The 140,575-nt window shown below is 50.4% G+C and overlaps 5 protein-coding genes and 1 long non-coding RNA gene across 11 annotated transcripts; 3 read left to right on the top strand and 3 right to left on the bottom strand.

The window, feature by feature from the left end:
• Positions 1 to 1,761: 1,761 nt before the first annotated feature.
• LOC140897644 (killer cell lectin-like receptor subfamily B member 1B allele A) lies at positions 1,762 to 12,122 on the top strand. Its single transcript, XM_073310523.1, has 6 exons — positions 1,762 to 1,870; positions 7,474 to 7,560; positions 8,278 to 8,445; positions 9,462 to 9,616; positions 10,838 to 10,950; positions 11,740 to 12,122. The coding sequence occupies exons 1-6, from the start codon at positions 1,783 to 1,785 to the stop codon at positions 11,861 to 11,863; spliced, it is 735 nt and encodes a 244-aa protein (XP_073166624.1). The 5' UTR covers positions 1,762 to 1,782; the 3' UTR covers positions 11,864 to 12,122.
• Positions 12,123 to 14,119: 1,997 nt separating this feature from the next.
• On the top strand, positions 14,120 to 21,210 carry LOC140897806 (killer cell lectin-like receptor subfamily B member 1B allele A). The gene is made up of 6 exons (XM_073310893.1): positions 14,120 to 14,569; positions 16,410 to 16,496; positions 17,554 to 17,721; positions 18,505 to 18,659; positions 19,834 to 19,946; positions 21,058 to 21,210. Exons 1-6 carry the CDS (start codon positions 14,425 to 14,427, stop codon positions 21,179 to 21,181), a joined length of 792 nt encoding a protein of 263 aa, XP_073166994.1. The 5' UTR covers positions 14,120 to 14,424; the 3' UTR covers positions 21,182 to 21,210.
• On the bottom strand, positions 20,745 to 32,554 carry LOC140897807 (uncharacterized). The gene is made up of 2 exons (XR_012154813.1): positions 31,947 to 32,554; positions 20,745 to 28,522 (listed from the first exon to the last, which is right to left on the bottom strand). It is a non-coding gene; the product is annotated as an uncharacterized lncRNA (long non-coding RNA).
• Positions 32,555 to 32,556: 2 nt separating this feature from the next.
• Positions 32,557 to 75,941, bottom strand: LOC140897805 (C-type lectin domain family 2 member B-like). Of its 5 annotated transcripts, none has more exons than XM_073310890.1 (12): positions 75,767 to 75,941; positions 74,529 to 74,691; positions 71,784 to 72,093; positions 56,615 to 56,741; positions 54,035 to 54,137; positions 53,640 to 53,927; positions 41,552 to 41,626; positions 40,545 to 40,604; positions 39,682 to 39,774; positions 37,955 to 38,139; positions 34,976 to 35,085; positions 32,557 to 32,828 (listed from the first exon to the last, which is right to left on the bottom strand). In XM_073310890.1, the coding sequence occupies exons 5-12, from the start codon at positions 54,117 to 54,119 to the stop codon at positions 32,666 to 32,668; spliced, it is 1,059 nt and encodes a 352-aa protein (XP_073166991.1). In that variant the 5' UTR covers positions 54,120 to 54,137; positions 56,615 to 56,741; positions 71,784 to 72,093; positions 74,529 to 74,691; positions 75,767 to 75,941; the 3' UTR covers positions 32,557 to 32,665. The 5 variants fall into 5 exon arrangements, with proteins under 5 accessions (XP_073166991.1, XP_073166992.1, XP_073166990.1 ...); XM_073310891.1 differs by lacking the exon at positions 75,767 to 75,941 and adding an exon at positions 56,968 to 57,081 and having other exon boundaries at positions 74,529 to 75,219; XM_073310889.1 differs by lacking the exon at positions 75,767 to 75,941 and having other exon boundaries at positions 74,529 to 75,219.
• A 3,767-nt stretch (positions 75,942 to 79,708) lies between these two features.
• Positions 79,709 to 103,498, top strand: LOC140897827 (killer cell lectin-like receptor subfamily B member 1B allele C). 2 transcript variants are annotated; one of them, XM_073310941.1, is made up of 7 exons: positions 79,709 to 79,737; positions 94,086 to 94,181; positions 99,199 to 99,375; positions 100,270 to 100,424; positions 101,004 to 101,116; positions 101,740 to 101,868; positions 102,619 to 103,498. In XM_073310941.1, the coding sequence occupies exons 1-6, from the start codon at positions 79,725 to 79,727 to the stop codon at positions 101,861 to 101,863; spliced, it is 678 nt and encodes a 225-aa protein (XP_073167042.1). In that variant the 5' UTR covers positions 79,709 to 79,724; the 3' UTR covers positions 101,864 to 101,868; positions 102,619 to 103,498. The 2 variants fall into 2 exon arrangements, with proteins under 2 accessions (XP_073167042.1, XP_073167041.1); XM_073310940.1 differs by lacking the exon at positions 79,709 to 79,737 and adding an exon at positions 89,624 to 89,776.
• A 706-nt stretch (positions 103,499 to 104,204) lies between these two features.
• Positions 104,205 to 116,595, bottom strand: LOC140897828 (early activation antigen CD69-like). The gene is made up of 6 exons (XM_073310942.1): positions 116,463 to 116,595; positions 110,650 to 111,213; positions 109,795 to 109,911; positions 108,229 to 108,398; positions 105,821 to 105,924; positions 104,205 to 105,580 (listed from the first exon to the last, which is right to left on the bottom strand). Exons 2-6 carry the CDS (start codon positions 110,834 to 110,836, stop codon positions 105,451 to 105,453), a joined length of 708 nt encoding a protein of 235 aa, XP_073167043.1. The 5' UTR covers positions 110,837 to 111,213; positions 116,463 to 116,595; the 3' UTR covers positions 104,205 to 105,450.
• Between the last annotated feature and the right edge of the window lie 23,980 nt (positions 116,596 to 140,575).

The raw sequence follows: 140,575 nt of genomic DNA on the forward strand, positions 1-140,575 counted from the left end.
AAAGCAATGGCCTCCTCAACCCAGGGTTGTGAGTTCAATCCTTGAGGGGGCCATTTAGGGATCTGGGGCAAAATTTGGGGATTGGCCCTGCTTTGAGCAGGGGGTTGGACTAGATGACCTCCTGAGGTCCCTTCCAACTCTGATATTTTATTGTCAAGTATCATTAAACGTTCTAAAAGATACACTCTAGCACCTTGGTACTCGAAGTTTTATACTGGGGACCTGTTTCACACAGCAAGCCTCTGAGTGCGACCCACTTTATAAATTAAAACACTTCTTTTTATAATTCACACTATTATAAATGCTGGGTTTGGGGGGGAGGCTGACAGCTCGTGACCCCCCTGAGGAGGCCCGACCCCCAGTTTGAGAACCACTGATCTGACTCAAATAGCGGCTGTGGACTCGACATCTGCACTATGGCGATTCTCTGGCCTGCGTTACAGATGTTAGACAAGACGCTCTAATGACCTTTAAATACATGAAACTATTAATCAGTTTTCACAGCCACATTCGCCAGCTGTTTTCATGCTAGGTTCTAAACCTCACTGTAGGTCACCGGGGTGGAGCATCACACTCAGAGCAGTGGGTGGGCTGGAAAGGTCTTCTGCAGTAGAAAGAAAAACTTCACTGATGGGGGAGGGAGGGGTGACCTTTTTCGCCAGCTTCTAGTCAGTGAGCCGGGAGATTTGAAGGAGAGCTGGGGGCATGTGCAGGAGAGTAGGTCATTGCCAGTCTCTGCTCCCACTTAGGGCCGCTTGTGCAAAGACTCATGCTCCTTTCACTGGAGCTAGCATGCAAAATATGGCAGGGTGGCTGGGACTTGGGCTAGTCCCCTCAGCTCAGACTGTGGGGGGAAGGCAGACAACAGGCCTGGACTTGAACGGCTAGCCTGAGACAACATCCACGCTGTTATTTTTAAGGAGCTTGCTGCAGTGAAGGAAGCGCAAGCCTAGCCACACATATAATGAAAAAACTGCCCCCAAAGTCCTTATGCAAATAACGAAATTACAATCACCAATTTCCAACCCCTTGGACCGTGCAGTTGAACCGAGTCAGAAAAGTTTGATTTCAATGGCTGGGAAATGCTGTTTGTTTTTCCTTGGAAAATTTTGATGGAAATGATTTTCCCCCCTACGGTTTCATCCACATTTTCAGTGGAAACTTTCCGCTTCTTGTGCAACCTCCCCACAAAATCTTTTGACCAAAGCCTTTCCTTTTCGGAGGCAGAGGGGGGGGCGGTTTAATTGGGGGACAAACATTCCAAACTTTTCCAGGAACGTGGCTGCTTTCTGCAAAAAAAAATGTCATTTGAGTGAAACCCCCAAGAAAACATTTTGGTAGAAAACTGTCCACCCACCCTCTTTTCGAGCTCATTTCCGCCTCTTGAGCTAAGAAAGCAACACAGGCTTTTGACAGCTGGCTGCTGTGGACAGCCCCCTCAAAGACCATTGATTCTCCGAGCACAGAGGAAAGCAGAGGGGCATGAGCTAGACACACGACTGTCTGCACTGGCTCTGCCTGGTGCTCCAGGCTGGGATTTGCTGCCTCACTGAGTTAGAGTCGCCATCGAATCTGAGTAGAGTCAAGCGTCCAACCCTCAAAGAGCAGCTGGGGCAGAAGGTACAAATTATTCAGCCATTGGCCAATGCCCAGGCAGTGGGCAGAAGTGGGCAGATTTCAACAGAGACAATATTTCCTGATAGAAGAGGTGTCAGTCATCTTAGCTCAGACACAAGGACGGTGCCTTCACACCCAGCTCCCTGCCTGTGACCTTTGCTGGCAATGGCTGATGAGGGAATAATCTACACTTACCTAAACCACTCGGCAGGCTCTCTGCCCAGCCACATGTTGGCCCCGGCTCAGCATCACAGTGAGTGCCTTTCCCTTTGTGGCGTTTTTTCAGGGGTGTGGATTTGGGGAGGCTGAGATTCCATTTTTGCGACTGTGATGTTGATAAATAGCAGGTCTAACTATGCACGAGGGGTGAGATCCCCATCTGGTGCAAGCGGGCATAGCTTCACTGACTTCAATGCATTAAGTCCGGATTTACACCAGGGTCACGGAGATCAGAATTTGGTCCTAACTCCACTGACTTCAGAGGGGTTGCTCTGGATTTACCTCTGGTCACTGAGGTCAAAATCTAGCCCTGACCCGATTCATTGCAGTGGAGTCACTCCAGATTTGGAACAAGGTAACTGAGAGTAGAATGCAGCCCTGACTCAATGCATTGTGGTGGAGTCACTCCAGATTTCAAACAGGGTCACTGAGATCAGAATCCAGCCCTGACCCAATTCATTGCAGTGGAGTCACTCCGGATTTGGAACAGGGTCACTGAGATCAGAATCCAGCCCTGACACAATTCATTGCAGTGGAGTCACTCTGGATTTGGAACAGGGTCACTGAGATTAGAATCCAGCCCTGACACAATTCATTGCAGTGGAGTCACTCTGGATTTCGAACAGGGTCACTGAGATCAGAATCCAGCCCTGACACAATTCATTGCAGTGGAGTCACTCCGGATTTGGAACAGGGTCACTGAGATCAGAATCCAGCCCTGACACAATTCATTGCAGTGGAGTCACTCCGGATTTGGAACAGGGTCACTGAGATCAGAATCCAGCCCTGACCCAATTCATTGCAGTGGAGTCACTCCGGATTTGGAACAGGGTCACTGAGATTTGTGAAAGAAAATAACCTGAAGACAATCTAATGTCTTTTTCAAATCAGCTTCATCAAACCCAGCATCCAAAACGCTAAGATGTGTTCATCCTAATTGCATATTTATTTCATGGCATCACTACAGGGCAGATGTAAGTTGTGTGACTGCCTCAATTGTGCATTTCCAGACCAAGACTCCTTTTCAGGGTAACCTTAACTCTCAATTTTGGGGCATGCTTGGTGGTAGGAGGATTAGAACACCCCTGGAGTGCGTTTACCATTAAATTAAGGATAAAATATACACTCCACCTTCACATTGATTTTTGTCTGAGCATCACTATGCAGGGCCAGATAATCAACAGGTGCAAATGAGCTCTGTAGACTACGGTGGCGTTTCAGCTGATTTGCACCAGCTGGGGGTCTGGGTTTAGGTTCCTCTAGCCCAGTGGTTCCCAAACTGGGGTTCGTGAACCCCTGGGGGGTTGCGAAATGTTACAGGGGGCTCTCGGGAAAAGAGTCCCTAATGGCAAACAGAGCTGTCTCTAGGAACCTCGGGCAGCGCCGGGCCAGCAGCCCGGAGCCCCTGGACTTCCAAGAGCTAAGCAGATGAAAGCAAGCACATCTATCACACTGAGATGATTTAAACTTCAAGACTCCTTAGAAGAAATGGAAAGGGAGGGGGATATTTTTTGCTGTTTTTAAAATTAAATAGGCAGCTAATATTGTTTTTAAAACGATGATGAAAAACAAGTGCAAGCTTTGTTGTAACGTGCGTCGTTTGCCTGGACTGCTCAAGATCTGAATGCTTGTGTAGAAGGAACTCTTTGAGCTGGCTTCTTAAACCCCTTCACGCTGTTTCACATTAACATAGACTCATAGAATATCAGGGTTGGAAGGGACCTCAGGAGGTCATCTAGTCCAACCCCCTGCTCAACGCAGGACCAATCCCCAATTTTTGCCCCAGATCCCTAAGTGGCCTCCTGAAGGACTGAACTCAAAACACATCTGATACTCGTTGATGAAACATAGGAGCCTTGTCTTCTAACAGGCTTAATCAACGTGATACAAGCTACAAAATTGTGATCTTGGAAGAGTGTTGCCATTTTCATAATGGAATAAAAATACTGTAATGATCAATAATAATGTATAATAAATATAATAGTGTGTAGTAAGCATGTCATAAAAACAAATTGTATATTTCCAACATCGCTGCTTTTATCATTTATACTCAGGTAAAGGAGAAAATCCTGGGAAATTTTCATTTTTAGGAGCGGGTTCGTGAGACTGGACATTTTAGTAAAAGGGGTTTGCGGGTTGTTAACGTTTGGGAACTACTGCTCTAGCCGGTCGGAGAAGGTCAGCGTAATGCTTTGACTTGTTTCCTGGGCTGGTAAACGAGACAGTGTCTCTGAACCCTTCCAAACCAGTCACAGTCTAAGAGCCAGATTGGCACTGGTGTAAATCCTGGTTGCCACTGGGGTGTACAGGGCTTTGCTGATTTATAGCAGCTGAGCATCTGGCCTTTATGCCTTGATATATTTATTTATTTTCCCACAATGCTCAGCACCACACGTGGGACCAAATTTGCAGGGGATCTCAGCTTTCGTGTGGGCTCCCAGCTCAGTGGCTAGGTTTCAGGGGCGCCCAGCGCATTGGGTGCTAATCTCTGGAAACCCGCCCATAGACCGTCACAGCCGGCGTTGCGGTTGGACTGGGAACATCTGGAAAGCTGTCCCCTCAGACACCGAGCCCTGATTGTGGGTCCTGACGCCTTGCAAATCTGGCCCTGAGGAAAATGTGACCCCAGTCAGTGGCGGATTTAGCGTTAACGGGGCCCTGTGCTCAGCTTCATTCTTGGGGCCCCTCCTTGGGACCCAGCCAAGAAAAAGAACACTCGCTCTGATCTCCCCACCCCCAGGACCCTCTTTTTCATTCTTTTCTTCTTCATCCTCCTCCTATAAGTAAGAGGAAGTAAATGAGAATAAAGTGAGGGATCTTGATTGCTCTTGTAGCCTAACTTATTTTTCCACAGACCACTTGAAAATCGCCGAGGGTCTCGACGGCCCACGTAGGGATCTTTCCAAATACTGTTTGTACCGTTAGCCAACGAGTGTAAAGTACTTTGGATAAGAGCATTGTATATAAAAAAATTTTAAAAAACCACTGGGGTGGGGGGTCTGGCCAGGACTTAGAGTGAAGGAGGGGGCTCAGGGCTGGGGTTGCAGGGTCTGGGAGGGAGTTAGGATGCAGGAGCAGGCTGGGGGTTGGGGTGCGGAGTCTGGCCAGGAGTTAGGGTGCGGGAGGGGGCTCAGGGCTGGGGCAGGGGGTTGGGGTGTGGAGTGCTTACCTGGGGCAGATCCCGTTTGGTGCGAGGGGTGGGGGGAGATGTGGGAGGGTGCAGTTGTCAGGGAGGGCAGCGGGTGAGGGGGGTGCTGGATTCAGGGCTGGGGGTGTGGGCTGGGATTGGGGAGGTGCTCCCAGCCCACTGCCCCACCGCAGCCCCCTGCCCTGAGAAGCTCACGGCACAGGGCTGGTGGGGGGGATATGTGTAGGGGGAGCGCGGGGGCCCCGCTTTTGCTCCGCCCTGCCCTGATTCCACCCCCTTCCCCAAGGCCCCACCCCTGCCTCTTCTCCGCCTCCGCCCCCAAGCGCACTGCGGCCCCGCTCCTCCCCCTCCCCCCCCAGAGTGACCTGAGCACTGGCAAACAGCTGTTTGGCGGCAGGGGAAGCGCTGGGAGGGAGGGGAAAGGGCGGGGCCACAGCGCGCTTGGGGGAGGAGGCGGGGAAGAGGCAGGGGAGGGGGGAGCTTGGCTGCCGGTGGGGGCGGAGCCTGCAGCAGGAGCCGCCAGGACCAAGCTTCTGCCCCCACAGCTGCCCAGCCCTGGGGCCCTCTGTCGTTGTGGGGGGGCCCCGTGCCAGGGCACCCTGTGTTTTACTGTAAATCCGCCTCTGACCCCGGTGCTGAGTAACTGCAGCTTTACTTTGCACAGACAACGATTTCATGCCGGCTGTGGGCGTAGCGAGGGCAATACACAGTGGGTCACAGTATATGATACGGCTCTGCCCTCCTCTGCCGTCACATTGCCCGGCTGGAGTGCGGTCGACACGTACTGAGACCAAGAGGAAGGAGCAGGGAGGCCCAGGGGGGAAGGACACTTGGAAGACCTGCGTTTAAGTCCTTTATTGCACACGCCCTGTGTCGTCTTGCACTAGGCACGTAGGGTCGACTTCCACAGCTACTTAGGTGCCTAAGCAAGCTGGCTTCAGCAGGACTTAAAGACTTGAAGCTAGACAAATTAAGGCGAGAAATAAGGCGTGCATTTATAACAGGGAGAGTAATTAACCCGTGGAACAATTTACCAAGGGTCACGGGGGATTCTCCATCACTGACCATTTTTAAATCAAGCTGGGACGTTTTTCTGACAGCTCCGCTGAAGGCATTATTGTGGGGCAGGTCTCTGGCCTGTGCTATCTAGAGGTCAGACTAGATGATCACTAAGGTCCCTTCTGGCCTTGGTATCTACACAAGGTGGGGATAACAGCGCTGCCCTGTCTCAGAGCAGGGCAGGGAGGGTAAATATTTCCCGGGTTACGATGAGGCGCTCAGCTGCTACAGAAACGGAGCCAGGTGTGTTCCTGAGGAGGACAGAATTCTGCTACCGACTCCAGTTCCTTCTAGAGTCGGGCTGACTCCTGGAGGGGATAAAAAACAGCAATGAATTTTTAGTCCCTAAACCGATCAGCTATGGCTCTGAACCACCGAGGGAGCAGAGCTTTCACTGAGTGACCATCCAGAGGCAGTCCCGCTCTAATGAGTCAGTGGAAGTACCTCTTTTGGCTGGATGTCCTTGTTGCTAAGGTACCAGACTAGCACGTGGGAAACCTGGTTTTGGTTCTTGGCTCTGCCACTGACTCCGTGTGTGACCTCAGTCAAGTCACTTAATTATTATTTGTATTAGCGTGGCCTCCAGAAGCCCCAGTCGTTTACCAGGACGCTGTTGTGCTTGGGGCTGTACAAACCCAGGATAAAAAGGCAGTGCCCTGCCCTATGGCATTTCCAATCTAGGCCTAAGACAAGAGACGACAGAAGGTGACAGACAGATGGATAGGGGAGAACAACGAGCCCATAATGAGCTGTGGTGGCTGCACCCTCAGCCTAGCCATTGTCAAGTTTTTTTGTGGGCTTCACAACCAAGGAGAGCGTTGGTCTCTCCGGCCTGGGACGGACAGCTCCTCCCTCTCTCTAAACCGGGATGGCAGCACAAAGGAATCCCTTAGAGGATGATGCCTCCTGCATACGTGTGTCACTGATCGATGTATTCTGTGGCATACTTTCGTCCGACCACGCATTGCCAGGCTCGAGGCAGAAAATCCCAGGTGAAATTCCCAGCCCTGTGTGTTTCAGGAGATGAGACGAGATGATCGGAATCATCCCGTCCTGCCTCAGTTTAGATATCTACTCAGAGCTGATGGTTTACACCAGTTCATTGTATCTCTATATGATCATTAACACGCACACCTCCCCGCCCCCACGCACACTTCCGGCAGTGGGTTTCCTGAGCTGCTGAGCTGAGAAGAGCAGTGTCTTCTCCACCTCCGTCTCAGAGACTTTTGCAAGCAATTTGCTCAGCTAGACCCAGTCAAACAAGGGGGCTTGTTTCCACTGACAGGCGAGACCTGCAAACAGGCCAGGCCAGGTGTTAAAAGGCAGAGATGTCGCCTTGCAGATGTCAATGGGTGTGGGGTGCACCACAGACAGTTGTCTCCCCTGGTGCATGCAAAGCGGCTCTGCATTTCCCCCCTTGCTTCTTGCAGCTTGTCCGCAGTGTCCGCTTTGGCATTGGGTCAGCTGTGCCGGGAACATCGTCCTGCTGGGAGCTGTGATAGTCCTGGCTGTCCTGGGTGAGTAGCCCCCGGCTGTGGGTTTTGTGCTGCGGCCCAGCAACACAGCGGGAACTCAGCACACGTTGTTGGGGCTCAAGGCAAGCGGCGGCCTCTGGCCTGGGTGATACAGGAGGTCTCTTCTAGCCTTGACATTTGTGATTCTGGGACAACTGTGCCAGATTCTCAGTTGCTATAAATTGCCATAGTGTCATTGATTTATACCACCTGGGGATCTGGCCCATGGACTCCAATGGGGCTACGGCCGATTCACACCAGCTGGGATCTGGCCCATGGACTCCGATGGAGCCATAGGCGCTGACGCCAGGGGTGCTCCGGGCCTCAGGCACCCACGGAAAAAAAATACAGGCGGCTCAGCACCCACCAGCCACCGTGGTTCGGCCTGGCCCCAGGGCTGGCTGCTGATCAGCTGTTCGGAGGGCAGGGGGAGGGGGCGGAGACAGTGGGGAGAGAGGATGGGGAAGGGGGATCTCAAGGAAGAGGGTGAAGTGGGGGCATGAAGAGGCGTAGCAAGGGCAGGGTTTTGGGGGGAGAGGCGGAGCGAGGGTGGGGCTTCGGGGGAGAGGCGGAGCAAGGATGGGGCCTCAGGATGGAATGGGAATGGAGCACCCTCTGGGAAAACCAAAATCAGTGCCTGTGGGTGGAGTTACGGCGGATCGACACCAGCTGGAATCTGGCCTTCTCTTCTCCAATGTTTCACTTCTTTTTATCTTGAAGTTTCCCAGCACACATCCCAGAACTGCGAGACGGCACCAGTCCCGCAGACGGCTCAGAAGAGCGATTCATGTGAGATAAATCAAAACGCAACGGTGTGCAACTGTGCATTGGAGGATTTCCAATCCTGCCTGAAGCAAAAGTTGTGTGGGGTGGAAACCAGCTCAGCAGGTAACCCCCGCGCATCCTGCATCCAGCCCGTCACTCGCCCTCACTGTTACACACCCTGATGTTTACATAGAGCCGAGACACCTTCGTTCCCACCCCCTCTCTGTCCCATCCCTCCTTTCCTGAGCCTCTGTAATATCGCCAGGGACCTACACCCTCAGCTGCGACAGCCCGTGGCCAGTCAGGGTGGGCAGAGCCCTGGCAGCTGGAGCCATAACAGTGTAATAAGATTTTACAGTTCTTTAGCTGATCCGTGTATTACACGTGTAACACCCAGAGGCACTAACTGAGATCAGGGTCACACTGTACCAGGCGCTGCCCAGACCCACAGCGAGAGACAGTCCCTGCCCCAGCTGAGATCAGGGCCCCGTTGTGCTGAGAGCTGCCCAGACCCACAGCGAGAGACGGTCCCTGCCCCAGCTGAGATCAGGGCCAGCATTGACTGACATTAGCATACTCCCTACTGAGCCCTGCAGCACAGCGCCCCCTAGCCCTGCACTGGTGCATTGGGGTCAGCCGTGGCTGCAAGGTAGGCTGACCAGATAGCGAGTGTGAAAAATCGGGACGGGGGTGGGAGTAATAGGTATCTATATAAGAAAAAGCCCCATATATCGGGACTGTCCCTATCAAATCGGGACATCTGGTCACCCTCCTGCAAGGTGAGAGCACCCTGTATTGAGCCTCTGCCCCTGATAACCGAACGCAGCTCCCCCACGCACCCCCACGCAGCGCCACACTGGGGCATTGGGGCCAGCACTGACTGTGAGGGGAGAGCGCCCCCTGCTGATCCTCCTGCTCCGCTAACCTGTAACACAGCGCCCCCTTGCATCACACTGGGGTATTGGAGCCAGCACTTCCTCTGAGCACCCCATGATGTTATGGTCTTGCCACGCTCCCCAGAGCTCTGCCAATGCGCTGCGCTTTGTCTCACTATAGCATGGCGTGAGAAGGCTCCGTGTGTCTCTGCCGGTGGACGAGGAGATCCATTATTTTAATAACTGTTCCATTTCGCCCTCCAGACGGCTCCGGGTGCAAACTCTGCCCCAGGCACTGGGTGCCGCACAGGGACAGGTGCTACCGGCTGTCTGAAGTGAATAAATACTGGAGCCGGGGCCATGATGACTGCGCACGGAGGGGATCTCACCTGCTAGTGATCCAGGACCGGGAGGAGCTGGTAAAGAATGTATTTGTGTCCTTGTGAATGAGAGCAGGTCACGAAGCCCTCTTTTATTTTTCCAGCAACAAACTTTTGAAAGTAAAATTTTCATTCACAATTTTTCTGTTTTTCACAGGAAAAATTTTAAGTGAAATGAAATGTTCATTTTTTTCAGAATTTTGACAGATATTCTCCATTTATTTTTAATCATTTTTAACCATTTAAATTTTCAGTAGTGCAGAATTATGGATTTGAAGTATTTTTTATCCATTTTTATTGCTGTAAATTTTCACGGTTGTGGGACATCATGGGGTGGGGTTAGACACTGGGCAGGGAGGTTGGCCCATAATTAGTTAATGACAGTAGCTGTTGAGATTCAAAGAGGTTCAGCTTTGTAGCCGTCAACATATCCAAAGTAAGGATCCTTAAATCAAACGCTAAGTTCTCAAGCAACATTTTTCTTACCTTGCCTCTCTGTAAATTTTGATTATTGTCCGTGGAAATATTTGTCATCAGTTTGTGTGTGTACGGTGAAGTCAACGTTTGCTGATAAAAATCGAATTGTCCCAAGCCTATATATTTAGGCTTGGGCGATTAAATTTTTATATAAATAAATACATTATATATATATACAAATAAATAATAATAATTATATAAATAAATACATTAATAGTAGATCCCAAAACATTTTACAGTGTTAAAAGGATTAGGTGCAAACTGGAGACAGGGATTGTTCAGCTATCACTGGGATGCGGCTACTTCTGGGGTGGGGCAGCTAGGTAACAGCTGTATGGCAATGCTGCACAGGGTTTGTTCTCTCGGTACAGAATCCGATATGGAAAGAGGGGCAGTCGGTGGATAACAGCTGACATGTTTGCCCAGGGCTGAAATGCTTTTAATCATTTATTAGAGCTGTGTTAAAAAAAAAAAGTCAGCATAAAAAAATTGTAAACATTTTCGTTCAAAAACATTGAGAATGTTTCCTGATGTTCACTGAAAATGATGAACAAAATTCATCAACATCTTGGTGGAGGGGAACAGGACTGACTCAGTTATTAATTAATGGTATAAATTGTTTGTTGTGTTTACTTTCAATTGGAGTTTCATCTGGTTCTGACTTGTTGCCAGTAATAATGATCAAAACCCAAACTAGGGATCAGGTCTCATTTGCGTCGTGAGCAAAGGAGCCAGAGAATTCTACCTTGTTCTGTTCCCTCTGACACCTTGTCCATTTCACAGGAGTTCATACAGAATATTACACGAGATCAAAATCAGGTGTGGATTGGACTCAACATCACATCCCCAGGGAGGAATTGGACCTGGGTGGATGGTTCCCCGTTCAATCAAACACTGTGAGTGTTTCCTGATAAGTTTTTTACATCAGTCTGCAATAAATACATAGGGTGAGACCGTGGGCTCCATTAAAGTTAAGGGCAAACCTGCTGTTGGCCTCCATGGGGCAGGGATTAGACCCACAAATCTTACAGTGTAAGGGCCTCAATCCTGCAAACACACATGGGCTTACCTTAAACTCTCTCACTGAAGTCAATGGCAGTATGCGTGGGAGGAAAGCTAAGCAAATGCATACATGTTTGCAGGATGAGGGTCTCTGTTTGCATGGCCCCATCGCTCCTGGGCAGAACTGGTTACAAAATGGGGAGAAACACGATCTTTTCAATCTTTTCTTGTTTTTTGTCAACATCTGAGATTTCAAAATTCAAAAGCTGATCAGTTTCAAAACTGAGAACATGCCAACTGCCTCCATAGATGGTCAAACAACTAGGCAAAAAAGCCACTCAGAATTCATCAAAACTTTCCCGTTTTTTCACTGAAATTTGAAATTGACTCAACTTTTCATGTAAGTTTCAAAGCTGAACATTTGCATCTGTTCTAAAGATTGGCCTCTCTGCCCTAGCGCTCTGATTCATCACTTTGCTGCAAGTTTCTGTGCCAAGTACATCTCTCCACCAGGTCTGGATTTGAACATATCAACTCGTTTCATGTAGTAGCCTATCTGGGGAAGGACTAGAGATGACGGCTGGAACCCCGGCATCCTGGAAGGAAGGAGAAGAGCTGCAATAGACCCTCTTCCCCACCTCTAAACCCGCTGATAGTGACTGTCTCCTTCACTTCTTTCACAGATTCCTGGTATCGGGTCCTGCTGAAGAGAACAGCTGTGCTGCAATACAGAAGAATCGGATCCAGTCTGAAATCTGCAACACTGACTATAAATGGATTTGCCAAAAGGAAGCTGTGCCCATTTAAACGGGTGGATTGGCGACCTCCATATAAGGAATGGCGAATATCCTGTGTTCTCATCTTTATTTCAGCTACCAAAGCCCCAGGCAGTGTAAATCTGGGTAACGCCGAGAAAGTGAATGACACAAGGCTGATTTACACCCATAGGGGGTCTGGGCCCATTGACTCTAATGGAGTTATGGCCAGTTCACACCAGCTGGGAATCTGGCTCTTTGATTATTTTTTTAAAAAATAAATATATAATTTTTTCACAGTGCTTCTAATATTGTCTTCAGAGTATTCAAAGATTCCTGGGACATTATTGTATACTTTATGGTAACGCCTAGAGTCCCCAGCTGAGATCAGGGCCCCGTTGTGCTGGGCACTGAAGACACACAGGGAGAGACAGTCCCTGCCCCAGCTGAGATCAGGGCCCCTTGGGCCGGGCGCTGCCCAGACACACAGCCAGAGACAGTCCCTGCTCAGGAACAGAATTTTTTTCCATAAAAATGTTTTCCATTTTCAGAAAAAAAAATGGATTCTCTTCAGTTTTCAAAATTTGAACTTGGAAGGAAGTCCCAAGGGGAGTGGTGGATGCTCCATCTCTTGATGTCTTGATGCCTTTTGGGAAAAGGCTTTTAGTCAAGCACAAGTCACTGTGCTCAGTACAGGAGTAACATAGTGAGGTTCCCTGGCCTGTGTTATTTGGAGTGGTTTCTTGTTAACTCCTTATGCTTAACCATCTCTTCCACCTTGTTTTGAGCTGTGACACTCTGAGGACCTTTCCCAGACCTGCAGAAGAGCTCTGTGGACCTCAAAGGCTTGTCTCTCTCTCCAACAGATCCAATAAAAGATATTACCAGAGGTGATGCATGAGGGGCAGAGGGGGAGCATGCGGGGTCACGTGCCCTCATCCCCAGATTTGATGCTTGGTTTGTACTGAGCATGCTCACAAGGACTGGGGATGGATCGCTGGATGATTACTGGTTCCGTTCATTCCCTCTGAAGCGCCTGGCATTGGCCACTGCCGGAAGACAGGACAGTGGGCTAGATGGACCTTTGGTCTGACCCAGTACGGGTTTTTTTAAAACCCATCCAAAGTACATTTTGGGGTAGAAACGTCTGGTTTTGAAAAGGCTTTTGCTTTCAACCCCAAAATGTTTTACACTTTCACTTTTAACAGGTCTGTTGGGGCCTGTCATTGTGCACTATATCTATTCACTATGGAGGAAAGCATTGTCAAGTATCATCAGATTAAGGCATCCCAAATAGCCGCTATGGACTTGACACAGCACTACGGATATTCTCTGGCCTGCGGTACGGATGTTAGACAAGATGATCTAATGAGCTTCAAATCTGTGAAATTATTAATCATTCTACACAGCCCCGTTCTCCAGCTGTTTTCATGCTCGGTTCTAAACCGCACCGTAGGTCACCGGGGTGGAGCATCACACTCAGAGCAGTGGGTGGGCTGGAAAGGTCTTCCGCAGTAGAAAGAAAAACTTCAGTGAGAGGTGGGTGACTTTTTTAGCCAGTCAACGAGCAGGGGGGCTTGAAGGCCAGCTGGAGGGCACGTGCAGCCAGAGCAGGTCATCGCCACGCTCTGCTCCCACGTACCAGGGCTACTTGTGAAAAGGTTCATGGTAGCTTCGCCAGAGCTAGCATTGAAAAACTGGCAGGGTGGCGGGTACGGTGCCTGTGACTTGGGCTAGTGCCCTGAGCTCAGACCCGGGGGAAGGCCGGCAGGCTTGGACATGAGTTGCTAGCCTGAGACAACATCCACGCTGCTATTTTTAGGGTGCTAAGGGAGGGCGAGTCTGTCTAGCTGCACAGACAATGAAACAACTGCCCCAAGGCAAATCATAAATCCTAAAAATACAAACTTCCCGCCCCTTGGACCATGCAGTTAAACCAGGCCAGAGAAGTTTGATTTCAAACGTTGGGAAATGCTGTTTCCCCCCAACACACACAGAAAAAGTTGATGGGAAGTGATTTTTTTTCCCCCCATTTGCAGTGGAAACTTTCCTCTTCTTGTGCATCCTCCCCACTCAAAATCTTCCCCCGCCCCGCCCCCAATTGCAACCATTTCTTTTCAGGGGGGGATTTTTCATTGGGGGGACAAACATTCCAGACTTTTCAAGGAAAGCGGCTGCTTTCTGCCCAAAAATAAAATAAAAATTCATGGTAGTGAAAACACTGTGATGGAAACCTGTCCACCCACCCTCTTTTCGAGCTCATTTCCGCCTCTTGATCTAAAATTGCTACACAGGCTTTTGACAGCTGGCTGCTGTGGGCAGCCCCCTCAAAGACCATTGATTCTCCGAGCACAGACAAAAGCAGAGGGGCAGGATCTCGACACAAGCCTGCTCGCACTGGCTCTGTATGGCTCCAGATTGGCATTTGCTGCCTCACTGAGTTCGGATCTGCACTGAATCGGAGTCGGGTCGAGCAGCCAACTCTCCGGGCACTTTTGAAAAGAGCAGCAGGGGCAGAAGGTACAAATTATTCCGCCATTCGCCAAAGCTCAGGCAGTGGGCAGAAGGTGGCAGGTTTCAACCGACACAATATTTCCTGGTGGAGGCGTGTTCATGTTAGCTCCCACACGGCTAGGACGGTGCCTTCGCACGCAGCTGTTGCCTTTGCTGGCCATGGCTGATGGAGAAGTCTATGAGAATGTAAACTTCAAGGCAGGCTCTCTGCCCAGCCACACGTCGGCCCCGGCTCAGCATCACAGTGAGTGCCTTTCCCTTTGTGGCGTTTTTTCAGGGGTGTGGATTTGGGGAGGCTGGGATTCCACTTTTGCGACTGTGATGTTGATAAATAGCAGGTCTAACTATGCACGAGGGGTGAGATCCCCATCTGGTGCAAGCGGGCATAGCTTCACTGACTTCAATGCATTAAGTCCGGATTTACACCAGGGTCACGGAGATCAGAATTTGGTTCTAACTCCACTGCCTTCAGCGTGGTTGCTCTGGATTTACCTCTGGTCATTGAGGTCAAAGTCCAGCCCTGGCCCCATTCATTGCAGTGGAGTCACTCTGGATTTGGAACAAGGTAACTGAGATTTGAATGCAGCTCTGGCACAATTCATCGCAGTGGAGTCACTCCGGATTTGGAACAGGGTCACTGAGATCTGGGCGTAGTGAGAGCAATACACAGTTGGTCACAGTAAATGTACAGCTCTGCCCTCCTTTGCCATCACATTGCCTGACTGGAATGTGATCGACACGTACTGAGACCAAGAGGAAGGAGCAGGGAGGCCTGGGGGGGAAGGACACTTGGAAGACCTGTGTTTAAGTCCTTTTTTGCACACTCCCTGTGTCGTCTTGAGCTAGGCACGTAGGGTCAGACTTCCACAGGTAATTAGGTGCCTGAGCAAGCTGGCTTCAGCAGGACTTAAAGGCTTTAAAAAAATTACACCCGGCGTGGTTTTTTAAGTACCTAAATACCTTAGGAAACCTGGCCCTCCATCACTCCATTTCCCACCTGTAAGCAGACGTGGAGAGACAGGGCAGCATTCTATTACCTCTGTATTTGTCCCCGATACAAGCGCTGCTGGGCTCCTGCGGCCAGGGCTGGTGCGCGCCGTTCAAGAAGGAGGTTAATGAACTAGAGAGGGGTCAGGGAAGAGCCACGAGAAGGATTAAAGGGTTAGGAAACCCGCGTTACAGTGAGAGACTCCAGGAGCTCCATCTAGTTAGTGTAACAAAGAGAAGGTGACGGGGTGACTTGATCCCAGGCTGTCAGTACAAATATTTAATGACGGGCTCTTCAGTCTCGCAAAGCTTCAACACAACCCAAGGGCTGGAACTTGAAGCTAGACAAATTAAGGCGAGAAATAAGGCATGCATTTATAACAGGGAGAGTAATTAACCCGTGGAACAATTTACCAAGGGTCACGGGGGATTCTCCATCATTGACCGCTTTTAAATCAAGCTGAGACGTTTTTCTGACAGCTCCGCTGAAGGCATTATTGTGGGGCAGGTCTCGGGCCTGTGCTATCGAGAGGTCAGACTAGATGATCACAAAGGTCCCTTCTGGCCTTGGTATCTACGCAAGGTGGGGATAACAGCGCTGCCCTGTCTCAGAGCAGGGCAGGGAGGGTAAATATTTCCCGGGTTACGATGAGGCGCTCAGCTGCTACAGAAACAGAGGCGGGTGAAGTTCCTTAGGAGGACAGAATTCTGTTACCAACTCCAGTTCTTTCTAGTATTATTCCTTTGGTATAAGCTTTCGTGGGCTATAACCCACTTCATCAGATGCATTATAACACGTTCACCTTCCCCCTCTCACACATTTCCAGCAGTGGGTTTCCTGATCTGCTGAGCTGAGAAGAACAGTGTCTTCTCCACCTCCGTCTCAGAGACTTTTGCAAGCAATTTGCTCAGCTAGACCCAGTCAAACAAGGGGGCTTGTTTCCACTGACAGGCGAGACCTGCAAACAGGCCAGGCCAGGTGTTAAAAGGCAGAGATGTCGCCTTGCAGATGTCAATGGGTGTGGGGTGCACCACAGACAGTTATCTCCCCTGGTGCATGCAAACCGGCTCTGCATTTCCCCCCTTGCTTCTTGCAGCTTGTCCGCAGTGTCCGCTTTGGCATCGGGTCGGCTGCGCCGGGAACATCGTCCTGCTGGGAGCTGTGATAGTCCTGGCTGTCCTGGGTGAGTAGCCCCCGGCTGTGAGTTTTGTGCTGCGGCCCAGCAACACAGCGGGAACTCAACACACGTTGGGGCTCAAGGCAAGCAGCGGCCTCTGGCCTGGGTGATACAGGAGGGAGGTTTAGGTTGGATATTAGGAAAAACTTTTTCACTAAGAGGGTGGTGAAACACTGGAATGCGTTATCTAGGGAGGTGGTAGAATCTCCTTCCTTAGAAGTTTTTAAGGTCAGGCTTGACAAAGCCCTGGCTGGGATGATTTAATTGGGGATTGGTCCTGCTTTTGAGCAGGGGGTTGGACTAGATGACCTCCTGAGGTCCCTTCCAACCCTGATATTCTATGATTCTATGATTTTTACCTTGAAATTTGTGATTCTGGGACAACTGTGCCAGATTCTCAGTTGCAAGAATCGCCTCTGGCCTGGGTGATACAGGAGGTCTCTTCTAGCCTTGAAGTTTGTGATTCTGGGACAACTGTGCCAGATTCTCAGTTGCTATAAATTGCCATAGTGTCATTGATTTACACCACCTGGGGATCTGGCCCATGGACTCCAATGGGGCTCCGGCCGATTCACACCAGCTGGGATCTGGCCCATGGACTCCGATGGAGCCATAGGCGCTGACGCCAGGGGTGCTCCGGGCCTCAGGCACCCACAGAAAAAAAATAGGGGGGGCTCAGCACCCCCCGCCACAGTGGTTCGGCCTGGCCCCAGGGCTGGCTGCAGATCAGCTGTTTGGTGGGCAGGGGGCGGGAGTGTAGGATTGGGCAGGAGACAGTGGGTAGAGGAAGGGAGAGAGGATGGGGAAGGGGGATCTTGTGGAAGGGGGTGGAGTGCGGGCATGAAGAGGCGTAGTGAGAGCGGGGCCTTTGGAGGCAAGGCGGATTGAGGGCGTGGCCTCGGGGGGAGAGGCGGAGTGAGGGCGGGGCCTCAGGACAGAGCGGGGGCGGAGCACCCTGTGGGAAATCCAAAAATCAGTGCCTGTGGGTGGAGTTCCGGCGGATCGACACCAGCTGGAATCTGGCCTCGTCTTCTCCAACTTTTGGCTTCTATTTATCTTGAAGTTTCCCAGCGCCCATCCCAGACTCGCCAGACGGCAGCCGTGCCGCAGACCGTTGAGACGCATGATTCATGTAAGATCAATCGAAACACAAGACCGTACCACCGTAGATTGGAGGATTTCCAATCCTGCCTGAAGCGAAAGTTGTGTGGGGTGGAAACCAGCTCAGCAGGTAACCCCCGCGCATCCTGGATCCAGCCCGTCACTCGCCCTCACTGTTACACACCCTGATGTTTACATAGAGCCGAGACACCTTCGTTCCCACCCCCTCTCTGTCCCATCCCTCCTTTCCTGAGCCTCTGTAATATCGCCAGGGACCTACACCCTCAGCTGCGACAGCTCGTGGCCAGTCAGGGTGGGCAGAGCCCTGGCAGCTGGAGCCATAACAGTGTAATAAGATTTTGAAGTTCTTTAGCTGATCCGTGTATTACACGTGTAGCACCCAGAGGCGCTAACTGAGATCAGGGCCCCGTGGTGCCGGGCGCTGCCCAGACCCACAGCGAGAGACAGTCCCTGCCCCAGCTGAGATCAGGGCCAGCATTGACTGACATTAGCGTACTCCCTATTGAGCCCTGCAGCACAGCGCCCCCTAGCCCTGCACTGGTGCATTGGGGTCAGCCGTGGCTGCAAGGTGAGAGCGCCCCCTATTGAGCCTCTGATAGCCCAGCACAGTGCCCCCAGTGCCACACTGGGGCATTGGAGCCAGGAATGACTGTGAAGGGAGACTGCCCCCTCCTGAGCCCCCCGCTCCACTAACCTGCAGGACAGCGCCCCCTTGCATCACACGGAGGTATTGGGGTCACCCCATGGTGTCCCCAGAGCTCTGCCAATGCGCTGCACGTTGTCTCACTAACACGCTGAGTGGGAAGGCTCCGTGCGTCTCTGCGGGGGAAGCTGGTCAGAGCTGTTCGAATGATCAGACCCGTTATTGATACTGTTCCCTTTCCCCGTCCAGAGGGCTCCGGGTGCAAACTCTGCCCCAGGCACTGGGTGCCGCACAGGGACAAGTGCTACCGGCTGTCTGAAGAGAATCAGTACTGGAGCCGGGGCCATGATGACTGCGCACGGAGGGGATCTCACCTGCTAGTGATCCAGGACCGGGAGGAGCTGGTAAAGAATGTGCTAAACTGCACCGTATTTGTGACCTTGTGAATGAGAGCAGGTCAAAAATCCCTTTTTATTTTTCTATCCACAAACTTTTGAAAGCAACATTTTCATTCACAATTTTTCTATTTTTCACTGGAAAATTTTACAGTGAAACGAGATGTTCATCTTTTTCAGAATGTTGACAGATAGTCTCCATTTATTTTTAATCATTTTAAACTTTTTTTAACAATTTAAATTTTCAGTTATGCAAACTTATGGGTTATAAGTATTTTTTATCCATTTTTATTGCTTTACATTTCCACGGTTGTAGGAAATCATGGGGCGGGGACAGACACTGGGCTGGGAGGTCCGGCCATAATTATTTAATGACAGTAGATGTTGAGATTCAAAAAGGTAAAGTTTTGTAACCATCAAAGTATGCAAAGTAAAAATCCTTAAATCAAATGCTAACTTCTTGAGCAGTATTTTTCTTACTTTGCCTCTCCGTAAATTTTTATCATCATCAATGGAAAATAGTTTTTCATCAGTTTGTGTGTCTACAGTGAAGTCGACATTTACCAATAAAAATCTAATCTTTCCAAGCCTAAATATACTGAAATCAATACATGAATAGTAGATCCCAAAGCATTTTATGGTCTTAAAATGATGAAGTACAAACTGGAGACAGGGATTGTTCAGCTATCACTGGGATGCGGCTACTTCTGGGGTGGGGTAGCTGGGTAACAGCTGTATAGCAATGTTGCACAGGGTTTGTTCACTCAGTACAGAATCGTGGAAAGAGGTGCAGTAGCTGGATAACAGCAAAGAGTTTGCCCAGAGCTGAAATGTTACTAATTATTCATTAGAGCTGTGTTAAAAAAAGCCAGCACAAAAAAATTGTAAAAAAATTTTCATTCAAAAACGTTGAGAATGTTTACTGAAGTTCATTGAAAAATTTAAACAAAATTCATCAAAATCTTGGCGGAGGGGAACAGGACTGACTCAGTTATTAATTAGTAGTGTAAATTATTTGTTATGTTTACAGTACTTTCAATTGGAGTTTCAGCTAGTCCTGATTTGTCACCGAAATTGATGATCAAAACCCCAACAAGAGATCAGGTGTCATTTGCATTGTGAGCAAAGGAACCAGAGAATTCTACCTTGTTCTGTTCCCTCTGACACCTTGTCCATTTCACAGGAGTTCATACAGAATATTCCAGGAAATCAAAATCCAGTGTGGATTGGACTCAACATCACATCCCCAGGGAGGAAGTGGACCTGGGTGGATGATTCCCCGTTAAATCAAACACTGTGAGTGATTCCTGATCAGTATTTGACATCAGCCTGCAATAGGTATATAGAGTGAAATCCCCATTAAAGTCAATGGCAAATCTGCTGGTGAAGGATTTCGTCCATTAATTTTACAGTGTAAAGGCCTCAATCTTGCAAACACACATGGGTTTCACTTTGGAGTGAATGGCAGTACCCAGGGGAGGAAACCTAAGCAAACACATAAATGAATCAGGGTCTCTGTTTGCATGCGGTCATCTAGGGTCGCCAACTTTGGTTGGATGAATTCCTGGAGGTTTCATCACATGACAGCATCTTTAATTAAAGATTAATCATAGACTCCCAGGCAATCCTGGAGGGTTGGCAACCCTGGGCTCATCAATCCTTGGCATAACTGGTCACAGGTGCCGATTTTCTTCTTTCTGGGTGGGTGTTCCACCCTTGCTCCACCCCGAGGCCCTGGCTCCACTCTGCCCCTTCCCCCATGGCCTCACCCTCATTTCGCCTCTTCCCGCCCTGGCTCTGCCCCCTCCCCTCAGCATCTCCCACCTGCCACTGAACAGCTGATTGGCGGGTAGCTGGTGGGTGCTGAGCACCCACTATTTTTGCCCCGTGGGTGCCCCAGCCCCGGAGCACCCACGCAGTCGGCACCTTTGGAACTGGTTACACAACAGGGGAAACATTTTTTTAAGTCTTTTCTTGTTTTTAATCAACATTTGAGATTTCAGAATTCCAAAGCTGATCAGGTTCAAAACTGAAAATTTCCAACTACCTCAAATAATTGGTGAAAAAACCACTTCTAGAAAAAACACTCACAAATTTCATCAAAACTTCCCCATTTTTTAATTGAAATTTGAAATGGACTCAACTTTTCATGTACGTTTCAAAAGCGGAACATTTGCAGGGTTCTAAAGGTTGGCCTCTCGGAAGGAGCACCCGCATTAAACACTTCGCTGCAAGTTTCTGTACCACGTACAGCTCTCCAAAACATACCAACTTGCTTTACGTAGTAGCCTATCTAGGGAAAGACCAAAGATCATGGCTGGAACCCCAGCCTCCTGGAAGGGAGGAGAAAAGCGGCTCTTCTCCACCTCTAAACACACCGATAGTGACTGTCTCCTTCACTCCTTAGATTCACGGTATCGGGTCCTGCTGAAGAGAACAGCTGCGCTGCAGTAAAGAAGAATCGGATCCAGTCTGAAATCTGCACCACTGACTATAAATGGATTTGCCAAAAGGAAGCTGTGCTAATTTAACCGGCTGGATTGGTGACCTCTGTTTGAATAGGCGGAATGCAAAACACCAAGTGTGTTTGTCTTTATTACCACTAACAAATTCTCAAGTAGGGGAAATCTGGGCCGCTCCATTAAAGTCAGTGGAGCTAGACTGATTCACAGCAGCCGGGGATCTGGGACCACTGATTCAAATGGAGTCATGGCTGATTTCAACCAGCTGGGGGTCGGGCCACATTGACTCCATTGGAGCTCCCCCCGATTTATACCAGCGGGGGATCTGGCCCTTTGGAAGGGTTCTAGATTTACAAAATTATAAAATCACTTAGCTTCCAAAAATTGTTTTCAATGTATACAAATAATTTGATTCCTGTGATGACATTACGTGCATTATGGTAGCGCTCAGATCAGGGTCACACTGTACCAGGCGCTGCCCAGACACCCAGCGAGAGACAGCCCATGCCCCAGCTGAGATCAGGGCCCCGTTGTGCCGGGCGCTGCCCAGACACAGTGTGAGACAGTCCCTGCCCCAGAGAATTTACAATCAGACTCTGAGATTCCAAGGCCCCTGAAGGTGTCAGGTGTTCAAATCCCAATGAAATTCAACCCTTAGGCTCCTCTGAAAATCAAAGCCTAACTGGACAGAGCAAACATTACTATCTACATTTAATAAATGGGGGAATTGAGGCCCAGCGATGAAGCGATTACAAGGTTACAACAGAAGTGTAAAACAGAGGGTGTGTCTACACTACAGGGACTATAGTAACAGAGTGAGATTGCCATAACTGTGCTGGTGTAACCCTGTAGTGTAGACGCAGCCGACAGCAACGGGAGGGGTTTTTCCTTGGTGCAGGAACTCCACCTCCCCGTGCAGGTTGACAGACGCACTCTTCCATTGACCCAGTTGTGTCTACACTGGGGGTTAGGCTGGCTTTGCTCCCGTGCTCACGGGTTTGGATTTATCAGACCTCTGAGAGGCCTCACTAGGCCAACTTACATTGTAAGTGTAAACCAGGCCAGAGCCAAGAACTGGAGAGAGACGCTTGTGCTGCAATTCAATATCTTATCCACAAGGGCATTCCTCTTACTCCCTGCATATGCTGAGTGTGATCAGAACCATGTGTGGGACACGTCAGGGCCTCCAGGGGGTAGCACTCTGTCCTTTAAGCCTGTATTTCTTTGTCACCTGCCTGGCTTTTAGCTGGTTGAGTTCTCTCACTGTTAGCTCAATGCTAGTCTTTTTGCATGACATTTCCTCCTCTATTTAAAACGTGTTTTAGAAAAATACATAAAAATGGACAATAGGGATTGCCGGCTCTCTGGCTCCAGAATCCGCTTTGTTTAAAGAGACCACCTCAAACTGAAATGGAGTTACTTTTTTAAAAAAAAAAAAAAACAGGGACAGATTCTTAACTTGTGTAAACTGTCATCAGTCCACTGATGTTGACGGAGCTATGACAGCTTACGCCATCTGAGGATTTGGCCCAGAGAGTTTAAAGTAGCCTCAGTCCATAGGCGCCGACTCCGGGGGTGCTCCGGGGCTGGAGCATCCATGCGGAAAAAACAGAGGGTGCTCAGCACCCACTGGCAGCCCCACGGATCAGCTCCTCCCCCCTCCCTCCCAGCAACTCCAGCCCGCCGCGGATCAGCTGCTCAGCGGCATGCAGGAGGCGGGGAGGGGTGGGGATGGAACGGTGCGGGAAGAGGCGGAGCAGGGGCGGGAAGACACAGGGTGGGGCGGGGCCTTGGGGCGGAGCGGGGGTCGAGCACCCCCAGGGAAATGAGGAAGCCGGTGCCTGGGCCTAAATCCCCTGCCAATTGTTGTGGTTTTTAAAAAATGGTTGTTCTCTTCTCGGCACAGGACAGAGGCACACACAGGGGCACTGGACTATGGGGCAGATTTCGGCCGTTATACCAAGTACTGTTAAATGGGGAAAGTAACCAAAATAAATATAAAGTCCAGAAACGGAAGTAAAAAAAGCCGTAGATTTTTAAGGCCAGAAAGGGCCATTCCGATGATTTCGTCTGATCTCCGGTGTAACACGGGCCGGAGAATCGCATCCAGTGATTCCGGCACGGAGCCCAATCCTTGTGGCGGAGCGACAGCTCTTAGACCAACCCGATCGTGAGTCAAAGAGCTCCCGCGATGCCGAGTCCACCACGTCCCTCGGTAAGTTGCTCCGATGGCTACTTCCGCTCACGGTTAACAAAGGGGCAGCTTATTTGCCGTCTGAATTTGTCTTGCTTCAGCTTCCAGCCACGGGATCTTCTTCTGCCTCAGTGTGTTCGACTTGAGATCTCCATTAGCAATCCTCTTCCCGTGTAGGCTGTGAACAAGTCTCCCCTGAACGCTGTGTGTGATAAGTGAAGTAGACGGACCTCTTTAATGTCATCCGCTGCCCGGCACGTTTGCCAGAGCTTAAATCCTTCTTGTAGTTCTCTGAAACAGCTACAATTTTTCAACATCTTTGTAAAGAGACAGCTCTGACCTCCTGAGGTAGTGGGTTAAAAAAACCCTCGCTCATCTTAAAGTGCGATTCAAAGTTGTCAGTTGATCTTCGACGCCTCCGGAGTGCAGTTGACCACAAAAGAGCAGATATCGCTTTCATCAGGCGACAAAAAACACTTAGCACTATTCCACTGTACGTGTGAAAGGCGTCTCTTAACTGCTCATTATAGATATAGTTACAATTACCAGGCCATAGCTCAGTGCTCCCCAAACTGTGGGGTGGGCCCCCCTAAGGGGGGCACAGAGGAACGTTTGGGGGGGGGCCAGGCCAGCCTCCACGTGGGGCAGGGAGTGAGCACTACCCAGCCCCGGTCTGCCCCCAGCTCTGCCCCACCCCCAGCCTTGCCCCTGGCTCCTGGCCCCAGCTCCGCTCCTGGCTGCAGTCCCAGCTGCAGCCCCAATCCCGGCGGGGCAGGGACCAGGTAAGGAGGGGGGCCGGGTGGGGCATGACCAAAAACGTTTGGGGACCACTGCCATAGCCCCAGCCGCATTAACTGGCCCAGCTCCTTTGACTTCTACCAGCTGGAGATTTGGCTCTAATGACTCTAACGAGCTATGGCCGATTTACCGCAGCTGGGGAGCTGGTGACCGTGAAGTGTATTTTTATCACAGAAGCCCAGCGCGAAGAGGAACTGCGAGTGAACTCTGGCTCCCTCTGCTGTCTGCACCCCAGCACGTAGTCAGTATTATACCATGGCACGTAAACAGATTTGGATGTGTCGACACCTCCCCTTTGGGGATACAGGGCCTGATCCCCAGTGACTATGTTCCTCAGCTCAGGCTGGGATTTAAGTAGTTTTAACCCCCCTTTTTGCTTCCCCTATTCTGGGGCTGTGCAGAGCTCTGCCTGCCCCCTGGTGTAAATCAGAGCAGCTTCAAGGCTGCTCTAGTCTACAGTCTGTTCTCTATTGGCCTTAGGTAGCACAGAATAGGCGTAGCACAGTGCACCCCGACCACATCCTCAGTCCAGCCCCTACACCAAGGGGCTGGAAGCAGGGTACGTGCAGGGCCCTTATGCCAGCTCCACACCGGCCATGGTAGCATAAAGGTGAGTGTAGCTGAGAATCAGGCTCCGGGCACTGCGGAATGTAGGTTCGAGTCATGTAACCTTGGTGTAAGTGATCCCTGAAGTAAATCTAAGACCCTGAAACAGTAGGCAGACCTCTGCACCAAACTCAGGCTCACGGGTCTTTGGTCTGAAACAGACTGCGTCACATGAGCTTCAAGGAATGTTGCAAAATATGTAATTTAAGTGTGTGTGTGTGTGTTACTGGAAGGGGAGGAAGGTCGGGATTTGGGTGTAGACTTGTAATTTGCCTGACTTATTGCAGGCAGGGCCTATATTAAATTGTACCGCTGCACTTAAGGCATATTATTTGTGATGCATTTTCAAGTTATTGCAGGGGGCCTGGTGTGTTAGGAACAGGCGCCCCTCTTCTAGCAATGTTCAGGAGGAGTTTTCTATGGAAATTGGGAGAGAAACATCAGTGGGAACTGGGCCCACAAAGCTCTTCAAAAACCCCCTGCCCCCCCATACATCTCACTAAATAGGCTGGAATTTTCTAAGGAGTTTAAGGTAGTTTGGTGCCAAAATCCCACCAAAAGTCATCCCAAGAGACTGGAGTTGGGAGGGAAACTGGAAATTCCTTCCCATGGAAAATTCCACATTTCTGGCAGAGAGAGAGAGAGGTGTGTGTGTGTTCCAAACAGGAATTAATGGTCAGTTGTGCGATACTTTCCACGGGAGAGATTGTTTTAAAAAAAAAAATCAATTTTGGAAGAATTTTGCAAAAAAACATCCAGTCCCACCTCCCCAACTCCCTGGCATCCCACTGCGGGCAAACGTCCAAACAGGTGGGAAGCACTGGAAGACCCTGCTCCCCACTGACACAATGCTGAGGACCTGGGAGTCTAACAACACCCTTCGCTACAAAGCCTGGCTCTTCAGCTCAAGCCCATGGCCGTTTATGCGTCTTGTTCTGGACATTCCTGGGCTCGTAAGAACATACGAACGGCCATACTGGGTCAGAACAAAGGTCCTTCAAGCCTAGTATCCTGTCCTCTGACAGTGGCCAATGCCAGGTGCCTCAAAGGGAATGAACACAGGTTATTATCGAGTGATCCATACCCTGTCACCCAATCCCAGCTTCTGGCAAACAGGCTAGGGACACCATTCCTGCCCATCCTGGCTAATAGCCATCGATGGACCTATCTTCCATGAATCTATCTAGCTCCCTTTTGAGCCCCGTCCTAGTTTTGGCCTTCACAACACCCTCTGGGAAGGAGTTCCAGAGGTTGACAGGCTCAACTCCTGGGGTGTCAACCAAGACAGCAGCTGTCACACCTCCACTGGGACACCCAGCGGAAATAAACACACACCTCTTAATGCAAGGACTGTTGCAGGACAGGCAAATCTCTAGGAGTCAGGTGAGGATTCACAAACAACCAAGTAGAATTTCACAAAACAGCCCATTTACTGGGTGAGGATGAGGAAGATGAAGGAAAACCTTAGATCTGCATATCCCACAAGAGAGAGAGCTTCCCCCATGCTACTTAAAAAAAAACACCACCACAAGTCGGTCAATATATTACATATAAATATAAACAGAATTCAGGCACAAATGAGACAGATACGGTACATACATGTTATTACAGACCAAATGTCCTAACTCAGAGCATTTGCCCAGAAGCTGCGGTCAGTTTCTATGCACTCAGCGACTGCAGTAACAGGATCATTTCTGTTCCTGACAAAGCAACGGGGTTTAATTTCCAGTTATAAATAGAGGCAGAAACAAAGGAACTCGCACTGTTCCATCCTGTTACTTTTCTCTCTGTGTGGTTTCCCCCATCCTTCCTTAGCATTTGGTTCAGACCCGGAAGAGGAGCCCAAATGTGAACTATCCAACACTTAATTTACCTATAAACAGCCAGGGAGAGAGAGAGAAACAGCCTTTGTCTGACCGAAAACCTGGTTTACACCTTTGCCAGTGACCACCTACCTAGACACAGACATGGGGACCATAATGGTCAGTGTTTACACAGAACTGCTTGCACAGCAGCCGTACGTGTTTCACAATGATGCTGGTGACCAGTGTGACGCACGCTTGAATTTGAGACCTCACATGATGCTCTTTGGTGAGCTAGAATGCTCACACCCCTGGGCTCCCTCTCTGGCCCCTTTGGCAGGTGGCACTAAGGGGTCCCTGGATCACACTGCGCGTCCATCATGGGACAGTCCAGGGGTCATCTAGAGAAGAGAAGCAGAATGACAGGGTCCCCTACGCCCTATGAAACAAAAATAATAAGATACACATGCCCTAAGCCCCATGGCTTAGCCTAAAACCATTGGTTTCCAAACTTTTTTCATTTGCAGAGCCCTACAAAATTTCAAATGGAGGTGCGGACCCCTTTGTAAATCTTAGACATGGTCTGCAGATCCCCAGGGTTCCATGGACCACAGGTTGAAAACCACTGTTCTACGGTAACAATATCTTTTGCGGACCCCTTAGACATAATCTACGGACCGCCAGTGGTCCGCGGAGCCCAGGTTGGAAACCACTGGCTTAGACAGTTAGAATGAAAGTCCAGCAACAATATCCTCATTGTTTTCTGGTTCTCTCCCTGATTGTTGTCTTGCACTTAGATTGTAAACTCTTTGGGGCAGCTTTTTGTTACATGTTAGTATATTATTATTTATTGGTATTACAAGTAACACTTACCCCCAGTCATTTAACATCAACAATGGAGTGAAGCCGGGTTGCGTAGTGGCTCCTCCATTGTTTAATATTTACTATTGTTTAATATTTACTTCCCATTCCTGCTTGAACGTGCGTTCCGTGGTGTTCGAGAGGGTCTCTGTATCAGCACTAGACATGATCGAGATTGGTTTAACGATGCCCGGTTCAGAGCTAAGATGAAGCTGAAGGAGATCATCACAAGGGACCTGTTTGCAGATGATGCAGGTCTTGTGGCTCACTGTGTTGATGTCCTGCAACAGCTTATTACCAAGTGCTCTGATTCATGCAAAATCTCTGAGCTAGCAATAAGCTTGAAGACTGTTATCATGCCTCGAAGTTCTTCAGAATCAGTTCCAGATATCACCTTAGAGGGTATTCGTCTGGATGTTGTGGACCCGTTTTGCTACCTTGCCTCTACTGTTACCAGCAATGTAGATCTTGATGCTGAGCTCACTAACAGAATCAGCAAAGCAGCCGGGAACTTTTGTCTTTTGCCTGGAACAGTGACAAACGGTCAATTAAAGTGAAAATCTGTATTTATAAGATGTGTGTATTATCCACTCTTCTATACGACTCAGAAACATGGACGACTTACACCAAACATACCAGGAGGACTAACCAGCTTCCATGTCAGATGCTTGAGTAAAATTCTTCAAAGAAGATGGCAAGACGGGGTGACAAACGTGGAAGTGCTAACTCGTGCTGGTATGTCATTTATGGGAACGTTAATTAGTAAGAAAGGACTCAGGCAGCTTGGTCATGTCACACGAGTGCCGGATGACAGGATCCTGAAGTTTGCAGTTCTTTGACACTCGCAAAGCGTTTAGAAAGAGGCAGATTCCGGGATGCTTGCAAAGCTGACTTAGTGTCCTTTGGAATCTCACTGGATGATTGAGAAAGGAACGCAGAATGCCGCGCCGGTTGGCAGAGGCAGCTTGTAGATGGAGCGAGGCGGCCTGGATCAAGCTTTCCGATGCCCGGCATCGGAGGAGGAAAGAATCTGCTACTCGGATTCAGAGCATTGCTAACGTGTGGGTGTGTCGTACCTGTGGACTGGACTGTCACTCGCCCATCGGACTCAGCAGCCATCAGAGAACTCACCGGCGCACGTACCATGCTCTGTAAAGAGGGACGATGCCATTGTATTTGTACTCCAGTGGCACTTAGCCCCAGTCATGGAGCAGGGCTCAGTTGTGCTAGGGGCTGTACAAACGCAGAATAGACAAGCGTAGGACAAACGACAACAGGTACAGCACATGGTAAGAGTACGGTATTTTACAGAGTCTAGCACAATGTGATCGCTAAGTATCAAACATTAAAATAATAATTTGTAATTCGGTCTCTAGGGGGCAGTCCCGTACAGGGGATGCTGGTATGACAGTGTCAAAGGGGGCTGCTCAGTGAAGTTAATGGGGCCCAGAACCTCACAGGTATTGCAATTCTCATCTCCCACCTTTGACCATCTAGTCCTGTGAGTTTTTCCAGTAATTTCAATAAGCTTTGGATCCGAACTTCTGTCAGGCTCCTTTTTGGCACCCCCCACAGAGTGTGGTGCTCGTTAGTGCTGTTATAACGAATGCCAGTCTCGTTATCTGTTTCTGGGAGAGTCCCTCTCGTGCTAGTCAGGAATCTTTTGATAAAGCCGCTCCTTGTTTGAAAATGCCGATTCAGTGAACGCAAACCCTTTTGCGGAAACAGAGCTGGTTTGGTGAAACTTTCCTTGGGACGAGTTCTCACAGCCAGGCCAGACTATGTGAGAATAGCCCGGGGGTCAGGGCCCTCACCTGGGATGTGAAAACCCCCCGGTCAAGTCCCATTCAGAGCAGCGACTTACTTGTATCTCCTCCCTCTCAGGTGAGTACGCTCACGGTTGGGGGAGTGGGTTGCTCTCGGCTTGTTTGGGAAATTGTGAAATGGTTTCATCCCAATTTGGGACAGAATTTTTTTTTTTTTTTTTAAATATCAAAATTTTTTGTGGGATGGGAAAACTATTTCCTGCCCAATGATACACAGGCTGCCCTGCATAAGGCACTTTCCAAACACCAAAGGCACTCTGTGTCCTGAGACTGTAAGCAATTCACAACAGGGAATCTAAAACATTTATCTACAAATCAATAGACCAGATCAGAAACTTGCCATCAAAACATTTTTTGAAACACAAAATGCCTTTTTTACAAAAAATATTTCCCCATCCTTCCCTCCCAACATGGGGAAAAGAGTTTTTAGAAGTGAGAGGAAGTAGGATTGGTTGGTTTATTTTTCCTCCCACCGAAACAAAGATTTATTTACTTGTCTATTTTAAACACCAGAGTAACCCAAAATGGGAGGCCCGGCTTAGGCAGGAATTATTTTGGAGCAGTTCTCTGGCCTGTATCGTGCAGGAGGTCAGACGACATGACCACAGTGGTCCCTTATGGCCTTGGAATCTATAACTCATGTTCAGTTTTCTGTTTGTGTTTTCTGTTTGCTTTTTGCTTTAGTTTCTGCTCCAAGCTAAGGACCTTCAGGTTTCCCTCAACCATTGTGACAGCTCCCCTTGTGACACTTAGGGCACATTTTCAGAACGGCTCAGCTCATTGTATATGGTGTCGGTGAGCCCAACACTGGAATCGTACATCCAGTTCTGGGGTCCATGTTTTTTAAAAGGTTGAAAAGTCACACAGGGTGCAGAGAAGAGCTTCCACAATGACTGAAAGGTTGGACAAAGTTGCCTCATAGTGAGAGACTTAAGGAGCTCGATCTGTTTAGTCTGACGAAAAGCAGATCAAGAAGGGCCTTTGATTACAGTGTGTAGGTCTTTTCATGGGGAGAAACTGCTAGCTACTAACTACTAGCGCAAACAACTAGCTCCTCAACCTAGCAGAGAAAGGCAGAACAAGAACTCACGCCTGGAAGATAAGTCAGACGACATGCTTCAATCAGAAATACGACACACACTTTTCACAAAGAAAGAGACTAACCACTGACACAAACTACCAAGGGAAGTTGTGGATTTTCTATCTCTTGATGTCTTCATATCCACACTGGATGGCTTCCTGGAAGATAGACTATAGCCAAACACAAGTCGTTGGGCTCAATACAGGGGGAAGTGGGGGAAGTTCTCTGGCCCGTGCTAGGCAGGAGGCCAGACTAGATGATTTAATGCTCCCTTCTGGCCTTAAACTCCATAAATCTATTGAAAACCTGGCCACTAATCCTGGTTCCTAACTGGGAGTCATTATGGGTTATTCTGGTATTTACACAGCCTAGGGGAAGTGACTAAATGCTTTCAGGAGCTCTCCTGACCCAAACAATCTTAGCTCACAGCAATGAATTAAATGCAGATGATGAGAGATGCTAAGTTTCTCCCATTCACAGTTGCAGTCAAAATTTAAAATAAATAAATAAATAAATAACTTTCAGCATTGCAAAAAAAATCCTGGAGAAAACACGCTTTAAAAAACGTTTCCTGTCAAATTGTGATCAGATCTACTCAAAAACATATTAAAAAAAAAAAATAAAGTTCGTAAGAACAGCCATATAGGGTCAGGCCAATGGTCCAGCTAGCCCAGTTCTCTGACTTTCAACAGAAGCTGGTGGCGGGTGCTTCAGAATGAATGACCAGAACAAGGCAATTATCAACTGATCCATCCCGTGTCCCAGCTTCAAGTGATGTTTCCAAGATCCACTGGCTACTTCTTACCCTGACTTTGGTTCAGTGTCTCTTCGGCCTTTTCCCAAGTGTAAGGGTCTGTATCCTACACTCAGGGTCTTTGTGTCCCTGAGGTAGCTGCAGTCCAGAGTACAGGGCTGTTCACAAGCTCTTTGAACACTAGTGTCCACTTCCCATCTAACCTTGATCCCACCTCCCTCACTGAGCAACACGGAAAGGGCGGGGGAGGTCGCAGCTAGAGCTGGGCAAATAATGGATTTTTTTGCAGTTTGCTGGAAATTCCAACAAATCAAACAAAAATTCGGTTTCAGATTGAATCAAAACCAATTTTTTTCCCCAAAAATTCTCATTGCATTGAACAGTTAAAAAAAAATTGAAAAAAGTTTCATTTTGATTTTTAAGGTTTAAATTTTTGAAAACAAAAATTAAAGGAAATCATGAAATAAAAAGCCATTCTCAGTCAAAAAGTTTGCTTTCAAAACCAGGAAAATGAAACGTTCAGCTTTTTTTTTTTTGGGTGTTTTTTTTTCAAATCAATTTGGCAAAGATCGACACAAATTCACACTGTTTTGGTGACACAAGATCTGCATTTTTTGCCTAAATAAATAAAACAAACAAAATAAATAAAATACATAAAAGGGTTTGGTCAAAAAATGTCACCTAGTTCCAGCTGCGACCAAAACGTATGACCTTTAGATTTTGTTAATCCAGTTTTGTCAAACCCAAACATTCAAAAATCCCCCCAAAATCATGACTTTTTTTAATACACGGGGTGAGGGGCTCGGCTCTTCGGGAGCGCCTCGGGGTAGAGCTGCTACACCTCTGGATTGAGAGGATCCAGCTGGGGATGCCCCTGGGCAGGCTTCTTTTGGAACTCTACTGACCACGTACCACTAGGAGGAGGCCCTGAGGCCACCCCAGAACAGGCTGGAGGGATTATATCTCCCGGCTGGCCTGGGAATGCTTGGGAGTTCCCCAGGAAGAGCTGGAATCTGTCATGGAGGAAAGGGAGGTCTAGCCCGCCCTACTCTCCATGCTGCTGCCGCCGCGACCCTCACCAAGAAAAGTGGCGTAGAGGAAACAGAAAGAAAGAAGTTAGTGTCATCACTAGGTTCCAGAGTCAATTAATTAAATGGGGCATTTTTCTGAGTTATTGTTTCAAGCTCTCTGCTGACTCAGGCTCTCTTTGATTTGCCAGGGCATATTGATAACCAAGCAAGCTAGAAACATACTCTTTTTTAAATAAAATTCTTCATAATCTAAATAATTTATCCACTTGGCCGTATTAAGGGAATATTAGATTTAATATTAAGTCATCTCTTGCAGAGCATCCTCTACCTCTCCAACCATTGCTCCCTCCAGGCCCCTGCTGAAAAACTCTCCTCACAACACTCGACTACACTGACTCGACTACACAATAACTCCAGGGTCTGTGTCCAGTAGTACCACGGCAACGGAGATATGGTGTTGTCGAGTTAGTGTAGTCGAGCGTTGTGAGGAGAGTTTTTCAGCAGGGAGCGGGAGGGAGCAATGGCTGGAGAGGTAGGATGCTCCCCAAGAGATGATGAATGTGTAAGTTCTGCATCCACGGAAGAGGCTGCATTGGCCCTTTAAGTGATCTTAGCCATCATGTCCCCTCCTGCGGCGCTTGGCTTCCTTCTAGAGCACTTGTCCGGCTGCTTGCAGATGAAAGGTCTCTCTGAGTAGCACCGGGAGCTGCTGACCCCATTTTCGTTCAGGTAGGCGCACTGCCCTTCCCCTCTGACTGGAAACCTGCAACGAGAAGCGGTGTGGGGTTATCAGATGCAGCCGGCTTCCATTCCTGCTCACGTCCAGGGAAGCGATGTGGTCCAGCGGTGGATGATGCAGGGGAACTGGGTTCTCAACCAGGCTTTGCTACTAATCAACCCTGAGCTAGTCAGTTCTAGCTGTAAAAGTCACAGTGGATGCTGAGCACCTGGAAATCAGGCTCACAGAAAACAGGCAACAGAAGTTGTCAAGCCTCTTGCAGGATTTTCCCAGTGTATGAGGGGACATAGGCCTGCAAGGGAGTTCCTGGGTCCCAGCCCCGCTCCGGCAGGCAAAACCGGCATATCGTCCTGTTCGTAGACTTCGCAGGCTCTGTATTCTATCTAGTTAGGTGGTTTTCCCCCACTGCTCTGACGGGGAGGCTGCTTCAGAACCTCCCTCTTCTGATGGGCAGAAATCTTCTGCTAATTTCCAGCCCCAAATTAATTCCTGGCCAGTTTATCCCTGTGTGATCTTGTGACAACATTGTCCTTTAGCTTCGGTAGCTCTTCTCCCTCCCAGGTGTCTACTCCCGAGGTATTTACAGAGAGCAATGAGATACCCTCTCATCGTGCTAGGCTCAGCCAGCCAAGCTCTTTCAGTCTCCTCTGACAAGAGACACTCTCCATTCCCGGGAGCATCCTAGCTGCACTTCTCTGCACCTGTTCCAGTCTGAGTGTGTCTTTCTTGAATACAGATTAACAGAACTGGACGCATTAGTGCAGCTAGACTGGAAATCAGGCAGTACCTCAGGGGAAGCAAACCTCATAAGAACGGCCATGCTGGGTCAGACCAATGGTCCATCTAGCCCACTGTCAACAGTGGCTGGTGCAGAATGAACAGAACAGGGCAATTATCAAGTGATCTATCCCCTGTCGGCCATTCCCAGCTTCTGGCAAACAGAAGTAGGGACATCCAGAGCATGGGGTTGCTTCCCTGACCATCTTGGTTGGATGGACCTGTCCTCCCGCTTTCCCTCTAGAACTCGCCTCTTCCAGCAACTTCCCATTTCTCCCAATATCTTTTTGCTGCCCCACCTGCCCCCGCCCCTTATCTTCTCCCCGTGGGTCTCCCAAGCCCTCCCCCACACTTTCCATCCATTTCCTCTGCCTCCCCTTCTGCCCCAGGCAGCCAGAGCCCACTGTGCTAAGCAAGGGCCTCACGCGGCTACTGAGATGCTCCCCCACCGAGCTGCCGCATCTTCTGTCCTGTCCCGTAGCCATAGTGACTCCGCTTGGTGGCGTGTCATTGTGTATGAACGATGGGATGTGCTTGTGAATGATTTAGGGGGACCCATTTGCACAGAGGTGGGTGACAAACGGAATTTCCATCCTGAGGGAAATTCTCGTGTTTCGGGACCAAAAGTCAAAATATTTAGATTTCCCACAGAACAGAATTTCTCTTCCCCTCCGAAAAAAAAAAAAAAAAAAAAGATTTAGGTCAACCCAAAATGAAACACTTTCATTAGCTAGACTGCGGAGCTGATGCCTGGCATCATGGTAACTGTAGTTCTTGGTTCTTCCGCCCCTGTTCTCTCCTATAGGTCCTGATTCCCAGCTGGACTACATCTCCCATGACGCACTGCAGTGTCTTCCTACCACCAAAATACCACATAAGAACGCGCATGAGTGAGACACTGCAGTGCATCATGGGAGATGTTGTCTGGTCAAAGACCGGGGCAAATGGAACCAGAAGAACCCAGAACTACGATTCCCATGATATGCTGCAGTGGCCCCACGGGCAAACCAAAATGAAAACGTTTCATTCTGGGTTGACTGAAAATAAACATTTGAGTCAATTTCCGCAATGGAAAAATCTCATCCGAAGTGACCTTTCCCTGCAGGAAATTTTGCTTTCGACACAATCAGATTTTCCATAAGGGAAAACTTTGAGTGGGAATTTTTCCAACCAGTCCCACTTGTGTCATCCGCATTAACCGAGTGGGGCTCTCTGTCTGCCTCTGGTGCCTACGCTATGGAAGAGCGTCTACAAGTCTCTTACAGGTGCAACCTCCACAGGCTTTTAAGATCCTGAGGTCTCGCTTCCAATCCCTGTTCTCCACCCAGCCCAGGGTTTTGTTGCATTTGTCTGCGCCCTAATACCGAGAAAGCGAATAAGGAAAAAGGACGCACAGGTTGTTGAATATGGTACCGTTGGTCCACTTCCAGGGCTGGCCCAGGCCTTGCTCCCTCTGGAGGCCAATCCAGCGGTAAGGGATCCCCCTATAGCGCAGCATGAAATTCTGTGGATAAGAACACACACATTATATCCTTATCTGTATTACAGCCACCTTAACAGGGATCAGGGCCCCCATGTGCTAGGTGCTGTACACGCGAAGAAAGCTGGTCCCTCGTGTTAGGATATAGATATCCAGGCCTGTCTGTAAAGGCCTATACTCTAAGAATTTAGGTGTATTCTTATCACTTAGCTAGTTATAGAGATATAAAAGAAAGAATCAAAATCACTGTCTGCCGGTGTAAGGGCCTTCTCTCACTGCGACAGTCTGAGGCCCTGTTCTTAGGCTAAGGCCTTTGGCTAAGCAACAGAGGTAGCTATAAGCTGGGAAGCGACCGGTCACCTCCTCACATTCCAAACTAGTCACATTGAAAGAAGGTGCTATTGGGCTGTTAGGAATACAATCCTGTCCTGATAGTGCCTATCGCCTCCAGAGAAAGGGAAGTGCCTAGAAGATGTAAAAGGAAACTTAGTTTGATAGCATCCTGTCTGGCAAGAACTCACTTATCAATAGCCGGGATGTGAAATCCTCACTTCTGTATTGTTTTATCACTGTAGTCCCCATTTCTCCATTGTTTGTCTGTATAATCTCTGTCTGGTTCTGTGATTATTTCTTTCTGCTGTATAATTAATTTTGCTGGGTGTAAACTAATTAAGGTGGTGGGATATAATTGGTTAAATAATCATGTTACAATATGTTAGAATTGGTTAGTTAAATTTCAGGAAAATGATTGGTTAAGGTATAGCTAAGCAGAACTCAAGTTTTACTATATAGTCTGCAGTCAATCAGGAAGTAAGGGGGGCGGGAATGGGAACAGGGAATGGAGATGGGGAAATTGGAATCATGTTTGGCTAAGGGGGGAAATGGGAACAGGGACACAGGTGGGGCTCTGTGGTGTCAGAGCTGGGAAGGGGGACACTAAGGAAGGAAACTGGAATCATGCTTGCTGGAAGTTCACCCCAATAAACATCGCATTGTTTGCACCTTTGGACTTTGGGTATTGTTGCTCTCTGTTCATGCGCGAAGGACCAGGGAAGTAAGTGGGTGAAGGAATAAGCCCCCTAACACCTCACCCAAAGAGCTTCCAGTCAAACTACACAGGACAAAGCAGTTTATCCAAAATGATTTTTGCCACAGGAAAATTTATTTAAAAAAACCAAACCAAATACCGCCCCCCACCCCCATTTCAAAACTAGGGGATTTCCTCCCATTTTCTTACAGTTTCCCAACTTTTGGGAATCACAGAAATGCAGGGCTGGAAGGGACCTCAAGAGATCATCAAGTCCAGCCCCCTGTGCTTAGGCAGGACAAAATAAACCTAGACCATCCCTGAGGGGTGTTTGTCAGACCTGGTCTTTAAAAGCTCCAATTAAGGGGATTCTATAACACCCCCTTAGCAGCCTGTTCCAGAGCTTAATTACCCTGAGAGTTAGAAAGTTTTTCCTAGTATCGAACCTACATCTCCCTTGCTGCAAATTAAGCCCATTGCTTCCTGTCCTGCCTTCAGTGGACATGGAGAACAACCGATCAGTGTCCTCTTTATAAAAGCCCTAAACATACTGGAAGACTGTTATCGGGTCCCCGCTCAGTCTTCTCTTCTCGCGACTAAACATGCCCAGTCTTTTAAACCTTTGCCCAAAGGTCAGGCTCTGTCAACCTTTCATCACTTTTGTTGCTCTCCTCTGGACTCTCTCCAAATTGTCCATGTCTCTTCTAAAGTGCGGCACCCAGAACTGGACACAATACTCCAGCTGAGACCTCACTAGTGCCCATAGGCACCAAGCTTCTCCAGCGCCGGTGGGGGCTTGCGCCCCCCCCCGGCCCCACCCCAACCCCTTCCTCAAATCCCCGCCTCCTCCCCTGAGTGCACCCTGTTTCCCCTCCCCTCACCCCCCCAGGCTTGCCGCGCGAAACAGCTGTTTGGCACGGCAAGCCTGGGAAGGAGGGGTGAGAAGCGGAGCGCTCAGGGGAGGAGGCGGAGCGGAAGCAGAGGTGAGCTGGGGTGGGGTGGGGGGAAGCTGCCGGTGGGTGCTGAGCACCCACCAATTTTTCCCCATGGGTGCTCCAGCCCCAGAGCACCCACGGAGTCGGTGCCTATGCCAGTGCCAAGTAGTGTCTCCCATGTCTTAACTCCCATGTCTTACATACAACACTCCTGGTCATGCACCCCAGGACGATATTAGCCTTGTTCTCAGCTGCATCACATTGTCGATTCAGATTTAATTTGTGGTCCACTGTAACCCCCAGATCCTTTTCAGCCGTACGACCGCCTAGCCAGGTATTCCCTATTTTGTCTCCATGGATTTGGTTTTTCCTTCCTAGGTGAAGTACTTCGCACTTGTCTTTATTGCTGGTTCAATGATATAGATCTAGGTAGATCTAGGTATATAGGCATATACTGCTGAGATGAAAACGTTCCTTTCTTTTTCAGGGTAACATTTGCACTGGTTTCCTTTTTTGGAAATAGGTTTTTATTTCTACTTCTTTTAAAGGCAGGTTTCCACACCTCCTTCCCACGCTTTTTACTTTTCCTCCCTTTTTCTCTTTATAAAGTGATGTGGAAAAAGGCCAAAAAAAAAAAAAAGAAGGGAACCCAAAATTTTGAAAAATGAGATTTTGGAGTTAAAAAAACAAAACAAACAACCCCCAAACTGAAATGACATTTGAAGTTAAAAATGAAATGAAAAATTGAGGGGGGGGGTCAACTTTTTTCTATTAAAAAAAAAGTCAAATCCTGTCCCTGAATTTGCATTTTACAACCAGCTCCGCAGGAGATTCAGTTCCTCGAATCTAGAAGCTGCCTTAGGCCTTCAGGGGGCGCCAGGCTCTGGCGTGTCCCTAGCTGTGGTTATGAAGGTGCATGTCTCTTCCTTACCAGCTCCGTCAGGGAATCAATCGAAGCCAGGGAGGCGTTGAGGGAAGAGCAGTGGCTCTGGCTCGTGCTCCAGTTCCCTTCAGTCTCTGAGAAGTGGTAACAGTTCCCTTGGTATCCAACCCAGCCGTCCGGGCATGCAGCAGTGACGTGGGGCGGGCAGCGTGGGCAGGGAGGAGTCTTCTTGGCTGAAAATAAGTGAGTAACACAGTGGTGAGAGATGGACCTCTCCCTGGTGTCTGTCTCCGCGTGGGAATCCCGGCCAGAGAGAGCACTAAGCCCCACACGTCTCAGGCCTGGGTTGTCGTTTTGCATAGATCCCGAGACCAGAAGGGACCATTGTGATCTTCTTGTCTGACCTCCTGCATCACACAGGTCTTAGAACTGCCCCCAAAATAATCCCTCGAGCAGAGCTCTTACAGCAACGTCCCACTGTGGTTTAAAAACTGTCAGTGATGGAGAATCCACCGCGCCCCTTGGTAAATCGTTCCGATGGTGAATAACGCTCTCTGTTAACAGCTGATGCCTTATTCCCAGTCTGAATTTGTCCAGCTTCAACTTCCAGCCATTGGATCGTGTTAGTCTGAAGAGCCCATTGTTAAATATTTGTTCCCCAAGTAGGTAGTTATAGCCTGGGATCAAGTCGCTCTTTAACCTTCTCCTGTAAATAGATGGAGCTCTTTGAGTCTATCGCTATAAAGCAGGTTTTAATCCTTCTTGTGGCTCAACTCTGACCCTTCTCCAATTTATCAACATCCTTCTTGAATTGTGGGCACCAGAACTGGACACAGGATTCCAGCAGCGGTCGCACAAGGGCCAAATCCAGAGGTAAAATAACCTGTCTTCTCCTACTCGAGATTCCCCTGGTTATACATCCCAGGGTTACATTAGCTCTTCTGACCCACCGGGAGCTCGTGTTCAGCTGATTATCCCCCATCACCCCCAAACCTTTGTCAAAGTCCCTGCTTCCCCGGACAGAGCCCCCCATCCTGTATGTACGGCCACCATTTGCATGGGTTGGCTGGGGAGGACAGGGTGGAGCTACGATGGCATCATGACACACTGTACCCTGGCATCCAAATGGGCCCATCCGCCATCTTAACTTCCGGCACCGTCAGGGTTGGACCCATTCTGTCAGGCAAGAGGTGAAAAATGGGAAGGGTGGGTGCATTTCATGGACTCCCCCTTGACGTACCCTCCTCAGTGCACACATGTGATGGCTGCCACACCAGGGCTAGAACTGGGGCCCTTCACAGCTAAGAGCGGGACCCGTAATGTGGGAGCCGAGAGCCCCTAGGCGGGGCTATAACAACTCATGTTCTCTGTGGCTGGGCCCAAAGGCCGGCCTGTCACACTTGCTCGCTGAGGCTTTCCACGCAGGCGAGTGAAGCAGCCACAAAAACTGAGGGGCTACTCTCATCGTCCGTGGGGGGGTTCTGTGGAGCTGAGTGCGTCCCAGAGCTTGATTTTCCCAGAGCAATTCCTGATGGCTCTGGGTGGGGTTGCGGGTGCTGGGAATCTAGGCCCTTCCTCTTTGGGGGAAAAGGGTCTGGAGAGAGATTTCCCCTCTGAAAAGGGGCATGTGCTTCCACGGAGGTGTCAGACCAGGGCAACAACAGGGTGGGAAACGCAAGTGGGCCCTGTGACCTTGGGGCTCGGACAAGCGGTGAATGAAGAATACGTGACAAGGGAATGAGAATCGGCAGGGTTAGGAATGACCCTTCACTCACCCGCCAGCGCAATTATGGTGATGATCAAAGCTGTGATGACGACAGTAACGGTAATTGGGATCCGTTTATCTTTAATGCATTTTAGGCTGAAATCTGCAAAATAAAAAAAATAAATGAAAAGACACGAAAGCAGATGAAGGCAGGCAGCAAACATATATCAACAGCACATGCTGCCGGTGTGTGAAAACGGTCCTGTTTTGCTAAGTGCTTCCGTGAGTGGATAAATCTAGCTGACGATGATCAAGGGCATGGAACAGCTTCCATACAAGGAGATGAAGTGGGCTGTAGACCACGAAAGGTGATGCTCAAATAAATGTGTTCGTCTCTAAGGTGCCACAAGTCCTCCTGTTCTTTTTGTGGGTACAGACTAACACGGCTGCTACTCTGAAACCGTACAAGGAGAGACTACAAAGATTAGGGCTGTTCATCTTAGAAAAGAGACGACTAAAAGGGGGTGTAGGATCATAGAATCATAGAATATCAGGGTTGGAAGGGACCTCAGGAGGTCATCTAGTCCAACCCCCTGCTCAAAGCAGGACCAATCCCCAACTAAATCATCCCAGCCAGGACTTGGTCAAGCCTGACCTTAAAAATAACTAAGGAAGGAGATTCCACCACCTCCCTAGATATATAGATAGGATTCCACCACCTCCCTAGATAGGACAGAAGTCTATAAAACCATGAACGGTGTGGAACAAGTGAATAGAGAAGTGTTATTTACCCAGCGCCTGGCACAATGGTGCCCTGATCTCAGCTGGGGCAGGGACTCTCTCCCCCTGTGGGTCTGTGCAGCGCACAATGGGGCTCAGCTGCTGTCTCTAGGTGTTACCATATTATACCTAATAAATAATATAATTTTTTACCTACATCTCTTCTCCTTTCTGCCACTGGTCTGTGCAGCATTGAGACATTCGCTCCTCTACCTACCAGAAAGCAAAAGAAACTGTCATTTAAGGTCAGATCATACAGTCCCCTCCACGCAGGGCCCAGTGCTGTGTATGAAGTCCAGGCCTTTTGAATGCATCCATCACTGCTTCCCCTCCCCTCGCACATCCCAGAGTGACTGGCAGTCCCCAGATCTTGCTATCCTCACCCCACACAGCCCGGCCTTAGCCTGATTGAGGGGCTTCAAGCAGATCAGAGAGCATGGTAATGCATTTGACAAATTGTGTGCCATGTCCCCCTCTAGTGGCTGGCAAGAGGATAATATCTCTGCCAACATTTTTGTTAGCATTATAATAATTCGGGCTCTTCCTGTTCTCCATAGAAATGTGCAAACCCTCTCGGAATTCTTGCTAAGTTCTTGGCCTTAACATCATCAGTTGATGTCACCTCGCAGTGAGTTCCACCGCCTAATTACCCAGTGCGTGAAAAATTGTTTCCTCTGATCCGTTTTGAAGTTCTCACCTTTCCGTTCCATTCCTTTGTGCTTTGTGCTTGACACAGATCTACCTTCTCTAGCCCATCCATTATCCTGTCCCTTGTACCCGTCTCCTCTCCAAGGTAACGGCCTCAGTCTTTTCAAGCTCTCGTCACAGGAGAGGTTTCCCAGGCCCTTGATCCTTCTCGTCACCTCTCTCTGAACCCCTCTAGTCTACAATATCCTTTCCGAGATGGGGTGCACACAGTATTCCAGATTTCAAGCCTTTCACTACACCAGATCCCCTGTTGGCCAGAGTCCTTCAGGGTGGAAAAGACCCAAATTGCCAACATAAAAAACAAGCATGAACCAAAGAGCAACAAAAACTCCTTGTATCCTGTCTTTATCCCTCATAAAAATGAGGAAGTAACCCAGCCACCATATTTTTGTCCCTCTGCCAGTCACACCGCAGGCTCCCTTTTGATTAAGACCAAAGTATTTCTTATTTACTGGTATCACTTGTCACTTCGGCGCTCTCTTCGGCCATTTTCTGGACAATCAGCACCGAGACTGTTGTGTCTCCACCTACCAGGAAGGAACAAAGACGGTCACTCAGGGTGGGTTATTTTAATTATGCACTTCTCCTTTAAAGCCGTCAGAACATGCCAAATGCAACAGACAATGCCCGGTCCAACCTCTCACTGTGCCAACTACGTGTTTTCAGTGCATCCGTCACCACGTGAGACCCACGTGGCTTCCCCCGGCCTTAATATCCTCAAATACCCAAACAGTCCCCACCCCTCCTTCAGAGATTTTAAGTCCTGAAAAAGGGCTGTCGATCAATTGCAGTTAACTCACGCGATTAATTAAAAAAAAACAACTTAATCACGATTAAAAAACTTAATCGCAATTAATTCCGCTGTTAAACAACAGAATACCAATTGAAATTTATTAAATATTTTGGATGTTTTTCTACATTTGCAAATATATTGATTTCTATTACAAGGCAGAATACAAAGGGTACAGTGCTCACTTTATATTCTTATTTTTGATTACAAATAACTGCACTGTAAAAAGGATAAACAAAAGAAATGGCATTTTTCAATTCACCTCATGCAAGTACTGTAATGCAATCTCTTTATCGTGAAAGTGTAACTTACAAATGTAGATTATATTTTGTTACATAACCGCACTCAAAAATAAAACAACATCAAACTTGAGAGCTTACAAGTCCTACTTATTGTTCAGCCAATCGCTAAGACAAACAAGTTTGTTTACATTTATGGGAGGTAATCATAGAAGATTAGGGTTGGACGAGACCTCCTAGTGTGTGCTGTAATAATTAAATTGTCAGTATTAAAATGTTTTCTAAAAATATTGTGCTGTTTCCTGTACATACGTTTCCTGTCCATTGTGGTCTGACCTTTCTGTGGTTTAAAATACTATGGGGCTACAGTAAGGATACCATTGTTAAAGTTAAAAGAAAAGGAGGACTTGTGGCACCTTAGAGACTAACCAATTTATTAGAGCATAAGCTTTCGTGAGCTACAGCTCACTTCCTCAGATGCATATCGTGGAAACTGCAGCAGGCTTTATATATACACAGAGAATATGAAACAATACCTATTCCCACCCCACTGTCCTGCTGGTAATAGCTTATCTAAAGTGATTTCCAGCACAAATCCAGGTTTTCTCACCCTCCACCCCCCCACACAAATTCACTCTCCTGCTGGTGATAGCCCATCCAAAGTGACAACTCTTTACACAATGTGCATGACAATCAAGCTGGGCTATTTCCTGCATAAATCCAGGTTCTGGTTTAACTTGGATTTTAACTTGAAGAGTGGTCAGTTTGGATGAGCTATTACCAGCAGGAGAGTGAGTTTGTGTGTGTATGGGGGTGGGGGGATGTGAGAACCTGGATTTATGCAGGAAATAGCCCAGCTTGATTGTCATGCACATTGTGTAAAGAGTTGTCACTTTGGATGGGCTATCACCAGCAGGAGAGTGAATTTGTGTGTGGGGGGGTGGAGGGTGAGAAAACCTGGATTTGTGCTGGAAATCACTTTAGATAAGCTATTACCAGCAGGACAGTGGGGTGGGAATAGGTATTGTTTCATATTCTCTGTGTATATATAAAGCCTGCTGCAGTTTCCACGATATGCATCTGAGGAAGTGAGCTGTAGCTCACGAAAGCTTATGCTCTAATAAATTGGTTAGTCTCTAAGGTGCCACAAGTCCTCCTTTTCTTTTTGCGAATACAGACTAACACGGCTGCTACTCTGAAAATTGTTAAAGTTGTAAAACATTTTCCATTTTAACCTCAGTTTTTACAACCACTATCCTATATCGGGGCTAGATTGAATCTCCACTGCATTATACCAGTTTTACTCAGGAGCTACTCAATTAAGTTACTCTGGCATAAAACTGGTGTAATGCAGTGGAGAATTAGACCATAAAATATTAAGAAAAACTTTTTTCAGCCTGAAATTTTGTATAGTAAGTCATAGGTCTGTTGAGAATTTTTGGAGAAACTTTGAGGATAGTTGAATAAGCCATTTGTAAGTTATGAGTCTTTGAAATATTATTTGTTTTTCACATTTTTAAAATAGTTCTAACTTTAACTGCTCATAATTCAAAAGTGGCTTGGGCTAAATACGTTTTACATATTTATCGTCGCTTGTACGTAGGTCTAGCTTTACTGTTTGGAATTAATAAATCTTTAGTTATTTAAGTTTTGGTTTTGTAGGGTATTTTCCTGTGAACATTATAGGTTCTTTATGCTACCATGCAGTATTTAGGAACTTAACATGGAAACCCACAGACATTGTAATTTCCATGATCTTGAAAGTAGGCATTGCAGTCTATGGTGCTTCCCTGTGGAGATTGTAAATTCTGACATGAGAAGGAAAAGAGGAAGTCTGGGTGCACTTGAACAACTGGTAGGAAAGGAGGATCTAATCCCAAAAAGGGTGTCTAGATGATGATCAATAAAGGTACAATAGGAGTCCCTATGGACTTTATATGCTCCAGTTTGAGATGTAAAATTAGCTATGTATTTGCCACCTTAAGAAACTGTTCCATATTAATGTAAAAATGGATTATGCTTTTCTTGTTCTATTTGCATTTGAGGTTGTAAAAGTTTTATATGTATAATATAGCGTACGACTGCGAACTATTAGGAGAAGAAACCTGAACAGATAATATAGCCAAATAATAGTGTCATGACTGGGCATGGGTGGTCTGACCTAGTGGTGAGAGCAGGAATCAGACTGGGTCAGATACCAGGAGGTCAAAGTCCAAGACAGGTCAGAGGGCAAAACCCAGACTCAGATGTCAGGCAGGGTGAGGTTACTAGGAGAGGAGGAGGACCAGGTTGCAGGGTCTGCAGTCCTAATCTGCATGGACAACTTCCTGTTCCTGTGCTTGGGTTAAATAGAAGCTGGGGACCAATCAGGATCCCCTAATGTTCCACCAATCAGATTCCAGGACTGGAGTCCTCTGTCAGAATTCAGCTGCTGTTCTGGCAGCAGGTCACTGGGTGGCAGGTTGGAATTGCCTAGCTTGTAGGGGTCCTGTAGACTACTGTTCAAGACTCATGTTTCCTGATAAATAAATACACTTTCCAGATAAAATACAAATAAGGTTACAATATTAAATCTGCTAAGAACTGTTTTAGCACATGTGGTTTTTTTTAAAATTAAAATGTCTTGAAATCCAAGAAATACTAACCTAAATCTCTAGAATCAATAAACAAACATTGAAAGCCCTGGCTGGGATGATTTAGTTGGGGATTGGTCCTACTTTGAGCAGGGGGTTGGACTAGATGACCTCCTGAAGTCCCTTCCAACCCTGATATTCTATGATTCTATGATGAAGTGAGCTGTAGCTCACGAAAGCTCATGCTCAAATAAATTGGTTAGTCTCTAAGGTGCCACAAGTCCTCCTTTTCTTTTTGCGAATACAGACTAACACGGCTGCTACTCTGAAACTAATGAAATAATGTTTCCTAATATCCAACCTAGACCTCCCCCACTGCAACTTGAGACCATTGCTCCTTGTTCTGTCATCTGCCACCACGGAGAACAGCCTCGCTCCATCCCTTTTGGAACCCCCCCTTCAGGTAGTTGAAGGCTACTATCAAATCCCCCCTCACTCCTCTCTTCTGCAGACTAAACAATCCCAGTTCCCTCGGCCGCTCCTCATAAGTCATGTGTTCCAGCCCCCTAATCATTTTCATTGCCCTCTGCTGGACTCTCCAATTTGTCCACATCCTTTCTGCAGTGGGGGGCCCAAACTTGATCCAATACTCCAGATGTGGCCTCACCAGTGCCCAATAGAGGGGAATAATCACTTCCCTCGATCCGCTGGCTATCCTCCTACTAATACAGCCCAATATGCGGTTAGCTTTCTTGGCAACGAGGGCACACCACTGACTCCTATCCCGCTTCTCATCCACTGTAATCCCCAGGTCCTTTTCTGCTGCCTGCTTCTTATTTGTGATGAAACTGATAACAGGCATTCGCATGGCACTTTTGTAGCTGGCCTTGCAAGGTATTTACGTGCCAGATATGCTAAACATTCATATGCCCCTTCATGCTTCGGCCTCCATTCCAGAGGACATGCTTCCATGCTGATGACGCTCGTTAAAAAAATAATGTGTTCATTAAATTTGTGACTCAACTCCTTGGGGGAGAATTGTAGGTCTCCTGCTCTGTTTTACCTGCATTCTGCCCTATATTTCAAGCCCTAGCAATCTCGGATGACGACCCAGCACGTGGTCATGTTAAGAACACTTTCACTGCAGGTTTGACAAAATGCAAAAACCATACCAATGTGAGATTTCTAAAGAAAGCTACAGCACTCGACCCAAAGTTTAAGAAGCTCTCTTTCAGACGTCTTAAAAGAGCACCACTCAGAAGCAGAAACTACAGAACCTGAACTATCAAAAAAGAAAATCAACCTTCTGCGGCTGGCATCTGACTCAGATGAGGACGTGTCAGTCTGCTCTGCTTTGGATCGTTATCAAGCAGAACCCGTCATCAGGGTGGTCGAAGCAGGAAGGGACATATGAATCTTTAGCTCATCTGACAAGTAATTGCGACAGCAGCTACAACTGTGCCATGTGAATGCCTGTTCTCACTTTCAGGTGACATTGTAAACAAGAAGCGGGCAGCATGTCTTCAAGTCACCAGGGCCTGATGAAATGCATCCTAGAATACTCCAAGAGCTGACTGAGGAGCTTTCTGAGCCATTAGCAATTATTTCTGAAAAGTCATGGAAGACAGGAGACATTCCAGAAGAGTGGAAAAGGGCAAATACAGTGCCCATCTATAAAAAGGGAAATAAGTGTAAGCGGGGGAATAGTCTCACTATTGTGGGGAACTTTCCTGGCTTCTGCACGACCCCGGTGAAGTGGGCAAATGAAAGGATCTGAGTCCTCGCTCCCACTTCCTTTACCCAGTGCCCTCCCTGCCCTTGAGGACTCCCCTTCCACTCTCCTTTCTGGCAGAGTCCTCGTCACCCCAACAAGGCTGGGCCTAGGATTCCTGGGGGGCTCAACCCCCAACCCTGCTGTGGTCACCTAGGACAGGGGCTAGGGTGTCCCCACTCCGAGGTACTCTCTCTGCACTGGGCACTTCTCTGACCCACTGACCAGTACAGACAAGTTAAAGCAAATGCAAGTTATTTAATCAACAATTAATTTTAAAAAGAATAAGGAAAAATGGGAAAGGTTCAAGGAAACACATCACCCCACTCTGTGGCAGGGAACATCACAAACAGGGTCTCTGGAACGTCAGGGCAGTTCACAGTCTGCTCCTTGTAAGTCCCAGGCCTCCTTCTCAGGCCCTGGCTGTGCTGCAGGGATGGTGTGGGTTGGACACTTGCTCTGGTGGTGGTCACAGGCTCTCAGGCTCTAAGTGGCAGGACCCTTCTTCCCAGTGTCGCCCCCGCCCTGTCGGGGTTACAATCCAAGCCTGGCCTGCAGAGCCCCTTGGCTGAGGTGTCTCCCTGTGCTGGGCCCGCTGCCCAGGGTCCCCCTCGCTCTCCCCAGCTGCTCACCGCGCCCAGCTCCGGACTGCTCCAGCCCCAGCCCCACCACTCGGTCTCTGCTGATCTGCATCCAGCTCCCTGGGCTGCTTCTCTGGCCCCTCTGGCTCTGGGTGCTGCAGCTCTGCTCCGAGGGCAAGTCTGCTCTCTCTGGGCTGTGCCTCTGGCTTTGGGTCTGCAGCTCTGCTCCCAGGACAGGGTCTGCTCTCTCTGGGCTGCTTCTCTGGTCCCCCTGGATCTGGCCCAGCTCTGCTCCCCAGCTCAGCTTGGGCTCCTGCTTTCTCCTTAGCTCGGCCCCACTCTGTCTGACCAAGGCAAATCCAGCTCATACGGAGGAGGGGACCCCCCTGGCGTCTTGACTCCCTGATTAGCCTTTGCAAATTGGATACTATTAATTTAGGCTTAAATAGAGACTGGGAGTGGCTAAGTCATTATGCAAGGTAGCCTATTTCCTCTTGTTTTTTCCTCCCCCGAAGTTCTGGTTTAACTTGGATTTAAACTTGGAGAGTGGTCAGTTTGGATGAGCTATTACCAGCAGGAGAGTGAGTTTGTGTGTGTATGGGGGTGGGGGGGATGTGAGAAAACCTGGATTTGTGCAGGAAATAGCCCAACTTGATTATCATGCACATTGTGTAAAGAGTTGTCACTTTGGATGGGCTATCACCAGCAGGAGAGTGAATTTGTGTGAGGGGGTGGAGGGTGAGAAAACCTGGATTTGTGCTGGAAATGGCCCACCTGATGATCACTTTAGATAAGCTATTACCAGCAGGACAGTGGGGTGGGAGGAGGTATTGTTTCATATTCTCTGTGTATATATAAAGTCTGCTGCAGTTTCCACGGTATGCATCCGATGAAGTGAGCTACAGCTCACGAAAGCTCATGCTCAAATAAATTGGTTAGTCTCTAAGGTGCCACAAGTACTCCTTTTCTTTTTGCGAATACAGACTAACAAGGCTGTTACTCTGAAACCTGCTCGCCCTGTCATTCAGGCTGACTAGGAGCATTGGCCTCTCCCCATTGTTCCTGGGGACTATCAGTCTCAGGGTCCTGGTTTCCCATACACCCTTCCCCTTTTAGTACTGGGAGCTAGCAACCAAAACACCCCCACTGAATGTTAGTAAGCGGGCAACAGTCCCCTTACATAAGGACAACCCGGTGAATTACAGACCAGTCAACTTAAACTTCTGTACCCGGAAAGATAATGGAGCAAATAACCCACCCCTCGTCTAAATGGAAAAGCACCAGGTTAAAGATGGATTCCAGTTCAGGTGACATGATCACAGGTCACTGTAAGACCCCAAGCTTACATTCCTCCCGGCCTGATTCACAGGAAGGCCTGCAAGCCAACAGAGCCATCCACAGTCAATTGTCCTGGTTGATGGGAGCCATCAAGATTCCAAAACCAACATTAATGGCCCACGCTTTGAATAATTACAATAGGGCCTCCAAGTTATATTTCATATTTCTAGTTTCGGATACAAGAATAATACATACATACAAACAGGATGACCACACTCAGTAGATTATAAGCTTTGTAATGATACCTTACAAGAGAGCTTTTGCAGGAAGCATATTCCAGTTACATTATATTCACACTCATTACCATATTTTCATAAAATCATATAGCATGCAACATCACAACTGCCTAGAAAGGAGTACTGCGGAAAGGGACCTGGGGGTCATAGTGGATCACAAGCTAAATATGAGTCAACAGTGTAATGTTTTTGCAAAATAAGCAAATATATCATTCTGGGATGTATTAGCAGGAATGTTGTAAGCGAGACAAGAGAAGTAATTCTTCCACTCTACTCTGTGCTGATTAGGCCTCAACTGGAGTATTGCGTCCAGTTCTGGGTGCCACATTTCAGGAGAGATGTGGACAAATTGGAGAATGTCCAGAGAAGAGCAATAAAAATGATTAAAGTTCTAGAAAACATGACCTATGAGGGAAGACTGAAAAAAATTGGGTTTGTTTAGTCTGGAGAAGAGAAGACTGAGAGGGGACATGATAACAGTTTTCAAGTACATAAAAGATTGTTACAAGGAGGAGCGAGAAAAATTGTTCTTCTTAACCTCTGAAGATAGGACAAGAGTCAACAGTGTAATGATGGCGTGGACTGCACCCTCAGCAAGTTTGTAGATGACACTAAACTGGGAGGAGAGGTAGATACGCTGGAGGGTAGGGATAGGATACAGAGGGACCTAGACAAATTAGAGCATTGGGCCAAAAGAAATCTGATGAGGTTCAACAAGGACAAGTGCAGAGCCCTGCACTTAGGACGGAAGAATCCCATGCACCGCTACAGACTAGGGACCGAATGGCTCGGCAGCAGTTCTGCAGAAAAGGACCTAGGGGTTACAGTGGACAAGAAGCTGGATATGAGTCAGCAGTGTGCCCTTGTTGCCAAGAAGCCTAACAGCATTTTGGGCTGTATAAGTAGGGGCATTGCCAGCAGATCGAGGGACATGATCGTTTCCCTCTATTCAACATTGGGGAGGCCTCATCTGGAGTACTGTGTCCAGTTTTGGATCCCTGCACTATAAGAAGGATGTGGAAAAATTGGAAAGCGTCCAGCGGAGGGCAACAAAAATGATTAGGGGTCTGCAACACATGACTTATCAGGAGAGGCTGAAGGAACTTGGATTTTTTAGTCTGCAGAAGAGAAAAATGAGGGGGGATTTGATAGCTGCTTTCAACTACCTGAAAGGGGGTTCCAAAGAGGATGGCTCTAGACTGTTCTCAGTGGTAGCAGATGACAGAACAAGGAGTAATGGTCTCAAGTTGCAGCGGGGGAGGTTTAGGTTGGATATTAGGAAAAACTTTTTCACCAGGATGGTGGTGAAGCACTGGAAAGCGTTACCTAGGGAGGTGGTGGAATCTCCTTCCTTTGAGGTTTTCAAGGTCAGGCTTGACAAAGCCCTGGCTGGGATGATTTAGTTGGGGATTGGTCCTGCTTTGAGCAGGGGGTTGGACTAGATGACCTCCTGAGGTCCCTTCCAACCCTGATAGTCTATGATTCTATGAAGAAGCAATGGGCTTAAATTGCAGCAAGGGCCTTTTAGCTTGTACATCAGGAAAAACTTCCTAACTGTCAGGGTGGTTAAGCACTGGAATAAATTGCATAGGGAGGTTGTGGAATCACCATTATTGCATATTTTTAAGAGCAGGTTAGACAAACACCTGACAGGGATGGTCTAGATAATACTTAGTCCTGCCATGAGTGCAGGGGACTGGACTAGACGACCTCTCGCGGTCCCTTCCAGTTCTGATTATCTTCTGCAAACTGCAACCAAACTTGTTTGTCTGAGTGACGGGCTGAACAAGAAGCAGAACTGAGTGGACTCGTAGGCTCTAAAGTTTTACACTGTTTTATTTTTGAATGCAGATATTTTTTATACGTAATTCTACATTTGTAAAGTTCAACTTTCATGACAAATAGATTGCACTACAGTACTTGTATTGGGTGAACTGAAAAATACTATTTCTTTAGGTTTTTCTACAGTGCAAATATTTGTAATCAAAAATAAATATAAGGTGAGCACTGTACACTTCGTATTCTGTGTTGTACTTGAAATCAATATATTTGAAAATGTAGAAAACATTCAAAAATATTTAAATAAATGGTATTCTGTTATTAACAGCGCGATTAATCATGATTACTTTTTTTCTTTTTTTGGTAATCGCTTGACAGCACTAGCCCAAAGACATTAAGAAGAGGAGAATCCAGCGCTTCCCTAGGGAATTTGGTCCCAGGGTTAAACACTCTCACGGTTAGAAAACCTGGGCGTTATTTCTCATTTGAATTTGTCTGGCTTCAGCTTGCAGACATTGGGCCTTGTCCTGCCTGTCTCTGTTAGTTTAAAGAGCCATTTAGCACCCGGTATTTCCTCCCAGGGCAGGTCCAAGTCACCTCTCAATCTTCTGTTTAAGAAACTAACCAGACGGACCTCCTTAAATCTCTCACTGTGGGGCCTTTTCTCTAGCCGGCAATCATGTTAGTGGCTCTTCTCCGCCCCTCTCTGATTTTTCAACATCCTTTTTAAAATGTGGGCACAAGAAGTAGAATCACTGGTCCAGTATCAGCCTCACCAGTGCCATACACAGAGGTTAAATCACCCGCCTTCCCCTGCTCCCGTTTACACGTTCACAGATTGCGTTCGCGATTTTTGCCATGGGTTGAATTGCTTGTTCATTATCACCCCTGCTCCCCCAGGCTGAGATAATAACCTGCTTTTTCAATACATTCAGTGTAATGCATTGCAAAGGGAGTCTCTTGTACCCCTCTACTGGTCCATTCACACAGCGGATAACAGCCTACTACTGCTGCCACCTCACGTTCTATGTTGCGGTGCTAACTGTCCCCACTTTAAACCCAGCTCATAGACAATGAGGAAAGTCTTTATGTTAACAAACAGTTTAGTGGGGTTCAGGACACACTCCGCTGATCAGAGAGATCTCCTGGCTGATAAAGGGGCCCTTAATGTAATGGGGTGCACAGGGCTCCCCACACAAGGGTTTAGTAAGTAAGAGCAATGGGCCAGCGCTGCTGAGTTATCAGTCCCCATCCCCAGAACTGCAGATTCTCCTGCTCCAGCCACTGGACTCTGGGCCACCAAATTCCCAACCTTCACTTACAACAACCAGATGGCTACTTTTAAGGCATTAAAGAATGTGACCCCCTCTGGCACCATGCCTTTAGCTCAGGGGACACGCGGCATTTCCTTTCCACCTTGGCTTCAGTGGTGCAGGCTGCTGGGAAGGGCGAGCGAGACTTTGCACAGACACCTGGGAATACAGATGGTTCTTGACTGTCTCCCTCATTCCAGCCCTTAGTGCTACAGGTTCTCTCTCATCGCCGTAGCTTCTGAGAATCTCCCATGTGCCAATGGACTTACGGTTAATATTATTAGCTACTTCCCTTGCAGAAGTGGCACGGGACACCAACCAAGACTGGAGCCCCATTGTGCAGGGCGCTGCCCAGACACTCAGGGAGAGAGAGTCCCTGCCCATTTGTGGAGACACAGTCCCTGACCCAAAGAGCTTCCAATCTAAACAGACAAAGGGCGGGAGGGGAAATAGTGCAGAGAGGGGACTTGCTCAGAGTCACACCACAGTTTAGTGGCAGAACCAGGATTAGAACCCAGGTCTTCTGTCACCCACTCTGCTGCTCCAGGCACTAGACTACAGCATTGCTGTGGTTTTTTGTTCTGATTAGCATGGACCTGGCTGGAGCCCTTGGCATAACGAACAGTGTGAACCAAAGCAGGCCTGACCTTGGCAAGATAAGTTTTAGCTAACACCAAGCAAGCATATCCTGACCTGAGACAAAAACACACAGCTCTCTCAAGAGACTACGTCAGCACATTCCCAAGGGGCAGGAACACACCGACCCCTCCTACGACAAGGAAGGGAGGACAGAACAACAGATAAGGATGTTTTGGTGGAACTGGAAGGTGCAAGGACAAGGGTGGTAACCAGCAACGTCCGGGGCGTCACACATCACTTGTTTGTATCAATGCCTAGAAAGCAGACGCCAGAGGAGGAGTGACTTTACGCTGATCTAGGGGACAGGACCCTGGTGCGCTGACGGAGCAGGTACCATGGACACGGGTACACACGGGTTAGTGTCCTTGTGGCTCCTACGGGACGCTTGCGCCGTGGTTTGGCCGAGCACCTTCGCCACTGAACCGAGCCCAGGGCCTGACGAACCACACACTGAACGAACACGCGGCTCCGCGAGAGGGAACAAGGCTGCAGCAGCCGCCGCACCCCGCAGCGCGGACGGCCGTCGGTCCTTTCCAAGGGCCCAATCCGCAGAAACAGCCGAGGATCAGGGCTGCTGAAAATCAGGCTTCTTTCCCCAGTTCAAAGGCCAGCAGGGCCCGTTAAGACCATCTGGCAGTACACAGGTGTTAAGGAAAAGTTAGCTAAGTTGTCTAAAAGCAAACACATGAGGCACCAGGAGGAGTGTTCCTTCGATACTGCATTCCTGTGGAACCCAAACCCCCCCGCCCGGTCTCCAGCCTGTTTCGACTCCAGGTTTCTGTTCTTTGTCTGTTCCTAACTCCCTGCCTCCTGGCCTTTTGATGTGGGCCTCCCATCCTGGTAAGAAAAGTTACTGATGCATTGCTTCAGGGCCATGGTGGGGAGTTAAAGTAACAGTTTAGCAGGAGGAATGTACCTAGCAGGGATAGGTGGGAGATAAGAAGAAGGTTTGTCTATTGGCTCAGGTTTCCGATGCGCGAGGGTAACATGCTTTGCTAAAAGGTCTATAATCTCTGTATAACCTGCATTCGGGGTCCCCTCCTGGCTAGCAGGGGGGCACCACGCTCGAGCGTAATACACTTAGTATCTTTGGGAACTCTGCAGTTGTGGACTTTGTTTGTGTGCCTCAGCCTAGACTCGAACTGTGCGGGACCTGTCAGGTATAATTCGTAACAGAGGCCAGAGAGCCTCCCCCGCAGCGCGTCCGGCATCCAGAACGGGTACGTGGTAAAGAGAGTGTGTGTTTCAGAAAGATAACGAATCTCGGTTTAGTGACTTCACCTGCTGTTGGAACCACCTCGGCCTCGGAGCGCTGTTCCCATGAGCGAGTGAAAACGGGTACTGTTTTCTGCAGTCGGACTTTCCCCAGCCTCAGCTTCCTTCTGTTGGCTCTGCTTTTGTCTGCTCCATGCCAGGGACTTCCCTGGGGCAGCTCAGCATGGCCTCTCCAGCCACAGTGCTTATTTAGAGCGGCTTTCTCTGCAGGCAGCAAACAGGGAAAAGCCTGCGATCCCCAGATAAGCATTATCAACGTGACAGCCACTGCTGGGCTCCCATCTGAGGGCTGGGCTACGAGAAGAAGCGATTCCAGAGTAAGATAGAGAGAGACGTTAAAGCGCCAGAGCTATTCTGGAATAACTCCCAGGGCGGGCGCTCTCATTCTGAAATAAGATCACCTCGTTCTGGTTCAGCTTCCTCCACTTCTGGAGCAAGGGGCGCTATCCCGGAACAGCGTAGCCCATGGGAGCTATTCCAGTCCATTCCCTGTGTAGACAAGTCCTGCGGAAGGCGTTTGACTGTGAGAGTCAGATGTGAACTTGGGGAAGTATAAACCACCCCTCCAGAAGGACAAGGAGCCATGACAGTATGGTGGATTCTCTCCCCACCCCCCTTGAACCCTTTATGCCACTGGACTTGATCAGAAGCCCTGTGACCCCCCCTCCTACACAGACCCTAGCATAAAGGCCTGCTGGGGATGCAACTAGGGCTAGGAGCGAGCATGACTCTGCAAGGCTGCTGCAAATTAGAGTAGCCCTGGGGCTGCTCTAACTTGCACTAACATTCCTGGAGCAGTCCTGAATAAGAGAGACCCACCGGTGGCTTTAGGCCTTGTACCTCCACTGCCTGGGCTCTGATCCCTATGCTGACCTCCCCACCCCCCCATCTCCCCTTGTCCCTTCTTCTTGTCAGAACTCCAGGCGTTAAAGAAAGGGGGTGCTAAAAGCAGAGGCAAGGCCCATCCTCCTCTCCCTGGCTTGGGTTGAGCAGCCTCCTTCGCAGCTCTCCCTCCTTTCTGGCTGGTGCAGAAAGGATGCCCCCTTCCTGTTTCTATCTAGTTCAACACCCATGGACTCCTGTGGGACAGGATGGTCTAGTAGCGATAGGGTGACCAGACAGCAAGCGTGAAAAATCAGGACAGAGGGTGGGGGGGTAATAGGAACCTATAGAAGAAAAAGCCCCAAATATCAGGACTGTCCCTACAAAATTGGGACATCTGGTCACCCTAAGTAGTGAGGGTACCATGCTGGGACTCAGGAGAGCTCAATTCTGTTCGCAGCTACGCCACTGCTTTCCTAGATGACCTTGGACAAGGCCCTGCTCTGTGACTCAGTTTCCCCACCTGCCCCTTTCTTTCTGGTGCATTTCACTTGCAAGCTCCCTGCCTCTGAGTGTGTGTCTGTTCTGTGCCCAGCACAATGGGGTCCTGGTCTCAGTTAGGGCCTCTAGACCCCACAGTAAGAATACAACTAGTAAAGTAACAGCTGGTGATTGCGAGTGAGAGACGCCAGAGGACACATGACGGAGATCAGCTGAGGCAGTTCAGCTGAAAGTCTTGTGCTGGTTTAATGAGGAAGGGGTGGCTGACTTGACCTTGGTTACAATCACAGTTCCTAAATGCTAGAACTTTTACCTAACTCTCCCTTCCTGGACCTAGTTTCCTTTCTCCCACACATTTTCAGGTGGGATTGGCGAAGCGAGACCTTTAATTGAACCTGAGCCTTTAACGTCGATGGGCCTGGGAGGCTTTTAGCTTTGGAGCCATTGTTACGTGGTGTGCATTTACTGAGACAGGGTGGAATGGCAGGCAGAGCCTGGGTTGACCGCATTTTCAGTCAACAAATATTTCAGATTGACAATGCTTAAAAGCAAAAATCCAAGGAGGCAAATTGCCCCTGAGCTCCTCAAAGAACCAGTTCATCAAATCATAGGATCCGAAAAATGTCAGATGGGAAGGGACCTCACAGGTCATCAAGTCCAGCCCCCTGCGCTGAGCATGACCCAGTAAACCTAGACCGTCCCTGACAGGTGTTTGTCCAGCCTGGTCTTATACACCCCAGTGATGGGGATTCCACAACTTCCCATGGACGCCTGTTCCAGAGCTTAACTCCCCTTAGAGTTCTATTTTTTCCTAATATCTAACCTAAGTCTCCCTTGCTGAAGATTCAGCCCGTTACTTCTTGTCCTGCCATCAGTGGACATGAAGAACAATTGATCACAGTCCTCTTTAGAACAGCCCTTAACATATTTGAAGGCTGCTATCAAGTCCTCCCTCAGTCTTCTCTTCTCACGACTAAACATGTCCAATTCTTTCATCCTTTCCCCATAAGTCGGGTTTTCTAAACCTTTTATCACTTTTGTTGCTCTCCTGTGAAGTCTCTCTAAATTGTCCACATCTTTCTTAAGGTCCAGAATTGGGCACTGTACCCCAGATGAGATCTCATCAGCTCCAAGGGGGCTGGACAATGACCTCCTCTGTCTTCCACACAGCACTCTTGCTCATGCACCCCGGAATGATATGAAAACCTTTTTTGAAGCTGCATCACATTGTTGTCTCACATTCAATTTTTTGATCCACTAGAACTCCCAGATCCTTTTCCCCACTACGACCACCTGGCCAGTTATTCCCCAGTTTATAGTCGTCCATTTATTTTTTTCCCCCTTCTTACGTGTAGCACTTTGCACTTGTCCTTATTGAATTTCATCTGGCTGATTTCAGACCAATTCTCCAATTTATCAAGGTCATTTTGAATTCTGATCTTGTCCTCCAGAGTGCTTGCAACTCCTCCCAGCTTGGTATCAGCCTCCCAGTTTATAAGCGTACGCTCCACTCCATTATCCAGGTAATTAATGTAAATAATGAAAAGCACCTGACTTACAACTGACCCCGACAGACCCTACTAGATACATCCTCTCAGCTGGACAGCAAACCACTGATAACTACTGAGTATAATCTTTCAACCCAGTGGTGCACCCACCTTATAGTAATTTCGTCTAGACCACAGTCCTCAGTTTTCTTGTGAGAATCTCATGTGGGACTAGGTCAAAGGCCTTACTAAAATAAAGATATATCACATCTCCTGCTTCTCCACTAGGCCAGTGACCCTGTTAAAAGAAGGAAATTAGGTTGGGTTAATATGATTTTTTTCTTGACAAATCCATGTTGACTCTTACTTATTACCCTGTTATCCTTTAGGCTAGGGGTTTACAAACCGATTGTTTAATCATTTGTTCTAGTCCCTTTGCAGGGATCAAAGTTAGACTGACTGGTCTATAATTCCCTGGGTCCTCTTTCTTCCCCTTTTTAAAGATAGGTCCTACGTTTGCCCACCTTCCAGGAGTTCTTGAAGATCATCGCTAACAGTTCCGAGATGATTTCGCCTGCATCATCGCTGCAAAGTGGGCAGGTTCCAGGCACTCAATAATAACCCAGGGTAGGTCTACACTGCAAAACAGCACACAGGGCAGCGAGCCTCAGAGCCCGGGACTACAAACTCGAGTTTGTGCTATGGCGCTAAACACTGCCATGTAGACGTTGCCACCCGGGCTCGGAGACCCGAGCTTCAGGGCAGGAACGTCTACGTGGCTCTTTTCAGCACCACAGTGTGTGGCCCCAGGCTCAGAGATGAACATCTGTCATGGGTGGCTTATTCTCCATTGCCCTCTGCCCAGGGGGTGAATTGCCAGTGCCCTAGAGCGTTTTGTCTTGGCAGGTGTCAAGACTGAATCCCCACTCTGTCACGCAAAGTGCAGAAGTGGGGCCCACAAGGATTTTTTAAAAAATTAATACTGGCCACTCCACACTTGTATTAAACTCCCAAGGTCACAGCTTCTCTCTGACCTTGGCTTGGTCAACGCTGTCACCACCAAAATGCAACAAACCCCCCTTTGAACCCAGGAAGGCGCACTTGGGAATTCCTCCCTGTGGGGTACCCTCCTGCCCTTTCACTCCCAACCCCGCTCCGCTCCGGGGAAGAGCTGAGAAAGAAAACAAAGGAAATCAGCTGTGGCTATCAGCTAATCAAACAACATGCACAAACCTCTGCTGACACCAAAAACCCAGTCCTGTTCTTAGAAAAGGTAAATTTTATTAAAAACAAAAAGACAAAAATACATCTGGGACTTAGGCTTTTTCCAAGATCTTAAAAGAAACAATTACAAAAAATAAGCACCCCAGCTAGCTTTCTTGGGGGTTCAGCTTAAAGGTTACAAGCAAACAAAAGCATCTGAAGTTAGCACAGAGTCTACAAGGCAATAAGAAATAAAAGAAATAACCCTGATCGCGTCTAGCTAAACACGCTGATCTACTTACACATTTGGAGTTCAGATGAGTAGTTTTAGGCACAATCTGATGCTTTATGATCATACCTGGCTTAAGCTGCTTATAGCATGGCTGCTCTGTCCCTCCAGCCCAGAGAACAATAGACAAAGGGAAAATTTCTTTCCCTATTTTAAAAAGTTCTACCTTCCCACTGTCTCTTTTGGTCAGGTGCCCACTTTCTTTTCCTGGGGGACTTTTTAAACTTTTACAGGTAAAGCAAGTAAACAGCTACCAAGAGGGATTTTACAGCTCACTGGCTGGCCATCAAAGGGAGCTATCCCCCTTCATTTACCACAGCTGGGATGTGTTAATGCACACACCACCCTCTGTAAATACCAATGTTTGCTACTAGCCATAAAAATCTCCAGGCTGTGACAGCTTTTCTTCTGCTTCTGGGGACTTGTCCTTGCCGCCGGGTTAGCTGGGGGTGCCACTCGAGCGTTGCTCCGGAGCCAGCTCCCGAGCACACCCCCAAACCTCTAGCCCGAGTGAAGCGGTGCCGTAACCAAGAGCCAGCCGCCCCGCTGGGGTTGAGGGACCTCCAGTTAGGGCAAGTCACCGGGCACAAACGCTCTGCTCTGCCCATCTCTGTGCGGCCAGTGAACTCAGCCGGTGAGCCAGCAGCTGTTCTGCAGCGTGGATCGCTAGGCTCGAGCCGGCTGTGACAACAAAGCGCTCTGGGCCTTCAGTGTTGGGACGTTATTAAGGGGAGTGGCACTTGGTAGCATGTGCTGACTGGCCTCACGGCACCCAGCAGGGGCTCCTTGGATCTCCCCATAGCCTGCCCCCGCCCCACACGCTTCCTGATGCCGCCTTCCTCTACTCGCCCGCTGCAGGCCCTTCCTGCAACTTCCCCCGGCCATTTGCCCTCCCTTGGCTCCGGTCACGCAGACGAAAAGCCGAAGGCCACAGTCTCGAGTGCAAGCACGATGTTTATTGGGGTTCCCAAGCAAACACAATCACAGATCCGCACACCAGCAGAGCAATTCCTGTTCCCCCTCCTCTTTCTTACCAGGCCTAATCAGACCCGTAGCATCTGCCCCCGGTCCGACCCCTGACAATTGATGGTCATGTTCTGTTTTGGAGGATCAGGAGTCTGGGGGCTTCATCACCACTTCTTTTCGTACGGGGTAAGGATAGAGGGTGCGTTTTGGCCAGGGTCACTGTTTCTTTGGCTTTTAGCCTCTCTTATGCCTTCCCCTGTCCGTCCGTCCTCGACACAGACCCGTCTCTCCCCTCCCGACTGGTTGCTTGATCGTGGCTTGGGAGAGGAGTCAGGCAGCCTTCAAGTGTCCGCTCGTAAGTCAAACTCCCACCATCCCCAGGGAGACTTTAACTCTCCTCCTTCTCTTGTCTCATTTTGTGCTATAAACCCCATCTGGCCGTGGGCAGATGCAACATACAGAAGATCAAAAGTCAAACAGGCAAACAAACCCCCAAATTCCATCTCAGGCTAATAAACAGGGCTAAATACTCAATGACCGTCACTAACCCCCCTCCCGGCAGGGGTACTCTGTGCCCCCAGCTCTGTCCCCTCAACAGAGATTTCAGAGCTGCGGCACGGTTACTAGGCAAGGGACAAGCTGTGATGATCACCGGCTATCTAAATCATGCTCGTTGCACTTGCCCCATCTGTTTCGTCCACCGGTTGCTACATTGTGGTCATGACTTGTTGTCATGCCTCTCGACTGTTGCCACAATTTGAGCCTCATGCTCCTTCACTTGAGTGAGTCTGTTTGCAGAACTGGGCTTTAATGAGCAACTCCCCCCCTCCTCCCCTCCAAAGTTTAAGCTGATACAAAGTCAGGATGGAGACAGACTGGAGTCTCTTCTCTCTAAGCCAGAGACGTGTCCCCAAAATAATTCCACTGTGACGCTGTGTGAGTTGTTCCAGTGGTTAATTCCCTTCCCTGTTAAAAATATACGCCTTATGTTCCAGCCTGAATTTGGTTAACTTCCACTTCCAGTCATGGGAGCATGAGAATAAGGCTTCTGACACAGTCCCACATAAACACTGTCATAAGCAAGCTTGGGAAGCATGGTCTAGATGAAATTGCTATAAGGTGGGTGCCCAACTGGGTGAAAGACCGTACACACAGAGTGCTTTTCACTGGTTCACTGCCAGACTGGGAGGAAGGGTTGACCGCATTTTCAATCTATAATTCCCTGGGTCCTCTTTCTTCCCCTTCTTAAAGGTAGGTTTTGTGATGGGTTCGGTCACAGAGACCCCCTTGGGACTGTCACCTGATGTGCTGAATTCACCTCTGAGCCTGTTTTCCCTACCAGCTTGGGACTCCAGCACCCTGCCTTGTTGAGCCAGGCACGCTAGCCTGCTGCAAACACACACCCGGGTCTGGGCCACGCTCCCAAAGCTGCAGGGGAGTCGGGCAGCCTTCAAGTGTCCACTCGTACATAAAGTCTCGCTGGGTATGGGGGGAGTTTAAACTCTCTTCCTTCTCTTTTCTCATGATGTGCTGTAAACCCCATCTGGCCATGGGCAGATGCAACACACAGAGTCTCCATGGCAAAACAACACCCACGGCAGCAAGTCTGAGTCTGGGACTACAGACTCGTGTTTGTGCTATGGTGCTAAAAATTGCCATGTAAATGTTGTCGCCCGAGCTCGGAGACCCACCCATCTCACCGAGCTTCAGGGCAGGAAAGTCTACATGGATCTAGTGGCGTCTACCAGGGTCCTGTCTCAGGAGCTTGTAAAATTTGCAGCTGACACCACGCTGGGAAGATCACAAGCACTTTGGAGGGCTGGATGAGAATTCAAAACGACCTTAACAAATAGGAGAACTGGTCTGAATTCAACAAGACCAAGCAAGCACAAAGTACTGTACATGGGAAGGAAAAAAAAAAATAAAACGCACACCTACAAACTGGGGAATAGCTGGTTCGGGGGTTGTACTGCTGAAAAGCAGCTGAGGATGCAAGTGGATCACAAATTGAAGGAGTCAGCAATGGGCTGCCGCTGCAAATAAAGTGAACTCACCCCGGGGAGTCGGATTTTCCAAAGAGCCCAGCACCCAATATCCCTTCTTCCCGCACAGCTGAGCTAACTAGGGGGAACAGAGCCTCCTTGCATCCAGGGTAGCAGCTGATGCCCTTGAGGCCTTATCGGAGACAGAGGATGGCCTTGTGATAAAGGCCTTGTCGACATGGGGAAAAAATTTTAATCATTTTTCCATGGGTGGTGGGGGGAATAAACCGCCTGGCACCCACACATGAGTGAGTCAGCCGGAACAAGGAACCACACAAACGATCATAACTCAGAATTCCGTTATTTCATCAAGAACAGATTTCCCCTTCATCACCTTGCAGACTGCCACGGACGTTAGCGGGACCCTCGCTGTGTATTGAGGGGTGTGCGTAGCCCTAAATTTATGCCCCCTGGCTCCCCGGTTGGTAATTAAAACAGAGCTGGGCCTGTCGCACAGAATAAATTGGGGAACTTTCGCATCGTATAAATAGAATGAAACTAAAACTATTAAGGGTAAAAACAGACCAAACAGCAGCTGCAGCATTAAACTTAACTATATAAGTAACACACCTGTGCAAGACTGCAACCAATCACAACCAACCACATCACTAAAAAGCTATTCCCATTCTTCACATGCATGTTCTAGCAAAGGCCCCAGCTGCTGGTCTGTTTTGTGTCTATTCAGACTGCAAGCTCTTCGGGGAAGGGACTTAACTCTATCTGTAAAACTCCCAGGGAAAGGGGCTCTGATCCCAAAAAGTCTCCAGATGTTGCCATATAAATTCTATTTTTCTCCCCTCCTCATTGCTGCACTCCATGAGCACCTGTCGGTGACATGAGATTCGTTCCCTCTCTCATCTCATCCCATCCCATCCCTGGAGGAGAACAGAATAGGGTGTGCTGGGGAGCGTTTTGTTTTGATGGGGGTTTTGTTTTTAGTGCACACACTGGTCTGGGTACGAAATATAAAATGTTTACTCTGGCAGCATAAAGCATCTTTCATATTGATGCCAATTTTCCCTACGTTCGCTTTAAGGTCCCAAAGAGAAGCAATTTTCTCTTCCTCCCACACTGTCCCCCCTCCCTCCCCCAGCTCCCTCACACACACACACAACAGAGCTCACCCCTTCTCCACTTTATTCACAACATGGCTGCTAAGAACACAGAGTCACATCAATGTCGGGTGGTCAGGACCTCGAGAGCTCATCAAGTCCAGCCCCCTGCTCTGTGGCAGGACCAAGTAAACCTAGACAGATGCCTGTCAGGGCTGGTCTAACCTGTTCCTAAAAACCTCCAGTGACGGTTACCCTTAGAGTTTGTTACCCTGCCAGCTTAGACGCCTCTCGGGTCTCTCCCACTGGCTCCCGCTCCTTTACAGCATTAGACACATACCTTTAAGGTTCGTGTAACATCATCCCTGCAGGGCCCTCCTGGCTCCTGCCCTCGCTGGGCTGAGAAAGTCACACAGAGACCTTTAGGTGCAGTGCCCATCTGGTGCTTTTACTTACAGGCTGTGCTCCCAACACCTTTCCACCATATAAGTCATCCCCTTCTTGCAGTCCCCCAGCAGGAGAGAGGGGCCAAGCTATTTCTCTACTTCCCCTCACTGCCTTCCCTCTACCGCAGCTTTCCTCTTTCCAGCTTCCCCCCTGGCTTTCTTCCCTGGGACTCTTACCCAACTCGAACCTGCTGGGGCAGCAGCTGTTCAAGCTTACACAATCAGGGCCAGGTGGTCTACCCAGCTCCAATTCACTTCCCTTCATTGGAGCTGGAGTGACAGAGGGTTGGCGAAGCAGTTTTCTGCTTAGCACCCTGTCACAGTTCTTCTTTAGCTCCTCATTTCCTAGCAGACCTGCTATTTTGTCATGCCAAGGATACCACTATTGCACTGCTAATGATATCCAGCCTTTGCCCCAGCAAGTGTCTCCAGGCTCTCCCCGCATCAAGGTATAAGACATCGCCGGCAAAAAAGAGAAAGTCCCTACAATACCTTCCTTTCGACTCAGTTCTGCTGCGACACCCATAGAACACAGCCAGCTGCTGAGGGCACTGGCCGGGGGTGAGCCGAGACTGACTGACTATGCAAAACATGCTGATTGTATTTGTCTTAAACAAAAGGGCTGTTATACAGACAACAGAGACTAATTGTTCTCCCGGCCACTGAAGGTAGGGCAAGAAGTGATGGGCTTTAATCTGCAGCAAGGGAGATTTAAATTAGACATTAGGAAAAACTTTCTAACTCTAAGGGAAGTTCAGCTCTGGAATAGGCTTCCAAGGGGGCTTGTGGAATCCCCCTCACTGGAGGCTTTTCAGAACAGGCGGGACAAAGGCCCATCAGGGATGGTCTAGGTTTACTTGGTCCTGCCTCAGCACAGGGGACTGGACTTGATGACCTCTCCAGGTCCCTTCCAGCTCCACATTTCTATGAGTCTAAGCTTAAGGCCTCTAGGCACTGCTATAATACCATGGACCGCACCAAATGCCTGCTCCCCCAACAGATTCTGCAAGGGAGTAGCAGTCTATTTGCAGGAACGGGCTCTTAATTAGGAGGATTCACAATTCACCACAACCCGATTTAAGCCTGTATTAGCATTGCACTAGTGCCCGGAGGTCCCATCTCCTCTGTCTATGGACCCCATTCCAATAGCCTCTAATCACCTTAATCTTTTAAAGCATTTAACCCTACAAAGAAGGGCAGTGCTTTTACCCCCGTGTGACAGAAGGGGAACTGCAACCAGATTGATTTAAATGGGAAATAGGCTTGTAAATACCAATGAAGATCAGGACCTAGGTGATTCACCCCAGGTATCAATGGTGGAGCAGGGAATCAAAGCCAGGTTTTTCAGGTCCCAGGCTAATGTCCTAATGACTGGACCATCCTTCCTCTCTTCAAGGCAGGGAGGCCTGGACCCACAAAGGGTGTCGTGCTGTGGAGAGTCACAACACCTAACTTTCAGATGCCTAGAAAAATCTCAGGAACAGCACCGGGATCCACCACGCCTGGGTTAGGTTCCCCGGCTCCCTACACAATGAATGGGGAGAGGTAGATGCCGTAGAATGGGGGCCACACCAGCCAGCATGCTAGGCAGGGAGACACCTACTTCAGCCAGTGCTAACGAGGGATGTGTCCTAAGCCCTGCCCCCTCAGGGAGTTTGGTACCTAAGTCCAGGCCGGAGCGAGGCACCTATCTCCGCTAGCTATCCACGAACGGGACATGTCTCTGGAGTCAGGCGATTAAACCCCCTGAGTAGTCTATCTAGTCATCTTCCCTGCCCAGCTGCCTCTCCCTATGAGCCAGAAATGTGATCAGGCCATGCATTAGGCAAGATATTTCCAGTAGAGACAGGGAAGTGTTCGTACCCTTAGTCCGTACTAACTGTCAGGGTGGTTAAGCACTGGAATAAATTGTGGAATCTCTCATTGGAGATTATTAACAGCAGGATAGACAAACACCTGTCAGGGATGGTCTAGATAATACTTAGTCCTGCCTTGAGTGCAGGGGACTGGACTAGATGACCTCTCGAGATCCCTTCCAGTCCTATGATTCTCTGATTATACAAAGCACTGGTGAGACCTCATCTGGAATACTGTGGGCAGTTCTGGTTTTCCGTGTTTAAGAAAGATGAATCCAGACTAGAACAGATGCAGAGAAGGGCTACTAGGACGATGTGAGGCATGGAGAGCCTACCCTACGAGAGGAGATTTAAGGAGCTTGGCTTGTTTAGCCTAACCAAACGAAGGCAGAGGAGAGATAGGATTGCTCTCTATAAATCCATCAGAGAGATCAATACCAGGGAAGGAGAGGAGTTATTTAAGTCAAGGGCCAATGCTGGCATAAGAAAAAAAAAATGAATACAAACTGGCCATCAATAAATTTAGTTTTGAAATTAGATGAAGGTTTCTAATCACCAGCGGAGTTTAGTTCTGAAACAGTCTTCCGAGGAGAGCAGTGCAGACAATAAGATATCAAGTTCAGTCTTAAAACAAGTTAAGTTTATGGGAGGTGGAGGGGGGAGTTACGATGAAGTTCCCCACCGAGGCATGTGGCCCATCCATGATTGCTATTAGCAAATATCTCCAGTGACCCGTGATGGGACACTAGACGGGGAGGGCTCGGAGGTACGACAGAGAATTCTTTCCCAGGCGTCTGTCTGGTGGGTCTCGCCCACATGCTCAGGGTCTAACTGGTCGCCAGATTTGGGGTCAGGAAGGAATTTTCCCCTAGCTCAGCTTGGCAGAGACCCTGGGGAGGTTTCATCTTCCTCTGCAGCATGGGGCATGGGTCACTTGCAGGTTTGAATTAGTGTAAAATGGTGGATTCTCTGTCGCTTGAAGTTTTTAAACCATGATGTGAGGATGTCAGTGACTCAGCCAAAGGTTTGGGGTGGATCACAGAAGTGGGTGGGTGAGATTCTGTGGCCTGTGATGTGCAAGAGGTCAGACTGGATGATCACGACGGGCCCTCCTGGCCTTCAGGTCTATGAGTCTATAAGGCTGCGTGCGTGTCTGGTGGGCGGGCAGAAGGGACACAAGTGTACAGGCCAGAGATCAGCAGATGAATCCTGCACTGCTGGGGGCGCCGACAGGGGTGAGTTGGGAGAGTCTGAGGCAGGCGTTAGTCTCTCCCTCCATAACTAACGGGTGTCTCAGAACAATCCCCATGACGCCTGCATCTGCCGAATTGAACAGGCAGTTGGAGGCTCCCTGCTTCAGGGCGCTGTGGGCAAACCGTCAGAAAACAGCAGTTGGGAGTTGTGGCTGACTGCAGCAGCGGCTGGGGGGTAGATACAACCTATCTCACAACCGATTATTTTCCAGCCCGGAAGGGACAAACTGCAGAGCTAGATAAGGAAAGACGGAGCGTGGTGAAATACCACAGCCCTCCTCCACGGAAAAGCAGCCGAAATAAATTTCTTCTTTGACGGGTGTTAAAATCCCCTGCCCCTCCCGAAACCGCAAAATTACAGGGAACAATGAAGAATTGTAGGTGTCTGGCTGGCTGAGTTTCTGGCTGAATGCTTATTATACAGAATGCCATTGGTTTTCAATTTTTAAATGAAAAATTCCAGGGTTTTACAAAAGCTATTTGGTGGGGGGGAGGGGTTAACCAATTTTTGACCTCTCCAGTACATGAAAATACTGATCCGCTCTGTCTCAAAGTCGTGGGACATCAATGGGCCCCAGTTCCAGACCCTACAGTTGTCATGAGCAAGTCTTATCACCGCAGTTTGGTGCCAGGCTTTGTGTCTCCGCTGCGCTGGTATAAATGGGCTGCATGAACTGGGCCCATTGTTTGCCCTGCTGCTTAAAAATCAAGCCAGGCTGGCGTCATGATGCAGTGGCTAAAGAATCCTAGAACTTCTGTCTCTGAACAAAGAGCTCTGGTCTCATGAAGAACTGGGTCAGATGCGAGATCAACCCACCCAGCAGCCTGTTCCCCTAGTAACAGCATGAAAACCGGCAGTAGGCACTTCAAAGGAAACAGCATTATCCCCGCAAGCTACTCTGTCTCCCTGCAATGTTGATACAAAGCCTGGCACCAAACTCCTTGGGGGTAGGATGTGCAGAGTGCCCATGGCAATGGACAGGTCTGGAACTGGGGCCTGTTGATGTCCCAGGACTTTGAGACAGAGCTGTCCTAGCTGACGTCCATGCTGGACTCAATGCACCGGCTGCTGGCCGCTTTTGGAGGCCAAACAGCCCCAGGCCTGGCTCGTGCTTCGAAGACCAGCCAGGAACCCAGGCAGTCTCCGCCACTGCAGAGCGTCTACCTAAAACATCTTTCCCCACCCCCACTCAGATTCATTGCCTGAAGAAAAACAGGCTATAAACTAAAAAAAAAAACAAAAACAAAAAGTGAAACGAATTGGTTCAAAAGCACAAGAAACAGGATGCAATGTGATGCACCTGTTATTCGTTGGCCTGACTCCTAGCAACCACATTTGCATGCCCACAGCCGTTTGCAGGTAGATGCAAGGGAAGCAAAGGAAAAACAAGCAGCAGAAGATAAATTAGCAATTAACAGACAGCTGAATCCGATCAAAACCAGTTTTTGCAATTTCCCAGGGGATGGTACTTCTCCAGAGTCACTTACCTGGTCAGCGTTTTGCATTAATTAACCCCCTCCCCCCCCCGTGATTTTAGTTTCTGCAGGTATTTCTGTGACCTTCCCCCCGCCCCCGCCCTGGCAGGGGTGGCAGCACAGGGGAAGGGGACATACGAGAGCGCCCCTTCTGCAATGGAAATATGAGATCAGGTCAGCAGCAGCTACCCCGGTGAAGAGACAGAATCACCAGGACCCCTCTTCCTTGGCCTTTTTACAGGACTAGATTCACAAAAAAGATAGAGGTGGTCATGCACCGTTATCCCTGTGGTTAGAGCAGCTCCTTGGAGATGGTCAGGCTGTGGGGTGTTCTCCCCATCTCTCCTGCTGACATCATATAAAGTATGACTGGGGGAGAGGGACAGCTCAGTGGTTTGAGCGTTGGCCTGCTAAACCCAGGGTTGTGAGTTCAATCCTTGAGGGGGCCATTTAGGGATCTGGGGCAAAAATTGGGGATTAGTCCTGCTTTGAGCAGGAGGTTGAACTAGATGACCTTCTGAGGTCCCTTCCAACCCTGATATTCTATGATTCTATTCTCAGATCTTCACTGGGCCAGAGAACATGTGAGAATGTCCCAGCCACCAGGCTATGGAACCAGTCACCTAGGACAGAGCAATCTCTGCTCCATCCTCTGTGAACATCCTCCCCCACAGAGCTTTTAGCCCAGTGGTAAGACAGCATCTACCCCCCATCCCACTATTTTGTGAATGGCACCTAAGTCAAGGGGGGGAAATGGCCAAACTAGTCAGTGAAATGGTGTCAAATTTCCAAATAGCTGCAGCAAATAAATGATGAATGTGAAAAATTTCACACATACCCTGGGGATAAGCCAACATAACTTGTAGCAGAACATGAGTAATGAAACATGGGGGAGGCCTTGTTTCTTGGAAGACAATCATAGAATATCAGGGTTGGAAGGGACCTCAGGAGGTCATCTAGCCCAACCCCCTGCTCAAAGCAGGACCAGTCCCCAATTTTTGCCCCGGATCCCTAAATGGCCCCCTCAAGGATTGAACTCACAACCCTGGGTTTAGCAGGCCAATGCTCAAACCACTGAGCTATCCCTCCCCCTCCTCCAAGATTAGGGAAGGTAACTAGAGCAGCAGAAATGTTGTGCTAAGATAAGCAAATGGGACAGTAAGCTAAAAGAGAGAATGTATGAGCTAGCTATAATAAGAGGGAGACCACATGGGGAACCATTCGTTAACAAGAAGAAAACAAAGGACAAGAGAAGTCAGGAGCATAAATAAGAGTAAAGTCAAATATAGTGCGTGGGTAGAACTTGCGGTACAGGGATTGGTTCCTGCAAAGGAACCAAGGCAATTCCAAAATGCGAAGCGATGTATCATGAATGCAATGTAATGTATAAAGGAGGAGGTTGGCGGTGTAATCTGGGGAGGTGTGGTACGACCTATACCCACCCCCTACACTTGAGTTTGATCAGCTCAGAGTAGCTTTCCTATATGCCAAATAAGAAACTTGGGCGATCTGCCCAGAGTTGTGCTTGGGGAGCTGAGGGGAAGAGGTCTCAGGGGAACCCCAATGTAACTAAACAGAGACAAGCCCCTGTGTGGTTGCCCTGAGTGGTGTGCTGCAGTTTAGCTTAACACCTGCTCCCAATGACCATAGGTCCAAGCGTCTGGCGTTTAGAAGCAGCAACCGGGGTGTGTGAGAGCAGACGTAAACAGAGTGATTGTTGTGGTCCTAATATGCTGGGGGCGGGCGGGGGGCGGGTGACAGATGGTCTCTTAGAAGCCGCATGGTGGGGGAAGCAAACAAAGGACTCTTTAAAGCAGAGAAGCAAAGTGCATTGGCCTACAGAGCATGGCTCACATGCACATGTCTGGAATGGAGCTACGCAGCAGGGGATTACCTTTATCCTCAGGAGGAGCAAAGTAGGGGGCAGTGGGGACAGGTACAGACCCACACACACCCCTGCCCAGGGACACACACACACAGCTGGCTTGGATTCCTGAGTCTCTCATGTCACAGATTTATATAGATCTCTTCTGAAACCTGGTCCTCTTTCTTCCATTATGAGATCGTCCTACAATACACACTTGGGGAGAACACACACATAAGAGGGGGGTGCAAAAGGCACATACACACACCCCAAGGCAGGGGGGGACTCACACATACTAGGAATCAGAGAGGACACAATGGCGGGGAACACAGAGGGCAGGGGAGGGAAGAGAGACATTTTGGGGGGAGCAGATGAGGACACTGAAAAAAACCCCACACATACACACAAACGAACACCAGGGGTCAAGGACACAAACTGGGGCAACACAGACACACACACGCGCCCCTCTTCACCCACTGGGAAGCAGACAATGTTCTGCGATGGACCTATTTTCCAGGCTCCTGAAAGCTACCTGGGGAGAAAGGGGACTTTCCTTTGTGAGGTTTCAGAGTAGCAGCCATGTTAGCCTGTATCCATAAAAAGAACGAGGAGGACTTGTGGCACCTTAGAGACGAACAAATTGATTAGAGCATAAGCTTTCGTGAGCTACAGCTCACTTCAGCGGATGTTTTCTTTTTCCTTTGTGAACCATTCATGCAGTATAAATAGGCTCGGCAGGATAAGATATGGATCTGCCACTGATCAATTTCGCCGCAAGTGCACAAACTGAGGACAAAATATTTCCATCCACCATTATCAAGATTTACAGAAGGGCAAAGTAAGGAAAATGCTGCTTGAGAATGGATTAGGGTTTCTCTGACGTGTATTTCCCTCGTCTGTTTTGACATGAGATGTTGCAATTTGTGTTTTAAAGGTTATAAAGCTTTAACTGTTTAAATCTCAACATCTATTGCCATTAATTATTCTCTGCTCCCCCCCATTAATTTCCCACAACGGCGAGCATTTACAGAAACATTTTTTAAAAGGCTTAAAACCCATAATTTTGCACAGCTGTGAACATTTAAAATTGATAAAAATCTTTTTTAAAAAAGCTTAAAAATAAACTTCAATATTATCTGTCAAAGTTATGAAAATCATCGTCATCGTCTGCCAAGCCTAGTTATAAACACAAGTCATTTAAAGTCCCCTAGTCAACAAATCCCCACTAGCCCAAGCTTCGGCTGTTACCCACCTACTGTGGTCCTGCCAGTTCGGACCCACCACTCAGTGACCTGAACAGAAACAGCGGGTTTGGGATCAGGTTCTAGTATGTCCACACTGCAATGTAAGCCCAGGGTTCAAACTCAGACTCAAGGCTAACCCCTCTTCCATCTTAGAGACTAACCAATTTATTTGAGCATGAGCTTTCGTGAGCTCACGAAAGCTCATGCTCAAATAAATTGGTTAGTCTCTAAGGTGCCACAAGTCCTCCTTTTCTTTTTGCGAATACAGACTAACACGGCTGTTACTCTGAAACCCCTCTTCCATCAACACACAAATCAGGCTAACCCAGGGTTTCACTGGGGTAGAAGGCCTGAACCGGATTCAAGCCAGGACCCAGGGCTCAAGCCCTATTGCTTTGTTGGGTAGATGCAGCCCCACTGGATTCGTGCTCTGGGAGTCCACCAATAGTATCCCACAATCCCACAGGCCGACGTTCTTTGTCCTCTGGATAGCCAAGTTTTTCCACACAGCATCACGAACAAAGGGCTAGAATGGCCACATTTTGGCAGGGCGCATTGCAGACAGTGGAGCCCTGGGGTGGGGCCCAGGGTTGAATAAATGTAGATGCTCAAGTCCTAGGTCAGTGGTTCCCAAACTTTAACAACTAATCCCCTTTCACTAAAATGTCAAGTCTCGCGAACCCCCTCTTAAAAATGAATATTTCCAGGGATTTTCTCCATTACCTGAGTATAAATTCTAAAAGCAGTGATCTGGGAAATACAGAATTTGTTCTTATGACATGCTTATTACACACTATTATTAATCATTACAATATGAAAATGGCAACACTCCTCCAAGATGTCACTTTCGTAGCTTGTATCACTTTGATTAATCCTGTTATAAGACCAGGCTCCTATGTTTCATCAAGGAGTATCAGACGTGAAACAGCATGAAGGTATTTAAGAAGCCAACTCAGAGAGTATTCAGGTCTTGAGCAGTCCAGGCAACCAACGTATGTTACAACAAAGCTTAAACTTGTTCTTCATAATAATTTAAAAACAATACTAGCTGCCTATTTAATTTCAAAAACAGCAAAAAATATCCACCTCCCTTTCCACTTCTTCTAAGGAGTCCTGAAGTTTAAATCTCCTCAGTGGGACGCTTGCTTTGATCTGCTTAGCTCTCGGAAGTCCAGGGGCTCTAGGCCCCATGGTGCCCGGGGACCCTAGGGACAGCTCTGTTCGCCATTAGGGAATTTTTCCCCCCCGAGAACCCCCTGTAACATTTTGCAAACTCCAGCTTGGGAACCACTGTCCTAGGTTAACAAACCCCAGGTCTGCTCAGTTGAGGTCTACGAACCCTGGGCTTACATTGCAGTGTAGACATACCCTTTAGGGCTACCCTCTATATCTTATCTCAGTCCCAACAAAAGATGGAGACAGCACAGATCTGCTGACCAGGAGGTCTTGGTTCAATTCCCAGCAATGACATCACAAGGTCCTTGGGCTAGTCAGTTCATCGCTCTATCCCTTACCTACCAAACAGGCTCCTGATAATGCTTGCTTAGCAAGGAAATATTTCATTCCTATTTGGGAGGCTCAGACTCTGCAGTGACGAACAGCAGACACCTCCTCAACTCCGGACACCTGGAATAGGAAATTCCACCCACCTCCAACTTGGCTGTTACCCCAGAGAGGCAAGGCTGGAACAGCAGGTTTGGAAGCGAATGTCAGAGTGACATCTGTGTTCCTTCACAGACACGCAGCTCATTTCAGAGCCATAGTTTGTACTTCTGGGTTGGGATACCAAGCACGGACACTTGTTTTTACATCTCAGCCATTCGTTGTTGATTTCCACTGTAAGCTCTTCAGGGAGAGGGGCTGTGGCGTTTAATTAATTCGTATGGCTCCAAGGATATTGGTGGTTGCTAAGTAACAAATCATAATCCCTTCCGCAGAGATCAAACGGCCTTCGGCCCCCTGCAAGAGCAAGAAATGTGCAATATGAGGAACGGAGAGGAATTCTCCATACCCTTGAGATCAGCTGCTGAGCCAGCCCACATAGGGCAAATGTCACCCTTTGCTAACATTTCAGTATTCCTAAATAACACAAGGGCTCAAACATCATGAGCAAAGGTCATGAGACTAGCTTCTAAAACCATGAACTATGCCAACATTTACTAATTTTTAGCTGTCGATGCATTTAATATCTTTGAGACCCCAGATAGAAAGTGTGAAAAATCAGGGGGGTAGGGGGGAGGGAATAGGTGCCTATATAAGAAAAGATCCCAAAAATCGGGACTGTCCCTATAATATCGGGACATCTGGTCACCCTAGGCTTTGATCTACAAGAAATCACTAGGAGAGAGGTGTGGCTTTTGGTAAGATTAACGTGCATTTAGACCTTTGACATGTTCTCACTAATGCCTTTGTCCCTCAAAGACGAGCACTTTGCATCCGAAGGCATAGGGTACATGGAGAGACGTGAGCAGCGTGAGAGAGGAGAACGCCTATCAAATTGCAATGTAAGATCTACAAGACGATAATTAGGCCTGGATTTTTATATGGCTCTGAATGCTGGGCAAGGAGAAAGAGACAGGAGCAGATCTTGAAAACAGTGACAAAGAGAAGGTGGCGCTGGCCGCTGGGAGTTACGAGGAGGGTTCTGTTTGTTCGCCTCCTGGCTTTTCAGCCTTTCGGATTCATGTTTTCCAGCTTTTCTCCCTGGCCACAAGGCCTAGAAACGGACCAGAAGGTGAATAATCATTCGGGGTTCACGGCACGTCTCTCCCCCTCCTTGCCTCCTCAAGCCCAGCCTCTTAAATTTCAGGCCTCCGGCCTGGTGCCACACTACCAGGGCAACAGCTGTAGGCCTGGCTGAATTCAGGGATTTCCAGCGCTAACAGCATGAACTGCTCCAGTGTGAGCTGAGCCAGGCTCAAACAATCCAGATCCTCTGTGCCCGTAACACACACTACAGGATGGGCAGCTTGTTCCCGTCTGGCCCTGGAAAGGCCCCTGCACTGGTGAGGGGGATTTTCAGGGTATTCCCAAAGCAGAGGGGCCTTGACCTCTCCTCTCCAGCCCCTTTGCATCCTGACTCAGGCCCTCACTTTGCAAACAGACATCGGACTCCTCTTCCCAGCCCTGCTCCGCTCTGCTAGCCCGGCTCCACCCTGCCTGCTGCAAACCAGACCCCCTCTGCTGTCTGCCTTCCCCATGGAATGAGCCGCCTCTGTCCTTCCCCCAGCAAGCACGGGTCTCCCCTCCTGCCCCACCCCTCAAATCCAGGGGCCTCCTTCCCTCCCCCATTCCCAGTTCCACCCACCCCAGTGCTGCTGGTCCCAAAACAAGGGAGCCTCCTTCCCTCCATGCTGAGACCCCTCCACCCTTCCCCCAGCCCATCTGAGCAGAGCAGGGGGAGGCTGGTTATGGCTGCAGCTCTCCCTGCATGAGGCCCCATAGGAAGGGAGGTGATCCAGCAAACCCACAATCGCCCATCTGTTCTGTGCGGCCCACTGGCTCCCATCTGCCCACAGATGCCCCGGCCCTGCCTTAATTCAGGAACCCCACTCCCTTTCCCCAGGGATTTGGGGTGTGGCCCAGTGGAGATACATCCAGGCAGCTGGATGGAGACAAGCAGGCACCTGGCTAATGGAAATAATTCTGCGGGCCTTGTGACAGCCCCTGCCTTCTCGCTGCCCCCAGGAAAACAGACACACACACTGCCCTGAACCCCACCGGGGGTCCCACACTTCACAACCTGTGCAGGCCAAGCTCACTGCACACACCGTGGGCTACCTGCATCCATCCTGCCCCCTCTCAACAAGCTCCCATCCGCCTTTATTGTGGGGACTCCAAGCAACTCCCTCCACTCTGCCAGGGGCTCTGTGTGCCCCCAAATTCCTCCCTCCCCAGATACAAGGATCCCCCCATTCTGCCCCCATGCCAGGGCCTCTGTGCATCCCCCTCCCCCCACACACTCATTTCTTTTCTCTGAGCCATCAATCACGCCTGTCAAACTCCCCGGGGACAGGGACAGAGCTGAGCTGGGGGGCGGTGATGCTGGAAGGAGCTGCCAGCACCCGGCTCTTTGATCCCCAGACCAATCCCTGCCATCCTGCAACTGATCCGCTGCAGCTTTCCAGAGTCATCCTGACCCAGAGAAACGCCGCCAAGCCGAGGGCTGCCCCTTGCCTGGCTGGGCCAATTCACTGCCCTGAACACCCCTTTTCTCCACCCTTGGATCCGTTCCCCCCGGATCTCAAACCCTCAGTCCCTTCTCAGATGTTTCCCCCACACCCTTGGGGGGAGTTGAAGGGAGGGTTTCCTCTCTTCTGCCTCCAACAACCATATTCCTTTAAGAAATCCACTAACCCCCCTTCTACTTCCCCTGGACACAAGCCACCACTTACCCTGACCCCAAGCAGCTGCAGGGAGCTAAATGCATTGGGCCTGCTCCATGTAGTGAGCATCTGTAGGATCCAGCGGTAGGTGGCATTTCAGCCCCTCTTGCTTTTTTTCTCTCCTGCGCCCTCCCACTCCTTCGTCATCCTCAACAACCAATGGGAGAACGAGCTGTCAGAAGAGGGGCAGGTGAGGAGGAGGAGGGCAAGTGAGGAATTGAGTTCATGCTGCTAAGAACTGGAATAAATCGCCGAGGGAGTTTGTGGAATCTCCCTCCCTGCATGACCTTCCCCTCCCCGTCTTTTCTAGTTGGATAATAAACTCTCCCAGGCAAGGACTGGGCAGTGCCTTTTGCTCTTTGCACAACAAAATAGCGTGTGGCACCAACACAGGCCCAGGGGAGTTCCCCATCACCGTGTTTACTGACTACACACCCGGCTTAGCTACACACGCAGCGCTGCTCTGGCTGGCTCAGGAGAGCCAGTCACTGAGTCAGTCCGAGCCCTGGCCCTTTAGGTCGCAGAAAAACCCACCATCAAAAGGTAACAAAAGTTTCTCCCCGGTTCAGTGGTTTTTATACCAGCCCTGCACTGAGATCGCCTTTCCCCCAGCCATTCCCTGCTGGCAGAGCTTGAGAGCAGCTGGTTTATAGCTTCCCCTCCCAGAGCAGTTGTGTGTAACTGAGCTGTTATTTAAATCATTCTCTCCCCACCGGCGCCGCAGGACGACAAACACCAGATCCCCAGCTGGTGTGTGTCAGAGTCGCTCCACTGGAGTCAATGGGGCCAGATCTCCAACTGGTGTGGCCACACCTCCATCGCTTATGCTCAGATAAATTTGCTAGTCTCTAAGGTGCCACAAGTCCTCCTTTTCTTTTCACCTCCATCCCAGACAGCCAGCTGGTCTGAGCGAGTACTTAACCAGCTGTACTCCTTCCTGGCTAGATTACTAGCTGGGATGAAGTGACTGCAGTGGATCTAGGTGATCTAGTTACATGTAATTTTACATAATTGCACTGTGGAACTCATTGCCACAGGAAGATGTCGGTTGTAAGAACTTTGCAACATTTAAAAAGGATTGGACCCTTTTATGCATAAAAAGAGCCACCAGAGTTACAATAGTTAATGCTAACAAATTGTGGCAGCAAACCTCCTGGTTCAGGGCATAGCTCAATCTCCGACTATTAGAGACCAAGGTATGACCTAATATGGGGGGCAGATTAACCCACATCTCCTGCTGCACTTACATTTGCCTTTGAAGCATCGGTTACCGGCCAGAGGCAGGGTACTGTGTTAGATGGATCTTGGATCTGATCTGTTCCAGTCCGGCAAGTCCTATAGGAACTGCCCCGAGTATAACGGACGCAGTGACTTCTGCCTGAGTCTGCAGACAGCCTGAAACACAAACTCTGAGATACGAACTTATCTCCACTAAGCGAGATGATGCCTTAAATATTAATGTTGTGAGTTATGTCACTGCTCATTAACGCCTGGGAACAAGGAGAGGGCTGATTAGTGTTATGAAAATCCACATTAGCGGTTCTTCTGGTGAGGAATGATGGACTAGCTGGGGCAGGGAGCAGACACGGAGCATGGTCTCAATTGAAGTACGGAGGCCTTTAACACCACTTGCTTTGGTTACGAAAAAGGGGCATAATTAGTTTCATTTCCCTGACGTGGGAACACGGGGAGTCAGGCTGGGTTTTGCACCAGTTTAACTAAATGGATTTCAAAATGCACCTTTTGTGAAACCAACACAACCCTGATCCAACAACAAAGCCAACACTGGTTGTGTTGAGCAGTGTGGGCCGGGGCAGCCATGTCGTGAAGAAGGCTGGCTCGGCGCTCGAGGCGTTGCCATGGTACCTGGAAAATTTAGATTTAATTCCTGACTTTGCCACAGACTCCCGGTGTGACCTTGGGCAAGTCATAACGTCTCTACAGCTCAGGTCGCCAGACTCTGCGGGGCAGGAAGGATTGCCTCTCCCTGTGGGTCTGTGCAGCGCCCGGCACACAGTATTCCCTGTAATTTTTTTCACCCATGTGCAGAATGAATTTTGTTATGTGCACCATATTGAGGTAACGTGCGGATGTGCATCACCAGTAGAAACCAAAAACCTAGACATAATATATATTTTTTAAAAGTTACCAAAGGGAGAATTACTCCAGCCAGGACAGGTTGGGTATTTTAGAACTCACTACTCAAAGAATTAAATTTAAGCGTAAGAGAGAAATAAAAAGTATGAAATGCCTAGACCAGTCAAAAAATTAAAATCACACACTTTGAAAGAAGTATCAAGAAGTAACAACAAGAACATGAGCATGTTTTGGGAGGGAAGTGAGAGAGAGAAAGAGAGAGGCGTGCATTGCCCTTTAAGTACGCTGCCCTCTTAAGTAGATCAGCAAGTTCAGATATAGCACAGCAGCAGCTGCCAGCCAGCTCCCTCTGTCCTGAGCCTTGGCCTGCCCACCCCCCTGTGGAGATGGGGTGCAGGGAGGGGGACACCCTGAAATCAGCACCCCTCTCCCTCCTCCTCCTTCCCCCCCACTGAGGCTCCCGGGTGCAGCTCCAAGGCAGAAGGCAGGCGTGCACGGCAGTGGGCGGACGGACATCTGAACTGTGTGGGACTTGATAGCCTGGTGGGGGCACAACGGGGCCCTGATCTCCGCTGAGGCAGGGACTGTCTCTCCCTGTGGGTCTGGGCAGCGCCCAGCACAACGGGGCCCTGATCTCAGCTGGGGCAGGGACGGTCTCTCCCTGTGGGTCTGGGCAGCGCCCGGCACAACGGGGCCCTGATCTCGGTTGTGGTCTCCAGGTGCTACAGCTGTTAGTAACCGTTCACCCCAGCAGGGTGTGCCTAGCGGGGAGCTCAGTACAGCACAAGGCCAGAGAAGCCCCCCGGCTCCAGCCCATGAACCCCACCCATTCCCAGTAAGCCGTGGATAACTCCATACTGTGGCTGGCAGAGACAGAGGGAGCCAATGCCCTGAGCACTGGGACATCAGCTTATAACAGAAGATCAGCGCAGCCGCTGCTAATCCAGCCCCCCAAGGCAGGCGATTAGAGGGGAAAAGGGAATTGAACCCGTGGGCCCCCCTGTCTTAGTGCCATGTCCCTCCAGGGTCCTTTCTCCCAGGGACAATCCAGCAGCTCCTTGCCGATCTGCCAGGCCGAGCTCCGATTTGTGTCTGTGGTCTCACTCAGGACTTTCTGCACCGTCCTCCTTCCACCCCACGTGCATGTGCCCCACTCTGCCCCACACCGCCTCACTGCCGTCCCCCCCCAGCCCCCCATCCACAGCATTCCCAGTCTCCGTTTTTTCTAGCTCAATCTCATTGTGCAGCCCTCTGAACTGAGTGACGCAGCGACCTCTGCTGGCTAGATCCTCTCCCTCCAGCTCAGACCCATTGAGAGGAGAGGGCTGGGTTCATAGACGGGACCACACTAACCCTCTGCCAAAATGCAGGATTTGTTGTGTCTAAACCATCCAAGGCAGATGGCTCCAGCCTCCATTCGAAAACCTCCAGCAAAGGAGCTTCAACCACCTCCCTAAGCGTCTGTCCCATTGCCCTGCTCTTCTTCCAGTTAGGAAGCACTTCCTGAGATTTAATCTAAACCTGCCATGCGGTTGTTTGAATCCGTGGCTTCTTGTTCTGCTCGCTGTGACAACTTTTCTCCATCTTTTTTATGGCAACCTTTCAAGTATTTGAAGAATGCTGTCATATGCCCTCTTTGTCTCCTCTTTTCCAACCTAAACATACCCAGTTCCTTCAGGTGCTCATAGGGCTTGCATTCCATCCTTTGGGTCATCTTTGTCACTCACCTCTGGATCCCTTCCAATTTCTCGACATCCTTTCTATACATCGGTGACCAGAACTGGACACAGTACTCCGGCTGCCAATTTGCTGCTTTGGCCTGACCCCTTGTGCCCACCCCTCTTCTGAAGGAACTTCCCACTGTGTGGACCGACACTCTGACACCCTGGAGCATGGCCCTGAAGACACACTCACAGATTCTCGTACCTCAATGCCCACTGAATCTTCCCCCGGGGCATCCCACCAGTGGGAGGCTTTTAACCCCTGATTCCAACCTCTGATGCTTCCCAAAGTCCTCCCAGAGCCCATCGCTCTCTGTCCTGCTTCCACCAGTGATGTTGCAAATCACTTTAGCAATCCGCTGAGACTCCATCCCCTGCACACTTCCTCCTGCCGAAAATTAATAGAAAATACTGACGGAGGGGTGGCAGCTAATTGCAGAGATGAATGTAGAGACAGCCCCGTTCAATACACGTGTTCTGTATGATCCAATTGAGTCACTGATACACGCAGCTCCTCCTCTCTTCTGCTCAGATCTCCTGCTCCCCCCAAAACAAACACCTCATACAGCCCCTTGCTTGCCCACCATGAGCTGCTGTCACTGGAGGTAGAAGGGAAGGAGCTGATGTTAAAGAGGAAGCAGATGCAGCATAGATGGGGTGGAATCATTTCACTGCTAATTATCTTGCTTTCTCCAGCCGAGCCTGACAGGACGTCCTGCAATCTGCTCACCTCAGCCCTAGGGCAGGTTGACTTTTTACCACCAGAATTTTTGGATGGAAATTTGGATTTTCAGTTAAATGGGGGAGGGGAGGCGGTTAATGGACATTTTCTGGTTTCCCTGAAAAGTTTTGACTTTTCTTTGGAGAACAAATTTGGGCGAAAACCTGAACATGCTTAAGTTTTCAGCTGATATTTTTTTTTCTTTTGGTTTACAGCAGGGTTTTTGTTTTTTTGGTTTTTTTTTGGGGGGGGGGGCAGGAATCAATATCAGATAAAAATCAGTTTTCTGTTGCCAACCTGAAAACAAAACAAGGTGGGGGGGTTCCGTTTTTTTACAAAACATCAAATTTTTTCCCCTTGAAAATTTTGACAAAAATTATTTTTCCCTCCAGTTTCATGGGCATTTTCCCCAGGAGAGGAAAGATTTCCTGCTAGCTCTAGCTGCAAGCTAAAGTTGCATGGGTAAGAATTAAATTAAATAGTTGTCAGTGTTGCTAACTCTCACAATTCTATCAGAAGCCTCACAATATTTAATGGTTTTCTTAAAGTGCCAGCTCCTGGAGTCATGTGATTACATAAGAATCTAAGCATTTGTTTTATAAAGCAAATTCCTTACCTTTTTGGTTCCATAGGACAGCTTGAAAAAATGACCAGAGTGGGCCCTAAATGCTCAGAAAACGTAAGTCAAATAAAAGTATCTTCTAACATTTATTTTTAAAAAAAAACCTCATCGTTTCGAAGCCAATTTCATTATTTGGGGACCTGATCCATGATTTTTAAACACTTGGGGGTGACAATACTGATTACTGGCTGCATCAATATGTGTTCCGGTTACCTTCTATCTGTACTATAGCAACGCAATCGATCTGGGCATGGAGCCAGCTCCCACAGGACAGTATAATGAGCTTTTAAACCCCGACATCATGTTGGCTTAGCAACGGGGGTTCCCATCCTCTGCTCTCTGCACTGGCTCCCTAGAAACCATCACATCAAGCCTTAGCTCTCCCAACGCACTTAATGCATTGGGCACCTAAAAGCCCAGCACCACAACAGAGCTGTCTGAAACAAAGGTTCCGTATATACAGCTTGGTGAAGTTTTTCACACAAAGCTTTTTTTCCCTGAGACAAACGCAGATCCAGTGACATCAGGACATTTGGCAAATTCATCTCGGTTTTGCCAAATTGTCTCAGTAAAAATAACAAACCAAAACGAACTCCAAAAAAGTCAAAATGTTTCCTTTTTTGGCCTTTTTTCCACAAAATGTTTTGATTTTTTTGGTTCAGCCTGACTTGTAGTTTCAAAAACTTCCTTTCATTTTACCGAGCAAATGCTTAAAATGCTCAAAAGAAACACACCACGGTTCATTTTGGATCCAACAAAATGTTTAATTTGACCCCAAATTAATTCTTTCTTCTTCAATTTTTTGATTCACCAAAACTTTCAAAGAGTTTCATTTTTTCGGTTCAACCCCAAATAAACGTCAGCATTATTTTTCAGAATGGCCAGCGTACCAAAACAAACCAATTATTTGCCCAGCTTTATCCACATCTCATTGTGCAAAAGACAGAGGTTTCTTGGGGTATGTCTGCAGTGCCAAAAACCCCGCAAAACTCTGCAGCCGTACCCTGCAGCCGCCTCTTAGACCCTGAGCTCCAGCCCAAGGAGGAATGTCCACACAGCTATTTGTAGCCCTGTAGCGTGAGCTGGAGACTTGCTACTGCACATCTGGGGTTTTTTGCAGTGTAGACATTCCCCTGGGAGCCGGGCGGGCTGTGGAACAAAGTCCAGCAGACTCTACGAGCTGCCCAAGGCTCAGCACGAGGGGCAACTTTTGCCTTCACGAAATACAAACAGTAGCCCGGCTGGTAGAAATCAACCTGGAAAGTTCACCGCTCCCGGCAGTAGGGGGCAGCGTGCATCCATGCTGTGCTCATTTACACCCCTAAAAGCGATGCAGAGTGTGCTGAGTGTTGGTAATAGCCAGGCTCTCTTAACTCCCTGAGGCACCCCGACCCCCACTCTCAGCCCCCCACCGCCGAGAGTGACAGGAGTGAGCGAGCAGCTGAGAGGCAGGCTCATTCGACAGGGCCTGGGGGATTTCCCGGGTCTGAACGAGCTCTCCGCTGGCATCTAGCAATGAGCTGGGGGGGAGGGGGGGAAGACCTCAGCACCGGACTGTATTTGCATAGACACACCCACTCTGCTCAGGTATTCAGCAACGCAGCTGGGTCGCCAAAGTGATCGATTCTGGCTGGTGCTGGGTTACAAACCTCTTTATTACTGAGTGCAGGGGTAATGAAAGGTGGCTTTTCTGCTTGTGTGAGTAAAGGGCAGCAGAACTGTGCGTAGCCGGCCCGGAGTGAGGAGTTCACCCTCAGCCTGACCTCACTCGCTAAGCCTGGGGTAGGAAGGGCAAACCCCACTGAAAGCAGAGAGAGGGGGCATGGGTGAAGGGCTTGTGTTTATGTACAGCAGTGCGGCTGTACCAATAAGAGCGCGCTTTCAAATCAGTATCGTTAATCTAACTCCCTGAGAGGAAGGATAAGTTCTCCCTTAGGCATAGCGCTGTCTATCCGGGCAGGGGGAGTAAGTTGCTTGTGGGGGATGGGATTTTTACACCCCTTAGTGGTGTAGTTATACCCATATACACAGCCGCCGGTTTCCCTGGGGGTGCTCAACCCCCATTCAGCCCCATCCCTGCCCCCACTCCACCCTCCATCCCCATTCCCACTCCACCCCTTCTCCCAAGGTTCCACCTCTGCCCCACCTCTTCTCCATGTCTTTCTGTCCCTCCCCCAAGCTGGCCCCGTCCCTGCTCCACTCCCTCCCTCCCCACGCTGCCCTCACACCGCAGAACAGCTGTTCTGTGGCATGCAGGAGGCCTGGGGAAGGAGGGGGAGGAGGCAGGCAGGAGTGTGGAGTGCAGGGAGAGAGGGAAGCTTGGCTGCCGGTGTTGGTGCTCCAGGACGGGAGCACCCACGGAGTCGGCGCCTTGGCCGAGACAGGTCTGCCGTGTAAACCTGCCCTTAGAGTCCTTGATGCCCTTTGACCTGTCCCCTCCGCACTGTTTAAACACAGCACAGATAAGACTTAATGGAGAGTCTTTTGTCAAGTTCAGTGCTCCCTGGAGCTGAAATCACCGGTAGCCAGGTCGAGGTGCTCAGCCTTAGACCCGCTGTGGGGCAGTGAAAGTCATGGCCCAGCCTGCACGAATGGTGAGGTGCCGGGCTAACGGCTGAGATCACCGAGAGCCGGGTGAAGGGGTGGGACTTCAAGACCCGGCATCGCAGAGAGTGCCGTAGAGTGGCGGGCGGCAGCAGAGAAAGCCATGGCCCCGGGGTCAACGATGGCACAGCGGCCAGGGGGTGGAGTGAACAATGGCCTAGCAGCAGGCAGCTAATGCAGAGTGAACGGGGCAACTGTGAGCCCGGTTGCAGCGGCAGGGGTGGGAGGTGGCCCCGTCTGAACGCTGGGCCTTCTCTGGCCAAGGACAGCGACTGAGTGTGGGATGCGATGGAGGGAGAGGGGAGCGGCGCGTTAAAGGATCTTCTGTGAGCCGGGCTTTCACACTGTCAGATGAGCCACTGAGGTGAAGGCCACCGCCCAGCGTACTCTGGGGTGGGTGGTTTGTTTACGGTGGCCTGTCTTGGCATGTGGTTACCATGTCTTCCTAAACTAACACTCGGTTCCCTTTCATAAAAGTTCTCATTTCCTGTACGCAGACTCTGTGCTTGGGAAAGGGGAAGTTCTGCCTTGCAGAGATGCCCGGGGTTGGGAGTAAGTTTTCTCAGAATACTGGGTGGGGGCTGGAGCTGGTTCTGTTTGTAGGGTTATGAGGAACTGCTAGATATTGAACCCAGCCCTCGTTGCTGCCAACGTCACCAGGCAGAAGGGTGACACTTGTAGATCCTCAAGCACGACAGGGCGTTGAGACCTCACTCCTTCCTTGTAGGAGAAAACACACCAGGCAGCTCTGCGTGTCCAGCCCTGCAGAGCTCCATCCATCGACCCAGCCTGACCCCGCATGGATCCATCCACCCATCTCTGCAAATGTCTCTGTTTCCGTCCTTCCATCCAGCCACCTTCACAGATTTCTTTCTAGCCACCCCTGCAGGATTTTTCTCTCCTTCCCTTTATTCACCTATCCCTGCAGATTTTCTCTCTCTCTGTCTCCACAGATTTCTGCTTCCAGCCAGTCATCTCTGCAGATTTAAATTTCCTTCTTTGGCATGGTCAACCCTAAGAAGTTTATCAGGGAAAACTTTCCTTCTGTTGGCACAGCCTGTGTCCATACTTAATTTTGTGTCTTGCCAAAGAAAACCTTCCACTTTTGCCCACTTAAATAATCCCCTTCACACACAGTGAGAGACAGTCCCTGCCCCCGCTGAAATAAGGTCCCCATTGTGCCGGGTGCTGTAGAAGCAGAGTCCAGACTCACGTGGCTATAAATGCAGCCATGGTGCTGAGATGGGAGTCCATTCTACATGAATGACCACCTGCAAGTCTCCTTCTTTCATCAAGAGTTAGTATGGGAGGCTTTAGCCTTCTTACAGCCCTCAAAATTGTGTCTTCCAACCTCATTCATGGCCAACCTCATGGTGTATTTCCTTCCACCAATGCTCCGTAAACCTTCTGTAGATGCGTATCTTCATTTGCACGGTGGACATGATCCCACCATTGCAACGGTCGTATTCTCAACTGGTGTAAGCTGCAACTTGCAGGGGTTGTCTAAGTATCTCCTCGCTTATGACAAAAATCAAGCCAACGGACATTAAGAATATGCCGTAATTTTTGACATCGAAAACTGTTTCATTCTCTCTCCTCAGCTGTTTTTAACAAGCTCCATAGAACCGGGTTGTCACCGCCACTGCATTGAATGTTTACCTGAGTTATCACACAGCTATCCTGCCACCCAAACAGGGGCCTTTGAAGATACTGAAGGGCCATCGATGCAGGACCCAAAGCATGACTTACGTCTTTAGAGAACCTCTGGTTGCCAATTGACTACCTAGAGAAATAAAGCTATTCACTCATTTGGTATCATTGCCATCTACCTGCAGTGTTGGCAAGTCGTCCGTTTCCATTTCTAGGAGGCGTGCACACCTTTAGTTTGATCACCATTGATCTGACGTCCCATACAGTCTGCAGCTCTTCCACCATAAGCTGTTGTCTCTCCAAATCAGGCAATATCCTCTGAATACTCAAAATCCTTTAAAGATTAATCTTCATATTTCACATCTCCTACTTTGGCATCAGATAATCTATTAGAACATTAAATAAAGTAGGCAAGAGACTGCATCCCTGGTGTACTCCTGATTCTATGGAAAACCAGTCTGTAATACAGCTGTTGACAATCACACAACGAAAATGTACCCCAGTAAAATCACTCACTAGGGACACTAAATTGTCAGGTGCCCCATACTGATGTAACAGTAACCACAGTGACAATGGAAGCACTGCGAGAAGAGTCTATAAAGGTGATGCTAATTTCCCTTTGTTACTCTCGTCATTTTTAATTACATTCCACAAGGCCTATATAGCACGGATTGCAAGTCAACCTATAATGAAGCAACACTGATTGTCGTTCATTTTAGGGATGAGCCAGTTTTTCAGTCGGTTCAGGAGTATGATGATCAACACCTTCGCTGGGTCTGACAGCAGCATGATGTGATTTGAGCAATTTGGTCGCTCTCCCGTTTGTAAAAAAGGGATACTGCAGTCCTTTCCCCAATCTTCTGGAAAGTGACTTGTTCCCCAAACATTTTAAAGGATTCTGTGAAGACAGTGAATGAAATCCGGACCTCCCCTCTTTAGCAGTTCTGATGAAATACTAGCAAGGCCAGATCCTTTATCATTTCGTGACTGTTTTGCCTGCAAGTATCACTTCTTATGTCACCAGCCGACTTTCTGTTGGATTTATTTAAGGCACCTATGTGTAACAGGTGGCTTGGAGGGCCAGGTGGCCTAGGGGTTAGGGCACGTGGCTCTCAGCCCCACTGCTTGGTTGAGGAGCCTCAGTCTTTAAGGCCGGAGAGGGGTGGGGAATACAGGGACCTGGGCCCACCCTCGCCACGGAGTCCCATCCCAGGCCCCTGTACACGTCAAGGCCCTCTTAGTAGGGAGTAAAAATCTGCTGCCCTGAGCTACTTCCTACCAATGTCTGTTCAGTTTGGGGGTGTGGCCCCTCCAGTCCTGTTTGCTGGGTGGGTTGCTTCACGTTGGATCCCCTCTTCGGTCTTGGGTGGGACCTTGCTGAGGTCCTTCAGGCAGGGCAGCTGCATGTTGGTGAGGGCAAGCCCCACACTGTCTCTGGGGTTCGCTCCCTCAGTGACTGGAGGCTCCTCGGTTCCCTTCCCAGTCTCCCTCGACCGGGGAGATGGTTTTTACTCCTTGTTGGTGGCCTGAGCCGGCAGGCTAGTGCACCTTCCCCTCAGATAGGGAGGCAGCCAGCTCCTGCCTCTTCACCAGCCAGCCCCGAAATGGGCCAGGCTCCTTCCTTTTTTCCCCTTCCCAGGCCAGGCATTGGCTGCAGGTATAACAGACCAGGGCTCGCTGGGCCCAAAGACTCTCCTTTACCCCTTCCATGCTGGCTAGCTTCATCACACCACTTCTGAAACTTAATTACGTGGAACATCATGGTTGCTATTTGGAGTCACCCAGATTCCGGAGCAAGGTCAGCCTCCCAGATGAGTTTAGTCAGGGGCTTCCGAAGTAGAACGTGATCCGAGGCTGCATCATGGCCCAGTGGCTACAGAAATGCATACTTCTGGCTATTACTGGGCTGAAACCTGGTAGCCGTTACAAATAATCCGTGTGCGGAAGCAAATTTGAACAGAGGCACGCCATGGGTGGGAGGGATAGCTCAGTGGTTTGAGCACTGGCCTGCTAAACCCAGGGTTGTGAGTTCAATCCTTGAGGGGGCCATTTAGGGATCTGGGGCAACTATGGGGGTTTGGTCCTGCTTTGAGCAGGGGGTTGGACTAGATGACCTCCTGAGGTCCCTTCCAACCCTGATATTCGGTGGTTATCTGACCTCTCTTCCAGTGAGCTGTGTGGCCCCAGAACTGGTTCAAATCTAGTTTTTTCATGGCCCGTTCAAATCCAGTCCTCTCATGACTAGTTCTCACGTTCACCTGGGTTCCTCTGTGAACCCCACCCCTCGGTGCTTTTGAAAACCCCACCGGGCACCTATCATCATCGTTAGGTGCTGGGAGGTGGGGGCTACTGGGTGCAACAGGCTCTCTGATGTTGACGTGATGCACTAGCTACGTCATCGAGCGTGGCATAAAAAGCAGCTGATTCGGACATCCCAAGGCCAGAAGGGACCGTTGTGATCATCGAGTCCAGTGGTACTCAAACTTTTCCTCTTCCCCCGCCACTCCCATTACCAGTAATAGAATGTCTCCGGGCCCCCAACCGGGCTGGGAGCGGAGTCACAGCTGGCCTGGGGCTGGGAGCAAAGCCGCAGCTGGGGCTGATGGCCGAGAGCGAGGGCTGGGGACCGGCGGCCGAGCCGTGGCCGAGAGCGGAGCTGGGACCGCAGCTACGGCCAGGGGCGGGACCAAAGCAGAGCTTGGGGCAGACTGGGGCCAGGTGGCTCTCCCTCCCCATGGGGGCTGGCCCGGGGCCCACCACATCCCCCTGGACATTCCTGCATGTGCTCCACAGTTTGGGGCCCACTGATCCAGTCTGACATCCCGTATATCACAGGTCAGAGAACATCTCCAATAGCCGCTAGGGGTGGAGTTCACAAAAGTTGTAAGGTGACAGGCCCATGAAAATACACTTGGGGCCTCTGTACCTCATTTGCCGGTGCCCCACCTCCTCCTATTTCACCCCAGTTTCAGACATCCTGAGCCCCCCTAAGCTGGGGTTCCCCCAGGCACACTTAGGCGTTATGACGCTCAGCACTGCGAACCAGGGCCCTGCGTGCTTTGAAAATGCTACTAGGAGCCCTATCTGCGGTGGTGGGTGCTTAAATACCTTTAAAAATCTGGCCCTTCGTTTCGGTCTTTGTTGCCCTGCTATAAAGCGGGGTGACCAGCGCTTCCCTAGAGGCGTTGCGAGGGTGCACAGGCTAGAATATGCAGAGACGTTACAGTAACGGGGTCAATAAAAGGGTACAGTGAGCATCATTCGAGGGGTCACAAACTATTAAAAGAGATACTACCTCATTCCTAAACACGACACGCCGCTGTGTTTAGCGTCAGCGGGGCACTGATATCTGACTGCCCCACCTTTCAAGGGCTCTTCATTTTGGCCTCTACATCACCCAGTGGCCTTCCCGTTAAATTGTGTCTTTCCACCCCAGAGCCTCCGGCTGGGTTATTTCTCGCCTCGCTGAGTTTTCCGCTGTGTCGATTCGCGTCTCTGAGGGATGGGAGGGCTCGACCGAGAACGGACAGTTCAAATCTGCACGCCCCTTTTCCTGTCCCCTCACATCCCCTTTATACCAAACACACCAAAGGGTGGCGTGAAACCATGAGAAAGAGCCATGTCAAGTAAGAGGACACACTTCCCTCAATGGAATAGGGATGTGGTTAGCAGCACATAGCAACCGAGCCTTCTCTGAAGTGCGATGGGCCAAACCCACAGCTAGTGTAAACCAGCACAGCCCTGGGGAGCTCAGTGAATCAATTCAGATACACAGCAGGGATCTGGCCCCATTGGTTCCAATGGAGCTAGGGCCAATTTACATAGGAAATGCCATATCGGGTCAGACCAATGGTCCATCTAGCTCAGTATCCTGTCTCTGATACTAGCCAGTACCAGAGCTTCTGGAGAAGTGTACCGAACAGGACAGTTTTGGAGAGATTCACCCCACCCACCTCTCCTGGCTTCTAGCAGTCAGAGGTTTAGGTTCATTTCAAGCATGGGGTTGCATCCCTGCCCACCTTGGCTAATAGTCATCGATCGACCTATCCTCCAGGGACTTACCCAGTTCTTTTTTAGAACCCAGTTGTACTTTTGACCATCACAATATCCCCTTGCAATGAGTTCCACAGGTTTAATGTGTGCTATGTGAAAAAGTATTTCCTCTTGTTTGTATTAAACCTGAAGCCTGTTAATTTCACTAGGTGACTCGTGGGTTTTGTGTTGTGGGAAAGGGTAAATAACACTTATCTGTTCATTTTTTCCACACCATCCATGGTTTTATAGACCTCGATCATATCCTCCCTTAGTCGTCTCTTTTCTAAGATGAGCAGCCTTAATCTTCTTTGTCTCACCTCGTACGGAAGCCGGTCCATCCCCTTGATCATCTTTGATGCCCTTCTCTGAACCTTTTCCAGTTCCACTATCTCCTTCTTGAGACAGGGCGACTAGAACTGCACACAGTATTCAAGGTGTAGGCGCACCACGGATTTATACACAGATATATATTATGATATTGTCTGTCTTATTTTCTATCCCTTTCCTAACATACTGCTACCCTTTTACGGCTGCTGCACGTTTTCGGCGAACAAGCCATGGTGACTCAAGATCTCTTGTTTGGGTGGCAACAGCCAATTTAGACCTCATCATTGTGTCAGCATAGTTGGGATTAGTTTTCCTAATGTGCATTACTTCGCACGTTGGAAAAAAATTACCTTGCTCTGGCGGGGGGCTCTCTGGCCCTATGGATTCCAACAGAAATAGGGCGAATTCACAGCAGCTGCGATCTGGCCCAAGAGCCCTGTTAATACTTGTTAACCACTGTCACACGACAGCTTTCTCGGCTGGCCGGTTGTGGTATGAGAGTAATATTTTCCGATGCGTGCTCAGGCCACACTTGCAAACTACATCGTCCAAGGTTTCAGTCAATAACTAGTCCAGCTAGTTTGTTCTTCCATTAGTCCCTGTGAACTCTTTGAACTATGATATTGATCCGTTCTAATGCTACATCTCAGTGAACCTTTCACCAGCAAAATGCCAGGCACAACAGCGGCACTGGGTAAATCATTCCCAGGCTGAACCAATGTCCTCAAGTGGTGTTAAAAAGAGAACTGAAGATGGTCTTCTGGTTAATGCACTGCACTGGGACCCAGGAGACCTGGGTTGCAAAGTTCTGCCACAAATTTAGTGTGTCATCTTGGAAAGTCACTTAGGAGCAGACCTTCAGAGATATTTAGGCACCTAGTTTCAATGGGAGTTGATCCCCAGCTGAGATCAGGGCCCCATCGTGCCGGGTGCTTCACACACAGGGAGTCCACGCTGCAAAGAGTTCACAATTGAAATACATACGAAGCAGGCGGGGAAACTGAAGCAGAGGGGGAAGAAGTGACTTGTGCAAATTCACACAGCAGGTCAGAACTGAGATGAGAACAAAGCCAGGAATTTTAATTCCCAGCCCAAGAGTTTAGCCCCTGTGACTAGACCCGCCTACAGCTACCTGAAAGCTACGGTGCCTCTGAAATCCCTGGCCCCAAGGCTGCACCAGTCTCTACATTTCAAGGCCAGTTGCACTGGTTTAAGGCTGCAGGACCCAGACAGCCCTGGCTGTGACAGGACCCTTTGCAGTCACATGTGAGAGGAGCGGAATTCAGCTCTCAGAGGCGGCACTTCCTGACATGGGATTGATGTCAATTATATTCACAGACCAAGCCCCGGCTGCCCTGAGAGCACAGCCAGGTGCTCGTATCAGCTGCTCGCATCATGGCTGGGGAGATAGTCTATGCTGATCTGAACCTCCCCTCTGGCTTTCCTGGCTCCAGGACGCCCCTTTCAGCTCAGCCTCTCAGTAAGTGACCGTTATTTCCCGGGGGGTTCGCTGTAAACCCAAAGACGGATTTTGCTGGGAAGCCTAGAGCAGGTCTGTGCCAGGGGAATTTCTGGCTTTGGGGGAGGTGGCTGCAACACTTTTGATCAGCTCTCTGTAGCTGCTCACTTCTGTGTGCGGGGCTCTCTCGGTGCAGAAGCCTGGGGTGGAAAGGGGAAGTCCATGCACCCACTTGCCTGCCCGGGTGGTGCAGACGACTTCTCCAGTTACGACCCATCAAGCTCTCGCTGGGGGCTTGTGGAATTATAGATGGTTGCATGACGGACTCAGGCTACTAGGGCATTGGCAAGAATAATTTGAACTGCTCGGACACGACCCTAGAGTGGGGATGAGCCACAAAAGCTACTGCATGAACTCTACGTGCTACCTAGACAGCGAGGGCTGTCTCTGGCTATATGCTCCTGCAGCCCCCAGCCCAACAGGGCCCTGATCTCACACAGCCTCTCAGGGTGCTACCGTAATTGACTCTTCCTTCCGAGGAAAACCGGTACACACAACCGTAATGCTGCCTCTGGGCATCCTCTGTAATGGTCCACGGAGCTGCTACTCGAAAGCTGAGGAGCGCTGGCTGGGCGGGGAAGGCTAGCTTCCGGGGTAAGCCCCTGCACTGGGAATCTGGACATGGTGGGTCCTTATTTTGGTCAGGTGCTCAGCCCCCCAGAGCTGGAGCCAGTTTTCCGTACACAGCTCAGCACCCAGCCTGCCTCGGCCCTCACACCCCACATCTGCAGCACACAGGGGCAGGATTTTGCTGCAAGTGGCCAGAGGAGAATTTGCAGGTACAGCGTAGGGCAGTCACATGCTACAGTACCTCCCCCCAGAAAAACCCTAGCAGAGAACAGTTTCCAGCAGGGGTGGGCCTGGGAGCAGTAAGGAGAATTTCTGCTGCTCCAGATAATCCGAGTTTCTCGGGACTGTCCATAAATTAGAGCAACCCCAGGGCTGCTCTAATTGACACCTGGGACTGATTTGGAGAAGCCCAGAATCACGAGCCCCGGGATTGCACTTCCCCTGCTGCACAGAATCTCTGCAATGCACAGCATTAGCACGCTTCTTAAGAAACTCTTCGAGAAGCTACGGTTCTCAACTCGCTCTGGGCAGCCGTGACTTCACAGCAGCTATATTTAAGCTATTGTTTCCTCTCCCAACCTCGGTGGGGGAAATTCACATCTCTGCAGAGGGCCAAGTGCAAAGGCCAATGCCCAACTTCCAGCCTGCGAAAGAGGACTAGAGTGGTGTCTGGACTTTGTGGGGGTTCTCTACACAGGGGTGAATTTCATCCCGTGCACCCAGCGTCTTCAAGGCAGGGCATGTCTCTTGCTAGGCGCAACGTGATTCATACACGTTGCATGTCCAAGAGTCACTCTGATCGTCAAGTCTGTTCCCCCCCACCCCCGTAACCCAGGCCAGAGATTGTCACCTACAGATGCTGTCTTTGATTAGAATTATTCTTCCTTATGCTGTGGCCCCAATTCAGCACAGAACTTAACACACGTGCCTCTCGTTAACCACTTCCTTAAGCCCCATTACGGTCAATGGGTCCGGAGCACACTGTTCAAGTTAAACCCACGTCCAAGTTCTTTGCTGAATAGGGATGTTTTGTTGAACTGGGCCCTAACTGACATGATTGAGTCCAACAGGAACAAAGCATGCAGGCCACGCTTACAGGATGGGGCCCTCTGTCCTGGGAAGCAGGGACTCTGAAAAGGATTCAGGAAGGGGGGGTGGATACTCAGCTGACCATGAACTCCTAGTGTGACACTGTGGCCTAAAAGGCTAATGCGACCGTGGGATGCATAAACGGGGATCTCGAGTAGGAGCAGGGCGGTTTTTTTACCTCTTGATTTGGCCCTGCTGCAACCGCTGCGGGAATCCTGTGTTCAGTTCTGGTGCCCACAATTCAGGAAGGATGTTGCTAAATTGGAGAGGGGGTCAGAGAAGAGCCACAAGAATAATTAAAGGATCAGAAAACCTGCCTTGTAGTGATAGACTCAAGGAGCTCAATCTATTTAATAAAGAGAGGGTTGAGGGGTGACCTGATGACAGTCTATAGGTATCTACATGAGGAAAAATATTGAATAACAAGCTCTCCAATCTAGCATAGAAAGGTTCTAACAAGATCCAATGGCTGCAAGTTGAAGCTAGACAAATTCAGACTGGATATAAGATGTAAATTTTTAACAGGGAGAGGAATTAATCATTGGAACATTTTACCAAGGGTCATGGTGGATTCGCCATCACTGACAAGTTTTAAATCAACCCTGGGTGATTCTTCTATAAGATCAGCTCTAGGAATTATTTTGAGGATGCTCTCTGGCGTGTGTAATACCGGAGGACAGACAAAACAACCAGAATGGTCCCTTCCGGCCTGGGAATCTCTGAGTAGCTCGTAGTTAAACTGTGGTTAGTTCCATCAGTTTGTGACAAGGGCAGATATTCTTGTTCTTGGACCTTTTCCATGGAATCTTTTTAATCACCATTTTTTGTTCTCAAACATCATCATTTTGAAATGTTTTGATTTCAAGACAGAAATGTTTAGAAGAGGTTTAGAAAACATGATCTACGAGGAGAGGTTGAAGAACTGTACGTGTTTAGTCTAGAGGAGAGACGGAGGAGGGGGGAAATGCGACCAGTCTTCCAGTATGAAAAAGGTTATTATAAAGAGGGTGTAGATCAATTGCTCTCCATGGCCACTGACGGTACGATAAATAGTAATCAGCTTAATTTGCAGCAGGGGAGATTTAGGGGAGATTTTAGGAAAAACTTTCTAACGCTAAGGGTAGTTAAGCACTAAAACAGGTTAGCTAGGGAGGTTGTGGAAACTCAGTCATTGGAGGTTTTTAAGAATAGGTTAAACAAACACCAGTCACAGACGGTGTAGGGGTAAATATGGTCCTAGCTCCGTGAGGGGTGAGGGAGGGGGAAGGTGGGCTACATGACCTCTTGAGGTCCCTTCCAGCCCTACATTTCTGTGGTTCTCTGTCTTCAAGATTGAAAGATGTTAAGTCTGAAATAATAATGTCATTTGGCTAAGCTGGCCATGCAACATAGTAATTAAACCTTGAAAATGCAAAGAGAAAGCACCGAACTAGAGATATTTACAAATGGGAAAATGTTTCCAGCCAAAAAAGTTGCAAATGGGAAACCTTTGAGAAAATCAAAGCTGGGAAAGCAAAGTAATAATAGTGATGCCGAATCCTGCCCGGGCCATTGTAGGTTGCTCAGGGCACGACCCAGACTCCACCATCCCTGGCTAACCTGGGCTGCTCTTTGCCTGTATTTGGGGTTGTCATGTTCTGTACGTTCTCTGTCTCTCGGAGGACAGCTCGATGGAGGGATCCTTTGCTAGGCCCCCTTTGCATGTTCTTCCAGCTGCCCGATGGCCAATGCTCTGCTTCATTCTTAACCTAAGAACGGCCAGACTGGGTCAGACCAATGGTCCATCTAGCCCAATATCCTGTCTGCCAACAGTGGCCAAAGAAAACACATCCCAGATCTTTCCAACTTCTGTTCTGGATAACTTAAGAGAGCAGGTGATGTTGGACTCTTGGCATTTGTTATTAATTAATTGCATTTAATGTCTAGTAATTTTCTAAGGCATTTGCTTTCCAAGGTATTTAGACATCTGTCTATGCCTTTGGTGGATTTCCAGCTTTCACATCTATGCATTAGGGTGGAAATAACATTTGAGCTGAATACTCATAGTTTGGTCTTTAAACTGTAGATTTGCAATGACCGAATCGTGTTTAAGCTGGTCCATGCAGCTGCTACCTTGCCAATTTGTGACATTATTTCCTCCTGGACTTTCCGTTGGCGTGCACGGTACAGCCAAGGTATGCAAATTGACAATATACATAATGAACACAATAGACAATAATTAAGAATAATGCAATCAAACAGAAAAAGAACTTGAAAAACAACAAACAAATATGGTGAAGAATAAAAAAAGGGGAGGTCATTTAAAAATGTGGGAAATGTAAAATATTGAGAAAATGTTCATATTTTCCTAAATGTTCATATTTCCCATTTTCAAGAAAAGGGCCAAAATTTCACCCCATTGCCTTTACATTAAAAGTCAGACAGCTCTCCAGTCATCCCAGACTGGCCTACGAAGGGAAACCAGATGAACAGGGGAGTGTATAGGCCCCAATCCTGTAATCAACTCCCTGTGGGCATCGGATTCTACCCACGCTGGGGATGTATTTTTCTTTGAAACGGTCTTTCGTACACCAGGTTCCGATTGTTTTTCACCAGACGTTGGCTCTTACAGGTCCCCCGAGTCCCCGGTGGCATCGGACAGCGCTGTGGGTCGGATGGATTGGGAACGTTGTCCTGGTGATGGCTGTGATAGCGCTGGGGATTTGGGGTGAGTAGCTGACAGCTCCGTGTTTATTTGTGCGGGTCCATCAGTGTATAGCATGGATTAGCCTGTCCCTCCAGCACTCCATTGTGGAGCCCCTCCCACTAGCTGGTACATTTTTTTGATGCTCCGAAGAGCTTGACTGTAACGTAGAGAGAAAATTAAATATATAGGGAGATGGGTGTGAATGGGGATGGATGGAAAACTAGATAGATCCAGGCATACACTGGAACTGGTTAAAAATAAGGGGGGGAATTTACTGATATATTTTTAAAAAAATCCTTGTCACCCTCTGTTCAAAATTCAAAAGATCCCCCTAAATTCTGAAAGCTCAGAATTTGAAAAGCTCTGTAAGTTGGCTGAAAAAAAGGGAGGGAGTGGGGAGAATTGGGTGACCGTTTCATCAACATTTTCCCTCATTTTTTGTTTCAAATTTACATAGACATTTTAAAATTAGCAAAAAATTTCAGCCAACTCCAATACGAGCCCTGGTTGAGAATTTGTCATCCAAATGTGTGTTTTAAAAAAGGAAATTTGGATTTTGCTATATGTGTGTGCTCCCTATCCCCCCGGTTACCTTCTTTAGCACCAATCCCCTGACGCGTTTTGAGGGACGGGCCTGGGTTCTTCTGGATCCCGCCTCCCGCTCCCCAGGGTGTAACATTTTTATTTGCTTCCCGTATGAATTTATTTGCCGGTGCCGCTACCCACCTCACTCCTGCCTGGCAGGGTCACCAGGGCAGCTTGGGAGGAAAATTCTCAGCCCAGGGTAACCCCCACTTACTTGCCAGTTAGCTGGAGACTCCCAAGAAATAACACAGACACATACAATATATTCCACACTGTCATTATATTAGACAGGAGATAAATATAACACTATTCCAGGGGAAACCGGTGTCCACGCTGATAATACCCATGAATTTCCCCAGTCACGTGACCTGATCTAGCAATCTAGCAAGGTGAAATTAGTGCCCCGTTGGGGTGCGTACTTGTAGGGGCCCTTGACGACCTGTGACCACGATATCATCTGTGCCTGTTAGCAGCGTGGCTGACTGGGCTCAGTGCAGCCCAAAGGACTCAAGCGTGGGATAAGGCCGTCAGTCCCGCCACGGGTTTAATAGGCAGCAGGTTATAAAATCCCCAAACCCAGACCCGCTGGCTTGAGGGCACATTTCCCAGGAGTAGGGGGGGTTTCTCCCGAACCATCTCCCTGACTAGCTAACGGAAGGATGGCGACTCACAACTCCACGCCGGATCCTCACGGTCAGAGATGGCTCTGGACTGCGGAGGGGCTGATGATCACTGCGGGCAGACGTCCTCTTCAGGCAGGGGTCAGGCTGCTGCTGCTCCCAGGATTTCTCCTCACCTCCAAGGGGTGTACGGCTCCGGGGGTAGGTTACTAAACTAGCCTAAAAATCCTTACTTCAGTCTCCCACCCCAGCACTCAGCCACGCTCCCCGCCAGCGGCAGCCCCGGGCTAGCAGCCAGAGCAGTGGTGCCATGGGGTGGCTGATTTTCCCTAGGGAGATGGGGGCTAAACTCAGCCAGGCTGTGTGGGGGGAGTTTTCACACACACAGCATATCAGGGTTGGAAGGGACCTCAGGAGGTCATCTAGTCCAACCCCCTGCTCAAAGCAGGACCAATCCCCAGTTTTTGCCCCAGATCCCTAAATGGCCCCCTCAGGGATTGAACTCACAACTCTGGGTTTAGCAGGCCAATGCTCAAACCCCCCCTCCCAACAAAGGTCTCTAACCTGGGAGTCGCCTTCCTCCCAGGGACAACGCCTCTCCCTGAGCTACTGGCACATAGAGCCCCAGGAACCTAGGGAAGCACCTTGGGGCTTACACATGTATATATATCTCCGCTCCGGCTGTGTCACTGCAGTGCACCTTGGGAGTCCCACGCCTGCGGTGCATCATGGGAGATGTAGTCCAGCCAGGGAGCCTAGTCCATAAGGAGGAACAGCAGCATGAGGCACGAAACTACAACTCCCAGCAGCCTAGGCAGCGGCAGGTCAATATTGAACCCACCTGAAGTGAAACATTTCATGCTTCCCAATCAGGTTGATTCTGAATTTTTCCTTCCACAAACAAGCTTTTGATACTTTGACTTTTCGTCCCAATTCAGGGCAAAAACAAATGCTGAAATATTGGAATTGCCTGTGGCACATAAATTCGGATTTTTTGACCGACTCTTTCTAATACATACACAGCCCCAGAGATAGTCACAGCAATGGAGACACAGGGAGTGCACCAGACCTGTAGAAAGAGGATATTGTCTTTAACAGACCTGGGTTCTGTTTCCACATCTGCTGGGTGGCCTTTGCACAAGGCACTTTGCCTTTGTGTTTCCGTTCCCTCCCCAGCCGATGATTTGCCTTGTCCATTTACGGGGAGATTTTCAGAAGCCCTTAAGGAATTTAGGAGCACCACCTTCACACTGACATTAAATACCCTCCACTTGGCTGTAAGCCGCTCTTAGCTCTAGCATCAATTCCTGACTCTGCCACAGACTCCCTGTGTGACTGTGGGCAAGTGCTCTGGGCCTCAGTTTCCCCATCGAAAAAATGGAGATCGTGCCTCCTTCATCTAAGCAGATTGCAAGTTCTTTGAGGCAGGGACCGTCTCTTGCTGTGTGTCTGGGCAGCGCCTGGCACAACGGGGCCCTGATCTCAGCTGGAGCCAGGACTGTCTCTCGCTGGGTGTCTGGGCACAGCTGGGCCTCTCGGCTCCACAGTCATAGATATAATACCAGAAAGAGAAGGCTGGTCCGAGGGGCTACGGCCTAGCTGCAGCCTAGAATGTGTCTGTGCTGGGCTGTAAGGAGCCAGCTGGGCTCTGGGCAGAAGATGCCGTTTGCTGCCCTGTCCCTGTTTGTAACCTTGTTTACTTGGGTGGCCGGAGCGACATAGGTGGTTTCTCTTTGTGGTACAGGAGAGGAAGTAAAATGAGGACAGGAGCTGTTTCCACACTAGACTGGGCAGTGAGGGGGCGATTCAACTTCAAAGGTCATCTAAGTCAATGGAAAGTTTTATTAACATTGCACTAGTAACCCAGCTGAGATCAGGGCCACATTGTCCTGGGTGGTGCACAGACCCACAGGGAGAGACAGTCCCTGCCCCAGCTGAGATCAGGGCCCCGTTGTGCCAGGAGCTGTTCAGACCCACAGGGAGAGACAGTCCCTGCCCCAGCTGAGATCAGGGCCCCGGTGTGCCGGGCGCTGCACGGAGCCACAGCGAGAGACAGTCCCTGCCCCAGCTGAGATCAGGGCCCCGTTGTGCCAGGAGCTGTACAGACCCACAGGGAGAGACAGTCCCTTCCCCAGCTGAGATCAGGGCCCCGTTGTGCCAGGAGCTGTTCAGACCCACAGGGAGAGACAGTCCCTGCCCCTCCAAGAGCTCAGAATCTCAGTAGACAAGACAGTCAAAGCAAATAAGTTGAATTTACTTGGCCAAGGTCATACGGCAGAGCTAAGTCTGAATCCCGATTTCCTCCTCACGCTGCCTTTCCATTGATCACGCTGGGCACTCGGCTGAACCACCGGCTGGGGAGTTGTAAAGGGATTGTTGTAATTTCAAATTTTGAAACATTTCCACTTGCTTCAAAATCTGGGGGCAGGGGGAAATGATCCTAGTGGACCCCCAGCTTTTCGTCAGCCGTGGGCGTTTCCATACAACTGTCCCCAGCACGTAATAGTGAGGAAATGTAGCTGGTGGATAAAATGGAGAAGGGGCGTCCCCAAAATGTGGCTGGGAATGTTTCCCCCTGAAGGTCGTGTTCCCATCGCCAGACTGATGTGTCAGACAGAGCTGGCTGTTCGCCGCAGGATGGTGGGACGGGGCAGGAGCTCCCAGGCATCCCGAGAGGAAGGCTGGCCACTGGTTTTGGTGCTAATCTGGGACTCAGGAGCTCTGGGACCTGTTCCTGGTTCTGCCACTGATTCCCCGTGTGACCCTGGGCTGGTCCCTTAAGGCTGGAATTCCACAGGAGTTTAAGTACCTAACACTGCATCTAGGCGCCGAAAAACAACCCACTCGGTGACTAATGCCTATTGAAGTCAATGGGAATTGGGCTCCTAGGGCCCACGTTCTCAAATGTATTTAGGTGCCCAACACCCACAGGAGTTAGGCACCTAAATCCTGTTGAGGATCTGGGCCTAGGTGCTTCTGAAAACCCCACTTGGAGTCTCTTTGCAGCTTTAAGTGCCTAAACCCCTTGAACAATCTGTCCCCATGATCCTCCCCTTCTTCATAGGGAATGTGGGTGAAGGACAGAGACAACAAGTGACAGGGGTCAGATAAACTCCGCAATAGACAGGTTGTGCCCCTCTGGGTGGCTGCATTGGAGGGGGAGGCTTCTGGGAGGCCTGTTTTCACTGAGCCAACTTCCACAGCAGCAGAGAGCCCCTGACGCCGGACGCTGTGACCCCGGCCCTGACTCCCACACAGCTTCAGCCCAGAGTCTCGGCTTCCTGTGCGATCTCACATCCCCGCCCACGTGGCTCCCGGACCCTCCTCTCTCCAGGGCAGGACGCACAGTGAGGAGGGCTACACTGTATTGAACCTGCAGCCCCAGAGGGGCGGCTGAGGTGGTCTGTCCCGGCTCGGAACCCAGGCTGGTCCACACCACTGTGAAGAGCTCTGTGCCTCAGTTTCCCCACCTGTACAATGGGGATAACAGCCCTGTGCCCTGCCTCACAGGGTGCGACTGGGAGGCAAAATCTAGCAAAGACTCTGAGGTGTTTTGATACTGCTTTGATGGGGGCTGGATAACTTAGATGCAAAGATGAGGTGGGTTTGCAAAGAGGCCCAAGGGATTTAGGCACCCAGCTCCCACTGATTTTCAATCCCAAGCCACTCTTTTGGACTGTGGCCCTTTGGGGCTGTTCTGAAGCCCATGGGAGTCGATGAAGGTGGGGCTGAGTGGGCTTTGGGCCAGGCCCTGTGTCTCAGCCGGTGCTTTTCCCCAGCAACTCCCCATCACATTGACCCGCCACCTCACTCCCACCGACGCTGCTTTGCAGTTTCCCACTTGATGTCCGAGAAGGGATGGACCCCGTCAGCCCCTGGGAGCGAGGGAGCCGGGAGCAGAGATACAGCGACACCCCCTGGGAGCGCAGACCGCAGCACGGCAGAATGCAGCGCCCGCCTGGAGCGTTTCCGATCCCAGCTGTGCCCCCCGGCCCAGCCCGGCCCAGCAGGTAACCCCAGCTCCTGTGTCTCTGAGCCGCCCTCCGCCCCGGGCACGGCCAGTGGAAACCCAGCGGCCGTCCCAGCCCGTGGGGATCCTGCAGGGCAGGGACACGCCGCCCCCTGCTGGCTGCACCGATCTAGCCACCAGCCCGGCTGGGTGCCAGGCTAGGAATGGACCTGCCTCAGCTGGGACTGGGTGTGAGGGCTCTGCTGAGACGGGGGGGGGGCGAGCGACATCTAGTGGCCATGTCTGGTACTGCTCAAGGGGGGGGGGTCTTAAAATAATCTAATACCAGGATGGACAAATGCTTGCAGAGCAGGGACAGATCCCAGCAGAGAGACGGTCTCATGGACTCACCCCCTCCCATTGCCAGCCATCCCTGGGATCCCACCTTCTCTCCTGTGCTCCCCAGTTACCACCTCCCCTCCCATATCCTGTTAGATTTCCACTAACCAGCCCCCAACGCATCTTCAGTTGTCCTAAGCCCCTTCTAGGCCATTCTGGCAGAATAATGTAGCCTTAAAATGGATGCAAATAGCCCCATGAGGTCTCCTCTGCCCTGGAGACCTCCCTGCCTAGGGTGGGGCTGGAGTAAGAGCCCCTCACACACTCTGTTCCCAACCCCCAAAGTAGGGAGCAGATTGGCGTGGGTGGCAGTGCACTATGGGTATTCTCTGCTCCCCAGGGCCCATATGGGAGCAATGGATAAGGCAGAGCAGCCCCGAGGCTGCTCTAACTGACGCCAGGAACCAGGCAAGGCCCGGCCTAACCCCAGATTTCAGGGAGCACAAAGGGGATTCAAACCCATTTTATCCCCATCCCAGCCCCAGTCGCAGGAAGGGAGTAGCCGGGAATGAGGCCCAGAGGGCTCAGAGCATTAATGAATCCTGTCTCTCTGCAGGGGGCTCCGGGTGCAAACTCTGCCCCACGGACTGGCAGCTGCATGGGGACAAGTGCTACTGGGTCGGCAGTGGAAGTAAAACGTGGAGCGAGAGCCGCTCCGACTGCTCAGCGAGGGGCTCCCAGCTGCTGGTGATCCGGGACAAGGAGGAGCTGGTAAAGGGGACGGTAACATCCTGCGGGAGCTGCCCCTGCAGGCCTGGGCCCTGGGTAGAGAGTCCGAGGACTCGTATATGCTACATGGTAGATCTAGGATTGTCAGTGCTGCCTAAAGGACTTGGACACCCCATTCTCATGAATTGTTAATATCAGGGTGTCCAAATCCCCTAGGCAGCTACGACAAATCTCAGCCTAAATCACCAGCCCTGAGATCAGGGACTGACAATGGTGGATTAAAGCTACCGGTGCCCTCCCCCTTCTGGGATGCGCCCAACACAACTCAGCTGGAGAGAGGGGCTGAGTGTGAGTGTGTGTGTGTGAGAGAGAGAGAGAGAGTTATGAGGCTTGAGGGCTACAGAGAGAGGGGGTAGGTGTGGGGCTGGGTGGACAGAAGAGTCTACATGGGGAATACTTGGCGAGATGGACAGGTATGCGTGGGGATGGATAGGTGTGTACAGGGATAGGTGGACAGCCAGACAGTAGTTCTGGGGCTAAAGTTGTTGAGAACTTGGATTTGCAAGAAAAGAGCCGAGAGCAGGTTCTGGTCCCCAGCTGCCTGTCCCACACTCCCTGCAGGAGTCCCTCCAGGCCCTGACACAAGGCACGTATCAGTTCTGGGTCGGACTGTCCCGCCCCTCCCCGGAAAAGGTCTGGACCTGGCTGGACGGCTCCCCGCTGGATCAGACCCTGTGAGTGATTCCTTGAGTCAAACCCTTTCCCTCCCCTCCGTGGGCAGCAGGGGCCGGGGACAGAGATGGGGGGAGGGGATGTTTGGGGGAAGGTCAGGACTTTGGGGGAAGTCATTTTCAGTGTAAGGTGATGACAAAGACCCTTCTATTCCCCCCCTGGCCCCCAGAGGAGGTGAAGCTGGAGCCCTGGGGGCGGGGGACGTCTCCCAGAGTTGGGGTGTGGAGGGAGAAGAGCAAAGGGGCCAGGCCAGAGCCCTGGGGATCCCCCAGACAATGGGGCAGGGGGGAGGGGGAGACACAGAGCCGCCAGAGAGGCAGGAGGGGATCAGGAGGGGGCAGCGTCGGCCCAGCCCGGTGGGGAGGGGACGCGGAGCAGGGGAGGGAGATGGACAGGGTCTAGCCCAGCGGGGAGGAGGAGGCTGGAGCAGGTCCCTGGGCTCTGGGCAGGGAGAGGCCGTTCGAGACCCTGGCCAGGGCCCTGACAGTGGGGAGAGAGGGCAGCCCCCAGGGCAGAGCTGGAGGAGACGACGGCTGCGGATCCCGTTGGAACAGGGAAGAGCCGCTACCGACTGCGTGTGATGGACCCACACAGGCTGACAGGGCCCCTCTCCTCTGTCCCGCAGGCTCCCGGTGTCAGGCCCGGCTGAGGGGAACAGCTGTGGGATGGTGAACAGAAATCGGATTGGTTCTGACACCTGCAGCTCTGCATTTCAGTCGATTTGCCAGCGAGACGCCGTCCCGCTCTGAGCAGGGTACGGGGGAGACCTCAGAGCGCGGCACCGTTATCCCCGTGTCACACGAGGGGAAACCACATGGCAGACACTGACCTGCCCAAATTACACCGAGAATTGATGGCAAAGTGGGAAATGGAACCCAGGCGTCCTGGCTCCCAGCCCCGCCCCCTCGCCCAGCACTGGGAATAGAACCCAGGAGTCCTGGCTCCCAGCCCCTTCCCCTCGCCCAGCGCTGGGAATGGAACCCAGGAGTCCTGGCTCCCAGCCCCTCCCCCTCGCCCAGCCTTGGGAATAGAACCCAGGAGTCCTGGCTCCCAGCCCCTCCCCCTCGCCCAGCACTGGGAATAGAACCCAGGAGTCCTGGCTCCCAGCTCCTCCCCCTCGCCCAGTGCTGGGAATGGAACCCAGGAGTCCTGGCTCCCAGCCCCTCCCCCTCGCCAGCGCTGGGAATGGAACCCAGGAGTCCTGGCTCCCAGCCCCTCCCCCTCGCCCAGTGCTGGGAATGGAACCCAGGAGTCCTGGCTCCCAGCCCCTCCCCCTCGCCCAGCGCTGGCTGGCAGGGCTTGGGCTGCAGGTATCAGGCTCTGCAGAGCCCTGGGGCAATTTATCCCTCACACCCCCCCAGGACTGGGAGAGAAGAGTCTGCCCCAGGTCACGTAAATCAGCCCCAATTCAGTGTCCAGTGGAGCAGAACTGATTGACCCCAGCTGGGGATCTGGGCTTTCCCCTGGATTTCACCCGATTCATTTCCTTTCACCTCTCTGCCAGGTTCCGCTCTCCGCTCTCTTCCCCGGCGCACCCACTGCTCCCGTCCAGCCTGTGACCTGACGCACCTCTGCCCATCCTGCCCTAACGGATCGTTAACTCCTGTCACTAACGATGGGGTCTCAGCTTCAGAGGTTTCTGTGTGGATGTGCTGTCCACTTGCTACCTCCTTAGGGCACCTTTAAGTAGATCAGTGCCCCCAACCCCGATCCCAAATGGAACCTTTCCCTGTGCATTATTTGACGCTCTCCGGGGTCACTGTCTCTGTCAGAGGAGCCGGATTGGGGTGCTCCATGGCAGTGAGGGAGGCACTACGGGGACGGCTGGGGGCTAACGAACGCCCTGTTACCCCGTGGCCCGGCAGCCCAGGAGGAGATGGCCTGGCAAAGCTGGAGGGCAGGGCGGCTGGCCAGGCTGAGAGCTGACCTTCCAAACAGACCCAAGTGTCTTTAGGAGCCGCCCCCGAGACAACTGGGCTTGTGAGTGCAACAGGACAGAGCTTGTCCGGTCCGCGGAAGAGACAGGGCTGGCGAGCGCTGGCCCGGTCAGGGTTTGGTCCTGGAGCTGGACGAAGGCAACATGCTGAAGGTGCTGTCACAAGAGGGAGACGGTGTGGCCTCCAACCAGAGCCCCAGCATCTACCCTACAGTTAAACCGCTCCTTCGCTCGAGCCCGGGTTAGGTGGCATGAGCCAGGCGCAGGTGTCCAACTGCCGTGTAAACATCGCCCTTGTGCTTCACTTTCCCCATCTGCGAAATGGGGATATTGATATTGACCTTCCTGCATGAAGCACTTTGAGATCTACAGATGCAAAGCTCGAGATCGGAGCTAGGGATCATCATGATCATGGGGACATTAAAGGTTTCTGTTAAACCGTGCGAAAGCTGGGTGTGTTTATTGTTGATGGGCCACAGAGCGACTCGAACCATGGCTTTGACGTGTTATGTGACTTTAGACAAGTCACTTGCCCAATCTGTGCCTCAGTTTCCTCTCCCACCCTTTGTCTGTCCTGTCTGTTCAGATGGTGAAGGGACCACAATATAGTCCTGATCTCAGCTGGGGCAGGGACTGTCTCTCGCTGTGTGTCTGGGCAACGCCCGGCACAACGGGGCCCTGATCTCAGTTGGAGCCTCTAACCACTGGTGTCATACTTGATGCTTAGCATGGTGGTGTGGGTTCATGTGTAATTGTCTGCAGTTTGTCTATCAGTAATGGTTCCTGGGGATTGTGTATGGCTAGACAGAGAACAGCTCAGCTCTTTGATGTCTCTCTCTCACACACACACACATTCCACTGTGCTCATGACAGACAAGTTCCTTCCCAGGGCAGAGACGTCAGGCTGAGCCCTGCCCTTTCTAGGCAGAGTCCAGGGAAAAGCCCTTCCCCTAGTGAGTGGAGAGCCCTTCCCCTAGAGAACATCACCCCTTGGCAGGCAGAGGGAAAGATGAAGAGGATCGGGCAGAAAAAGGAGAGAGAGACACACACACACACTTGGTGGGAGGGGCACTCACAGCCCTCTTGGCAGGATGCAGCTGCTGCCTCAGTTTCCCTGTTGGGGTGGGAGGAGCCATTCACATGAGGATTTAAGGTTTACAAAATAAAAATGTCCCTTCTGGGAGCTGGTTTATTATTATAAAAATGTCGTACATGTACACACACACACACACAGAGTCTATCCTAGCACGTGCCAGCAATCCTCTTGTCCGCGGTGCCTCTTCACGCTCCTGCAGCCCTCGCAGCAGGGCCTGCAAACCAGCCCTTCTCGCCTTACAGCAGGAGTTTGAGTCCTTCCCCCATGGCTGCAGGGGCCACAACACCTCCAGAGACAGTCTCTGGCAGATCAGTCCGGCCACTGCTCGTCTCCGGCTCCTGCCCTGGGTCTCTGAGAGGAGGGACGCTGCAGGTTTGGCTGCTCCCCTTCCAGTTTCCTAGTCAAAAGATTCTGTCTCTGTGCCATAGACGGGGCCTTGGCTTTTATACCCGTTTCCTCTCCCAGCAGGATTTGCTGCCAATTTTTCACCCCCTACTGCTTGTGAAGTACAAACAACTGCCATGTCCTGTCTTATGGCTATAGTGTATTCCATCTGTCCGATTGTTGGGGTGCTCTTGTTTTTCCAGCTATAGCACTGGGACATACACAAGGCAGGACATTATAGTGAAGAGTGTGGTATAAAGGCAGGCATTAGATAGGAGAGAAGGACAGATGGAGGGGATTGTCCTCAGTTTATTAGTCCTTGTGGGGACTCCCCTGTTGGCAGGATGCAGCTGTTGCCTCAGTTTCCCTACAGGGTTGGGAGCAGCGGTTCACATCCCCTCCTGTTCGCTGCTTCTCTTCATGCTCTCGCAGCAGGGCCTGCAAACCAGCCCTTCTCGCCTTACAGCAGGAGATCAGGGGTCCTTCCGCCAGGCTGCAGGGGTTCACCCCAGCCCCTTCATTCCCCTGGCCAGATCGCTCAGCTCTTCTCAGGCTCCTACGCCTGGTTTTTAAGCTGCAGGCTCCAAATGTTATTAAACCTGAACACAGGGGCTGCCCTCAGCCTGGGAGGGCCACGGAGTCTCGCCCCTAATTCAGGGTGGGGCTGCTGGAATGGAGCCATAAAAGACCCACATTATGTGGTCTCCCTGTTAAATCCCTGGAGCACCCCACATTCCCAAATGGGCCAATGGGTGCCAGAGGCTCCAAGGGGAGGAGCTATACGCTGTCTTTCAGCGACCGTCTCTCTTCCTTGCTGCTGGGGCTGTCCCCCTTCGCCAGCCCCATCCAGTCCCCCACTTGCTGAGGCAGCTTGGGACAGCCCGGTAAAAGGACAAGGCCCAGCCTCATCCAGGTCACTGTCACTGTGCTCTGCCTTCTGTTTTCTCCACTGGTTTGCTGCAGATCCAGCGTCCCTCCCTGGAGCAGCCTGAACTGGAAATATCGCCACTGTTCAGAAAAGCACACAACCCTTCTCCTGCTATTATAAACCTGCAACAGCAACAAATAATAATAATCAGAAATCGAACAAAACTTTGAAAGCAGCCTCCACTAGCAGCCATAATCTGGCTCCAAGCCATTTTCCCCAAGGTCACAGCAAACCTGGGGTGAAACCAGGAATTGAACCAGATTTCCTAAATCACAGCCCCAGGCCCTAACCACAGGGCCTGTCTTCCGTTTTAAATGTGAGCTGCATCATTCACTGAGTGAACAGAACTCAGAGGGACTCACCAGTTGCTGAATTTGGTGCCACTGACCCATTTCCAGGTCTGGTTCAGGTCCCTCCGGAGGCCGATCCAATAGTTGGGGATGTCTTTATAGCGCATCATGAAATCCTTTGTTAGAAAAATAAAAGTAAGTATGCGTCACACACCATTTCTGGGCCCCTACAACCTGCACTTGATTCTCTGAGCTACGACACGGGGCGCTGGGCAGGGGGTCCAGGCTGGGAATTCGACACCAAGACATGACAATCCAGACTCGAAGGCAGCACCCATCCGCTCCATGAGCTACGGGGAAGTCAGTCCATGTGTGGACATTGTGCTAAGACTAGTCTAGTTTCAGAGTAACAGCCGTGTTCGTCTGTATTCGCAAAAAGAAAAGGAGGACTCGTGGCACCTTAGAGACTAACCAATTTATTTGAAGTGAGCTGTAGCTCACGAAAGCTCATGCTCAGATAAATTTGTTAGTCTCTAAGGTGCCTTTTCTTTTTGCAACTAGTCTAGTGCGCTTAGTAGAGCTGGCTGGAGCTTTTCCATCAAAATATTCTGTGACAGAAAATGTGTTTCCTGCAAAAATGAATTTTTCCAAAAGTAAATTTCGCTGAATTTTTTCCATTTCCACTGAGCAATTATTGTGTTTTGGGTCAGTTCAGCATTAGTCTGTAGCCAGCTGAGCTACCAGGGTGCCTTGTGGGAATTATAGTTGGGCCTCACACCTCCACCTCCCTCTACTATGGGCTGGTTCCCCCTAGACTACATCTCCCATAAAGCACCATGGTTTCCCTATTGGCTGAGCCACTGCTGGGCATCATGGGTGATGTAGTCCAACCCGGGATCTCAATGCACAAAAGGGGGCAGAAGGCACCCAAAGGACAACTCGCTTGAGGAACCACAGGTGCTGTTCAATGCTGTTCAATGAGTCAGCAGTGTGCCCTTGTTGCCAAGAAGGCCAATGGCATTTTGGGATGTATAAGTAGGGGCATAGCGAGCAGATCGAGGGACGTGATCGTTCCCCTCTATTCAACATTGGTGAGGCCTCATCTGGAGTACTGTGTCCAGTTTTGGGCCCCACACTTCAAGAAGGATGTGGATAAATTGGAGAGATTCCAGCGAAGGGCAACAAAAATGATTAGGGGTCTGGAACACATGAGTTATGAGGAGAGGCTGAGGGAGCTGGGATTGTTTAGCCTGCAGAAGAGACGAGTGAGGGGGGATTTGATAGCTGCTTTCAACTACCTGAAAGGGGGTTCCAAAGAGGATGGCTCTAGACTGTTCTCAATGGTAGCAGATGACAGAACGAGGAGTAATGGTCTCAAGTTGCAGTGGGGGAGGTTTAGGTTGGATATTAGGAAAAACTTTTTCACTAAGAGGGTGGTGAAACACTGGAATGCGTTACCTAGGGAGGTGGTAGAATCTCCTTCCTTAGAGGTTTTTAAGGTCAGGCTTGACAAAGCCCTGGCTGGGATGATATAACTGGGAATTGGTCCTGCTTCGAGCAGGGGGTTGGACTAGATGACCTTCTGGGGTCCCTTCCAACCCTGATATTCTATGATTCTATGATTCTATGAACCAGGCTGAAACAAAATGTTTTGATTTGCTTTGACAAATCAAACTGTTCTGATCTGTGAGTGTCAAAAGAAGTTGGTTTGATCAAACGTCAAAACCAGACATTGTCACATATTTCTGGAACTGACAGGAAAGTTAAAAGTTGAGTCATTTCAGCTTCTTGTCCCGATTCCAATATTTTGACATTTATTTTTATCCTACATTTCCCATAGGCTGGAAATTCTGATTTTCAACCAGCTCCGGTAGTTAGCAGCCATCTGGCTCTGCTCTCAGCTGCACTCCAGGCCTTTACCACTCCTACATGCTGACCAAATCCCTTGATTTTACTGAGAGTCTCATGCTGTTTGGTGCTTTTCTTAACACCCCAGCTCCTGGAGTCAGGTGATTACAAGAGACTCTCATCTTTCATAAGTTTCTAACTCTCATGGTTGCAGAGATAAACTTGAAAATGTGACCCCCTAAAAGCTACAACACCAGAAAACAAATTAGAAGCCCTGGCAGCTGTTATTTTTCAGTCAATCTCATGGTTTTGGGGGTCCTGACTGCTGATTTTTAAATGCCTGGGTTGGCAATGCTGCTCCTGTCACATAAAAGGGGCTGGAAAGCATCTAGATTCCCCCACTGGGAACTCCCCTGGAGGTCAGCACATTAGCCCCACACTGCTCCGACTCAATCCCTAGTGAACGGGGAGGATGGAGAGTGGGTGGAGCACTCTGTACTCTGGCTATTCTGGGATGTGAGAAGTTGCCCTAAATTCAAGCAGCATCTGGGGCCCTGACAGCCCCAGGACAAACCCAGCAGAAAGCCGCCTTTGCCACCCCCACCCTGTGCAGCCCAGAATCTGGGGCTCACCATTTCCTGCTGGGTGTCAATCACAGCCAGGGAGGCACCGAGTGCAGAGCAGTTGTTCTGGCTGTCGGTCCAGTTTCCTTCAGTCTCTGAGAAATAGTAACACTTCCCCAGGTACCCGAGCCAGCCGTCCGGGCAGGCAGGACCAGCTGGACAAGGCTCAGATTTCCTTGCTGGAGATGAGAAAGTAGGAGGGTGAGAGATCTGCCCGTCTCCCTCTGTAGTGGTCTCCCTCCAAGGGAACCCGCCCCCCAGCGACACCACACCATGGAACACCGTGCACGCACACCAGGGGAAGCTGGTCTTGTGCCGGGACACGTTCCCCTTTACAACAGGGAGAGGCCAGCGCCCTCCACCAGCACCCTCCACAGCGACACCGGCTGTGAATTTGGAGCCACGTTTCCAGCCCTGGTCTCCTTTGCTGTGCCCCAGTTTTGCCCCCCTGCAGTTAACTGCAGGCACAGCCGGTGCCGGTGATTGCACCCGCATGTCGGGCACTTCGGCTTCTGCATGGCAGGGCTGGTCTGCGGGGGAAGCAATCCCGGAGCCGTGTGTCGTGGCCACAAAACCGTGCTCTGAAAAAAGGCCAGTGGTGAGGCCTCCCGTGGTACCAACCAATCGATGAGATAATTATAATCAGCCGCCAGGTGGAGCTGTTACCCCCTGGACACCCACAGGTGAGATGCTAGGTATAGAATAGACGCAACCAGACACCAGGGGGTGCTGTTGTCTCTCAGTTTGAATCTACCAGAGGAGAGGAAAAGACCCTCTGGATCCTTTCACTGAGGGGGAGCAGGGGGGGTTTCCATGAAGGCTTGGATCTAGGTGCCCGTGAAGCCGGCCAGCTCGGCAAGACGCTGGACTTGGGGGGAAAGCGGCTTCATGAGACAGGAAAGGTGAGTGTGGACCCAGGTTCGTGTTTTGTGTTGTTATCATTTGTGCCCACCTCGTTCTCTCGTTTCTAGTTAAATCGTTTTTCTTTCCTGAACAAACCTCTCCTGTTTATTAGCCATGCTCACAAGGGAGCTCACAGGAGCGGTGGTTTATAGTAAAACTGGTAAATACGGGCATGCTGCACCTTTGGGGCAGAGGATCTGGGTGCCAGGGCTGGAGGTCACAGGGGCACGCTGCAAAGGGACACAGGGGTTGGGGTGCAGCTATTGTTATCTACAAGGTAAAGCCAGGGCTGGCCTAGCCGGGAGGAGAGGGCTTGCGAGGCTGAGAGGCTGGTGGGGTTAGGGAGCTGACAGCCAGCTGGGAAAAGATGGAGACAGGTGTCTCCCTGCTGGAGACAGGGGGGTAACACGGTGACTCACAGCCCTGGGTAACCAGGTGTGTTTGGGTGACATGGCAGAGCGAGCCAACAGCCAGTGGGAGCTGGACTATGGCGGGTGAGGGGGGAGAGACCCCACAGAAACACCCCGGGCTCAGCAGAGTCTGATGTGACTGTTGAAGCAGGGGTGGGCTGTGGGGGGAGGGGGGGAGAGGGGAGAAGTTGGGGGGTGTTGTGAGATTTCCAGCATGGAGTGTAAGACACAGAGACGGGGCCAGTGCAGGCTCCACGCTCACCTGACAGGGCGATGAGGGCGACGATGAGGGTGATGACAGTGATGGTCAGGATGGGAACAAGAACCATGTTCAGAACCGCCCAGCGACGTGCCTGTGATTTCAACGTAGAGAGCAAACCTGTAATAGAAACAGCCATTAAGGCTCACGGGGCGGCTAGAGCAGGGAGAAATGGGCCCTGCACTGATCAGCAGCACCAGCTGGAGCTGGCTTAAAAAAAAAGGGGGGGGTGGTATTTTCAAATATATAGAGAGAAATTTAGAGAGCATGAAGTGAAAATTTTCATTCCAAATGGCAGGGGGGAGTCCTTTCAACTTAAAAATAAAAATAAAATCAGAAAAACAGGGGTTTCAACTGGAGGTTTTCGGAGTTTCCCCCTGCACTTTCAAACTGTTTCCAGTGAAAGTGTTTATCTAAAAGGGGAGAGAATGGGGGGGGACGGACAGACCCCAACATTTTAAATCAAAAAGGGATTCTTTTCCTACTTCAAACACAAAATTCCCCCCCACCACCAAAAAAAAACCCTTCCCATTAGAAATGAAGATTGGCTTTGTTTCCATTTGAAACCCAGAAACCTTCTGAGCAAAAAGAGTTGTGGGGAAAAATCTGTCTAGTTCAAAAAAGCATTTTCCACCCAGAAGACGTTGATGGACATTTGACCAGCCTGTCTCGCACTGATGGAGGAGGTGGGGTGACTATGCAGGGACTGAAGCAGGGATCTCTGGACACAGAGCTAAAAGCTGCAGTACATTGAAGGCCGTGGCTAATTTAAGTGTATTTTACATGGACCAGCCACTAAAGGGAGATAAAGGCCCTCCTGAGTTAAAGTGTAAGAAGATCCCAAAGAGGCAGCTGTACCTGTAGGGTAAATTTTGCTGCTCTCTCCATCCTTTGGTGGGATGGTCACATGAGTTGTTCCGTTTGGTTTCATTTGGGTTACATGGGAAGCCAGGAGTGGATTTGGCTTTATCTTCTCAGCAGGATACAACCCGTTCCACATCTTTTCTGTCTCCGAAAGAATTGCGGACTCCAAAACAGGGGACATGTTCACCTTTCTACGGCCAGTGGTAACTACGGCCCTGTTCACAGTGGGTCTGGCGGTGCCGGCAGAGCCCTTCGTAAGGAGATCTTCAAAGCAGCTCACTGGATTACAGCTCAGGTGCGGTTTGGCTATGTGGGGTGATCAGGAAAAACTCCTTTCAAATACAATTGGATTGTGAGTTTTACCTGAAGACTCCGACCAGCCAGGCTGGGCCCGAGCTGTGTTCGAATGAACTGTTTCAAAGGTATCCTTGGCACGGCTTTTATCCCCAGGGTCAACTAGGCCTTAGCAGGCGCTGACCAAATCAATTCCAGGTCGCAGAATCATCCTGGTTCTGTTTCCTCTTACTGGTTTCTGTAGGGTCTGGGTTCGAGGTTTGCCTGTGGAGAGAATTGTCGGGTTACTCTGGCTGGCTTGTGTCGGGGTTTTATCTGCCCAGCCACAGCCCTGCACAGCAGGGGCAGTTAGAGCTGGCAGAGCGAGGACTGCCCGGGTTTCTCTACAGCGATTGTCATCTGAAGGATCCCAAAGCACTCGACAAACCCATGGAGACATGCGCTGGACTGGGGTCAGTTTCATGTAGAGAGAGTGGGGCCAGATCTGATGGTGTGAATTGGGGCAGCTCCATTGAAATCACTGAACCTAGATCCCCAGCTGGTGAAATTAGCCATCGCTGCACTGCAGTCAATGGGTCCTGACCCCCAGCTCTGATGGGTGAGGTCTGTGTATATGTCTGTTACAGCCACACCTGAACTGGCAGGAATGATCACTTCCCCTTATGCAAATAGTTTACAAGAAGTCGTTACGGTTTAATTGCAGTGCCTGGAATTTTGCACGGGGGGCCGGGGGCAGTTCCCTCTTTCTGCCCTTGGGGGATGCCCCAGGAAGTCCCTGCACCCCTGGTGGGACAGGGCCTGGGAGAACAGCAGCAGACAGACAGTCCCAGCTGCACCCTATGGCCGCAGCAGAGCTGTTACTGAGCAGATCTGAAGGGGGCACCCCATCTCCAACACCAGCCAGCACCAGCTGCTTCAGCGGGAGGGGCAGGACACCCCTGTACTGGACGGTGATGGAATAACCTGCCCCGGGGACAGATTCCTCCCTCACCCCCATTGGTTAGAAGCTGGGGCTTATACCTTGCCCAGGAGGGTTTAGAGCCCTTCCCACTCCAGGTTATTTTGTAATATTGATGTTTATAACTCTGGACAGTCCCACTATATCTATAAATGTCAAGAGCTTGGCAGGATTTAGAAAAGGAGATTGACCAAGGAGATCTTGTGGCAGTGAGTTCCACAGGCCAGCTGTGCCTTGGGTGAAAACGTATTTCATTAGATTTGAATCTGCCGCCTTTTCAAGTCAGGGGCGTGGTTTCAGGAGAGCTGCTGCAAAATGACACCTGCCCCTGAGTGGAAATGAAAAGTCATTCCAGTCAGTCAATAAACAGCTCCATCAGTGAAACAATAAAAGGCAGCTAAACAAACAGCCCCCTCCTCTCACAGCTCCTCTAGGGTATTAGCAGAGCTATGGGGGAGGAGGGTAACGGCTACCTCAGCCAGCTGGGCATTGCCCCATAGTCCCATTGTGTGTCATAAAATGCTACAAGGGCAGGAATCCGGGAGACAGAAAATGCACCCCGGTAAGAGTCTCCTGTGCTCGTACAGGGATTCGGAGTCTCCCCTGCCGGGCACCTTGTAACATCTCTGCCCCCTGCCTAGTGGGGTATAAAATGCCACCGGATTAGGATTCTCCCCTCTCTGTTAGACACTTGCATCATCACCAACCCACTGGCAACTACACCTGGCCTGGGCTGGTGCCAGTGAATCACTAGGGCTACATCTCCACGGCATGGTCAACCCAGCTCTGTGGGATCCAGGTTTGTGGCCACTTGCATCCACACTGCACTGCAAACCTGGGCTTATGATTGCTGGCCCGGGGCCTCTCAGCTGTGCTAATGGTCCACACCCCACCGCACAGACCTTCTGATGGGTCTGCAGCTTGAGCTGTGTCCATACTGCAAAATGGCAGAGCTCGGACCAGAGTCACACCAGGACGCAGGCTCAGACTTGCCCCAGCAGGATGCTAGGACCTGACTTGACCGGAGTCAGACTGATCTGTGTGTGGACAAAAAGGGGCGCGGTCTCAAACCTGAGTCTGAGCTGGGCTCACTGCGCCGTGTAGACACACCCTAGAGTCACTTTTTTCCACCAGTCAGCAAGAAACTTGCAGAATAAGGAACGCAGCATTCTCGGCTTAGATCTTAGTCTCTGCCACTGCACAGCTTCTGTCTAGAGCTGCCCCCCACCCTCTCCTATGTCACTCCCCCTGCACAATTATAGGATCAGCCCTGCCCGCCTTCCTCCCAACACCATCTGCCACAGTGGGCATTTGTCCCCGGCTGCTCACAGGATCCAGCTTACACAGTGGGGCTGGCAGATCGTATGATATATGACATCCTGACAGACTCACATAGCCAACGCACCTACACACACCCGCCGCTCCCGCACAAACGCACCCACAAGCTGGGGCAGCAATTCAATCACCGATGTGACTCCCTGGGTGCTATGGAAGAGAAGTAGCGGGGTGCTCAGCACCATGGAGGCAGAGCTCTCATGAGCTCTGGGCTGCGAACAGGTTCTGCCCCGGGGGCAGGGAGTTTGTTTAGAAACAGAGGCAGAGGGATTAAGAAAGAGAGCAAAAGTCTTGGCATTAAATGAAATGAAGGTTTGATGATCCTGAAAGCATTGCCAGGCGCTCCGGTTAAAAGGTAGGAAACAAAGGGCGGGAATAAATGGTCCATTTTCAGAATGGAGAGGAGTAAATAGAGGTGTCCCCCCCGAGGGGCTTGTACTCGGACCAGCACTGTGCAAAATGCATCAGTGATCTGGAAAAAGGGGTAAGCAGTGAGGTGCCAACGTTTGCAGTTGATACAAGAAGAGAGAAGACAGAGAGAGGGGGCACGATAGCCATTTTCAAGTACCTAAAAGGTTGTTACAAGGAGGAGGGAGAAAAATGGTTCTCCTTAACCTCTGTGGATAGGACAAGAAGCAACGGGCTTAAACGGCAGCAAGGGGGTTTAGGCTGGACATTAGGAAAAACTTCCTGTCAGGGTGGTGAAGCACTGGAATAAATTGCCTAGGGAGGTTGTGGAATCTCCATCATTGGAGATTTTTAAGAGCAGGTTAGACAAGCGCCTGTCAGGGATGGTCTAGCTGGTGCTGGTCCTGCCATGAGCGCAGGGGACGGGACTTGATGACCTCTCGAGGTCCCTTCCAGTCCTATGATTCTACTCAAAATAGTTAAGACCCAGGCAGACTGCGAAGAGCTATGAAAGGATCTCTGAAAACTGGGTTGTTAGGATATAGCTATTCAGGCCTGTCTGTAAAGGCCTTTTCTCTAAGAATTTAGGTGTATTCTTGTCACTTGGCTAGTTCTAGAGGTACAAAAGAAAGAATCAAAATCACTGTCTGCCGGTGTAAGGGCCTTCTCTCACGGCGACGGTCTGAGGCCCTGTTCTTAGGCTAAGGCCTTTGGCTAAGCAACAGAGGCTGCCATAAGCTGGGAAGCGACTGGTCACATCCTCACATCCCAAACCAGTCACATTGAAATAAGGCAATCTGGGGCTGTTGGAAAGGTGATCCGATCTATCACCTCCAGAGAAAGGGAAGGGCCTAGAGGATGTAAAAGGAAGTTTAGTTTGATAGTTTTCTGTCTGGTAAGAACTCACTTACCAATAGACACAGCTGGGAAACCCTTATGTCCTTATAGGTGTAAATAAAGAAATAAATCCTCACTTCTGTATTGTTTTGTCATTATAGTTCCCACTTTGCTATTGTTTATTTGCAGGGTCTCTGTCTGGTTCTGTGATTGTTTCTGTCTGCTGGATAATTAATTTTGCTGGGTGTAAACTAATTAAGGTGGTGGGATATAAAATGGTTAAATAATCGTGTTACAATATGTTAGGACTGGTTAGTTAAATTTCAGGAAAATGATTGGTTAAGGTATAGCTAAGCAGAACTCAAGTTTTACTATATAGTCTGCAGTCAATCAGGAAGTAAGGGGGGCAGGAATGGGAACAGGGAATGGAGGTGGGGAAACTGGAATCGTGCTTTGCTAGGGGGGGAATTGGAATCATGTTTTGCTAAGGGGGGTGGGGAATGGGAACAGGGACACAGGTAAGGCTCTGTGGTGTCAGAGCTGGGAAGGGGGACACTAAGGAAGGAAACTGGAATCATGCTTGCTGGAAGTTCAGCCCAATAAACATCGAATTGTTTGCACCTTTGGACTTTGGGTATTGTTGCTCTCTGTTCGTGCGAGAAGGACCAGGGAAGTAAACAGGTGAAGGAATAAGCCCCCTAACATGGGTGACTGGGCAACTAAATGGCAGATGAAATTCAATGTTAAATGCAAAGTAATGCAAATTCAGTTGGGATTGGTCCTGCTTTGAGCAGGGAGTCGGATTAGATGACCTCCTGAGCTCTCTTCCAACCCTAATCTTCTATGATTCGATGACATGGCAAAATATAAACCCAACTATACATACAGAATGATGGGGTCTAAATTAGCTGTTACCCATCAGGAAAGAGACCTTGGAATCATTTGCAGGACTCTGGAAGTATTTGCAAATTGAATCCATCTCACTGTGCCTGTGTCATCCCCAACTCATTCTCTAGCTTCAGAAGACTTAAAAATTCTCTCCAGTCTTCTCTCCTGGATAATGCAGCTGTCCTGAACGTGCATCAAGACCATACCAGGGAACTAGATGTAAATACGATTGCTGGCTGGAGACATAATGTCTTGAAACTGGGACATTAGTGAACACAGCTTCTAGGTGACTGCAATGATCTTAATATACTGTAATTCATGAGAATGTAATTAGGTAGTTGCTAAAAATAACAACTGAATCGTTATTCAAATAGTAAAGATACCAATGACTGACACATCCAATAACTAGAATATGAAAGAAATGTATACATATGCTGAAAATAGCCTCCCCCCGAAACTAGCAGAATGCCCCCCAAAACACACACAACCTCTTCAAAAGCACCCGCCAGCAAAAAGAAAAATCAGGGCCTATGAATTTAATAATCGGTAACTTGAGTCCAGCCAAAGCAGCTGACAAGCGCTCTCTGGTCTCTCTGTGGATCTGCTCTGGCAGGGAGAGAAGCAGCAGCTGCTGCCCAGGGTGTTTGCAGGAGGGTCCCTATCTGCAGGGCCAGCCAGCGGCAGAGCAACGGGGCAGGAGCCCGGGGAGTGAATCTGGCAGCTCCGGCCCCAGCAAAGGCATCCAATGGAGCTGGCACCAAGGGTCTGACCCCAGGGCACAAATCCGGGTGCTTTGCAGTGGGGTGAAGCAATCAGATCCCACCTGGCTCTGCGGGGCGGACACATCCCAGGCCATTCACTACAGCCTGCCCAGGGGCATTGCATCTGCCCCCCCGCTCACCCTGCCCCATAGGAGCCCCCTGCAACCAGCCCCTCAGAGACCCGCTGGGGCAACTGAGCTGGGAGCTAAACTGGATTCGTGGGGACAAAGCCGGGGAGAGACAGAATGGAGGCAGCCCAAGGAGAGCTCCCCATGCAGATATTGCCCCCCCACCCCACCCCCCAGCTCTTGCTGCTCTCTGCTCACCTGGGCAGCAGCCAGGCAGCTCCCCGCAGGAGGACCAACAGCAGCGAAAGGGTTAATTCCAATCAGGGAGGGTTTGCTGGACTGTGAGACACTCACAGTCCCTCGCTGGAGCAGGCGGGTTATACACTGGCCCCACAGCTCCTCCCTGCTTGGGTGTCAGTCGTAAATATTCCAGGAAGCTGAAACAAAACAAATTTTAAAACTGCATCCTGGAGAGGATTTCAAATCAAAAACAATCCACTTCCTGACACGTCTTTCAGAAACAGAAACATGCCCGGGTGGCAGAAAGCTGAGCTGCCCCAGGGACCCGAGCCAAAGACTCTGTGGCCCAGTGAGCACTGCAGGGTCACTGAGGCAGGCAGGTCAGGCCGGGCTAAAGTCTCCCCGTGCAACACAGCTTGGGGGCAGATTTCCCCGGGTGCTGAAACCTGAGGGCCACTCTGGACTCGGGGCCTGTCTGCACTACAGGGGCCTGCAGCCCTAACCATCCTGGTTGGCTCCCCGGGGTGTACTTGGATAAAGGGGCTCAGATTGGTACCCAGATCCCCTGGCAGGGAGGGAATATCCTGTAGAGGTGCAGGGCACCTTTATACAGAGGCAGATCACTGTTTTTTGGGGCCCTGGGCCAGAGCAGATGGAGACCCCTCCAACCCCCCTCCAGTACCCCTGCTGGGGAGCAGGGTCAGGGTGTGGGGCCTTGCCCCCCCAACCCCTCACCCGCCTGGCGCTCCTGCCAGGGAGTGGGGGCCACTGCACCCTAACCCTACTGGCAGGAGTGCTGGGCAGAGTGGGTCAGGGCACCCATATTTCTGGGGGCCCCCCAATTGGCCCAGGCCCCGTTGGCCCAGTGGCTAATCCACCATTACCAGTATAACCCATTGTCCACACCAAGGGCTTCACCAGTGTAATTATTGTGCTAAAAATATTTCACAGCCCCAGACAAGGTACTTAGAGCGGGATAACTCTTCTAGTGTAGAGCAGCTCTTAATTCACAGTGTCTCCATCCATGTGCGGGGTGCAGGGGTGCGGGAGCGGAGGGGCAATTAAAGTGATTTTAAGTTTAAGGCACCTTTACACTCCCTGAGTGAAATCCATGGACGTCCATGAGAGTTTTCCCTTGACTTCAGTGGATCCGGATTTCACCGCCCCCGCCCCGTCTTTTGATGAGCCTGCTACTGGGACATTAGGGGTATCCAGGGGGAGGAGGTGAGTGAGGTTGTATGGTTTAGAAGGAATCTATGGGCCAACGGGGTTAACATGCCCCAGTCACTGCCCAGCTCTGGACACTTTCAAACAAGGTCTGAGGTTTGGTACATGGAGACTTCAGCTTGCTCAGGACCATGGCAACCCCCACTACAAATCCTCCTCCTAACCTTTAATTAAAGATAAAGACAAAGAAGGAAAAACTGTCCAAGCCTTTGGAATGTAAAGTATCAACTCTAGTAAGTCCTCTATGGTACCAACTCCCCTTGTCCCCTTTCGCTGGAGAGAGTTTTTAAAGAAGGAAGCCCCTCCCCTGGTCAGACAGTCCCTTAGACGGTATCACAGATGGCAACTATTGTCCTTTGGGGGAAGAGAGAAGAAGTTAGTTGAGATGGGCTGGAGCTGCTGTTGTTGCTGTTAAAGTCCGATCCCATTTCATCCCGGGGTGGTGTTTGGGATTCAGCAGAAAATGCCGATGTTATCCGGGTCCCTCTCTCTGGCCTGGTCTGGTCAGGGCAGGACGTCTCTCAGTAGGACGCAGAAGGTCTGGGGTCCCAGCAGACGATGGGGCAGTCAGGCCAGTCAGTCACTCCAGGAGCCAATTTTTCGCCTCAAAGTCTCTTTCATTAAGGCCCTCACAGGGGCGTGGTGGGCGGCATGGGATATTTTGGTCACCAATTAGGCCTAGTTTCCAACACACCAACTTTGGGTCACACTTTGTGTGGACCAGCCATGATTTTAACCCAGTCCTTGAATTACATCAGCAGACCTTTTCCTTTGGACTAATTCAGTCGCTCTCCCTTGTACCTTTCTCCGTCCATATGTAACCCAGGCCTGCTTGGTGTGGGGCTCTGTCCCCCTCTTGTGGCAGCTAGGCCAGCTAGCGATTGTTGAGCCTGCTGTAACTTTGGCCAAGAGAGGTGCGTCTTTTAGCTCATCCAGTAGAGGCTTATGCCTTAAGCTCCAGACGTCCCAGGTTTGTTCCCAGCTGCCGCCGACGGGGGAATCTGTCGGCGTTACAAGTGGTGCAAATTAAGCGCTGTTCCTAGCCCTGGACCAGGGGATGGAGAAAGGTGTGGGGTAGCAAACACTAATAGCCAGGGATAGCTAATAGGTGGATGTCAGTATTTGCTGCCAGTGGCTAATTGTGCTGGGGAGCAGTTTGTTACCCTATATGTGCCACCTCTGAGCTGGCAACCGGCAGCTCCAACCAACACAACACAACACAACACAACAGAAACCTTCCCTCCTCCCCTAGGTCTCTCTAACCCACCTACCCACCCCACATCCCAGCTTCCATTGCTAATGCACAATGTGTAGTTATATGAACTGGACTGGTTGCTCCCCTGCTGTGTGGTAGTCAAATAGACACAGTGAATACAACAAACGCTCCCAAGGTCTCAGCAGGGATCAGGAACAACAGGCTTTGCGGCTTGGATGTGTCCGTAACGACTCCTTAGAGACAACTGGGCTGATATTGGCAGCGAAAGCAGGATGAAAACCCCCTCTGGATCTCACGTTACTGATTCAGCTGCTGTCACCCTTTTAGCCTGATTTGCCAATGTGCTCAGCACCCACAGATCGGCTGGAACTGAGCCAACTCCAAATCAGCAGATTGGCTTAAAAAGCAGGAGATTTAAAGCGAGGATGAAGTCCGGGTTCCGTTTATTTGTCATTTGGCATAATCGGTCATTGGCTGCAGGAGTGTTCTCGGTGCGTGCTGTCCCAGCTCTGCACGGGTACGCAGCAGACCTCGATCCAATGGCCCAAAAAAAACCACAGACTCAGTTCCATAGCGAAGGCTACCAGCCGGGTTTATTGTCAACGAAGCCCCATAATAACACCCGGCAGACTTTATGGGGATACTGGGACATAGATGCCCATGAGAATGGCCTCGGCTCAGTCAATGGTGGGATTTTACATTTCCCCCTTGGCCAGGCAAAGACACGCTTCTCTGAAACCCTTCTTTATACATCAATACAAACAAGTTACATGTTGCCCCGCCGACATGGTTCGTTACCACTCTCTGACATGGTCAGGAACTACCTTCACCTTGTACGTGTTGGCTTGCTAAGAGAGCTGTATCCATCATGCTGACCTTATCTTTCAGAGGGGTCAGTGTGTCCCCCTATCACCTTCTGGGAGTGTGTTTACACCATGATCGTGTAGCGGGGTGTTCTGTCCTGACACTTCTGAATGCGTTTACATGAATACTTAGTACCTAGGAGTGCTTGTGTTTTTGCAACACCAGTCCTGTTCTGGCCAGGTTCTGTGAGCTTGCAAGCAAGCGTGTTTTGTAGCAAGGCCCGACTTCTGCTCACAGCCTGATTTTTGCTAACTTTGCTTTATATCACCAAGGCCTGACTGCTTCAGTTCAGGCCCCTCATACCAGGCCTCACGTCTCAGGCTCTCTCTTTGTATTGCATCTTGTTTTGTGAATGTAGAGGCCACATTGTCAGGCCCCTCTCTACAACCGGGAGGGCTAGAGCCTTCCTTTTTAAATGGAAGCTGAGTTTCTCACCTCAATCACCTGACTCCGGGAGCTGAGGCTTTTTAAAAAAATACTCCAAATACGATGAGACTCGCAGTAAAACTGTGAGCGTGCAATGCTGCAGACGTGTTGTCAGATGCTGGGTTATGATTTCTGCTAATGATTGGGGGAAGGCAGGGCCTAGCACCGTCTCTTTGTAGAAGTGTATGCTACAAATGGGTCAAGGAGCACCTAGAGCAGGGATCGGCAACCTTTGGCATGTGGCCTGCCAGGATAAGCCCCCTGGTGGGCCAGGCCGGTTTGTTTACCTGCTGCATCCGCAGGTTCAGCCGATCGCGGCTCCCACTGACTGCGGTTCGCCGTCCCAGGCCAGTGGGGGCTGCGGGAAGCGGCGCGGGCCGAGGGATGTGCTGGCTGCTGCTGGCGGGCCGCGGGCCAAAGGTTGACGATCCCTGACCTAGAGCAAAACTTTATGCTACCGGTGTTGAAACTGACTAAAGCAGGGAGGAGTGATTTAAATCTCCCAATTGAATCATGAGTTCAATCAGCACATGGAGAACCTGCATTTAAATCAGCTTGATGCCTATTGTCCTTTTAAATTCTATTCCCAGAGCCAGGTTGGGTTCACTGCTTAATTTGTGCCAGGGCTGGGCCCCGCCTCCTTTAGGCTCAGCAGTTCATTGCCCCAGCGTCTCTGGGCTTGCCGGGTCATTTATGAATGTAAAAAATGGCTTGAGCCCCGGCACCTCTGCTGGTTGGTTCTCCTTGACTGGCGTGGCCATGACAATGTCTGTGGGATCATTGGAGCAGGGGGATGAGAACGTAGGCCTTCGATCTCACATGTGAGTGCCCTACCGCCAGGCGACAGACACATTCGCACCGTCTCTTGCTCTCTGTCTCCTCCTCTCCCCGTGATTCTTTCAGTAATTATACGGTGTGGACCAATTGCATGGGAAGAACCTGAGGATACGTCTACACTGCAATTAAACCCCTGGGTCTGGTCCAGGTCAGGTGACTTGGGCTCGGGCTGCAAAGCTATGGCGTGGACATTTGGGCTTGGACTGGACCCTGAGCTCAAGGACCCTCCCCGCTCACGGGGTCAGTTTCAAGCCCCACAAGCCTGGCCAGGCACAGCTGTGCCTCACGTCTTTTATTCCAGGGTAGACGTACCCTGCGAGAGCCCGAAAGAAGAATATCCCATAGCTTGAGCAGCCACCTGAAGGGTAGGAGAGCCCTGCTCCAATCCTTTCTCCCCACTGGGTGGGATTGGATCTAGGTCTCCCACGTCCCAGGTGAGTGCCTTGCCCAGGCAAAAAGTTATGCCTCCTCCCTTGGGCTTTGTGGAGCGCGGTAGGTGTCCAACTCGTTCTCACAAGACACCACTTTGGAACCTAAGCGAGCAGATTCCAGACGGGGATTAGGCTTGGTGGGTCGCCAAGGTTGTACCTGTGGTTTTCTAGTCACCAAAAAGTTAGGCGTTGGGATGCTCAGTGTCACATCGCCTACGTCCCAGTGCAGCTCTGGGCCTGAGTGTTTTTCTCCAGACAGGGGCTGCATTTTGTACCCGCTGCCCCTCTCTGGTTTCTGCTGTGGTGAAGCTGGCTGGGGATCCTGGGAGAGCTTCAATCAAACTGAGACCCAGAGGCTCTTAAAGACCTAAAATGGAAAACATATGGGCCTGTCAGCACAGTGGCCCCCGTATGGGTCATAGGGGATTTTAAAGAGAATTTATTTTAGGCTGCTCCCAGATTATTCACATGCCCCTAGTTAAACCATAAACGTATCGCAGCTGTCGCCAGAAATGCTGGAGGCCTGGGAATCGGGGCGGGGGGGAACATGGATTGACCTTTGTGGGAGGCAACATGGGTTGACGGGATGCAGGGTTGGAGGAGGGAGCTTTGATTTGGTGGGGGGGTTGATATCTCCATCCCCCAGCCCAGCTGACCAGCCACAGCATCAGTCATCCTCTTGGCCAAAAAATTATCAAGAGACAAAGATAAGCCAGAACTCACAATGGCTTCAAAGTCCTGGGATTCTTTGGGTGTGGGGTGGGGAAGGAAGGACCGTTTCTTCTCAGCCTCCACTATGAGGACCGTCCCCTTTCCTCTCCTCTCGACCCGGCTCTCCGCCCCGTCACAGACACCTTGTACTTAGTAGGGCATGGGGCTGCTCCTAGCAAGTCAGTCATCTGTATTAGCTCCGGACGGGCTACAGAGCTCCCTTTAGAGAGAGAGAAACCAGAGATGTGTTTTCCATACATGCCTTTAATGCCCAGCCAGGTATGAGGGAGGTTAGCGTCAATAAGGTATGTTATGCACGGTGCCACCTAGTGGTAGGACAGTGGGAGAGGATGACATTCCAGGGTGGATTTTACAACTATATAAAGATCTCACATGCCATCAGGATGAGTGTGGCAAAAATAAACCAATGGACAGAGCTATTCTTCCCGGTAGACGCATTTTAAGAGAACTACTCAGCATTTGCAGTTTCCCAAGCTAAACTTCAAACTGACGTTTTCTTGTAAACTCCTCTGTATATAGTTTTATACGCTGGCCAGCAGGAAGTTTAGACTGGAAATTAGATGAAGGTTTCTAACCATCAAAGGAGTGAAGCGCTGGAACAGCATTCCAAGGGGAGAAGTGGGGGAAAAAGACCTATCTGGCTTCAAGACTAAGCTTGGTGACTTTATGGAGGAGATGGTATGATGGGATAGCCTAATTTTGGCAATTAATTATTGTCGGGTGTCTCAGTTCATATTAAATGAAGTAGTCAATTTCTAGCTCTTGAGGTTGTGTGGAAAACCTTAAAAGAGTATCCTCAGTGTAACCAACACAGTGACATCTTCTTGAGTCTGCAGAGAGCCTGAACTGATTGCTCTGAAATAGTGGAATGGCTCTGAGTATAATCAATGCAGCAATGCTGCCTAAATCTGCAGAGAGCCTGAACCAATTGCTCTGTGACCTGGGGGGAACAACTGACCATTCATCTCAATGGGGTGCTAACTCCCAACCCCACTGTTCAGGGCATCCTGTCGACCCCACTCCAGCATGGGGCTGTGTGTGTGTGGCAGATGGGGAAGACTACAATGTCCCCCTCCTCCAAACAGAGACACCCCAGCTGCTGGGCTAAGTACTGGGGACTCCCACTGCCAGATTGGCATCTGTGGAGTGGAGTGGGAACTCCTTGCTACCCCTGCTCTCCTGATGGGATAGTGATCCCTGCAGCTGCTCCTGCCCTTCTGGGGAGGCAGAGAACCCCAGCCTGCCCCAAAACCAGACCAGACAGGGCCCCCCAATCCAGCCAGCACACCGCTGTTGCAAACCTAGTCCCTGTCACAGAAGAGGGGTCAGGGTAAGGGCACAATGGCCATTGTGGGGCAGGACAGGTTCTGGTGTGCCTGGATCACCTTAATGAAGCCCTGTGCCTTGGGCCACCCCATCCTCCAACCCACCCTACCCAACTGAACACACAACCATCCACCCGCCCCTGCGCTGCAGAACTGTGCCGGTCCCAGGCTGAGGACCCTTAGTTCAGTGGGTGCTTTACAATTCAAATTCCGTCTCGGCATGGAGATTTCCATATCAAATCAGGCTCCTTTTCCACTGACATCAGCAGGGCTGGTTTCCCATTCCCTGCTCCTGTTTGGCCGGAAGAATTGACTGAACCCTGACATTTAGGCAGATGGGACATCAGGGCCAGGATGGAATTTCTGGTCAGAAAGACACCCCCCTGCGCCCCACCTCCCACCCCCCCACCCACTCATTATAGCCTGCTGCTTAGGGCACCCAGCTGGGGTGTGAGAGACCCAGGTTTAAACCCCAGTCGCTCCACCTGACTGGGAGCAACAACCCGAGTGAAGGTCTCCCACACCCCAGGTGAGCGTCCTGACTGCTGGGCTATAGGGTGTGTCCTTCCCCCGCACTCCCGTGGGAGCTTGTCCACTTTGTATAAATAATTAAATCATTATTGCAGCAGGGACATAAAACTAGATCTCCCACAGCCCAGGTCACCGGCCATATGGGGTATTCTCTCCATCTGTCTTTATACATATACAATGATGGGGTCTAAATTAGCTGGTACCCGTCAAGAAAGGGATCTTGGAGTCATTGTGGCTAGTTCTCTGAAAACGTCCACTCAATGTGGAGCAGCCGTCAAAAAAGCAAACAGAATCTTGGGAATCATCAAGAAAGGGATAGAGAATAAGACAGAAAATATCATATTGCCTCTATATAAATCCATGGTACCCCCACATCTTGAATGCTGTGTGCAGATGTGGTCGCCCCATCTCAAAAAAGGTATATTGGAATTGGAAAAGATTCAGAAAAGGGCAACAAAAATGATGAGGGGTATGGAACGGCTGCTGTATGAGGAGAGATTAATAAGACTGGGACTTTTCAGCTTGGAAAAGAGACGAGTAAGGGGGGATATGATTGAGGTCTATAAAATCATGACTGGTGTGGAGAAAGTAAATAAGGACATTTTATTTACCCATAACACAAGAACTAGGGGCCACCCAATGAAATTAATAGGCAGCAGGTTTAAAACAAATAAAAGGAAGTATTTCTTCACACAATGCACAGTCAACCTGTGGAACTCCTTGCCAGAGGATGTTGTGAAGGCCAAGACTATAACAGAGTTCAAAAAAGAGCTAGATAAATTCATGGAGGATAGGTCCATCAATGGCTATTAGCCAGGAGGACCAGGGATGGTGTCCTTAGTCTCTTTTTGCCAGAAGCTGGGAATGGATGACAGGGGATGGATCATTCAGTGATGACCTGTTCTGTTCATTCCCTCTGGGGCACCTGGCATTGGCCACTGTCGGAAGACAGGATACTGGGATAGAAGGACCTTTGGTCTTACCGAGTATGGCTGTTCTTATGTTCTTAATCTTTTCTTTCATTTTTTGGAAAATAATTCCAAAAGGGCTCGGTTTCATCCTGATGAGAAACAGGAAATTTTTTTAAAAATCGCAAAAATTTTCATGAGGTAGGAAAACTAGTCCCCACCCAGCTCTGCTTCTCCCATCAGCCTTTCCTTTGTAATCGACCTTTGTGGAAATGCTTTTGTTCTTTCCCCCAGGTGGTGGGATTTCCCTTAATCTGTGTTAGATACTGATGCCGCCCCCAGCACTGTAACTGCCTCAGGACAGCCCCTGAGATAGGAAAGTCTGTATCGTGGTCATTTTACAGGCAGTGGAAAAAAACGAAGGGATTTTTTTAACCTACACCACATGGAGTCTGTATCAGAGCACAGAATTGAACTGAGGGTCTCCCAAGTTAGTGCTTTAACCTCTGCACCATCCTTCCCCCCCAAATTCCCCTCCCCTCTCCTCTCCTCTCCTCTCCCTAGGGCCTAACATAACATTCTGTCCTGACTGAGGGACAGGCCTGCAGCCTGAGAAATGGGAATTTCACACAGCATCCGAGCGATTCCCAGCATGCAATGCTACGCCTGCGGGACCTGGAATATTTGACTATTGAGCCATGACATTTTTATGCATGGGAGAGTTCTAAGATCATTGTCAGTGGTTCCTAAAATATCAGACATACAACGCCTCTCTGCCCCCGATTCAGCTGGATTCAGTGGCTACTGAAGCGTCCACCTCTCCAGGAAAAGGAATAGAAAGAGAATCCACAGCACATTCTCAAGGGTGAGGGGTGAACCCCAGGCTCGGGGAGGCTAGCCCCCGGTCCGGTCCACCCCTTCCGCCTGCCCCCCCTTCCCCACAGAAGCCCAGAGGCTCCCTCCACACGGCCGCCAGCCCCGGGCCACCTAAGCGCCTCCAGCCCCAAAGCGCCCAGGGGATGGCGTGCCCCCCCACCAAGCCCCAGAGTGCCGAGTGGACAGGCGGTTCAAGGCCCCCTGCCGCAGCCCCAGAACGCTGAGCGGGTGGGTGAGTGCCACATGGCCGCCCACCCCCTTCACCCCAGCCCCGGAGGGCTGGGCAGCACAGCTCCAGCACCGGGGGCCTCCCCAGTGGACCGGGGGCCACCCCAAGCCCCAGCTGCCCTAGCCCCAGCAGGCTTCCCGGAAGAGGAGCCGGCTGCCTCGGCTGGGGCCAACTCGTGGCAAGCAGGGCGGAGCGTGAGCGGGGCCTCACAGGGCTGTTTGCAGAGGTACAGCCTTCCCCTGCCTATGCTACCCACCACCCATGCATGTCCTCATCCTTCCTGGATCATATCTACACGAGTGTTCCTGGTCCCCAGACGGCATGCACAGAATACACCATGCTGAGGCCTCTAAAAGAGTCACAGAGCTGACCCCTTCCACCCCAAACGGGATGTGTTTGCCTAGTGACACCAGCACAGTTATCCTCTAGTAGTTTTTTTAAAAAAAACAACAGCAACAGGCCATTAAAAAATCAAGAAAACAAAGCGATCCAAGTCCAAGTCCATGTAATAAGGAAAAGCAACAGTCTTAGCAAATATAAGCCATAGGCAACTCAGCCCCATGCAAACAGTCTTGCCTTTGAAAGAGGAGTTTTCAGGGTGGGTCAGAAATAAGGTTATTTGGAACTGATCTCACTTCTTCTCCCTCTCACTGGGGGGAGCGCTGCCCCCTCCCCCCCCCCAGAAATCTGTTGACTCACAGTACATGGAGTACCCAGAGCTTAGGTCCCATCCCACGCCAGACACGGCCCCACGGTGGTGTTACAAGGGCAATACACGGCTGGGGTGACATGTGGAAAGGAGGAGAGAACTGGGCCCTTGTCAGACAGGCGTAGTTATACCGCTTTATGTGGGACTTTGTCTGCCTGGCCGTGGGGCTCCAGGCACCAACCCCTGGCTCCAGCCACGTGGCCCCGGCTTCAGGCTCTGGACCCCGGCTCTGGCTGTGGGGCGGTGGAAGCTGGCCCTGGGTCCCAGCCGCGTGGCACCAGGCTCTGATCCCTGGCTTCAGCTCCGACCGCCCAGCGGTGGGCACTGACCCCTGGCTGCAGCCACACAGGCTCACCACTACGCCCGTCGCCCTGGGCCCTCACTGCCTCCCCCAATCTCCAATCCACCACCCCCAGGTCCCCACAGCCCCCCCTCATCACCCCTGGCCCCTGCTGCCTCCGGCTCTGAGCTGCCCGTCCAGGGCTTAATTTGCCCTGGGGCTCACTGAGAAAAGTAAAAAGAAAAGGAGTACTTGCGGCACCTTTTCTTTTTGCGAATACAGACTAACAAGGCTGTTACTCTGAAACCTGAGAAAAGTGAGATTAACAAACATGCAAGTATCACTTTTCACAGCAAAGCTAGCTGGGGGGCCCTGATGAGTGATACTTGTAGGCTTGTTAATATCACTTATCAGGGCTTCCCAGTTAGCTACTAAGTCTGCTGTGAAAAGTGATATTAGCAAACACACGTATATCTCTTTCCCCACCATTGTTTTTATTATTGAATCTGCAAAAAAAATTTAAAAAATGCTATGTACATAAATTACAATGATCTGGCCGTGTGTTGAGGCAGATTTATTTGTTTTCCCTAAAGATAATTAAGTATTTTAGGGAAAAGTGTCCGAGCGGACACCAGCAAGAGTTGGTGGCCGCACTCTGAGGCTACCAGACAATTTCTTGCGAGAACCTCTGCCTTCGGGGTTGGCTTTGACAGCCCCCCAGCAATGCAAAGTGACCCGGGGGAGAGAGGCCGTTGGTTACATCCTCAAATAAAGGGAACAAAATCTGCCCTGCAGGGTATGTCTGCATTAGGAAAAGACATTGAGGTTAGGTGGGATCTAATCACCCTCCCAGATACAGACATACCTGTAATGGGCTCCCCATTGCAGCCTTAACTGGGAGAGCTGTTCGATAATAAGTCACACACAGGTTGGGGAAGCTAACCTTGGTTTCTGAGCTCTAGACACTGACCCTTGTCACCTACATTCCAGAAAGTCATGACTGATTAGCTTTGGCACAAGAACACTGAGCTGTGCAAGGCTGACCTTGCATTTAAGGTCGTGGGCAGGTATTTACGAGATCCAGGTGCAATTCATAGAATACCAGAGTTGGAAGGGACCTCAGGAGGTCATCTAGCCCAACCCCCTGCTCAAAGCAGGACCAATCTCCAATTTTTGCCCTGATCCCAAATGGCCCCCTCAAGGATTGAACTCACAACCCTGGGTTTAGCAGGCCAATGCTCAAACAACTGAGCTATCCCTCCACCCAATCTTCCAGTTCCCCCCATCTATAGAAAAGGGTCTGGCGGATTCTCCTTCACTTGAAGCCTTTCCATCAAGCCTGGATCTCTCTAAAATACACTCTAGCTCCCCCACATGTTATGGTCTCAATGCAGGAATCCTTGGGTGAGTTTCTCTGGCCTGTGACCCACTGGAGATCAGATTAGATGGTCAGAATGGCCCCTTCAACATAAGCTAGGTGTTATACACAGAATCTGAAATCAACCAGCGCGTTCGGTGCCAGAATGAACGTTTACAATAACAGCCTCATAAAAATATATATTGCTTTTGAGCTGTGCACTGTTTGAATGTCTCGGCTAATGAGACAATAACCTTGGGTGCAGTTTTATGCTATTCAAGATTAGATTTTTCTCTTCCAAACAGACTTTAGAACATCTCCCCTGTATCACGCACAGAGTATTTTCTGGAAGTCCCCAAGCCCAACATGCTATGAAACCTCCAGAAGGGTTGAAAATATTTACTGGAGCTCTGCTCCGGATAGCTCTGGCTGAATTTAAGCCCTGCGCACGCCATCACCCAGAGAATGATCATGACTTGTTTTAAGGTTTCTTTGAAGCATCACAGCTCAAGGGAGTTAGCCACCCAATTCCCTCCACTGGAACCCCATCCACAAGCAACTGGGGATATAAATGCCCCACGCAGGTATTTCAAAATTCGGTGACATGCAGAGGGGAAAATCAAAACCATCCAGGGAGTTTAGTAGCTAGGAAACAGAACCAGCCACTGATTCTGCAAAGACTTATGCATGTACTTGTCTTGAAGCACCTGAGTAACTTGCTGGGTTCATTTGTGCATAAAGTTAATCACATGCATAAATCTTTACAGAGTCCAGAACACGTCTAGCTCATCCCCATCAGAAAGCAAAGGCCAGCCAGCCTTTCTCCTGGATAGGAGAAACTTGTTTCATTTTCCATCTTTCTATAGAAAGAGGCTTGGCCGGGAAAGGCAGGGAGCATGAGCGGGAACCAAGCAGAAATTTTCTAGTTATGAGAAATCCTTCAGCCTAGCGAGAAGGGAGGGAAGAGTCAGCATGGGAGAAAAGGAAGCATTCGATGGGAAAGCTTTAGCAAAAGCCCTTGAGAGGTTTTTGATTAGCGAGTGGGTGACAATCAGTTCTGTTCAGTATGTTCTTATCCCGGCCTTGTCACCAGATGTGCATTAAATCTAGGGTGACCAGATAACAACTGTGAAAAAACGGGATGGGGGGGTGGGAGGTAATAGGCACCTATATAAGAAAAAGTCCCAAAAAAGGGGAAGAGGTGGAACTTAACGCCTTTCGCTTGGCCCGAAATGAAACATTGGGTTTTGATTTCAAGGCTTCTTTTTTGAAAGGGTTGAATTGATTGGCCTAAAACGAAAGGAAATTTCTGAATGGAAAAAAAAGATATTTTGAACGGAAGATGGCAAAACAAAGCGTTGTGATTTCTTTGGCATTTAAGGGGGGTTCCCGCTCCCCGAAATGAGCAAATTGGCGAAATCGACATGAACTCGCAAACTGTTTCACTGTTGACTCATCTAATTTTTTGCCAATATTTTTTGATTGAAATATTTCAGCTAGTTGTAAGTGGGGAGGTTTGTGATGGTCTTTAGTGCCTAGGGGAATTCACGCCTGTTTCAAAGCAGGTCCCCCAAGAAAGCTCGCCTTGCACTGACGTGCTTTACCATTAAGCTAGAGGGATCCCTTGGGTGCCTGAGAAGCAGAGTTGTTACCCATGATCCCCATCTCGGAGCTTTCAGCTCCTTCGGCTACCCTGGGCCCGGGCCATGGAGTGCCTTGAAGATAAGGATCAAGGCCTTGAAATCGACTGGATATTCCAGGGGAAAGCAGCATGGAGAGCACAGGACAGGTTTCCACCTGCCACCATTTGTCTCCCACAGCTTCTTGCAAAAGAGCTGGTCTCTGTGTTGTGTGCTGGCATAGGGCTGGTGACCACAGATACTCCCATATTAATAATTTGCCTCTGATCCTGGGCCTCACCCCATTGCTCATTGAAGTTCATGCAAAGCCACTCGTGAATGTCAATGAGCTTTGGATCAGCTGCCTTAAGTTTCCTTAACAGCCTCTTGTGAGGGACCCGGGCCCCAACCACGCACAGTCTAGGGGTGGGAGCTGCACAGTACATAGGCACAGTGTTCTTTCAGCCTCATCCCTCTACTTGACCACACACATGCTGTCTTCTCCCACCCTTATACACTGTCACACTTGGACCACACGCGCCTGATTCCACCGCTGCGGAGTGTCAGCAGCTATCGACACTGTGACTGGATCAGCTTCCTCAAAAGTGTGGGTCCCAGGCTCTTTGCTATGCAAATCCCCACTCAGCTGAGAAATTTCCATCTCAAACGAGGCTCCTTTTCCATTTGCCTAACTCGGGCTGTTTCCCCTGTCCCGGAGGCGCTCTGTTTGGTGCGAATGCAGTAATTAATACTGATTCAACCAGACTGGGCCCCATTCACCCTTGCCCTTGCTCCCTGACTCTCCAACTGGACTACATCTCCCATAAGGACAGACTGAAAAAATTGGATTTGTTTACTGTGGAGAATGGAAGACCGAGGGGGGGGCCTGATAACGGTCTTCAAGTACGTAAAAGGTTGTTATGATGAGTGAAGTGACTTGCACAAAAGAGATTGTGGTCGAACTGGGAATAGAACCCCGGAATTATCGAATACTAGGGTTGGAAGAGACCTCAGGAGGTCATCTAGTCCAATCCCCTGCTCAAAGCAGGACCAACCCCAACTAAATCATCCCAGTCAGGGCTTTGTCAAGCCTGACCTTAAAAACCTCTAAGGATGGAGATTCCTTAGGACTTCTCATTGTTCTCCTTATCCACTGGGGAGGGAACAAGTAGCCCTGATCACCTTGATCAATCGGTCCTTCAGCCCTCATATAGATTGTGCCAATCACAACACGTCTTCTGTTCTTCTCTTACCCTGGCCTTCCTTCTCCGTGTGCAGCCAGGCTTTTCCACGATAAAATCTTCCCCTCTTTGGAGGTCAGCCGAGTGGTGGTTTCAGATCCCATGGATGCCACTCGGCGACAGCTGCAGTCCATTGATTGTCAGGGAGCCTCGCTCTATGCTCGGCCCATTGCATTTTCCTGTACCTGCTTTCAACAACGGCATCCTGCACTTCGCTCTGCTGTCTGTCCACTTCACTGGGGACTCAGTCACGGATCGAAAGGACAAGAAGCAATGGGCTTAAATTGCAACAAGGAAGATTTAGGTTAGACATTAGAAAGAGCTTCCTAATGGTCAGGGTGGCTAAGCACTGGAATAAGTTACCTACGGAGGTTGTAGAATCACGAGGTTTTTAAGAACAATTACCTGTCAGGGACGGTCTAGATAATACTTAGTCCTGCCTCAGTGGAGGGGGCCGGACTAGGAGACCTCCTGAGGTCCCTTCCCGTCTTACGATTCTACGACGCTTATCGGCCACAGGACTGTCATGACGCACTGCAGTGGCTCAACAAGAGAAGAGGCCATGGTGCATCATGGGAGATGTAGTCCGGCTGGGGAGCCTGGCCCATAGAGAAGAACAGAGGCATGAAGCACCTGAACTACAACCCCCACAAGGCTTTGGGGTAGCATTTCTGAATTGAAACGTTTGGTCTTCACCTATGAATATTTGGGTTTCAATTTTTTCCACTCAAAAAACTGAATTTCCCATGGAAAAAATGTTTTCTAACCAACTCTGTTCAGCAATTTTGAGTGTTCATGGGATTTGGGTTGTAGGGAAGTTGTGGAGAAAGAAAGTTATGCAATAGGGGGAAAGACTCCAGATTTCTGGAGCACTGGGAAATACCAGCTGTGATTTCCTGCATTGCATAAAAGAAACGCATTGCACAAGGCAAATATTATGCAAAAACTGCAATAGCCCACTGATATTTCTAGAGGGGTGGAATTAACACCAAGACACATTCCATGTGCTACTTACGGCCCTGATCCTGCAAACACTCACCCATGGGCTTTCGGTCTACAAGTAGCCTGCTTGACTTCAAAGGCTACTCAATGCATCAAGCGAAGTACTGTACTTGCATAAGTCTTTGCAGGATTGGCACCTATGGGCGGCATTTTCAAGAGCATCTAAAGCCCGGAAGGCCCTGCGCCAGCAACACAAACCCCTGGAAGGGTCCTGCACACTCTGAAAATAATATGCCAGGGATGCAAGGGGCATTTTTAGTAATGGTGCCAAGAAGTGTGAGAACTCTCTGGCATATCACCAGGCTGCTCCAACACCCACCTATAAAGATATTGACAATCCAGTAACAGCCCTGTAAATCTACACCAGTTAAACCCTGGAGCACAGCGCGCCTTGCCAGCCACAACTAGTTCTCACAAGCCCTCCCTGTACCATAGTCACATTGCTCTGGTAGCTCCCAATGGGCCTCATTCTTTTTCTCTTGCTCTTGGGAAAGGGACAGAGGTGGGTCAAGGCAGCTTGAAGCCCCCTTTGTGCTCTGTATTCTGTGGACCCGCAGGGCTCAGCCCGTGGGATAAGTTAAAGCAGCCTAAGGGCAGCAGTCCAGCCTCTCCCCCCTTTGCCGGCCTGGCCCAAAGCTCGTGCTAAGGAGACAGTTGGCTGCAGGGCCCAGCCTCAACTTTCCCTTCTGAGCATCCACTTGCCGCTTCCCCTTCCCTCTAAAAACCGGCCCCCCCGCTGACCCCTCCAGGGATCTTCCTGCAGCTGGAGTGCCTGCCCGACCCAGCTCCCACCCAGCGGGTTTGTTTCACAAAGTCCTTTGAAGTGTGACAAAGAAAACACACACGCATATACACACTGACAATTTAATTAGAACCAAACCCAGGCTGCACCTGGCTGATGGGTGAGGATTAGTTAGAGCACTGGACTCGTCCAAACAGGATTTGCCCGCTCCACCAATCCAAAGCCAGTCATTGAGGAAACACCAGCTGGTTTGGATCCAGGCCTTCAGGACAATAAGCAGAAGGAACTCACAAAAGAAGAATCGTTACTGACAGCGAACACCTGAACTATTCAGTTTGCACCCCGCAGGGACAGTGATTCCAACCGTCAGAGTTTTTGAACTGGGGCAAAAGTTTCCTGTGAAAAATTCGGACTCAATCTTTGGATGGAAACTTTTTGCTCAAGAGTTTTTCTCTGGAGGGAAAAAAGAGTTTCGACCAGGTCTCTTAAAAAGCCTCCTAAAAATCCAAACTTTCTAGGTTAATAATCCAACGTAGCGTTTACATAGCATGCTGCGTGTTGAAAGCAGTGCACAGACACGAACAAATTAAGCTTTACAATACACACACAAGGTAGGTGTGCAAATATTATCACTCCACTTACAGATGGGGAAACTGAGGCAGGGAGGTGCAGTGACTTGGTCATGCTCACACAGCGCATCAGTGACAAAACATTGATTCTTCCAGACCCCACTGATTTTCCTCGAACCCTCCTCTCTTGAGGCCAGTCCTGACAGGGGCATGGACTTGGTCTTATAGATCTTTTCCCAGCTAACTCTTTTAGGGTCCCGTCTCTTTAAAGACAACCAGATGCCCAATGCCCATATTCTCCTGGATGGTGGCTCCAGGATTAAAGCCGCGTCTGTTTTGCTTCAGCCCAAGAACAATAATTTGCAAACCACTGACCAGAGAAATGGGCTGGCGGAGTATTAACTACAGCCAAAGGAGAGGGGAGAGGCTGGGACACTAACATGAGTCCATGCCCAGGGTGTTCGGTGAGTATGTCCACACAGGGATAAAAACAAACCATGGCTGTCTGGACCTAAGCCCTAAACCAAACCTCTGGGGTCTCGGGTCTACACTCAGGGCCTGCCCAACCACTAGGCAAACTAGGCGGTCGCCATGCGCGCCAAGTGGTTGGGGGCGGCGGTGGAGCGGAGGTGAGCTGGGGTAGGGGGGCGCGGGGAGGGGGCAACAGGGATCTGCCGTGGGGGGGGGAGGGGCCGGCGGGGATCTGCCGCGGGGTGGGGGCTGCCCGGGCCGAGGGTGGGGGAAGCTGCCATGGTGGGGGCTCCCCTGGCCAAGGGGGGGGAGCTGCCGCAGGGGGGACTCCCTGGGCCGAGTGGGGGGCGGCGGCAGGGAGCTGCCGCAGGGGGGGCGCCTTAGGGTGGAGGGGGGGCGGCGCAAGGTGGAAGTTTCACCGAGGGCGTGAAACCTCCTTGCACCGGCCCTGTCTACACTACAGAGTTAGGCCGACGTAAGGCAGCTCACACTGACCTCAGTCTACAAGCCTCGACACCACAATGCTGCTCCCGCCGACGTGAGCCACCCACGACACCGACCTAATCACTCCACCTCTGCGGGAGGCGCAGCGTTTCGGTCGACGTAGTTCGGTCCACCCGGGGTCAGGGGAGACGCGGCGTTGACTCTTCCGGCTCTCAGGCCCGGGGGGGGGGCAGGGCTCCAGGCTCTCCGTGCCCCACCACCTCGGTTAATTTGGTGAAAGTGCCCCCGGCAAGGAAGCCCCCCGCCGCCAACACAAGGCACCTGGCGTGGGCGTGAAAAGCCGCCATAATTACCCCCGTGGCTGTGGGCCGACATATGTTCTGCTGACTTAATAGTGTAGAGGTGGCCTGAGTCATCCCAGCGGAGTCGGAGGGAAATTCTGCAGAACTCAGTTTCATTGCATCAGATCTGAAAATGACTCACGCATCGGTGTCCTGGTGAGCTGTTTCTCTTAAACCCCACTCGGTTTCCTCAGCCCCCACATTCCCATCCTTTGAGGTGTCTGGACTGTTTGAACGGGTGGCCCAGAACTGCATCTAGGAACTGTAGGGGGCGGGGGGGAAATGGAAGTTTTGGCTGGTGGGAAGGGGGCAGCTGGGGGGGGCAATTCGGGAGTATGGGAGAAAGGCATGAACTGGGTCTCGCTGCTAAAGCTCCCAGCTGCCAAATAGCTCAGGAGGAGGAAACGTTTTTACGAATCCGCATGGTTCACACCCGACATGAGACAGATTCCTCAGGGAAGGAAGGGCCCTGTCTGTCATGTCGTACATGTCACGACAACGCGAGGAAGTCAGCATGAACCAGCATCAGCCCCTTGACTCCCAGGGAGCAACCCCACCCTACATCAGCAGCAGATCGGGCCCTCTTGATCCAATGGAGCAACACCGCTCTGCGCCAGCTGGAAAACCGGCCCTGTTCGCTTGGGAAGGGCATCTGCTCTCTGCAGCTCTGTGCAGACGCTGGCCGGGGCGCCCTAGGTGGCCGAATGAAGCAAAGCCCGACGGTCAACGTGACGTGGCTTCTCTGCCTGGCTGTAACGGGATAACTTCTGGACACCGCGGCCGATCGATCCCAAAGTTTTGGGGAATGTTCTAGGCATCCATGGGCAGAACCCTATCAATTTGGGTAAAAATCCGGGGGAGAAAGGGGCACACAGAGACCCCCTGGCACTGGGTTAGCTCCCCATCACCTCTACCCAGGTCTGTAATTGTCTCTGGATCAAAGAACTGGTTGATGGCAGCTGTTAAAACCTCCCAGCCTAACAACTCCCCATCTCAGCTCTGCCCAGCGTCCCCCTGGAGTTTAAAAGGGGGACACCCTGAATGACCGATCCCCCTTGCAGAACGAAAAGCAGGGCCGGCCTTAGGGAAAACTGCACCTTGGGCCAACTCGTACCTTGGTGCCCTTTCTTTGAGTTTGAGAACAGCGGCGCGGGAACCAGCTCGCAACTCCACAGCCCAGCCGGGCTGCCCAGGGAGAAGTTTCCGAGCCTGGGGGCTCCCCCGGCCAGACACAGGAGGAGGAGAGTGGGTGCATGGCTCCCGCCTATGCCCGCAGGAACCCAGTCGCTGGCCGGCTTGCTCTGCAGGGTTGAGCCCGGCTGCCTGGGCCTCCCCGCCAAGCTGGCAGCTCTGGGTGGCATCACTCAGCCCCCCACCTGACTGGCCATTCACCCCCACTCCAGCAGCCGAGGCCGGCCAGCACGCAGCATTCGGACAGCGCCCCCCGGGCCCGCTGACCAAAGAGCCCTGGGCGGTCGCCTACATCACCCAGCCGTAAGGCCGGCCCCGATGAAAAGAAATAAATCACACAAGCTGAGCTATTCGCACATGTCCCTGCGAGAGAGGGAAAGGGGCGGGGGACACCCAGGAAACGAAGGGACACCAGGATCCCAGGTGGGTACAAGGAGCTCAGCCAGCACAAGCTACAAAGGACGCGACCCTCTAGTTAAAGCTGCAGCCAGAGGACCATCGCGAGCCTTATTTTGACCTCCCGCCCCCGGCTTCTCGTAGGAAGGGGATTTGCCATGGGAACATTTGTTCTCAGTTATAAGGGAATAAATTATTTTATGGGAATCATCACAATTGCAGGCCAGGGCCCATTCCTGCGGGAAGGCCCTGGAAACGAGCCCTCTGCGCAAGTAGAAGAAAAACTGTTCCCGATTTTGGCTTGAAGTAGAGCCGTTGTTGCAAACTCATCGCTTTTGCTGGGTCTCTGCGGCTCGGGCGGTGGGGCTGGGTGGGCCGAGAATTGCAAACACGACAGACGGACGCTTTCAAACCCAGGCACCTGAAGCCGGTCAGCTGAACGTGGCCTGATTCTCACACGGTACCTAACCCCTCTTGACCCAGTGGGGCTTTGCCCTCCTCTAGTGGACCCACCACAGCAGAGTTTGCTACTTGCCTCTTCATTAACAGAGGGGCCCTTGTAACTCAAGCAGTGAAGGCTCCTGTTTTCAGTTCCCAAGGTCCCCGGTTCAGTCCCTGCAGCTGACCCCAAGGGGGTTTGTTCCCAGTGCACCCGGCGGCACCCCTGAGCTAATGGGCTAGGTGTGTTGATAATCCTGGGGCTGTAGCAGACGCGGGTTAGCCTGGGCTGCCCCGAGGCCTCAGCCCCTCTGACTGGGGTGCCTGCCTCTAGGCCCCCCAGGGTGACAGCGCTGGGCTGGGAGGGGGGATGCCAAACCCACTGGAGTCAGGGGAGCCTTTCCAGTGGGCTCTGTCCCTGTCCCTGGGGCAGTCGGTGGGGCATGGAGGGGGAGGTTCATGCCAGCAGGGCCCACGCCCAGGGCAGCTCTGATCCTCACTGGCCAGGCGGGGACAGCTACAGCCAAGGGACCGGCTGAGCTGGGCCAGGGGGAAGCCCTGCTCCTGCTGGCCTTATCCAGCCTGTCAGACTGGAGCCTGGAGCTCTGCTGGGCACCAACCAAGGAAAACAGGAACAGGGAAGGGAGCTGGCATATAGATTAGCGGGAAGACAATAAACAGGCTCTTTGCTTTGTGATAGGGAAGTGAACAATTGGCACACTGCCAGCTAGGGAAGAACAAACTGACTTGATCCTTTATATAGAGCTGATAAGTGATTGCGTAAATGGTTAATCATTGTTCCAGCCTGGTAGAGTCCAGCTGGTCCAGAGGCGGCTTATATCCAGCTGGAACACAGCCTGCCCCAGGTCTGTGACATGCTCGGACGATCCAGGGGTCATCGCCCGTTTATCAATGGCACCTTCGCGTGACATTTGAGCTCTGAGATTACTGTTGCCTGGTAAAGAGCTGAGAAGAAAACAAAACCGAAAAACTTGTCATGCCGCCAAGCTGCATAGGTTTCATTTCTCAGAAAAGGCTGCATTGCACTGAACACTTCCCTGCCCTGCAATAGCTCTGCACCAGATTCTCAGCTGCCCCGCGCTTCCCTAGGGGAATCGAAAGGCAGAGAGACCACAACAGGGCTGAGTGCAGCTGCCTGACCCCGGGGGGTTGGGGCCACACCAGGCCTGCTGGGGCTCACGCTGGGTCCCAAAGGGGCTGCCCATCTCTTGGGGGTGCTGGCATGTGCCATGCAGCAGCCACAGAATCGTAGATCATAGAACCATAGATTATCAGGGTTGGAAGGGACCTCAGGAGGTCATCTAGTCCAACCCCCTGCTCGAAGCAGGACCAATCCCCCAATTTTTGCCCCAGATCCCTAAATGGCCCCCTCAAGGATTGAACTCACAACCCTGGGTTTAGCAGGCCAATGCTCAAACCACTGAGCTATCCTCCCCGCTCCCTCACCTCCTCCATGCCCTCTACAGTCAGGGTGTATCCTCACCTCTGGGGGCCTTGCAGGGGGCTTTTATGTCTCACCCCCCCAACCCCCACCAATTGGCCACTCCCTTGGCCGCCCAGCCAGTGTCTTCTCCCGACGCCCTCTCTGGGTTTTCCGTGGCACCAGCCCTTCGTCCAAGTCCAGTGCCGGTTCAGTCCCCATCCGGGGCCTTCCCAGTCCCAGCTGCTGCACACCCAAAAGGTCCTTCCCCCTCCGGGGCTCCCCTCAGTTCTCCTCACTCTTGTCAGGGTCCAAGGTAGAACGATTAACCATTTACTGGAACACTGGGCAATCACGTATCAGCTCTTGGTAAAGGATCAACCCCTGAGAGGTGCCTGCACCATGAACTGCCCCCAGCGTTGTGGGATGAACCAGCAGAACTAGCTGCTGTTGTCTGTCTGCACAGAAAGCCCCGGGCTGTTCTGCCCTGCACTAGTTATGAACCGGGGTCACTTCGCTGAAGTCAGGGGGGGACACCGAGAGCAGAACCCAGCCCTGACCCCATGGACGGCCGTGGGGTCGCTCTGGAAGTACACCGGGCTCATGAGAATCCAGCCCACAGCCTCCGGGCTTGTCGCTCTCTGCTCTGTGCATTACTCCGCGGTCACAGGTTGGCAGGGGTGGGAACCGTCTTTCAGTTCTTGCCGGGTTGGGGGGTAAAGGGGGCAATGGCAGGGAAAGGGGGCTCGGGGTATAGGAAGGCCATTGGCCTGTAACAACCACAACGCTTTGGCCAAACCACTTAAGAGGAACATGCAACTCACAGCCGTTAGCCCCCAGCACTTCCCTTGTGTTCAGGGGTCTTTGTCCTTTGGGGGAGGGGGCCCTTCCCTTGTGTTCAGGGGTCTTTGTCCTTTGGGGGAGGGGGCACAAGGGCACAAAATCCGTTTGTTCTTCCCCTATCTGGCAGTGTGCCAATTGTTCACTTCCCTATCCCAGAGTAAACAGCCTGTTGATTGTCTTCCCACTAATCTATATGCAAGCTCCCTTCCCTGTTCCCCTCCCATTCTGCGTCCTGCTCCGAACTGGGGCTGAAGGACAGGGCTGGGGGTGCAGAGCCAGGCTGGGGCAGAGCGGGGCTGCTATTGGAATGTTTTCATTTAACCCTCTTGAGCACAGCACCCCCTGACCACGGCACCCACCAATAAGTCCAGCCCTGCCAGTCCCTTTGCAATGCGTGAGCAATGCATAGGAGACGGATCGCAGCAGGGAACCAGGCCCTGAGCGCTGGCAGAATAAAACAGGGAACTTTGCACAACTTTACAGGCCAGCTGCACAATGTCTGTTTGTTCAGCTATACGGCTTCCAGGGAAAACCGTCTGTTGGCAGAGGGATGGGGCAATCTGCCACAGATAACTGATTTAGCGATCAACTGCACAACGCTCCTTCCTAAGAATTTGCCTTGGCTTTGTGTACATTCCAATTCAACGAATCCCACAGGCTGCAGTTGGGACATGTTTAAGTTTGAACATGTAACAGGAGGAGGAAATGCGCTTTACCCCATGACTTTCTGGGTGGGTGACTCAGATCAGGTCCACCCTGGAAAACCTTTGCCAGTACAGCTCGACCAGAATGGCTAGATTGGCTAACCCGCTGTGACAGGATCCCCGGGGTACAACCTGGGGCTGTGGGGCTGCTGTGCCCCCTTAACTCTCCAGCCTGGGCTGTCTCTCACGGAGCTATGCCAGTGACAAGCAGCAAACCCCTCCAGGTGCTGTGATCACTCAGCCATCAGCATATGGAGCCACACGCCCAGCTAAATTGCATGGATGTTCCCTGAGACACTCATGAATCACATGGAGAGAGGCACCAGACAATCACCCCAGCCCTGCCCCTCAGAAATATACCATCTTACACTGCTCAAGGTTCCCTTGGACAGGGCAAGTTGGTTAGTTACTTCACCACTGACAAAAAGGTAGTGGACGCGCAAACGCCCTTGTTAATCTGGACTGAGATTCCCCAAGCACTTCAACCCAAAACACACTGTTTTAGGTAACACGTAGGACAGATTTATTAACTACGGAAGGATAGATTTTAAGTGATGATAAGTAGCAGGCAGAGAGATAAGAGTTGGTTACATATGAAATAGACATAAAATCGCAGTCTAAATTCTAACTTTCACAGACTAAGCAAGATTTGAATCAAACAGTCTCTCACCCTGATAGATGCTGATAGGCTGATAGGCAGCTTACAGTTTATAGGCGCCGACTCAGTGGGTTCTCTGGGGC

The sequence above is a fragment of the Lepidochelys kempii genome, chromosome 14 (genome assembly GCF_965140265.1).
Source record: "Lepidochelys kempii isolate rLepKem1 chromosome 14, rLepKem1.hap2, whole genome shotgun sequence".
Lineage (NCBI taxonomy): Eukaryota > Metazoa > Chordata > Testudines > Cheloniidae > Lepidochelys > Lepidochelys kempii.

Coding starts and splice junctions, on each gene's coding strand:
- LOC140897805 (XM_073310888.1), bottom strand. CDS start 62,434: ATGGGCACTGCACCTAAAGGTCTCTGTGTGACTTTCTCAGCCCAGCGA. Junction 53,928..54,034: donor GGAAGCTGAACCAGAACGAG/GTGATCTTATTT, acceptor TTCTTCTCGTAG/CCCAGCCCTCAGATGGGAGC. Junction 32,829..34,975: donor GGTACCATATTCAACAACCT/GTGCGTCCTTTT, acceptor TTCTCGTTGCAG/GTTTCCAGTCAGAGGGGAAG.
- LOC140897644 (XM_073310523.1), top strand. CDS start 1,783: ATGGCTGATGAGGGAATAATCTACACTTACCTAAACCACTCGGCAGGC. Junction 7,561..8,277: donor GATAGTCCTGGCTGTCCTGG/GTGAGTAGCCCC, acceptor TTTATCTTGAAG/TTTCCCAGCACACATCCCAG. Junction 8,446..9,461: donor GGTGGAAACCAGCTCAGCAG/GTAACCCCCGCG, acceptor TTCGCCCTCCAG/ACGGCTCCGGGTGCAAACTC.
- LOC140897828 (XM_073310942.1), bottom strand. CDS start 110,836: ATGTCCCCTGTTTTGGAGTCCGCAATTCTTTCGGAGACAGAAAAGATG. Junction 109,912..110,649: donor CAGCAAAATTTACCCTACAG/GTACAGCTGCCT, acceptor TTTCTATTACAG/GTTTGCTCTCTACGTTGAAA. Junction 105,581..105,820: donor GGCACCAAATTCAGCAACTG/GTGAGTCCCTCT, acceptor TTGCTGTTGCAG/GTTTATAATAGCAGGAGAAG.
- LOC140897827 (XM_073310940.1), top strand. CDS start 89,692: ATGGCTGGGGAGATAGTCTATGCTGATCTGAACCTCCCCTCTGGCTTT. Junction 99,376..100,269: donor GGCCCAGCCCGGCCCAGCAG/GTAACCCCAGCT, acceptor GTCTCTCTGCAG/GGGGCTCCGGGTGCAAACTC. Junction 101,117..101,739: donor TCCCCGCTGGATCAGACCCT/GTGAGTGATTCC, acceptor TCTGTCCCGCAG/GCTCCCGGTGTCAGGCCCGG.
- LOC140897806 (XM_073310893.1), top strand. CDS start 14,425: ATGTTAGCTCCCACACGGCTAGGACGGTGCCTTCGCACGCAGCTGTTG. Junction 14,570..16,409: donor GGCCCCGGCTCAGCATCACA/GTGAGTGCCTTT, acceptor TGCTTCTTGCAG/CTTGTCCGCAGTGTCCGCTT. Junction 16,497..17,553: donor GATAGTCCTGGCTGTCCTGG/GTGAGTAGCCCC, acceptor TTTATCTTGAAG/TTTCCCAGCGCCCATCCCAG.